The sequence below is a fragment of the Harpia harpyja genome, chromosome 1 (assembly GCF_026419915.1).
Source record: "Harpia harpyja isolate bHarHar1 chromosome 1, bHarHar1 primary haplotype, whole genome shotgun sequence".
Classification (NCBI taxonomy): Eukaryota; Metazoa; Chordata; class Aves; order Accipitriformes; family Accipitridae; genus Harpia; species Harpia harpyja.
Genome location: NC_068940.1, coordinates 50,317,426 through 50,461,604, shown reverse-complemented (window position 1 = coordinate 50,461,604; position 144,179 = coordinate 50,317,426). Strand labels below are relative to the sequence as shown.

At 41.2% G+C, this 144,179-nt stretch overlaps 1 protein-coding gene across 2 annotated transcripts; it reads left to right on the top strand.

Annotated features, from left to right (window-relative positions):
* The first annotated feature begins 40,623 nt into the window (after positions 1-40,623).
* STAC (SH3 and cysteine rich domain) lies at positions 40,624-115,054 on the top strand. 2 transcript variants are annotated; one of them, XM_052793166.1, is made up of 11 exons: positions 40,624-41,116; positions 66,228-66,504; positions 87,927-88,027; positions 90,260-90,341; positions 91,708-91,823; positions 96,175-96,256; positions 100,435-100,499; positions 101,406-101,494; positions 104,757-104,808; positions 104,934-105,071; positions 113,966-115,054. In XM_052793166.1, the coding sequence occupies exons 1-11, from the start codon at positions 41,009-41,011 to the stop codon at positions 114,062-114,064; spliced, it is 1,209 nt and encodes a 402-aa protein (XP_052649126.1). In that variant the 5' UTR covers positions 40,624-41,008; the 3' UTR covers positions 114,065-115,054. The 2 variants fall into 2 exon arrangements, with proteins under 2 accessions (XP_052649126.1, XP_052649137.1); XM_052793177.1 differs by lacking the exon at positions 40,624-41,116 and adding an exon at positions 46,136-46,242.
* Positions 115,055-144,179: the final 29,125 nt, after the last annotated feature.

Genomic DNA, 144,179 nt, shown 5'->3' with positions numbered 1-144,179 from the left:
ACCTCAGTCACTTACTTTATTTTCCTCTCACTAGTTAGATGTAGAAAGCTCTGAGTTCTGGCTCGTGCAGTTTGATGGTTCCTTTTTAAATGTGCAGCCTTGCCACAATCTCAGAAGGTCTTGTAACCCCTCCTCCTTGCAGATTTAGCTTTGGTACTGCTGAATTAAACCAGCAGCCCAGGAAGATGTTGCATGGATGCCATCACTGTTCTGTCCCTGGCTTAGGGGAGGAGGAGTAAGAGAGGGAAGTTTTGGAAAGTTGTTCCAAAACTCCAATCTCAAGGCCAGCCCTGGCTCCCAGAGGAGTCAGAGCTGCTTCTAGGCTGTATTAACTCATGCTCTAGGGACATAGTTCCACTTGATCTTGGTGCTGCCGTAGATGTGGGGAATTCCTCTGCACCCTTAAGCCTGACACAGGCTCCAGTGGGAAGAGGAGAGGGAAGCTCTGACATGGCTTCCCTGTATTCTAGAGTTTTCCTCTCCAGCTGTTTCTATAATGCTTGCAGACCTCTTCCAAAACTGTATCCTACCTCAGCTCCATGCTTTGAATCCAGGATGAAAACTGGAAAATATTTTGCAGTTTGATTGAAGGGTAAGGAATTGAGAACTAGGGTCCAACTGGCCCTGTTTTATTTAGGGGCTTGTTTACAGAAGCTGGGTCATTTGCAATGGCTTTAATGGTAACACTCTCTTCAATTTCCAGACTACTCTGTAGCCAGTCGATCAATTCATGGGGAAAGAAATTTAAGTGAAAACACAATAAGCCTAATTTTTTTTAAAGTATCCAAATGAGAAAGCCACAGCATCCAAAGTCTTGTGCTAGGCATTCCAGCTATCCCTTTCCTCATTCAGAGTGACAAAACTCAGCCCTAATAAAGTACTGCCACGCAATTAGAGTCATCTCATGAAGATTAAACTGTTCTGTCCTCTGAGAAACACTGCATTTATCTCATTAAGGATTCTTGCCACTTTACAATTAATAAAAGGCAAAAGCTTCACCTCTGTTGCAGATGGAAAATAACTTGAGAGGAACATACGCAGTCACGTTGCCAGACAACGGCTCACCTGCATCCAGAGGGAAGTTCGTAGCCCAGAGCTGCCAGCACCTGCACTGGATGCAAGGAATTATGTGACTGTGGCTTTCACCAGAGAATTTTAAATGTTTTGGCAGGACTGAAATGATAGCAACTATAAACAAAAGACATTGGTTTTCCCTATTAGGAGTTTTAATTCAGAAATGTGTTTTGTGACTATTTTATCTAGAGTATTCCCTGTCTCCTTTTTACAACACTTTTACTTCTTCTGTGATGAAAGGCATTTAAAAAAAAGTGCAATATGCTAACTAAAACGCTCTGATAGCGTGAAGTGGTGAGCATGGACTTTGATACTAGGTCCCTCCACTGAGCAAACTGCTAATACTCCTCTATTTCTTCCTTTGCCATTGTAACCAAAGCAGTGGCTTGGGTAATTTCACCACAGTTTTACACCACTTGGCTACTACATTGCAGCAGAGGACTGGACTCGATCTCTGCAACTGACTCTACCGATACTTGGAGCAAGTCACTACGTCTTGTCTTCAGCCTGTTTGTTTATGAAAGGAAGTAAATCAACCCAAGTATAGTTCAGAGTGGCAAAGAACTCTCGCTTTTCATTTGGTAACACCTATTGCAAAGCATGAATTGTTCGTGCTAGATGCAAGAAGATGCTGCCTCTGCTTATAACATGCTGTGGTGCAGTATGTGATGTGCAGTAACCACTGAGAAGTAAGGTGGAAAATAAGGTCTAGGTTTGAAAATCCATGTAGTCTACATAGACTGCTCTGATCTAGAACTGGTTAATGGCAATGGACATCTTTCCAGTGATTTGTATGAGATCTAGATGAGAATTCAGCTGTCTACCATGAGGCTTTTGAATCACTTAAATGGAAAAGGTAACCTTAAAATTAACGTTAGTGTACCTGTGTCTCATAGTACTGGATTTTTATGAACTTCTTACCCTATTGTTCAAATAATCTTAAAAATTTGGTAAAAAGTACATGCATAAGACAGCATATAGTATAGTACTAAGATTCTTGATAATGGTGATAATTTGATTCTTTGAACCTACACATTGAACAATGGTCAGTCAAGTGTTTGAATATTTGTCCATCTTCCTTACTGGGAGAAAGGGTTAAGAGCATACAGATGGATAAAATTTCTTCATTTTGATGATTTCAAGAAAGTATATACCTTTTCCTCCTTGTTCCATTTGATCCAGCATGATGGTGCTTTGTTCGTTTGTTGCTAAAAAATGAATTAGACCATAGAGACAATTACTTGAAGTTTTCAAAATGCAAATGGATAGTGCAAACAGGGCAATGCTGTCCTTAAACATCCTGGTAGATATGCAGACTCTTTCTGGAGGAGAGATGTGAAATGTTGCATGAAACCTTGTGTGTGTGTGAGCTGCAGCAGGGAATTATCATCCATCTTCCATGAGGAAATTGGAGGTGTTTTAACGGGCTTTTGTTACAATGATTCCAACAAGAAAAACCAAAAAAATCCCCACTAAATTGGTGATTTGCTGTGGTTCTTAATCCTGATCTTTTTCTTTTCATAAATCCAAGGAATTTTGCAGCAAGAGGCTGGAATATCCCCTGCGGAAGACATTAATTAGGATAATGAATAACATGACAAATACTTGACACACAAAATGCTTATGTCTACTGCCATTCATTCACTGTCTGCCAATTCAAATCACATCCTGTCTTTACATCATTTCATTTCTTGCTGGTACTCAATGTATACAAACAATTAGCATGTTGCGATGCCTTTTAGGCCTTTTTGTTACATACTGAGTTAATTGCTAGTTTGTTTTGATGGCCACTGTGCTGCTATCTTTAGATGAAGAAACATGGCTATTTTTAAGTCAGAAGTGGGACCCTTCAAGGAAACTTGTCCAATATTTTTTTTTACCATATGTATAGTCAGAACATGCTGCAGCCTTTGATTTTGAAGCTATAGCAACGCTTATTCTCAAGTACCAGTACAGTAGAAGAGCCATAGCTGATAGTCAAGTTGGTCTTTGCATAGCGCCTAGGGAGTACAAGACCAGCTTTCTGGAAACTTTCAAAGGCACATATTACCTTGGGTATTTCTCCAGGCTGAGCTACTCTGAAATCTCTTTCCCTCAATTCCATTCCAGGTGTGAGAAAGAGGTGGTTCTTTCTCTTACATCTCATCTTCTCTGGCCTTTCTGCATGTTTGGATCCTTCCCGCAGGACACTGCTGCTCCAGAAACCTTCCTGAGAAAAATCTTAGTGTAGCTGTGGTGAAAGCATTAAGCCTTTTACTGTTGTTATACTTCTCTGTGAAGATGGATGTCAGTAAAAATCTGGCCCTTTAATTGCTCCTATGCTTCCCTTAACTTATGGGAGTGATACAGATAATGAGTAAAGGATTTGGACAGTTTTGCTTCCAATTGCCTCTCCATAGAAGCAGAAATTTTTTAGAAGTTCCTATTCATGGGTTCATCATTTCAGTGCATTCTTACAGCACCTTTAAGGAGAATTTACAGCTCATAGAAACAGAGTTTTATCATTTTAGAGTTACTTTGCACCCCCCCAGCTACTTTTGCTAATTGCTGGAAATACTTATTTAAAAGGAAACTTATGCTTCTCTATCTCACTGTGTCTTGTGCTTCATCCTTTAACAATGCTGTAATAATGTTGTAGCATTGTTGTGGATAGCAACAACCATTTAGAAAGAACAGCTTTTATGTCTTGCCTGTGTACTTGGTGATTTTTCACTGTTCTGCTAGTATTATCCTCATTCTGTATCTAGAGAAGCATAAATCTGGGTTAGCTGAAGTAGCACAGCACCAGATCCTCAGGTTTCGAGAACTTGCCAATGGGCCCATCTTAAATGAACACTGTTTTAAAGTGTCCACAGCAAGCTTTTCAAAAGAACAAAGCTTTTACTTAGGTCTGAAAATAAGGGCCATATTTTCAGATTCATTCGGTATCTACCATGATGAGCTCTTCTGAAATGCTTGCCATCTTTTCTGGCAATTAAATGAATGCTAAACCCTTGAAGAAATTCATCTCCAGTTATGTCTGCTAAAATCTTTCAGATTTAGATGTTCAATTTAGCAAAGTATTATAAATAGTTAATCAAATATACATGCATTTCACTTCAATGTTGAAGTGAAAACAGGAAATCTCTAACTGAGAGAAGATGCATGGCTGTCTTTTATTCACAAACAGCATCTCCAAGAGATGTCAACAAATCAGTGTGGGAGTTAGCCAAAAAAGTTAACAGGAAGTTGCCAGGAAGTTGCCATCAATAGCTATCTATTAGTATAATCTCACACTTCTCTTTAACAGTTTCTATGACAGCTGTACTTATTTGGTTTTCTCTACCATTTTTTCATTATATGGAATGCTGCTGAATAGCTGAGAAATACATGGAAAGCCCAGATTTCAAATGCCTTAAGCACTGTGTAAAAAAGGTGGTTGTAGTTGTTGTTGGTATTTAAGTGTAGGAAGAGATTTCATGATTAAAGGATATTATATATAATTCATGTGGCTAGGATCTCAAGGTATTGTTTAGGCTCACCTTATACTATATGCTATATAAATAGTTAGAAGTATCTTTTTCCCCAAAGTTTAGGATAGAAATGCAAGATAGATGAAGACAAGTTTGAAGAAATGCTTGGATGATAATGAATGGATTTACCACATCTGTGGCCGATATTCATGTTTAGTTGTGAATATGTAGGAGACAGGAGAGGAATGGGCACTAATTTGTGCCTTTTTGTAACCATTGAAGTGAGAGTTTTAGGGAAGCCAGTGGAGGTGGATAAGAATGTAATACTGCAGTTATTAATAGGTTGCTCTTTCCAACCTTCGGATGTAGAATAGGGGAAAGCACACAGCAAGATTATTTTCTTATTTACCAGGGGAGCAGTTAAAAACCAGCAACCCAGGCTGAGAAGTTAAATCCCTCCTTGCTTTGTATGAAATTGGAGATGAAAGGTTGGGCAGGCATAAGTTGGGAAGGAGCTGACTGAAAACAAGAGGAGTAAGTTTTCCAGTTGTTACAAGACTAAACCATAAAATGTGGAGTATCACAAGGATAGGGAAGGTGACATGCTAAAATAAATAGGCTAGAAAAAATGTTTGTCTTTTGATATTCTCACTAGGAACACATTAAGACTGTGCTTCTCTGGGCAAGGGATATGGACATTTGAATTGCAGACTTAACTGATCGTGAATTTTGGCCTTTATTCTGGCAGCAGGAGTTTCATATCCTAACAGTCTGTTACTCCAGGTATGCTTAATTTGAGGTAGAATAAAGGTGTAGTTGTACCCTGTAATAAAACTTTGTTTTCAATTTAATTTGTTAGTTTCTAAAAACAGAGTGTGCTGCTTGCATACAAAATTTTCAGTTCAGCCTGCTTATAAAAATGGCATGGAAATTAGGTAGCTGGTAGGTCATCTTGATAATAAGTCTCTCATATCTCAGTAGACTTGAAACTTCAGCAAATTTTCATTAGCATGCAAAATGTCATTCATGTTCCATATTTCCACAGAAAGCATAATGACTTCCAGTATACAGATACACATTCAGAGCTCATTTGCTGTAGTTTCTCCAGTGCATATAATGTGTTTACATGCAAGAACAAACTGCAGTTTTGAAGAGTGGCACTTACTGTGAGCAGTAAGAGTTTGAAAGACAATTAAAGTAGTTACATGAAGCACTATGTGTGACCTTAGGGATCAAGAGTATCTCAGGACCAGGTTTGGGAATGTATCAGCTACATTAGGATAATTACCTCAAAAAATGATGATTTAGAGTGTTCTCATTGACTGCTATGGCTTGTTCTAGATTGATGGAATGACTCTGAAATATTTTTGGTTTTCTATTATTGTACACTATTATTTAAGTAACCTCTGCAGTCTGACTTGTATTTCACTGTGACAGCTTAAGTATTTGATGCATAATAGGTATTTAAATCTATAGACATGTTTAAATATTAAAATCCAGATACATTTTTTTTCCCTTTTTCTTTAGTTTCTCACCAACACTCCCCCTCCCCCCTGTTTGTTTTTGGTTTGTTCTTTAATTATTTGAGCCAGTTTCTCTGGCATGACCCAAATCCCCCCTGTCAACAAATATGAAAGCAACAGGAATTTCTGACAGCTCTGTGATTTTCTACTTGGCTGGAGACTGACCTTGCCACAGAATAGGCCAACTTCAAGACTTCCCTAAAACTGTTTGTCCAAAATTTGCATTAAAAACATTTGACGGGGACAGGTCCAGTCTTCCCACCACACCCATCTGTTCATGTTCAACATATTCCAAGTCCAGACATACAGTAAATCAATCCCAAAGGACCTATACAGTCCAGCCCTGGGAGCACCAGGATGACTATTCTGATAATGCCTTGTTCAGTCACTGCTCTATGAATATTTTACTTTTTTTTTTTTTTTTAACATTTCTGGCCACATTTCTTTTTTTCAGCCTCAAACTCTAAGGTACATTTTAAATGACTAGCCACAATTGCTGTGTTTGGGTCATGTATTGGTTTAGTCATTAAGAGAAATTACATTTCTTAATAGTTTATTCAATAATGTTAATTAAAGTATATCTTCTTGCAGGTGCTAGAGTCCATGGCCTTAACCCTTTTCCATTAAATATATCAGTTTCTGCTAGTTTTTTAAGTCACTTTTTCATTGAGATATCACAACCTGATGACAAGCATTGCATGCTGTTCTTTCCTGTATTAAGGCCATCAGAAGAGGCAGTCCCATGGCTGAAGGCATAGTCTAGAAATCAGATACAAACTCTACTTCCCAGAAACTTTCTTTGAGATTTTGGACAAGTCATCTGATGTCTTCTCACCTTTTTTTCACCCCCAGGTTAAAAAAAAAAAATAGTGAGGGATTTAATTCCCTGCTTCTTTCATTTATCTGAAGTGCAATTTTAATGCATGGGTATTTATAAAGAGCGAGATTTCTGATGACTTGGGTGCCTAGCTGGAAACCGTTGAGGGGAGTTGGTTTTGGAAAAGCTGAATGTCAAGCTTTTTATAAAGTGTTGCAGATTAAGTGTGTAAAATGGCTCATTTCTGATTTTTTTTCCAAGATATACTGAGGTAGTTCTGTGGAGGCTGTTAAAGAGTAATTGCAAAGTATTGTTGTTTAGATACTTAGGCTGGCTTTGTACAGACTATTTGTATTATATCCATGTTCATGTCTGGCTTATATTACCTTTAATAAAAGGACAGAGGTCCTCAGGATGTAGAAATTGAAACCCATATATTATGCTTAATATACATATTTTAGAGTCATTGTGTTATATAATGAAATTGCATAGCATGTAAGACCACATGCAGGGAAATGATTTCTCAAGAGTATTGTTGCAAAACAGCGTTGGTTTAATGTGGGCTATAGAGGAGAGATGATGCTACACACTAGAAACTCTGTGTTCAGTGTTTTACAGTCCCCTAGCAATTCTAGCTTTGGGATGCTGCCCCCTAAATGCCCTATCTTAATTAGATTGTACTTTTGGTAATTAGTTTTCCTAATGCAATATAGTCAGTCCTCTCTGAAATTTTCTTTTGATGCCTAGGGACACATCAAGTCAAAACCTGATGAGTGCTATAAGCTTATGTATGCAAAAGATGATTTATAGTCAAGCTCATTCTTCTGTATCAACATAGCGAAGAAAGGAAGGAGTAGAAAAACAATCTTTTTGACATCCCCAGCAGGAAATCCAACTTGTTCTTCTTCCATTATAAGGTTAATGTCTTGCAATACTATGAACCATAGACATTTACCCACAGCCACTGACACTGGCAAGTGTTTTCTATTTCCATCTTTCATTTATTCTGGTGGAATATCAACATCCGTGCTCAGGAGCGGATGTATCAGCCATGTGCACTGATCACCAATTAGCAGCTGGAGTAGAAAAGGGCAACGATTTTTTTAGATACTTTTTTTTTTTACACCTAAAAATTGTAGCTTTGACTTGATCAAATTTATTTTTCAAATTTGTTTATTTTGCTGAACCGCTTAGAAACCAAAAGGGGATTAGAATATTTTGTTTGATGCTTCTTTCAGTGACATTTTCCAAACTAATAATACCTTATACGTCTAAGTATATTTTTCTGTGAATAGCATGTTGAAAACCATCAACTTACTTTGATGAAACCTGGGGTTTGGAGTTTTTCTAAATTTCTTTGCACTCTAGGGAACTTCCTGTACCCCATAAAATGTTGGAAAAGTCTAATTACCCAAAACAGAGCTGAAGTGCTAAGTCTGCCCCTTGAATATGTTAAATTGCTTTGTTAAATTATTTCAGTTACAACTTATTTTATTATACTCATTGAGTATTTATCTAACTTGAAAGCACTACACAAAGCTTAATATGGTATTTCTATACATGATTTCTAATGACATTGAAATAAAAACCCCAAAGATTTCTATCTCATAGAAAACTGTAGGATATTTTGTCAGTTGGTGAAAGTGGAGAAAATGGAATAGCTGTGAGGTAAAAATTCTCAAAAGTCATCCAATTTAGAAATATTTCAGCAGTTCCAATTAAAATTCTCAAAGATTGATTCCTTTGAAATTACACAATACTTTGAGGTAACTTATTACAGTACATTTTCTTGTGAGCATGAATTTTTAAAAAAGGAAAAAAGTTTAGAAACACAGGTCCTTCTGGATCTCCATCCAGACAGAGCATCCATCCCATGGGATGCATCTCCCATAATAGTGCCATCCCTTGGGTATAGAGAATCAATAGAGTTAGATGGATGGCTGCAGGGAGCATTACACAGGGACAGTCTGAGGGTATGCTGCACTTGGGGATAAAGCCAGACAGAAGTGCTCTGGTCCCCAGCTGCTCTTTCCACTCCCCTGTGCTGATGCAGATTTTTGGGGCCGCAAGTAGGCTTCCAGTACGGTTCTTGTCATAGTCTGGATCAGCTCAGTGACCCAGGTTAGAGCACAATCTCCTGGCAGATGGCACGGGAGGCGGAGGACAGGAACACACAGGTGCTGGAATGTCTTATATCATTTTTGCTCTAGAAGGAAGAGTACTGGATAACCTTACCTTGAAAGAATTGCACTTCTAGGGATGGCAGCACATGGGGAAAAAATCAGACCCTGAACTCATTTTTCTCAAGTCTATGCTGTCATATTAGGGACATTTCAGTATAATATTTTATCAAACTGATATATGGTTAATGCTTTTGAATGAACTGGATAAACTGAAATATTCTAGGTTGAAAAGGCACAATCCACAATACTTCCTTTTATTCATGTAAAATCAGTTTTTTCTTATTGAAAAACTTTTTATCCCCCCCCCAAATCTATACTTTCTGTCAAGAAGTTGTTCCAACACAAAATTCCCCTCTGGTTCTAATTAAGTAATCTAAATATAAAATATAATGGACACATTAAATTAAGTTTTTAATGTTTGTGGAGCCTTTGCCAGATCCAGAAAGTGTGCTCCATTTTAAGTGCAGAGATAGTGCTACAACTCATAATACCCCTAAAATGGGAATGAACTAAAATGAACTCATTACAACATTGTTTATGGCAGGCAGAAAATAACAAACCACAAGTATGTCAGTCAAAATGTTGTTTTGTTAATTTTTTTCTGTCATGTTAAGGAAAATGAGAAGAAGAAAAGACCAGTCGTTTTCTCACTTGTGGACACAATCTAATATTGTGCCTCAAAGAACAAAAAGCAAAGCAGCACATTTCCCTGAAACTGAGAGAATGAGACCTCAATATTTAAAAGAGCCCATGAAAAGGGAATATTAAAGCAATTTCTCATTTCATTCGCGTACCACATTTCTGCAGCTGTAGCTCAGCTATGTGAAGGCAGCTGTTTGGGGTGAATGTGATACAGAAAAGGAAGGGTTAGTGGTTAGGCTGTGGTGTGGATATTTGACTAGTGAGGGGCTGGTGCTCTGCAGTCTGCCTGTGACCCACATGCCCAGCTCCCCTTTCCACTGAAAGCACACCAAAGGGATGGCAGACAGAAAATGGTCATAGAATCATAGAATCATTTCGGTTGGAAAAGACCTTCAAGATCATCGAGTCCAACCATTAACCATGCCCCCTAAACCATGCCCTGGAGTACCCTGTCCACTTGCTTTTTGAATACCTCCAGGGATGGTGAATCAACCACTTCCCTGGGCAGCCCATTCCAATGTTTGACAACCCTCTCAGTAAAAAAATTTTTCCTAATATCTAACCTAAATCTCCCTTGCCTCAACTTGAGGCCATTTCCTCTTGTCCTGTCTCCAGACACCTGACAGAAGAGACCAACACCCACCTCACTACAACCCCCTTTCAGGTAGTTGTAGAGAGCGATAAGGTCTCCCCTCAGCCTCCTCTTTTCTAGACTGAACAACCCCAGATCCCTCAGCCGCTCCTCATAAGACTTGTGCTCAAGGCCCCTCACCAACTTGGTTGCCCTTCTCTGGACACGCTCAAGCAGCTCAATGTCTTTCCTGTAGTGAGGGGCCCAAAACTGAACACAGTACTCGAGGTGCGGCCTCACCAGTGCCGAGTACAGGGGAACAACCACCTCCCTGTTCCTGCTGGCCACACTGTTCCTGATACAGGCTAGGATGCGATTGGCCTTCTTGGCCACCTGGGCACACTGCTGGCTCATATTCATCTTCTAACCTAGAGTTAAAATGCCACCAGGTTGAGCTCTCGGCTCTGGGAAGTGACTCCCACAGTTTATGTGCAAGTTTCTAGCATCTACTTGTCTCTTACACAAAACCAGGACAAACACTTCCCTTGGCATCCTCTCCATGATGTATGTGGATGTACACTGAAGATTTCAAGGTAGTCTTCCTCATCTTCATAGCATGCAACACAGTTGCTCAAGGCAGTAAACACCATCCATGTGAGTATTTTAAGGCATTTTTATCATGGGGGATGTTCTTCCATGTATATTTCATTCATTGACTTTCCTGTTTAGGGACATTTTCTCTTACAGATTTCAAAGGCAAGGAAGCCTGGGAATGGGACTTTTAGTCTGTGAAGCTGATGAGAGGATTAGTCTAACTTACTGCATTCAACTAGCCAATACCATTATTGAGCACCATTTTACTGTGTTTAAAGATTGTTACACAACATGCAAGAAACCCCCTGCTATACTTTTCACCTTCATTCTGTAGGAAAAAATAGGGGTTTGGCACAGCTCCATTGCAACGTGGGTCTAGCTGATCCTTTTTGCCCTTTGTACTGTTAAAGAAGGGGTGATAGTTTTGCACTGCAATAATCTCCTGTCTTTAACCAAGACCAAACTTCAGTTCAGAAGCTCTCTACCTGAGCAGAAAAATGGGGAGGTTTCCTTAGGCAACCTTTCAATCCCTTAAGCAACAAATAAGTTCCCAAATTTTGAACAGTGCTAAAAGAACCGAAATTGAGCTCCATACCAAAGATAAAGCACACAAAGGGATGGGGACTAGTTTCACTCAAACCCTTGACTGGAAATATTGATGGTTAACAGAACTAATACTGATTGTTAACAGAACTAATCAAATCTTTGGCATTTACACCATTTTAGGCATGGGGGAAGAAAGACCCTTTATCTTATTTCCTAGCACTTTCAGATTTGCTCAGAAACTTGGAAAAAAATTATGATTGGCTTAGCCTCTTAAATGAAGAGAGGCTCTGAGAGGAACACTTTGATGTAAACCCATTCAGCTTGCTCTCTACAAACACTGTGATCTCTTTAATTACAGCCACAGTATGTTTTATAAATATTTGTTTACAGCTTCCTGCAAGAAAGCACAGGGAAAATATGGAAAGAAATGTATATAATTACAGTTTAATGATCTGCATTTTAATTGAGATTTTCTTAAATAATTTTGTAGGAAGTCAGGAATGCTCCAATAATGTTGATGTATGGTTAGGCACTTGGGATTTGAATTCTCCTACTTTGTTATATTAGCACCTACAAGGGCATGAAGACAGGGGCATTAAAATATTTTTAAATGTAGGATTTTTTTTTTTCCTCACTCATATTTGTGGTATTCTAGAAAAATGTGTTTTTCCTTACATCTGGCTGCTTCTGATCAAAGTGCATTACACAGTGTTTTGAAGAAATACTTTAATTAAAGTCGATAGTGCAGTCTTATACATACTTGCAAAACACTTAGCTGTGCTGCTGTTACTCTCTGAGATGCCCTCTCCCTAATTCTTCTTCTCTGAAGACAAAACCATGTTTTCTTTGTTTTGCATTTGCCTAGTCCTCCAGTTTCTGCCCTATTTTCACAACTAATGCTTACTTGACATACACTGTCACTTACCGAATAGAGTTAAGAATAAGGTAGTAGAGGATGCTGCCAGAACTGCTCCTAAGATATCTTTTTGCATAATTTATGATAGTGTGACAGTTACCATGTTGGCTAAGTGAGCAGGAATTGAACCAAGGTCTTTAATGGCCTGCGATACTACTATTTCATCCTTATTTGGAGCTGGAACAGACTCCTCTCCCCTATCACTTTGGTCCAGAGGACAAACATACCCTCAGTAATGCTAAAGTTAATGCTTTCCCCATTAAATGGTGACAGAGACCAATTTTCCAGAGCGTTTTGCTGCATTTTGTAGGACAACAAAGTGTTGATGATCACAAAGTCTGGCTACCAATCTCTTCTCTTTCACTTATCCCTGGTAGCTTTGATATCATTAGCAAATCTTAACCAAACTTGCCAGAAGCATGGAATGTCTTTTTGTGACAACAAGCTGGGTGGGAGAGGGAGACCCAAGCTTGTGTCACTCTGGGAGAGGTGGTGATTTTGCTCTGTTAGCTGCATCTATGCAGGTTCCCACACTTCAGATGAAGATCTGCTGGAAATCAGGTCTTGTTAGGTGAGGTATTGACAAAGTAATTACCAGTCCATGTTTTGCTGCTTTTATTATAACTCTTTTTTTTGTGTGTGTCCATATTTCAGATCAAACACTAAGAAAAATACCACGTGAATGCAGCTCACTGTTTTCAAAGTGGTCCTCTGTAGTAATTCTTGTTTCCCTACTGCTATATTCATGGGGCCAGTGGTGTCAACTTAAACATACTTCTTTTCTTTGTGATTTTATTTTGCTGCCAACTGCTAAGGCCCACTTAATTGTTAAAAACACATGTTTTGTGATTTCTCAATTACTACAGGTGGTGGGATTTTTAAAAATTTTTTTTATTATAATAGCAGCAAATCAGAATGTTCTTGGCAAGTGCACTAAATAAAAACACAGCTCTTCCCACCTTCAAGGATAAAACCATTTGAATATATCCCTCTGGACATGGTCTTTTTCCAGATGTGCAGAAGGATTGCTACCCTTTTGGATTTAAAAGATCACAACTGGGCACAAGACCCACCAGGAATGAATTGAAAATTGTGTTTGAATTTGGTTCTTGGAGAGATAAGGTTGTAATGTTGTAACTTTTTATATGCCACTTTTAGTTTTCCCAGAAACCTTTTCCTCTTCAGCATCTCAAGTCCGCTGTCCAGCCTTCCCTTTTCTCTTGTGAGCTCTCATGCGTTTAAAATAGTAATTTTAGTCTATGGAGCCATGAACAGGAAATTAGAGTATTGTCCCTTCTTGGCATCAAGATTGTCAGTGGGTGAATATTCACTGAGCTCTACCATAGATTGTCAGTGGGTGAATATTCACTGAGCTCTACCATACCTCTCCCAAATCATAGAAGACTCTTTATTTGAGTGCAGATTTGAGTTGCTAGCATGTACTATTCCCATTAAATATTAGACTTGGAAGAACCACCTGTGTCACATGAATTACATGATGAGAAGAAAGCTTATGCTCATTTCTCTGTAGGTACTTTTCTAGCTGTGTGCATGTGTAAAAATAGGTTATGTACTTAATTTATGCACAGAAGTCATCTATAAATAACCTTCTCTTATTTGGTTAAGAAAGATCCTTCGTGCAATACACACATCTCTCTCTTTTACATACAGCTTTTGTAACCCATGTCTTGGATAATATCGTATACCTGATTTTACCGGGTATCGTTCAGGTTAAATATCTTTTTTGCTTCATTATCTTTATCTGTGCTTTACCTTTTTTTGTAAGACAAGTTTTCTCTCCTAGGCACAATGGATAGCTATCTCTAGGTAGATTGTAGCTGGGAGTCTCTGGCTTTCATTTCTTGTGATTACCTTTTTTTCCTGTCATCAGATAATGTATTCTGTACTTTGTCATATGCTGAGCAGCCAGCCTGATGAAAAACATACAATCACCAAACAAACTGGTACTTAAAAACAGGAAAATCAATGTTGCGCCTAATTATCTGTACTCTCATTTAACCCTATCTGATATTCTATTAGGTTTTGATCCAAGCTTCCAGCAAGTGTGTATGCACCCCAGGAAACAATTAGTAGAGAGTAATACTGCATTCTTTTCCACAATGAAAATATAACCTCATCACTGCAAAATAGTATTGCTTACTATTGGTATTTCATCTCAGCTGATAAAAAGAATGCTCAGCTGCATTAGACAAAATTCAATAGGTCATGAAGGGTCTAAAGTTCAGTACCTTAGAAAGACATTTTGCAAAGGACAGGCTAGTCCATAATATATAATTTTTGCCTTTCTTTATATCAACCTACTGATCAGTGGTAGAATAAAGGTAATGGAGTAGAGGGAATATTGCTGTCGTATCCTAAAGATAATTCATATGAGATCAAATTTAGATGTAACAAGTTGAACTGTTCTTCCTGTACTGAAAGCAGCAGCAGCAGCAGCAAAGTTTCCGATGGGATCAGGGGCAAAGCAGCTGAGTCGTTTACTGCAAGCCATAATTCTTAGGAAAAAAAAGAGAGCTCAGACTATGACATTGTCCCATGACTAAATATAGGGCAAAACTAAGCCTTTCTGTCTTGTTTGTACCATTGCAGAGTTGTGAAATCCTCAGAGGATGAAAGGACAGATCTGAGTGTGAAAGTGCGTGATATTTTCTGAGTGAAGGATGTTAGTTTTATGAATCTAAATATAGAGGGTGGATAGACTGCATAAGTCACAAACTCCTAAACTCAGTGTGAGAGAATTATAATTACCAGGAGTGTAAAATTACTCTTTGTGTAATGTTAGAAGAGTCCTGACCCATGCAAGAAAGAAAGGAATCAGCATTTTCAGGAAGTCTTGTTATTCATTGATGGGAGCTCCTAACATAGGTAGAAGGATATGTCCTGTCTTGTGAGAATGGATTTCCTACATAGAAGGTAGATATGTATAGAAAATGAGATGGTGAGAATGTGCAACTTCTTTCAGGACTCAGGATTCAAAGGATTAGCTGCAGAAACTGAACGTAAACAGATACCACTGCCCTCCAAAACTGTCTTTATACAGAAAAACAGACTGTATTCCAGAGCCTTTTAGACTTTTTCTCTGACTTTTCTCCTTGACACACATTTGCTGATACCAGGAAGCATAGAGCAAATTCATTTTCTCTTCCTCTTCCTCAGAGCAAGAATTAATTTTCATGAAGTTTTGTTCTTTTATGCTGCCTCCTTCATCTCCTTGGACGTTATTGCTTTCACACTGAATGTTATAGTAAAGCTCAGGTAGGTTGCTTGAGAGAGTTTGGGGGGTGAGCATTGGCCTTTTGATTGAGAAGATTGCACAGCTGCCAGTAAAGAAGGTAGATGTACTGTACCTTTGCACAACTTCTTACCCAGGGAAAACTATACAGATGGCCATAAAATCAGAAGTGATGAGTATGAGAAACTCCCTTTCAGTCTAGGGGAAGGGTGGTTACTTCACACACTAGTCGTCTTCCCTTTCATGCTGCCAACAGCTATTTCTCTTCTACTGACAAGAGAGAGAAGCCAGGACTGCTCCTACACTTATTGTTGTCCCTATTCATTTGTTCGTACTGTGGGGAATCAGGCAAGGAGCTCTTGTTCCTCCCATTAAACACAGAATTTGTCTGCCTGGGGCTGAGTGGGGTGATGTTGCATTAAACATACCCCACTGCACTGATCCATTGCACTCAGGGAGGGCTGTTGAATCATATGCCTTTGAAATAAAAGGTTTGTTCCCTTTCTACTGCCAGGTTTTTTTGCCAACTCTAACAGCACAGATCGCTAGTGGGTTTGGTGCAAGTTGCTAGTTAGGGAACAGTTAGAGACAATTATTTACCTAGAGGGAAACTTGTTTAAAAATCCTTTCAAACCAAAAAGCTGTGTCTGTTCTCTACCCCTCTTTTTTTCTTTTTCTTTTTTTTTGTTTTGTTTTGTTTTAACTTTGGTCATAAAATACAAAAATTATGATGAAAAGCTAAAGGGGAAATGTTGAGATGGTGAAGAAAATAATTTGATGGCCCTAATGAGTCATAGCACTGCTTTGCTTACCAACTTTTCCAGTTTCTTATTAGCAGCCAAATGGACATACACACAGGAACATTTCCTCACACTGGCTTACAGCAGAGCTGCTTATGATCCCTCAGCCAGTCATCTTCTCTGCCTTTGTATAAGTGACTCCTCAGGATGCTATTGCAATGGTTGGACGTTTGGCCATTTCCAAAAATAATCCCTTGTGAATGTCCCTGAGTTTTTAAATGAATCATTTCAGACTCTGAATCACTGAGATGTGCTACCGGGGAAAACAATAGCCCCAATCAACCATAGTTAAATTTACGACTAAAAAGCTATAAACCCAAGGCTTGTAGAAACAGGATTCTAATTTGGTGAAATACTCCAAACCCAAGATAGAGAGCGAGGACAACAGCTGCCTCTGAGCGGCTTCTTGTCAAGCTGCATAAGCTGTTGTCTGTGGTTCAGGGTGTTGAACTGCAAAGCTGTCCTGTGCTGCTCTTAGGAGATGCAAGTCTTGAGCCTCCTCTCCCACCTGGTGTTTAGCAGAGCAAAGATGGGACGCTTACTTCTGGAAAGCATTCAGATCTTGTTTAATTGCCAGCAGATGCAACCAGTAATGACACTGATAGCCGTGACTTGGATGTGTGTTTCAGGCATGGTCTAACGTGGCATCACCTGCTAGCATTGTCTGGCACAGCTGCAGCATGTAATTTGCCCTAATTAAGGCAAATGAGAAATTGCATCTCCAAAAGAAGATTCTTTTGCACTAGCCCCGTGAGTTGGTAATATCAGCCACAACCTAGTAGTGTCAGTTTTAATGAGATTGTTGACATCTTCAAATGGACAAGTACAATAAAATAGCACTCTCGGCTACAGAAATTGCTATGATATATGCCAAAGAAGCTTAATAGGCCCTAAGGCCATGGCAGACCATTTGAATTTTTGCTACATCCTACTGTTCTTCAGCTTCATCGGTGAGTTGCAGGTAAAGGCAGGGAAATGTCATCCTTATTAATTATCAGTTTATATGTGTATGTATTTTTCTCAGGAGGAACACATTATGGTGTACTTGCCATAGAGCACAGGGCCAGGATATAAAGGGTTTTATAATCCTTTTTGTCCCCTCTTCTTTAGCTCACAAAAAATATCCTTACCCATTAATTGTCCATTTTATCTTCCTAATGTTTTTTTATCTCCTCCCAGCCATAGTGGGACTATCTACCCTGTTCCTAACTCAACTTTTATTAACCAGCTACGTTTTTGTACATTGTTACATACAGGTTGTTTTGGGGTCTTTTCCAGCATTGTAATTCTGTAGGAGTGGATTTTTTCTGTCCTGGTATTCTGTAGACCTTCTTAAAATGCATAGCAGATGTGCCCCTAAATGGCACGTCCACATTTTTTAAAGTGCACAGAATGTTAAGTGTGGGCATTTGTCTGTAAGCATATTTTACAAATACATTACTATTCATGGAAAATGTTTTTTCTTCCATGACTACACATTTTTCATATATGATATGATATTCCATTTAGAGGAGCTGAGGGCCCAGTGTGTTACTGCCTGTTAGTGGGTGCTAGTAAACCCTGGGGAATGTGCAATTAGAAGAGACCAAAGCTTTTAATACACTTCATATAAATGTGTGGTTACTGAAATACATATGATTTAGTTGAATGTGCAATTACTACTTGATTGAATGAAATATTTGATGGTAGTCATTAGGTAAATGTTAAGAAATCTGGAAAGTAACCTATGAAATGAAGTTAGGATAGCTGAACTTGTTTTGACAAAATTGTTAGATTTAGGCAAAAGTTTTCAGCTGCATTGTTTACTAGCTGAAAAATCAATTTCTGCATGACCTAAACAATCTTCCAGTGGGGAACTAAGTTCAGAAGAAAATTTCCTTTGGGAAAATTGAGGACCTTATCATAATAATCCTTTTCATAGTTCATGCAGCATTTTCAAAGTGAAAACATTTTCTCTTTTCAAATCCACATTTTAGATTACAATAAACAAATTTAAATTTAGGAAAGAGATAACCACTGCCAACAGAAAAGCGAAGCTTTAAATTCTAAAAAATGTTTTTGCTTTTTTTAATCTAGTGAGAAGTTGGAGGAGGAAATATTACAGTTCAGAGCACCTCATCCAAATTAGGTTTTGTTTGTTGCTGGCTGGTTTATGGTTTCAGTCACTAACCCCAAATAATCAATTTTTTCTGTAGTTCCATCTTTCCAAGTGTTATGCTGAAAAATAGCTTAAAAGTTTGGGGGCTTTCATTAATTATTCCTACAGCTATGGACTTTTGCCTTCATACAGAACTTGCAAAATAGCAGAAGGAAAGCTGACTGTCTTGCTTTTATGTCTGGGACTAGAAGGATGAGTCTGAAAAACTCATGAGATGACCTATTTTACTAGACATAGAGAACTTGTCAAAGCTGGCCCAAAAAAAAAAGCTGCAAGACCTTCAGAGAAGTATTCACATGGCCTCATCCTGCTATAAGTGATTCCTGAGCTTCCCACCTTTTAAGATTCTGCCAACCATTGATGCACTTGTTTCATTTAAGAAAAATAACCTCCTCCGCTCCACTCCTCCCAAAAGGAATCAACAGTAGGGAAGAATATAAATTGTTATCATTTATTTTTTTGGCCGGGAGTTCAGATTAGTTCTTCCATGTGTCTTATCGTATTCCTCAGGAAAAGAAATGCCATTTTAGAAAAGTTTTCTTGATTCTGAAGTAATATAAAATTTGCTATAATAGTAAGTCTGTTTCTTTAATCTTCTTTTTGTGTTTTTGTCCTAGTAAATACACTGGTTTGGCCACCTTAATAAAGAGGGAGAAAAAAAATTGATAACAGGAATTCATCATACAATTTCCTTGTCAATCTAGTTAGAAATTAGCTGTCAGCTTAAAAAAAGGGGGGGGGGGAGGCAGGGATAAAAAACCCAACATGCATTCACGCTAGCACAAAATACTACAAAAACACTAGAAGAGCTTATCTGAGACCTTGCTGTTTATCCTTCTGGCTGTGAATCTGTAGAATTGAAAAGCATTTTGACATTTCATGGTAGTCACTGTGTCTACATAGTCCCGTAAAGACGTCTCCAGCAGCAAGTTCAAGGCCAAACGCCTCAACTGTCTGCCTGCTGTGAAATTCCGGGAACTATCATGCAAGCACATCATCTGACATGCTGGGAGTCCACAGAAGATGTCTTAAGTGCTCCTTGCCCCTGTTATGCTGACAATAGGAGCCGATATGAACAGCGTGGTTGAAGCTTACTCAGAAAGGCCACTACTCCTCCCTCCCGGGGCTGTGCACCCCTGGAGCACTGTGCTGACCATGCCCCTTGAGAAACCTTGGGCCTTACCACCCTTTGCCTTACTGGGCAACCCCCAGGGCTGTGGCAAGACCAGGCTTTCTGCCAAAGCCATGCCTTTTGCAGGCACCTTTCCTACTGCCCTCACCACGGGAGAAACATGTCCCATCCGCATGTGTCACCTGAACTTGCTTTGCAGCTACCGCCCATGGGTGACAAACTACCCTAAATAACTCAGCACTTGCAAAGGCAACTGGCACACCTCTGAAGGTGTTTTTTTTCTACGCAGGTTGCCTTTGCACACAGCTCAGGTTTGCTTGGGGATCAAAATCTCAGTGTGTGATCCCAGGGTAGCATTGGCCATCCACCTGTGCCTTTTTGCAGATGTGCTCATGCACGTTATATTACCTTGGGCGTATGCAGCTTCTTTGCATGGCTGTGACTGCCACCATCTCAGCCTTGCCTCTTCTCATCCTCACCAGCAAACCCCAATCCAAACAGTCTTAATAGTTTCAAATAGGTATCAGTTTTGCTTCTGGCAAAGAGCTACAGAAAAGTTTAACCATTATGGTCTTCCCTGACATGCACTAGTCCCTCTTTGCCTAAACTGGGCCATGCTCATCTGCTCCACTTCTCTGAGCTGCTACTGCTGGCAAACTTACAGCTCTGTCACCTTCCTCATAAACACAGTTTCAGGAAAATCTCCTTCTGCCTAATGGGGGTTGAAGTCAAATGAGAGGATTAGGTCATACCTATAGATGCCCTCAAGAAGCAGGGAAACAGTCGTTTGTTAGAAGGCCAGTTTTCTACCCCAACTTTTTTGTTTTTCCTTTTTTTGGTTTAATGAAATATTAAATAGTTTTAAAAGTGCTTGTATCTCTTGCCTGTTTTAGTCAGTGGTTCTTAGACCATTTTTCTTTGGGAATCTAGTCTGAACAAAAGTTAGGTGGTCCTTGCATTCTGGGCCAGATTTTGCAAACTGATTTAACTCTCGGTAAACATTTAGGCACCAGGCTAAGAGGCTGGATTTTCAAAAGAGCTCAAGAAGTTGGATGGTGTAGGTGCTCAAAATTTCACCACAAATGCTACAGCACAAAGGTGTTGAGAGTTCTCTAGTTTTCAAAACAAACACACAAACAAAACATAAGTTCTTTGTCTTGGTAAGGGAAAAGATAATTTGAAAAATCTTCTTATATTTGCAGACACCAATTCCTGGAAATGGTACTGCAGATACTCTTGGATTGATTGTCCAATATACTTGGTGAAAACCCAGTTCTTCCTATCACTAATAGAGAATTGCAAGTCTTGTGTATTCTGACAGCAGAGAAAGTTTATATGCCTTTGTTGCCTATATAAATTTTCTATATTTTATTTCTCAGAATTTAAATCAAACTTGTTTTGCAATCCAAAAAAAAAACATTCAGGTCAGTGCATTTTCACTTCTAGTTTAATTGGAGGGCAGTGTGTCTGGCTGGCTTTGTTTGTTTGATGGGGTTTTCAATTCCTTGAGGTTATAGCGGTTTGCAATGTCTTTCACTTGTAAGTACTTAAAGGCATAGTCAGTATACAAACTTTTTTTCATTCCTTGTTATTCTAGTATAAAGCTACCAAGTTCATAAAGGAGTCAGTGCCTATTGATAATGAGCAACAATCAATACTGTCGTGTAGCAAAGTCACCCTCTTCCTGTCTTTTTATTTTGTCTTCAAAGTTCCCTTCTCTTTCCAAATATTCTGCTTGGGCTGAACAGTTGCTGGTGCTCAGTGAACACAAAAATACTGAGGCTGGCCTACAAGGTAGGGTGGATCTCTTAATTCGTCCCTGGGAGGGCAAGGCTTTAGCATAAGCCATGCCTAAGGTACAGGACTTGATTTGCACTTGGGATCACAGGCCAGAAGGGTGCTGGCAGTGGGCTAAAAGGTTAAGGAAAAGCTGTGCAAGTGTTGATGTTGGCTGGAAATGATGACTCACTTCTTTCCAAGCAACAGTCTAATGTTGTGGAAGATTTCCTGAGAGTCCCCTTGATCACAGATTTTCTTTATAGACTCAACTCATCTACTGCTTATGCATAATTACATGGGTATGATGCCAAACCTAAAATAAAAATTGAGTGGCTCCTCAACTCCACTTGCACAAGGGAAAGGTTTCAGTTTTGTATTGAGAAAATGTATTGTTTCCACAAAGTGGTAGCATTAAGAAAAAGTCTCTATCAAGCCACAAAACTGTCCTGTATGCAGCTGGGAAGGAATGAAGTCTGGGGAAATGGGGAGGAAGTGCAGAAAATTGAATCAGAACACTATAAAACCAGAACCGAGTGCCATTTTAGTCCCTTTTTGGTAATTTAACGAGAGAATTTGGAGATCACTCAGTCCTTTCCCCCTTTCCACCTTTTCCCCTTTCCCCTTAACAACAATCAGTTCTTCTCACATGCCCTGTTAGAGACTTTGTTCTGTTTCTTTGTAGTCTCTGGCACATTCAGGGTCCTTGCCTTCACTTCTTATAGCTGGTATTAACAGCCATTTTTCAGGAAACTTTCTGTAGAGACATCCTCACAGAAATGCTCTAAGAAGTCTGCTACTCGAGAGAATTATCAAGCAGGGAGAACAGCACAGCAGGCAAGCGTTTCAAAATGGAGTCAAAGCTGTAGCGAAACATTTGCCTCAAGCTAAAATAAGCCAGGTAGACTAGAACTAAAGCAATCACATGGTGCAGACACATGCTGCGGAGATGTAGCATTGCTATTTTATCATAAAAACTTCCACACTTCATTGTGTAACGTAAAAAGGCATCAGCTACTCAGCACTATCATTCTCTGCTCTCTTGTTGCAGATTAGCACCATGTACTGGCTCAGGGCTCCCCAGGTATCATCCAGGTACACACACATATATAGTCATGCAAAGCGAACCCATTGCATGCTGGATTTATCAGACATACTGTTCATATGGAAGTTGATTCTACAGTGAATGCATCTGTGTTTCCATCTGGACCTGTAATCTAGTCTATTAGATGGACGTTTAGGTTATATGCAGTTCTCTTGGGGCAAGTCTGTCCCACCCAGAGCGTCCAGGCTATGTACATGTGTGACATACCTGTGGCTGACACCTGTAAAAGAGCTGTCCAGACCTCTGGATTTTGGGTAGTCCACTCAGACTTAGTGCTCCAAGGGGAAGCCTGCTTATGTTGAAATCCCAGTGGAGTAGCTAAATGCCTTATCTCTTCCTGAACAAAACGTATGAGAGACAAGAGGTCATGCCAGGAAAATTCAGACGCATGGTAACTTTATCCTGGGAGAAACAGGTTAATCATTTAATTTACCCATATTCTGTATATTCACTATCTTTCTGATTTCAGACAAATTTTCAATTTTTTTTATTTTTAAGTTCTGCTGCCTTCTTTCTCTCCCCTATTTGTTTTTAACCAAAACTATTGCTATAGGAGTTTTGGCCAGAGTGCCCATCAGGGCAGCGCAGGTGAAATGTGCTAAGCTTCAGCTGAAATTAATGAGGGCTTTCCACAGCAGCAGGAATCCTGGCATGCTTGTGTGGCTCCACTTAGGAGCTGAATGGTGGCTTTTAAGCCAGAGCCCTGGTGTCCAGCTCCTCTCAGGCAGTAGGAGTGCAATCTTTTTCTCTCCATTAAAAGTGCTCTCCTCATCCTGTGTGTGGACCTGTTGTTGCATGGTGGAAAGGGAAGAGAGCCCTGTACACTTCTCCAGACTTCCTTAAGTATCCTGCTTCCCCGTCGTGAGAGTAAGAGTGAAGAAATAGTTTCTGAATGACCTAAAATACAGGGATTGCTGCTGACCCCCTCAACTGGCTGCTTGTAGGGAGGAAAAGTCTGCAGCTGAGAGATGTCAGAAGGGTAGCTGGGGTTGTTTTTCTCCTTTTAGTTGGCAGTATAGAGGCATGATAGCACTTGAGCATATATCTTTCTGGACAATATTTAAAAACATCATCACCAGTTAGCCCTGGAGAGAAAGACTTGTACTGTTTTACTGTAATGTATACATACGTTCTTTCTGCCTGGCAGATGAAAACAATTGTTTGTTTTAATTGTGTAGCAAAGGAGGAAGAAGTATGTATAAATACTTACTTTTACCACCTTTAACCATCCTGACCATGTATAAGGAGATGCTGGCATTTGAAAGCAATTGAACTTGTTCTGATCGTACTCTAAATAGATGATGAGAGTAGTAGTCGTTTCTAAGATTCCCATTCTTAAATGTTACGACAGTACTTGAAATGACTCAAAGTTCAGTGTAAATGTTATGTGCTGGCTGCTCTGTGTTAATATTACTGTGGCATATTTTCCAGTAGCAAAGCAAATAATTACCCCATGGGAAGAGGTTATTTTGTTAATAAAGAGCATACAGTGCCAGTTCATCCAATATAAACCTATTGCATCTGTCTGTCTAGACAGCACATATACTCCATAGGGCCATGGCCTCACAAATTCTAATAATCTGGCCAGGGTAAGGGTGGTTGTTAAGTGGCTGGAAACCTGGAACGATGCAGGAAGAGATGATTCAATAGTTGTGCTTCTTCCTCAAATTCACCAGTGATCCAAAGTAGCTGTAGCGGATACTCTGCCTCTGGACATGCTGCCAGATGAATAACATTTAAAACAAAAGCCCTGATGAACAACAGACATAACATAGTCTCATATGCCTTGCCATGAGAGTGGAGTTTCCTATCCATCCTAGTGAGGATAATTGTATTAATGCCCATCTCAAGTTCTCCTTCCAGTCAAACTGAACATGATGCAGTATAATTCTGTGAGAAGAGGTAAGGATGTCACTGAGAGGAGGAGGGGGAGACTGGAGCCCAGGTGCCTGGCAGGCCACCAGGCCAGTTCACTCTGTGAGTGCAAGGAGGGAGACCTGATTATCAAGAGTAGAGTGATGAGCCCTTTTAAATCAATTCACAGTGATCCAGACAACATTAACAGAGATGTTTGAGCCCCTGAACTTCTCGCTACTTAATGATGAAAGGAACAAAAGTGCCAGCAAATTTGGAGAGCATCCAGAGCCCAGAGACACACACGTTTTGATTTGGCATTTGCCCAAATGTGAGACATGAGGAGGGAGGGAGGGAGGATGTAATGGGATGGCAGTAAGGTTCAAAAGAAATCCATAGATTAAGATGGGTCCTTTCCTAATAGGACCAATGGGGATGAGTTTCATTTTTCTAGAAGACGCAGCTTTGCAAAATCTGTGACGCTCTCTTGGACTGTGGCTTCTTAGGGCTGCTTCTTTTTCCTTCCACCTGTCATGCAGTCATCAGATGAAAGCGTAGCTGCCACAAGCTTGAAAGTAAAGCTTCCCTTACCTTAAAAGTACTATTTCTCACTCCCCTTTGTCATCTTTTGAATCACTGTGACAAGCAAAACTGCTAACCTTAGATCTCCTCCTCCTAATTAGGCAACAGCATTAAAACTCTTTATTAATGCCATCTCTCCGGGGGGGGGTGCAGATATATATACTTTCACAGAGTAATTGCTTTCTGGCCCTCATTTTAATTGGAGTCAGTGGGGAGCCTGTGGAATTCCACTGCCTTCATCTCCCACTGGCTCATTTGGCCTGTGACACAAATTTAGAAACAGGGAACTACTTTCCAGATCTGCATCTGGAGATTAAGTGAGGGGAAAAAGCCCAACAACATCTCTGAGATGTAAGAGGAATTAGACTGGGAGAAAACAAAGTCTTTCACTTCGGTTCCTTCTTTCACTGGGAGGAAAAAAAAAAAAAAAGGAACAAATTGGTGGAAAAGCTTTCCAGCATTTCTGTTTTCCGGCTTTTGTCTAATGTGGTGCAGCTTGTAACTAGGTTAACCAGATTCTGAAGGAGGTTAAAGACCATTTGAGGCTAAGCTTAAATGTTAGTTAAGATTACACCTATTTTGCAGAAATGACTCTTAGTTTTCTGGGTCCTCAGAGTCTCAGACAAAGTGTGCAGAGAGAGATAACATCATGGCACAAGGGAAATGCAATAAACAATGTTACAAACCCGAATATGAAAGGAACTGCTTCTTCCAATTCAGATTTCGGCAACCTTAGCTTCAGAAAAATGTTTTAGTTTTACTGAACATTCACATTTCAGTGGAAATGGACCCTTTCTGAGGAGCAGAAAGAAATCATTTGCCAGAAGAAAACATTTCTGTCAAAGAAACTCCAACACACCAACAGGTTGGAAGAATATCTGTTCATGCTTGATTACACAAAATATAATTGGGGGGGGATTATGCTTAGAGACAATATGTTTTTGAGATACGTGCTTTAGCTAGATATTTCAAATGAAATGAATAATTGTGAAATGGTAACAGTATTGTTATTATCAGTCTTCAGAGTTAATATATGCTAAGGTGGATGAAATAATTCATATCCATCCAAGCTATTGTTTCAGACAGTGACTGCAGACAGTTCTACTCTGTATAGTGTTCCAATTAATGTTTTCTAAATTATAGTCATAATCATAAGGACTAGAAACTATAATTATTCAAAAAAGTGTGCAGATACGACAGCATGAAAAGAAATTCTGTCTCATTTCAACACTTTAAAATAAGAAGTATTGTTCAATTCTTTTTGTATTAAAGCAGACATAACTTCATAAAACTGCAGGAATATAATTGCCTTTTTTGGAGCTTTTTTTTTTCAACATCTCACAGTTTTGACAGTTTTCAATTAATTCTGCTAGAACTTACATCCATCCTTCATTCTTCTTTTTCTCCTTTCTCAGTAAGCCTAGCTACTGGAACAGTTTCACAACAACCTATAAATTCCCCAGTGCCGCACACACAGATACATGAGCCTCTACACCTGAGTGTCATTCAGTGGTAATTGTGGTGCTAATATTTTGCTTCTTGTCTCTGATAAAAGGCTGATTACTGTTGCCACCTCTATGCACAATTGGGTGTTTCTAGAGAGGACAGCAGCTCCTCAGGACATCTCTCTAATTAGGCTGATTGGTTCACAGTGCCAAGCCAACCTGATTGAGGTGTGCTTGGCTCTGTGTCCTTATTTCTAACTGCTTTTGCCCTGTGTTAAATGAACCTTTGCTGAGGGTCTTTGTGAACTACTCTTCCAGCTAGAAGCAAAGACGCATGACCAATGTAATGTGAAGAAGTAAAATCTGTCCTGCTGACATGCTGTGGGTAAGCTATGCCACAAACACACTGGGGTCTTAGTTTTAAGTTGTGGCCGAATTGAGAGAAAAAATGGCTGGGGGGTTTGTAGCTTAAGGACTTGGAAAGACCTTTACGTAACAGCGATCTGTACATGGAGATTAGTGCAGGTTGATTAATCTGGTTTTCCATTTAGAGGTGGTTTGGCCATCCCAGATTGCTTTAAATCTGCATTGTAAAAGGTAGAAACAAAAGACCTGAGAGGACTGTGCTTGCTTCAGAGGCTGTGAGGCTATAGCAGATGTAGTTTTGGGTCCCAGCCCTTTCATAATTCAGTGATCCCATTCAGTTGTCTTCCAGGGACTGAGACATTTGCTTAGGACCATTGACCTCAGAAGTGCAGCTTCCAGTGTTGCATAAGAAATAGATTTTGTAGTAGCAGCAGAATGAAAACACAAGGAGAGTCCACTTGATAAGTTACACTGGAGCAATGAGAAGGATGGGGTAGGGTTGTGCCTGGAATGAACTGTCTAACTTCTGGGCTGCAAAATCAAGGGGGAAGCAGGAGAAAGGAGGAGACTACATGATGTGTTGCAGAATTCAGATGTTGGTTTGTCTTTTAAATCCCAAACTTTGAGATGTTTAGATTTGTGAGATTTATTCACTCCATAGTAGTGGCCCAGGAGCTAATTCTCTGCTGGCTGTAATTCTTGTAATCAAAACAATTAGTACAACACGCCATGCCCAGAAAAGCATTTGCAGCAATCATATATATATGTGTGTGTAAAAAATTGGATTTTGAACTCTCCTAAATGTGGGATTGTCCTACTCACAAAGAAAAGGTAGCTCTCACATTACAGCCTTTAAATTATCCATTGACTTTGACAAGCAGTCACAGGAATGCTGTGATAACATTGAATTTAATATGGGCAAATGTTCTTTTTTGTTGACCCTTGTAAGGAAAATGGCTCTAAGCACCTGGAAACCTAAAACTACCAGGTGCTCTACTGAGTTCAAGTTCTGTTATGGTTAAGTCGCAGTTAATGTCAAGTGCATCAAAATTTTCAGAAATCATGTTCCTCTAAACCAGATGAACCACCTGACAGATTTACATCAAAATCACAGACACATTTTGCAGTTTCATTTGATTGCATGTGAGAGTGTTTCATAATCTGATACTCTGCTGTGCAAATTTAGAATGCTGCCATTAGCTTTGAAAGCACTGCAGTGAATTCCACCATCCATGTATTTGATCCAGCAAAACTAAACCCAAACCCCCCATTCCTTGTCAAGATCTGTGTTCTTAATATTCTGCTCTTTTACCTTCATTTATTCTTAAGGGATTAAAAAAATATATCAAATTGTTCCATTTTGGAAGACAAGGAAGCTGATACAGCTGCAGCACTGCAACATTTGATCCATTTTCCATTTCAAATATGCATCGGTATGTACAGCTGACACCCAAGAAGAATTTTACATTCAGAATTAAAAGCTCATTTGAACACAGTATACCCAGTACGTCCCCTCCTTTTATAGAAAGACCATTGCTCGTGAGCAGTTGCCTAGAAAAAGGCTCACTTCAGACACACAACAGATAAGAAAGCAAAGCACTTCCACAAGCACAATCCTTCCTCCTTTCATGAGCTCGCATGGCTTGATCAAGCTCTAATGACTCACAGGTTTGAAAGGCCTTGTCCACATCATAAATGATAAACACTGGAGAGATTTGTCTGAAGAGATGAAATAAATTATGCACAACTATTCCAAAGGCCAAGGCGGAGTGTGGGTGGGAGAGAGTAGTTTGTGCTGGTCTAAGAGTGAGGGAATTAGGAGATATGTTTGATGGTTCAATAAGTAGATATAGGTATTAGCCTTCAGAGTCTAATGTCTTCATGCCAACATGACTAAGGCAGCTGAAAAGCTGGGCTTAGGAAAGGCTCAACAGTCATCGATAGGATTGTTGATTTAGAATTTCAAGGAGTAAAAAACCACCTATTCCTCTTCAGTTTGAATGGCAGACCATCATGTAGCATCAAGCCAAAATGGCCAATGAGTCTATGGCGGGTATGTGTTCATTTCTAATAAACAGGAAGCAGTTATTCTTCTCACCTCCACCTAGGTAGGCAGCTAATCAGTGACCAAACCCTAGCTTTCTCCTAAACATGTTCTGAAACCTGCCTGCAGTCCATTCCTGAGTCCACATGGTGTGTACACAGGCACACAGGTTTTGTGTAGACAAGTCACTCTATAACTCCATGCTCTTTCCTTCCCCATCTGGGGAAGAAGGGAAGATCTGGCCACAGCACAAAAGGGCATGCTCACATACATTCACAACCTGTCCCCCAAGAGCCCTTACTGTTGATGGCTCTCTACCGCGTTTGCAATGAGTCTTTAATAAAGGCCAAAACACCAGCAGTGACCTCAATGAGCAGCAATTTGCCTCCTCCATGCTGGGAAAACCTACACAGCTGGTTACAACGCTGCCTAAGCTGACTACCATGCTTCTCTACATCTGCCACTAAATCCCAATAGAGATTGTAGTATAGTGGTACTCTCTGACTAAAAAAATAGTAGATTAAATTTGTTGGAGAGTCTTGACAAACTATTTGATAGATAAGGCCCCCAATACCAAAGCTAGCCTTATGAGGAATACATAAATCGTTTACATGTCCGGGACTGACAGTGGAATATGAGTTGATAGCTAAGGTGACTAATTAAAGCAGAAAATCCTCATTTCCTGAACTAATGTGTAACATTTGAAGGGAATTAATAGGAACCCCTGAGGCTGAAATAGGGACATGACTTTTAAACTGTGCTAAAATACATTGGAATAGTTACACTTCTTTGTGAGACAGGCTATACAGAAAAATACAGAAAATAGGAACATGTTGCTAAACACAGGGGTTGTCCTTTCTGAGTAGGAATGTCTGACAGCTAAGATGAATTGGTTCAGCTTTGTCGTTTAAAATAGTAACTGATACTTTGTCAAGTTGCTCCCTCATGGGAAGACTCTTACAAAATGAGAGCGATGATTCCATTAATTTGTGTCTCTTCTGTGGCCTCAGGTGATGTAGTTAATAGAGTTTCTGTAATGTCAGGTTAATACTTATTCCTCCTTTTGGTGCATTCTTCTATAAATTTACCCTCAGCTCATATTATACCCTCTGGTAGTAGAGAAGTTGAAAGCTGAGAATGGAGACTTTAGGCTTGACCTAAGAAAAAGACTATAAGAGCTATCAAAATGAAACTTCCACATGTGTCTTCAGATGCAACTTAGGTTCTGGCTAATGTGCTTTCCAATGCTACTTCATGCTTCTAAACCCATTTGTGTAAATTAACACAGCTCCCTAAATTCAGTTGAACTATGGCTGTGTAACCCAGCTGAATACCAGCCAATATTGGGACAACCCAATACCTGGATATGTCACAGAATTTTCCCTCTTCTTGCATTCTCCTTTGTCTCCCCTTTCCTTTTTTTTTTTTTTTTTTTTTTTGAGTGCTGAATTTTTAAAGGAAAAAGTGTGAAGAGCACAGTCCCATAGCATCTTGACTTGTGAGAATGACAAGGTATTTCAGCAGGAAACCTTGGGACTAAGTTGTCCAATGCAAACCTGCTCTTGACTTGGATAATGCTTCCCAAGAGGCCTGAAGAAATAGGTGGTCCTCAGTCCAGGGATCCTCTAGGTGGAACACAGAGAGGAGCCTAGTAATACTGGTCATCAGAAGATCTCCTAACTCAGCCGTTTCATTTCTTGAATTAGGTGAAACAAGCCGAACACCTATGCAGGGAAAACATAGGTTTTCAGGAAGGCATTTCACCTAAACTCTAATTTCTATTTTATATATCAATCACAATTGATAAGCTTAATAGTTAACAGAGCAGTTATTGATATTCTTCATGGCTTAGGAATTTGTGAGTGGTCTTCTCAGAGGTAAACTGAATACTGGTGTAAAACTGTATTTCGCAAAGTAATTTTGTATGTTTCCAGGGATGCTTCTCTCACAGTGACTGAAAGAAAAATATAACCAGGGTAATTTGGTACAGTCAGATGGTACAAGAAGTGCTGGAAAGAGGTAAGCATTTGAAAGTAATGTATACCAGGATTATTTTTTCCTTTTTTCATACCACTTGGAAAAAAATGCCACAGTTAAAACACAGTCAAGATTGATGCTGATCTCTCAGGCTAACATTGTCATGAGTGAAAACTTCAAGGAAGTTTGGCTGTATTCCCTTTTTCAGTTCTGTGCTCTTTTAGGAATTTTAATTTTTTCTTGGATAATTAGATCTCTGACATTAGATGCATATAAATAACAGGGAAAACAGTTTGCATTGCTGACTGTAATAGCACTGTCTGATCTGTTTGCCAGATAACTGTTATGGCCTGGTTTTTCAGAATCATTTTATTCCCACAGATAGCAGCAGACATGCCTAACTGGAACCACCCGGATTTGTTTGCAGGGATGAAATCCTGGGACCTTTTACTGATTTCAGTGGTCCCAGGATTTTCATGCATCATCAAAATTTCCCTTTAAGATAATCCTCTTTCAAAATATATATTGTTTTGATAGTTGAACGTGAATAACTCCCCCTTGCCAATAGAATAATAGGACTGAAATTTAATGTGCAAAGCTGTATTGCTCAGGGAAGGTGTTTGTTAGAATCGGCGCAGAAGCTTTTACTGTCATTTTCAAAATGTGCCTCTCTGGGTGGGAGGGAGATGTGTTCTCTTTAAACTAAAAATTAGCTTTATCTGTGTTTTGTTAACTAAATTTCAGGACTCTGGTGTCTTTTCATTCATGTCTTTTGGAAAATTGTCCCCAAGTCTTTTTTAATAGCCTATTTACCAGCTGCTAAGCAAACAACACCTAGCAATAAAGGATTGGAAAAAAAATGGTTGCTGCTGCTTGTTATCATGTCTTTTATGCTACTTACAACTTTTTGCATTTAGATCAGATAGAGTTTTGGTTCGGTAGAATAAAGCTTTCAATCCTGACTTTTTAAGGAGCAAAAATATGGACATGAGGTGCCTGAAGCCAGTACCAGTTTACTTATATTTTTGTTTCTGAGCATACGGTCCAGCAATATTTTTACATGTCTAATAATAAAAAAATAATAATAACAAGGAAAATAGTCCTAAACTGTTTTGGACCAAAGTGGTGTTAGGATTTTCAGTTAAGTGCTCTATTATAGCCCAACTTTTCTGTCCAGGTCAAAGGAAGGCAGCTTTCACATCTGTGGGAGATAAGCCTATGAAACATTTTTGAAAAATCCCATGATGATCTGAGCACAGTGTCTTTCAGTTCATGGAGAAATGGCTTTTAAGACATATTGCAAGCATCCTTATAACTCCACTGGGTGCAATGGGATTAAAAAAAAAAAAAACCCCAAAGAAGTCAAAACCTTTACCAACTATCTGCTGTTAAAGCATATCATTCACAGCTCTTCACATTCTTTGCTTTTCTATGTGGAAGATAAAAATAGATTTCCTACACAAAGCTCTCATTAGGGGGTCACACAAATACACAGCAGACATTTTTTTCTAAATCAGATCATTCTCTACACTACTTCTTTTGATGTATGGAGTCCTTACTGCAGTGATCTTTTCCCTATCTTTTCTGAGCATTACTGCCTATTGTCTGTCATTCAACATGACTACAATATATGAAGCCATTACTGTGCTACGTATGCAGCAAATGAACATGTTTATACGTGTATATATATATTTAAAGCTACTGTTTAGCTTCTACTTTTTTACTTCACTGTCTTTGTTTAAGCTTTCAGTCTTGAAAATACCATTGTGGGTTGGGGTTTTTTTTTTAGTTTTTAAAAATGTTTTTATACTTCTTCCTCTGGTTTCTAATAGTCAGTGCAGAAAAGCAGAACTTTGTTTATCATAACAGAATGGGGGGTGGAGGGGAGCTGAGGGGAAAGCAAAGGGAAAATTTTGGTGATAAAATCTTTGAACACAGCCAAATATCGCACAAGTTAGATTTACAGTGCCACTGGGAATGAGTAGACACATATCCGCTTATTTTAAAATTATTATTTGTTTTACTGTAATACCTAAGACCAGACAGAAAGCAAAACTAGCTGCTAGATGCTGTACAAACTCAAAATAGAAGGGCAATACCTAGCCTGAAAAGCTCACAATTTAGACACAAACTTTCTGTGTTTGCGGGAGTTCATATCCAAGGGCTGGTCACATCCCCTTGGAAAGACAATTTCATCTTTTGTATTCCAGGTTGATTACTAGTACTTTCCTTCTCATATTTTCTTGTGATCAAAGAAAGATTTTTTCTGGCTGAAGTTATATCTTCCTAATGTCTGCATCTCTTGAATGTTCTGATTGTGTGGACTACCAAGTCTGCGGATTTCCTTGTATCTGGGATCCCAGAAGAATGCCCCAGTTTGAAACAATCCCTGACATTATGAGACAATGGCTATCCCTTCTGCCATAAACTGCTGCTTTCTTTAATTGTTGGTCTGCTGAATTTACGTATGTCCAACCACCTGTGCTCAGGTGGTTCTGTTAGTTCTGCTTTGGCTAAATTAAAGAACCCTAAATATTAGCCCTCCCTAGGAATTTGTAGTAACTTGCTTTTCCTCCAGATTTCAGCCATCCTGATGGTCATTGCTCAGCCTTTTCTTTCCTCATGGTCTAGTAAAAGAGACTAATAAGACACAGAAGTATCATGGACTACAAAATGAAAATAGAATTTTAAGATCATATGGATATATATTAGCTAAATCACCATTCATGTAACTTTAAGTGTCTCAGTTATCAAAACGAATTTGACCAATTATATGGATAAATCTGCAACATATTTCAGTATCCTGCTTACTCAAAGTTTGAAACCACAGAGTTAGTTATTAGGTATTTGAATTTGAGATAACCCATTCCATGGAAACAGCAGGAGAGGTCCAGCTCTTACGGGATCCGGTGTGCAATCCCTTTCTGCCTGAACACTTCGGACACTCTGATGCACCAGAAGGACAATTATAGAGTGTTATTACTGCAGGGGGTATGACTAACAAACATAAGGAAACCTTAAGTCATTTTTTTTTCTTAAATCCAATGAAGAATAGAAATAGTAATGAATACAGAAGGTAAAGGCACTCATACTTTGGACAATTTTCCCCTCATTTCTCTTTTATTTCTCTTCTGACATTTGTTCTTCTAAAAATCTTGACTACCTTTGCTAGTGAAATCATTTGCTCTTGCAGCTGAGCTTGACCGCTTTGAATAATAAGAAGCAGTGATATGTACTTATGAAAAGAAGCAGTGACTCTAGAATGCTAGACTTGAGATTTCAAGGGGAAGTAAGTGATCATATTCTTCCCTATTGCTTTAAGCAACAAAATATAACAGTGGTATGCACTGGAGCACTTTAAAAAATAGATGTTATTTCTATGAAGAAATCTGGTTGGAAAGGTTCTCGACTACAATGCTTACTGGTTTTATCACTGCTTGTAGACTTAATAGTGAGATCTGATTTTTTTCTATGTAAATTGACCTGAAACCTTTTAAATAGGTATTGATTATATTTGATAGGCTCATAGGATAGTGATAGTCTTGTCTTTACCAAGAAGACAAACTTATCCTCCTATTATCATTTTGCACTGGACTCTAAGACTTTTTATTGCTTTAAAGAAAGTAATAAAAATCATTATAGTGTTTTACTCTTGCAGTGTTTTTAAGGTTTACCCTTATTTTTTGCTCAACAAATTTTACTTCCCATTTTTATTTTGAACTGGTAACTATGTAGAGAGATAACAACCCAGCTACCATCAATATCTTTCAAATTTTGCATCTTAAAAAGATTCAAGTAACAAACCCAATATATTTGGGCTGTAAGGTATTCACTTTCCCATCAGATTTATAACAGGCTGAGCATTTATTTTGTTTATTCTTGTTTGAGAGCTGTGATAGATCATTATAATAAGTTACATAATTGTGGGCAACCCTCCTCATACACACTTCTATTCCAGTTGACACATGCACTAATCTGATAGCGTGGAATGTTAATCTTGATAATGATAATTTCTGATATTTCTACAAAGCTTTTCATCCTGTAGAGTCCAAAGGCATTTAAAAGATTTGCTGTGCATAACTGAGTTCTACCACACCCTGTAGAAAAGCCCCACTTTCCTGACAAAGGTCATTGGCGCACTGAGGAATCCTGTTTTCTTCCAAAGCAAAATATGATAGCACAACTGTTGCAGGTTTGCAGTTGACATGAGATTTATTTTGCATTCAGCATGCATGTTTGTGCCTAAATATTACAGTGACAGGCACACTGTAACTACCTAAGATGGGAACTACTGTGCATGCACAGCCTTTTAAAAATTGGTGCATAGCCATAAGATATCTGTATGAAAAAAATTGCATATACATATCCTTGTGTTCACCACCAGCTATGCTGGGAATGTTTGCCAGTTCTTATTTTGGATTCTATTTACAGTCTAAGCAAAATGTTGCTCTCAATGCATTTTCCCTGACATTAGTTAAGAAATAGCTTATGATGACGGTATTCAATACCAGAGTGAATGGACAAAATGGGAACCTGAGGCAAATCCAGTAAAGCCCTGTGAGCTGTAATACCCAGCTCATGCCTGGAAAGGCTAACAACCACACAAAGGAATTTAAGGGGCAATTCAGGTCAAGGAAGATCTAGGAAAGAAAGAGGCGATTGAAAGCTCCGTCCTATCAAAAGCCTTTCAGAAAAAAAAAAAAGGCCCAAGATCCAGCATGGTGACCCTGTGGGGGATTCCTCCCACCCCAGAAAAGGCTGAGGAAGAGAGGTAGATTGAGCTGGCTGAGATGGTATGATTATATGAGACCCTTCTGGCTGATACTGAGAGCCATCAGGAAGAGTCTTAATAACTATCCAAGGAAAGAGAAGTGAGGTTAAAGCAGTGTCCAGAAAGAGTGGAGGAGATGATGTTAATTATCGTATCTTCGTTATCTCTTTAAATATTTGGAGCATGGATACCCTGAAAGGATTTAGTGCATGGCTAAATCCCCACTGCAGCAACCCATTGAACTGGTTCAGGGCATTCCTGCTACAGTCATATTGAACCGATTCAGTAAATGGCAGGAATTTCTAGGAGCATCTGTGAGTTGCAGGAAATGGTGCTACTGATTCCATAGGCCTCTTCTTTTTATATCACATTCCTATAAAAAGTGAGAAGGCATCATATTGCCAGCAGAGATGTAAAATCAGGTCGGGACTGTCGCTCGTTATTTAAAGGTATTGCAATGCTTTTTGTAAGACTGAACATATTACATGCTGTATGTTGGCTAAATTCCATCTTTTATAATTACATCCTCTTCTCCCCTTCTCAAACATTCTTGCTGTCACAAGAGGAGGCAGCATTCTTCTTTCTCCTGGTCTAGATATCTGGGTAGCAGTGTTTCAATCTCATCGTGATGTCTCTGAAAGACAGACTCAAGTTGCCCAAGATGCAGTGTGATCTCTGCATCACTCCCTGCAGCATTGCTGTAGATGGAGAGAAAGAGGGTTTTGAAATTAATACTTAGGCAGAGGTTCCAATTTTCACCCTGCTTAAGTACAAGCACAGATCTGTTGGTTTGGCTTCCTCCACCTTTACTGTTTGCTACAGTATAATCACTCCCTGGAGCAGTGTGAGGCTTAATACTTTAACTCTAAAAAGTACTTTGAGATCATTTTAGTCAAAATGCAAACCACCAGTATCCCACTAGTACTGGGAATGCTTTCACATTAGTACTGGGAATGCTTTCACATTAGTACTGGGAATGCTTTCAGAGCATTGACCAGCTTGTGCTTCCAGCTTGATGAGCTGGTGATTGTAGCCCTTAGATGGCATTTTGATAAGCAGAATCCGGGGGGGTTGTTACTATGTTAGCTGCTCGATGAACTGCCAAGATTGTACTGAAAGCAAACAAGGGGGGTGTGACTATAAACAAAAAGCCCCAGCCACCTCACACAATTTTAATATTGTTTTCTCTGTGGGTACAATACCTGCTGGTGAGAAGTGCCCACAAGTCTGCTACTTTGAACTACAGGCAGATACTCCACTAGAGCAATGGTCTGGTCTTTGCAGTCTAGTAGCCGGCTGGGAGTGACAGCAGATACTGGAGAGGAGAGCCTAGGGAAGACTTCCACCAGTACATCTGGCCAAATGCACCATGCCAAAAGTGAAATGCCCATCACAAATGGCACTAGAAGGGTATCCTGTTGCCAGTTTCCACAAAGACAAAATTGAATTGACTAAGAAATGAAGTTACGATTTCTCACCTGGAACTGGGCTGAGGGACTTGGGGAGAGGCTGATCAAGTTTCACTGTAGGTGCCAGAACTACAACCTTTTTTCTGTGTCTAATAGTTTTCTGTGGTGCTCAGTCTGTATCCTCTTGGAAGTTGGACTCTCAGTAGACTTAATTCCTCTTTCCTTTGAGGGCTCTGCTCTGGTGGCAACCAGCCTGATTCCTCACTGCTTTCTACATTTCGAGAGAGAGGTACATCGTGATTTAAACCGGTGCCATTTATCAGTAGTATTGTGTCTATATGCTCCCTTTTACCCTCTTTGCTGAGGAGTATGGGATGGTTTATGCACCAGGCAGTGAATAATGACACCTATAGCTCCCTCCCTCCTTTTTACTTCTTCTTTTTCTCTAGTAAATACATGGGGGTGTAAACAGGAATAACATCTTTTGATAAGTACTGATTTCATATCTTTACTTTGGTAAAATCCAGCTCTACTCATGTACCTCTTTTGCAGAGAGGTGCTCAAATATTTCAGAGAGAAGGCAAAAGAACATGGTATGGGCCAGAACCCCTACATCAGCTTAATCTTGCCACCATGGAGCTCTACAGCACGTAGGACTTGACAGTACAGCAGTGTGTATATATACCTGGTGTCAGGAGCCTCTAGGACACTCTTATCATGCTGGCTGCAGCCAGAGCTTAGGAAGAACTGCTGGAGCCCCAGCGCAGAGGACTGCTCTGCATCACACCCTGTCACCTTTGTGTGCACGGCCAAGGACTGGGAGGGAGGGAGGACGGACAAGGCGTAGCACCCATGCGATCAGCCTTGGACCACCGCGCAGGGGAATGCTTGACGGTGACTCCAGGCAACGTTCAAGCGCCTTTATGTGATGCAACAACTTCAGCTGGGGGCTGAGCATCAGCTCTCATGTTTTATTCATCCAAATTGCCTTTCTCCACTCCAGAAATCCACACTCGTGTTCACTAGAGAATCTGTTCAATTTCCTCTTGTTTAGCCCTATGCTGCAGTGCTCACATTTCCGCCGAGTACCCTCACTTAGAGACCGATAGGCAGTAATCACAAGTCCAACTTCTCAGGAGTGAAGCATGGGAGAGAGAGGGAGATGCAAGTTCATCTAATTCAATCAGTCTGTTTTGTTATACCAAATATTTGATTTTCAATAGCCAGCTCCTGTGGAAGGAAATAAAAATGTAAGAAATCCAGCTTCTTTTCCTTTTTGCTTTTTTGGTAAGATTTTAGGTTTGACTCATCTTTCCCAGGCTAATTGTCAAGAAACTGACAGATCAGTCGTGGTTGACAAGTGAGTAATTGGGAGAAGAGAGGGAGTACAGCAGGTGTCAGTACTAATTTGGTAAAACAACAAAAAAAAAGACTAGAGAGTGGTATGATAGTCACTTACACAGTCATGACGTTACAAGCTTTTCATACAAAATCTGTGCAGGATTTTACAACACTTAGAGCATTAACTATTAACCAGCCACTCCAGGTCCATTTCAAAGGTGACCTACAAGTTCACCAGAAGAAGAGGTTTTTGAGCCTCTTAACGGGAAAGACTGGTTCACAACACTGCTGGGGAACTGGACAAAAATTAGTTTGATGATTCTCACCTGTCACACTGCTGGGCACACAGAACAGTCCTTGCAGGGGGCAGATGCCATGCCCTGGCCCTGACTTGGCTGTGCTAGGCTGGACCATCAGGGAAGGATACCACTGCCAGAGCTGGAGCATTCAATCACTGTCACCCTGCCAAGATGTCTGTTGCCCACAGCTGCCCTAATTCTCCCAAACTGTGGCTCTGCCCAGTCCCTGCTCATTGCTGAGAGGCTGATTTTACAGCAAAGCCCACATCTCGCTTGCTGAGTGGAAGAAATGAGCTTTGCACCTGGAGAATTCCTCCAGCTCTGAAGAAAACAGTCTAAGACACTGCTGTATGTTGGAAATCTAACCCTTGGAAATAAATTCTTTTACTTACCTGCCAAATTGGCCCCTCTGAGCTCTGTATTTCCTTGCTTCAATCTCATTTGTCACTGACACTGCCTCAACAGCAACCAGTGCTCTTGTTTTGATCTCTGTAATAGTGTTAGCGACTACAGGCCAAATAAGGTTCTACTGGCAGACTCCTAAGACACACGTTTGCTCTGAAGTAGCTGTACAAATAGCATTGCAGCATTTCATGTTTATTGTCTGCTAAATATTTCAGTATCTTATGTGCTCTATTTCAAAGAAATAAAGCTTTTTTCCCCATCTAACTGCCAGTCCTGAAAATTCACCAGGGATTCAAAGAAAAGCTGATTTTTTTTCCTGGCTTCTGTATACTTATTAAGCATACGGAGGCTGCAGGGCAATTTCTTCTCTGGCTTTCATCCCTATAACCCCTACTATCTTGAAAACTTGCCTTCACTTTCATGCATGGATTATCTGAGGTGGAGGGGGCCTGCAAGGCAGCTCCAGGTAGCAGTTGTGTTTCTAAAGGGATGGGGCTGGAAGGGAAGCTGGTACCCTCTCCCAGAACTACAAGGTACTGAAGCTCCTCTCTGACTCAGACCTCAGCAAATCACCTCCAAACACCTGTACCTCCAGTATAGATCAACTAAGGGACAATTGTTTTCTTCTCGCTTTCCAGGATCTAAGTATTGCTTATTGGAAACATGTTTGGGTTGCTTTTTTCTTTTTTCTTTAAATGAAAGAGGCGTCTCCACCAGCCATATGGAGTGGCTCCCGCCCTGCAAAGCATATATCTGGTGGGGAGTGCATCCATTCAACCTTTCACAATACGGATCTTAATACAGCAAGGAAGAGAGCTGACAGGCACCTTTGCAGCAGATTTAAACCAGAGGCAAAAACTCAAGCAATATAAAGCGATCTGAGCCAGCCAGCAAAGTCGTGCTGACCTTCTGCTGGTATTACCGCAGCCCCAAGCATGACTTCAGGTGCCGCATCCTCGGGAATGACAGCACTGGGGGAAGCCAGCAGGCCCTTCTCGATGGCTGCCTCTGCTCTGTTGCTGCCCGATGGAGTGTTATCACTATGACAACCTACAGGTATAGGATGCACACAGTAGCGGGAGCTCCTGCTGACCCCGATTGTGTGTGCATGGCTCAGCGCTGGGCTTCCCTGCCTGGGAGGGGAGCAACAAACACGTGGATCCACAGGTGACTCTCCCCTGACTCTGTCCTGTCACTTGCTAGCAAGTTTGGGATTTAAGGCAAGGTGGGAGCTTTAGAGACACTGGGTAGCTAGGATTTTAAATAATCTTCTCTGGGACAAGGTAAGGGAAGACTCATTTTTCTTCTCTGTTTCTAGAGTCCTTCTTCAGGAAAAGACTTATAAGAATATAAAGTTGCCCTTCAAAATCTGCCTTCTCTAGCCTGTTAAAAGGTAAAATGCTTCCAAACCTCACATACACTGCCTGTCTCTCTGTGTGCATGTGTGTGTGTGTGTGCATGCACACGTTACTTTCTTTCACTACTATCGCACATGCTCCTCCAAAGCTATTCACAGCATTAGAAATACAACTCCTCCCTCCAGTGCCCTGTGTGTGTGTGTGTGAGTGCGTGTTTGGCTCAGGCTTTCTGCTTCAGCTCACTCCCCTCTGATCGCAGGGCTGACGGTCACGACTCTGCTCCACACCTCCGGGCTTTACACAGAGGGGAGGAGGATCGGGGAAAACACAGGAGCGGGCACACAACTGACCTACAGAGCCATCGATAACTTACCCCCCTCGCATCAGAACATAGGGGAGGGGAGGGAGGAAGGAGGGAGAGGAGAAAGAGGGGGGGGAGGAGGAGAAGGAAAAAAAAGAAAATCCAGAGAATTCTAGTCTTGCAAATGTAGTGAAACCAATCGGTTGGAGTTCATTTGCTCTAGAAGAGCAGAGAAGAAAGAGGACATTAAATGAAAAAAAAGCAAGAAAGGTCTGTAGCTTTTTGCCTGATAGTAGCAGTGTTTTAGAGGTAAAATGATTCCTCCGAGCAGCACGAATGAAGTCAGTGTGGATGGTGTGGAGAAAGAGAATGAAGTGGAGCAGCCCCCCTCTCCAGCATCAACTACCAGCCAGGAATCAAAGGTAGGTACTCAGAGACTGAGATCTTTTTTTTTTTTTTTTTTCACTCTTTCTTTGTTTTGAAAAGAGATGTGTTGCTTTGATTTTTATTTGGAGCCCTGTGCCAGGATCAGTGGTAGAGTGCTATGAGCTACCTCTGATTGCGGTGCCTGCTCTGACACTCCTGCTCCTGAATTCTCCCTGTCACCTGGGCAGCTCAGGAGTCTGAACTGGGGAAATACCTGCCTTTTGAGATGTTTGGTTTGGGGGATTTTTGCTCATGTTTTCTTCTCCTTATTGAAGTAAGGGCCTGGGGGAGTGGTGGGGCTCAGGGAGGGGATCGATGCTAATAGATGTTGTTAGCTATTTTCACACCAAGCATCAGATCACTTAAAGGGTTTCGTTCATGGTTGGAAAGATTGATTTTTCTCACAGGTTCAGAGAAGATAATTTTGTCTGGGGGCTTGGGGTGTTTCACCTGCCTCACCTTCTCTGGCAGACCCATCAGTGAACTTTCACTGTTTAATGAGCCAGCAGTTGAAACAGGATTTAAGTGACAGTTTTGGCACAATAATCTTTATGTACAACACCCAGGAAAGGATATTTTTTTTCACAGCCTTTTATTTATTTATTAATTTTTAAATGTGGTTCAATTCACCTTACTGAAAACCAACTTCCAGCTCAAATGGCATGACCTCTGAATTTTTAATTGACTTGCATATGAAAAGTTTTTCTGCCTGCCAGTGTGTTACTTGGAAGATAGAGAGGTAAACAGAGAGAAGTAGTAACCTTACATAATGAATGTTCCTTGCAGCCTATGTGGATAACGTGCTTTTACTGATCCTCTATTACTTACTTATGATTGATATCATGATAGCACCTGACAGATCTTCCTGTGAACTTCATAGTGATGCTATGTGCTGTGTAAACATGTGAAAATAGGGAGGTCCTCGTCACTAGGAGCTTACAGCTGGGTAGAGCCTTAGAAGGTGTTTTGTATGAGCAAAACAGCTACTTGACAGGGAAGGTTTGTGCTGGCCCAAGTTTAAAGGCAGTGGCTGCCTGGGTCTAACGTGGGAAGACTGCTACGTTATTCCACAGTTATAGCTAGGTTTCTGGAGAGTGAGTCGAAATTATCTGTCTGTGTGGGCAGAGTTCTGACGTGGGCTTTGAGATTTTTTTTTTTTTTTTAATTAGATGCTATACTCCAAGGAGGACAGCTAAGGTATTCCCTATGTAAAACAGCCTCTTTAAAAGAAAAGAGCTCTCCCAGCAGCAATAGCATACACTGTTCACTGTACACATTCAGCACTACTGGGACACTGCTGCAATCTTCCTGTTTAATGGGAAATGAAAAGTAAATGGGTTATTGGTTTAACCCCAGGCTCTAAAAGGATCCAGCTGATCGGTACCTAGATCCCCCCCCGAGACCACTTCTCTGGAACTGCTGAATTGTTATTTGGCCAGTGGGAAGCTCAGCCCCCCCCCCAGTGAGGTCCCAAAAGTAACTGGAGCCTTCACTGCACTGCTAGCACCAGCTCCTCACGTGTGCTAGGCTGTGCATAGGGCCTGGTGGGCTCTGTGCTCCCAGCTATGGTCCTCACTCAGTGCTGGGCAAGTGGTTATGGAGCTCGAGGTGCCACTGACATGGTCAGGCACTTCATGACGATGGTGCTTGAGGGACTTTCCCACTGGGTCACAAAGCACTGGGCCCAGGACGAACTGACCAGCATGAATCCTAAACTGAGAGAAAGTGAAGTGCTGCATGTAGGGTTTCTTCTTGCTGTTTGTGCATCCACGCACTCACAAGGATGACAGCAGGAATTAGGCACATCTGGCCAGAGAACAAATAGGCTACAAACTGGTTTATAATCAAATATTATCATCCATTTTTCCAGTCTTGTGAGCATTTGAAGCGATATGCTGGAATAAGCAAAAGCTATGACTGTGCAGTTGATGCCGTTACTTGCATACAGATATTTTTAGTAAACATATAATCTGCGTATATACATTTTAGAATGGCAAATACGATCAGAAAGCACGCTGTACTGCCATTTCAGTAGATGGAGTCAAAAGAACCTTCTGATCACTGGGGTAATGAGATAAGCTTTCTTTTTTTGGTGCTAGTAAACAGCAGGATCGAAAAATTCTCAGTGATTTCATAAAGATGTTGTTTGTGCTTGGTTTTTTTTTTCTAAGAGAATTGATGTACTTCGGAAGCTAAAGACTGACAAAGGCATAAGTCAGTGCATGCCAAGGGCCTGTGTGCAAGCTTTTATCCCGCAGTGTCCCCTGCTGAGGGAGCTATCCTGTCATTCAGAGAGACCTAAGCTTTCTTCAGGTACTCTCTGTTGCATAGGTTAACAAGTTCGTGTCTGCTGCAGTTACTGCAGAACAGTGTGTGCAGTATCTAATTACCCCACAATGACTTGTTTCTGTGGCAAAACACTATTATGACTCCAAATATAGGAACAGAAACAACATGGATAATAGCAGCCTTCAAAATGCATTTGAAAACATTTCCGTGGCAAAACAGTTTTGAAAAACTAATGTAGCACTAATGTAGCAAGCTTGCTTCCAGTCCTGTGTAATCGTAGACAACTGTGGCACATAGTGCCTTGTAGTACCAGTCCAGAAAAAGAGTTTTATCCAGCACACTCCAGCCTGTACTCAGAAGATGACAAGGAGGAGAAATTGCAATTCCCAACTAGCGTGAGTTTGAGAGGCAGAAATTCAGGCTGCTACCAAGTTGCAGAAATTTAGAAGAATTACTCTCGTGTTAGTCACACACCCCTGTCACAGGGAAGCAGCTCACTCTTTAATAAATGCTAAAGCCTCCCACCACCTTTTCCTGTGGATTAGGAGCATATTTACAGGTAAGCACACCCGGATGCTGAAAGCTGAAAGACTAGACTCATGCATGTCCTCCTCCTCATGAGCACCTTAACACCTGGACTTCAGTACTACTGCTCAGAATGAGGACATTGAAATACACTTTCAATTCACCACATTTCCTGGGCCCTAAGAGCAAATCCATTTGTGTGTTCCAAGTACATGTTTGCCTTATGGCATAGTATATATATTGCTATATAACGTGACTGTGTCTTTTGGATTATGTGTCCTCAAGTACTTTACACATAGTACCTCCAGTGTACTGTCTCATTAATATAATTTCAAATAGGTGTCTGAAGGGTAGCAAACATGCTATAACTAAGCCTGTAGCACTATGTATACTGCTACTGTGCTAAAAACCCTAGAGCTTGAATGGTTAAGAATGTTGCAAACCTAATAATTCATTTATTAAATTAATTTATTGGCTCTTGAAAGCATTTACTTCACACCTAAGTATGACTTGAGTGGATACTTAAAGTTTACTAGGAGAATAACTTTATGAGGGTACCATACAAATATATGTAATTGCTAATTTTATTACATTCATATGCTTGTAGTTATGGCTCCCACCTGTTTGGGTCCTTCACATCTGGCTTCCAAGAAGGCAAATTACCAGTTTGCCAAAGACTTTTGTAGATTTACAGCTCAGCAAGGGAGGAAGTCATTAGCTAATGAATCCTAAGGGAAAATTTCCTCCTGGTGGTAGCAATTAAGGACACACTGCACACTTGTACAATCACTAACTTAGCAATATAAGCAGAAATCTGGTGCCAGCAATCAAAGATCATATTTCTGATGTCTCTTATGTAAAGATACCTTGGAATTTAGTAAAAAACCCTAAAATTTGAAGGAATATGTGTCTAAAGAAAAGATTGCTACACCTGGCAATATTTCTTTATGTTTTGGTATAGTTGGCATGTAAGTCTGTTAGCTTTTATCCTTCTTAGATTTAACTGACATTTCTATATGAAGAGGAAAGAGCCCATCTGCTGATTTCTTTAGGTGTGAGTCAAGTCATTATTGCTGTATTGTGAATAATGGCTGGGAGTATTCATAGACAATCGGGTATATCTTAGAAAATTCCCTTACCATTTTTAAGTTTGGGGGGGTGCGCTGAGCATCTGTGATATTTGAGCTAGTACCAGCAGGGCTGGTCAGCACTGCTGATCTTCAAGCTATTAGTGTTTCATTTCAAGTATGTTAAACATCTTCCAGGCTCTGCCATACATCCCGGAAGGGGTATGTCCCTGCCCCTGCCATTTGCAATCTGTCATGCAAAAGTTACTTATTTGTAGATATCAGTGGATATCTGTGAAGACCAAAGGTTTTTTTCACAGCTTTGCCCATTTCCATCTACTTTTTATAAAGTCCAGCTGTAATTGTGATGTACTGCAGTCATGCATCTTTGGCGTGATAGCTTCAAGCTATCATAGCTTTGAACCAGTTTCATGGACCTAACAAATTGCTTACACTTGGGTCAGTTAGGTAAGTTGAATAGCTGAAAAATAAATTAAAGAAAAAGCTAAACCTCCAAATAAATATGGCATCTGGACTATGTATTTCACAAAATAAATGAGTCTGTCTCAGTCTGACACTTCCATACACTGACTATCCAGTGGCCAGTATTCAGGGAAATGCAGACCATTATATTCAAATTCAGGTATAGCAATTCAGGAGATGTAGCACAATTGTTCAAACACTAGCTAACCTGATATGTAGGACATGAAGTGGAAGTTGATGAAAAGTAGCAAGCCAAGAAAAGCATTAAACTTTGAAGTTCAAGATGTAGACTTCATTCCTGTATATCCCCACATTGGTCAAGAAGATTGAACTTACTTTCCCCTGTTCTGCTAGTCCAATAGAGCAATATTGCTTACGTGAGGTTTCAAAACCAGGTGTTAATATTAGATACTGAACTGACATAAACAGCTTGAAACTCTTTGGATTTAAATAGGATTGCGTGGGATTTAAATCATGTAGGATTTGTGCTATGCTGGTAAGCTGAGATCTTCCCCACTTAAAGAGTTAATACTTTATGAGGCTCCATAAATGGTTACTCATCAATTAATATTTTAAAAGGGCAGGGAGTATGGTGTACAGTTAGTGTTTCACCCCCCACACCAGTGATAAATATCCAGTATGTAAACTACTGCTGTAGTCTTCAAAGGAATACCAAAGAGCTTAAAAAAATCCCGTGAAAGGGGAAGAAAAGACCCGTTCTCCATCTTAATCTTACCTCCATGCCTCTGTGTAGAATGGTGAGTACATACTGTGAAGGTAAGACTAAGGGAAAGAAATGAGCTTAAGTATTTTTATGTGTTTTGATGAAGTGTTAGAACAAATTATGTGCAGGAAGATTTCATTAATAGCAGAAAAGTAATACTCCACCCTATCAAGAATTTCCTGAGCAGACTTGTTCTTGTATTTACATTTATTTTGACTTTTCTCTCTTTCTTACTCTTCTTCTCACTAAAACACTCTGGTATTGTTTTCCCTTTGATATATATGTTAGGTCAGTTCCTAGGCACATTGAGATATCTAAGGCAAAATAGAAATGTGATCAGTTCATTCTCTTCTATCCACACGTTTAACATTGCCAAAACGAAGAAAATGTCTATTACCTTTCAACAACTAAAGATGACTTGACTGAAACCTGGTGTGGTAAAAAAATGGATTTACTAAAAAGTTCAAATTTTCACTGAAACAAAACAAGTTGTTTTCAAAGCTGGAAGATAGTCCAGTCCTACCGTCTCAGTCTCTTATGCTGTATTCTTTTTCATAATGTAATCCTGTTGAGTTCAAGTTTTACCACTACTTTTAAAAGGCTCTCCCAACACCTGGATGCTCTAATGGCTAAGGGATGCCCTCTGCCCCTCGCCACCTTCTAGTTCCAGTCTAAGTTTATTTCTGGCCAGCTTGTGTGGCACTGTAATTTTGATAATGTTGTTTTAGCTTAAACATCTCTTTTGCATTCTTGGTGCAGGTTTCCATCATGTAAGTATAGACTTTCATATCTTGTCCCAGCCTTTTATTTTCTAGACTAAACAAGCCAGACTGACATAAGATAAACTCTCCATTCTTCATCTCATTCTAGTAGCAGATTCACGAACCTGTTTCGGTTTTGAGTAATCTTTCTTGAAAAAGGGTGACTGAATTTGTGCATGGTATTCTACATGAGGTCTTGTACAGTATCACTAATGCCTCACTAACTTTCCCAGAAACTGTGCTTCTGATGTTTGTGTCTTCTAGTCACCCCTTGGTCAACCAGAGGTCACCATTCTATTTCTCTGTAATTTCCAGTGGATACAGGATATGTTTGTCTGTCCTCGTCTAGAGTGGTTTGTATAAGGTCTCAGGTGCACAAGCTTGCATTTCCACAGCTGAACTTCAGCACATTTCCATGACTCCATCCCTTAAGCCCCAGGCCACCTCAGTTTTGACAATGCCTCTGTGATGGGTTAACCCTGGCTGGACGCCAGGTGCCCACCAGAGCTGTTCTATCACTCCCCCCTCCTTCTCAGCTGGACAGGGGAGAGAAAATATAACAAAGAGCTTGTGGGTCGAGATAAGGATAGGAGAGATCACTCACCAATTACCGTCACGGGCAAAACAGACTCAGTTTGGGGAAAATTAACTTGATTTATTACAAATCAACCAGAGTAGGGTAATGAGAAATAAAACCAAATCTCAGAACACCTTCCCTCCACCCCTCCCTTCTTCCCGGGCACAACTTCACTCCTGGATTCTCTACCAACCCCCCAGCAGCACAGGGGGACGGGGATGGGGTTTACGGTCAGCTCATCACACGTTATTTTCTGCCGCTTCATCCTCCTCAGGGGGAGGACTCATCACACTCTTCCCCTGCTCCAGCGTGGGGTCCCACCCACGGGAGACAGTCCTCCACGAACTTCTCCAACGTGGGTCCTTCCCACAGGCTGCAGTTCTTCATGAACTGCTCCAGCATGGGTCCTTTCCACGGTGTGCAGTCCTTCAGGCACAGACTGCTCTGGCGTGGGCCCCCCATGGGGTCACAAGTCCTGCCAGAAAACCTGCTCCGTGGGCTCCTCTCTCCACAGATCCGCAGGTCCTGCGAGGAGCCTGCTCCAGCACGGGGTTCCCACGGGGTCACAGCCTCCTTCAGGAACCCACCTGCTCCGGCGTGGGGTCCTCCACGGGCTGCAGGTGGATATCTGCTCCACCGTGGACCTCCATGGACTGCAGGCGGACAACCTGCCTCACCATGGTCTTCACCACGGGCTGCAGGGGAATCTCTGCTCCGGCGCCTGGAGCATCTCCTCCCCCTCCTTCTTCACTGACCTTGGTGTCCGCAGGGTTGTTTCTCTTACAGGTTCTCACTCCTCTCTCCGGCTGCCGTTTTTTCCCCGTCCCAACTTTTTTTCCTTCTTAAAAATGTTATCACAGAGGCGTTACCACTATCGCTGATTGGCTCGGCCTTGGCCGGCGGCGGGTCCGTCTTAGAGCCGGCTGGTATGGGCTCTCTCGAACACAGGGGAAGCTTCCAGCAGCTTCTTACAGAAGCCACCCCTCTAACCCCCCCCCTACCAAAACCTTGCCACACAAAACCAATACAGCCTCCAACCTCATGTCAGAGGAAAATGGCCTTATGACATGCCTAATCTTTCCATCAAATTCAGTAATAAAAATACAGAGAGCAAGATTGACCCTAAGACTAGGCCAGTGTTGTTCTTTGAAGAACTCCACCAATGACCTTCCTTCAACTTAGTCCTTCTCTTTTCAACAGTAACCAACTCCCATTGAACTTTCCTTAAAATGTCTTCACTACTTCCCTTCTTTTCAATCTCGCTAATAGATTCCCTTTTGGTAGCACACTCAATAATTTTAATGAAATCCAAATAGACAGAAACTACCTTTGACCTAAAACGTTTTCTTTGTCTAGAAAATTGTTCATCTTCTCCAAGACAACTGGTCTAGGAGGATCTACCTTTTTTTTTTTCATTTTTGTCGAGCACTATTGAGGTCAGATCTACAAATCTGTATTTGCTGGGGTTGCTTTTCCTGCTTCTTGGAACAGACTTCTATTTTACTTTGTATCATTTCTGGCTTCATAGAGCTTATTAGGAAAACTTGTTCCTAGACCTCTAAAGTAAAATTTTGTAATGGAGATTAACTAGTTTCTTTTCTCTCTTTCACCTCAGCAAACACATTGAACTGCTTTTTTAATGTCATACCATCCATTTCTGCAACCTTTTTCCTATTATTCCTATTATTCCTATTATTTTGCCCCAGGGTCATTGTTCTGGGAAGAAAGTAAGATTAAGTGTTTGTTGAAGTTCTAAGGCAGCCTTTTATCCCATCCTTACCGTACCGCAGCCCATTTCCTCTTTTTCTTTCCCTAGCCTGAATCAATCCATTGACATTTCCTTAAATACCTTTTGCAAGGACTCACTCAGCTTTTCTTGACAATTAATGTGCTTAGACCTAAGGAACTCTGCTTGAAAGCTCCACTTTTATTTGCACACCAGTTTATTTTCTCTTTTTCTTTCTCTTTTTCCCCTCCCCAGCATTATTTGTGGACTTTTTGCTTATGCCAAAGTTCCTTTTTGAGGTAACTATTTTCATGCAATTTGCCAGGGGCACACAGTTACAGAATCTTTTTATTTCTTTTCGTTTCATATTCCAGGTAGTATTAACAGATATTGAAGAAATTCTATGCCTCTTACACATCCCAGTATCTAACCGTTTCTGATCAGTCTTGTTTATTAGTGAAGCATGTCTCTAACTTAATACCTCAAGGCTAGCAAAGGCCAACGCTGTTCCACAACCCATGGTCATCTGAGTTCATCAGCGCTCAGTACCTGTTGAGAGCCAGCACTTGTTAGCAGATGCGATGACCTGCTTACATAGCTGAGCTGCTTTCCAGACCACTGCTAAGACCTTCATACCTTCAGATGGACACTAGCTTGGGTCCTTCTGTGTCACACTCCAAAGTGTGATGTGGTCTAAAATATATCCCTAGGGAGCTGAGAGTGCTGAAGGCTTGGAATTTCTTCAAGGGAACGTAGCACATCAAAGGCTATGCTCTTGAAATCCAAAACATGGCTTAGAGGTTCATTTTTCCCTTACACTTTGTTTAATTTAAATGGAAGTAAATCATAATCACCTGATAGAAAACTATAATTCCTTGTATGATGAGCATTTCTCCTATTGCCTACCTGAGCCATTGCTGTATACTCTTGATAGGCAGAAGACTGCATATTTGATAAATTTGTGCTCATGTTTGTCAGGTAGAGGACTAATCTTTCAGATGTGAGCATGAGTTGAATATATTCTTAGCACAGTCTTCAGTCCCGTACAACTTCCAGTTGCACAGGCAAATGGTCATTCAGTGTTAAATGAGCACTGCCTTCTCCAGGCAAGTGAATGTCTATATTCTAGCTGAAGCATAAGCAAACTTTGCATGTTCATTAGCAAAGAGAACCAGCTGTGAAAATGAGAAATCTATGTGTGAAGGACTGAAATAACCTGACCTTGTTTTCTTTCGACATATGCCTCTGCTCAAGGAAACTCCCTTGATTCAGTAGACCAACTGATATAATATATGATCCTTGTCAGGGAATTCAACTCAGGAACCCTGCAAAACATATTTACAATGGATGTCTGAAAAGCAGACTTCTTGTGTCTTTGACATCAGCAGTTGAATATGACAAATGGCTTGTATATCTTCTTATTTATTAAAAAAAATGAGTCTCATGCCTGTAGTCTCACAAAAATGTGCTAGACACTCATAGAAGTTTTCCCATTGCAGGTCAGTGTTTCTTAGCTGACCTGTTTTTAACTGATGAGAGTAGTTTGCTAAGCACTGCCAAATGGAAGTGTTACAGTTTTGGGGCTTTATTAAAATGCCACATGTACACTGCTTTATTAATAAAGATCATTTTAGCAGTCTAGTGTTCTGAATAGAAAAGCAAAATGCAGCTGACCTATAGTAACTGATGATTAGGTTTAATTGAGAAAGGAGCAAAATACTATAAACTGGTATTCACAAAGCTATTAAAATCAGCATTTAGAATATTTTTTTTTCGTAGCTTATTCATCAGAGTAAGACAAAGAAATGTACACTATGGAGGCACAGTACAGGTGAGAGAGCAAAGTTGACCTGACAGATTGTTATAGCAAATACTATTGAATATGATCTTAGAGACAGACTTGCATCTCCATTACCCCAATATTTAACTTTATTTGGTTTTTACAGAAATTGCTCATGCATAGTGAAGGGAGGCATCAGCTTTTGTTGGCCAAGAGTCAGATTTCTGGCATGACGCATGCAAGTCACCTCCTCAAACATCACATATATAGGTGTACTATTCATTGTTGATTTGCCAGCATTTTCCCTGCCAGTTTAAATGCTGTAGTAGCAATTCTCAAAACCAAAATGTCTTGGGATTGAAGAGAAAGGCTGAAAACCTTGACCCAGCCTCACTTGCTTTTGTGCGTACACAGGGTGAGAAATGGCCTTGGACTGAGCATCTCTGTCCTCACAAGTAAACTAAATATACTACGCAACATGCAACATGGTAAACTTGGCAGAGTGCCACTGACTTCTGTGCAGTTAAATTGAGGATCCAGTTGTTAAGACATTCAGGTCCATATGCATTTTTAAAATGCACCTACTGTTAAGTTATCAACCAATATCAATCCTCTCACGGATCCAGCATATACAATTTTTGTTGTACCTCTTAGTGTACTTATTTATATTACTTATAAGTGCGTGTAGGTCATTTCTCACTTATGGTCACACATCCTCTTTTGATTCAAATTATCTAATTAAGGAATTATTTACAAATAAACATAAGGTGACTTGTAATGATTTGCCAGACATTTCTGGTAACGAACATCCCAGTGAAATGTGTGCTTGTCGAGTGTTTGGGTATTTTTTCCTTTTTTTTTATGTCAAAACTTCTGGTTTTGAGGAAATGTTCATTTTTCTTGAATGTGTAAACTTTTGTCAGGAAGCTTTCCCTGGTTGCAGGTGAAATTTCAGTCAAAAGAGGAGAAAAATGCATCCTAGGTTAAATCATACAGCCTCACCTGTAATTAGAGACCAGCTTTAGGTGGTTAAGTTAGTAGTTCAGTCTCCCTACGTTATAAATAGAACACAGACTGAAATTGTTTTATCAAAGGTGATTTAGAGGAAAAGCCTGCCTTATGTGCTCTAAATTAGCCTCTCTAAGGGGAAATCTTTTTCCAGTGACCATAGTAGGTGGCTACAGCTGAGTTAAAAGCTTGAATTTAAGTAGGGTGAACACCACTGTGAATTTGTCAGGGTGAGGTCTTGAACCTTGCCTACAAAAACTGGCCAGTTGTCTGTTCCCCTGGCAGGTTGGTCTGTTTGACTTTCCCCTCTTCTGCCCACAGCTCTCTCAAAGACATTTTGAAAGGCTGCAGTTGTTTTTTATGTCAATGTGGAACAAAATAATTCAAACTTTGAAAATTTTTGCTAAGTGGAACTGCTGTTTCCCAGCCAGCCCTATAATGGAAAGTTATGCACCTATGACAAAAAGAGAGAGAAATGTGAGCCTGTCCAGGCTTCAAAATGTGAAGTGCTGCTATTAAACTGTAGCCACAAGATGAATTATGTATCAGTTTCATGAAGTATGGGCACACGGGAGTCTTTGGCAAGTTCACAGCAGTTAGATCTATCTTCTGTATTTAGTCGTAATGACAAACGGACTTCATCCTGCTGGCTGTTAAAGATCCAGACAAACAGTTAACTTTTTTGCTAGCTCACCCACTCGCTCTCTACCTTTCAGTGTTTCTCTCTTTCTTTCTCCTCTGTTCTTATTCTCACCCAAATGCTTTAATCCAGGACCAGGCTCTCTGATACAATGAGCCAATGCAAGGTCTGTCTTTACAGGAAAAACTTCCAGGTTTCCAAGTTTAGCCAAGTTTAAAAATTCCTGTTAAGAAAATGGATGGTGGTTCTTCTGTTAGGGGGAGGGACCTTTTATAAACACTGTGTGGATGCTGGCACTCATGCCATAAGTACACTTGGAAAAAAGCAAACCCTACAGTTTGCACTTTCCGTTTCACCTATACTCAAGCTGTGCTTACTTTATTCACAAAGAAGTGCCTTAAGTTGCATTTTAGTTTCTTCACATTGTCTGGTTACGTGGTCTCTTCCTTGCACGTGGATGCCTATTGATCTCTTGATGTAACCTCATGTTTTCTTTATATGTCTTTGTAGGAAACTATACATAAATTTAAAACCCAGGCAATGAACTAATAGAAAACATTCCTTATGCAGAAGAAATGAAGCCCTCCTCTTAGTCTCCCCTGTCTTAGTCTCCTCCTTTCTGGGTAGGTAGTTGAAGACCAATGCAACTCAGGAGATCCCTTTTCAACTGCACTGCCAGTGAAGGGCTTTTGAGCTCCTGCCTCCCCAGCAGCTTAGGCTCCCACAGACTTCCCTGAGCTTCAATTCTGCACTTCGACAGCACTGGCTTTTTTAGCAGTTCCTGTCTGGTGTCCAAGAGAAATACTCTGGACAAATGATTCCTTAGAGATTATCAGAGTTAAAATGAATGCAAACAGCTGTAATAGACCTACTTGAATCCTGCTAGAATGTAGACAAATGAAATGCATTTCACAAAGGTTCAAAAAATGACAGCCAAGCCTTAAAACAAAAATCTTAATGGCGTGATTTGCCTCTGAGGAGCACTCAGCTGTGACTAGAAATTGGCCATAAGAAGTAGCCACTCAGTCTGGTCAAAAAAAGTCAGACCTTTTTTAAACAAGATGAGAAAGGTAACCTATTTTTTCTGGCACTGTAGGGACACACTGCAATAAGTACAATATTCCTGAAGTAGCAATAAAGGTAATGTCATTTGGTCTTTACTACCAGCTGCTGAGTTCCAGAAAAAAAAATCTTCTTTCCATGAGTTATCATCTCTCCAGTACAGTTGTACTCATAGCCACTACTGCATATAAAAAAAGCACCAACTGACAGGAGAAAATGGATATAAATCTCAGATGTTAGCACTGCACTTGCTCTTCAGTTCAGCAGTGGTCAGTAGCTCTGATTTCTGCTGTAATATGTGACTCTCCTTATAAGTCAGTGCTACTCTGCTGACACCAAGAATGGTACCTACTCTGCAACTAGAATAGACTAGACAAAGTGAGGCACTTCATGGAAATTCCCCCTCTTACACAGCATTCATATTCATATTCATATTCTTTAAAACTCTCTCTGTCCTAACTTGACTTTCCTTTCTTCTTCCTTCCTCTATTCCCCTGCAGTCCTGCCTGCCTGAATCCCTCAAGCAGTCCTGTGCAATATGCTGTTCCTGTTGAAGTGACTGGTATTATTTTTGTCAGACGAGGCTTCGCAGTTTTACTGGTTCAAGATCCCTCACTTTCCTATCAAATAAGTAACTCCTATTAAATCCGTTGGTATCTTATGTCAATACCAACAAGTCTTTTCTCTCTCAACACCAAAAATACGAAGTTTGGATATGCTTCATTTAGTAGGTGAGCACAACCTCATAACAGTGTTACAAGCTTTTTTCTTTTTTTTTTATTATTATTATTATTATTAGCTGTCTGCAGGCTTTCATTAGCAACAGTTTAACTCTAGAGGATTCTGAGAGACTTAAAAAAATCTCTTCTAACATTCAGAAAAAAATTTTAGATCTTCAGAAAGAGTTATAGTCTTAAATTCTCTACCTTTCTATTTGTGATATTCTGTATGTAACTATCTTTTTACATGAAGCTAGCTATCTCAGTATAAAAACACATTTTTGCAGTTCAGACAGTCATTTTAATCTTGAAACTTTGATAGAGGTAATTTGAGGAGGAAAGTTGTGCAGCTGGTGAGGATAAAAATAAAATGTTTTTGTTTTGCAGGGTTGATCTTGAAACAATAGCTGGCTAAAGATGTTCAGCAGCTTGGAGGTTTAGGAAAAAATATAAAAGAAATGGATTAGCCTGAGGCAAAAGGAGTCAAAGATTTATGATAAATCTCATATATAACAACTCTTGCCAATTAACATATCCAAATATATGTATTTACATTGTCAATTTCTAGAAGCTGTGTTTAGGTCTTCAAACATCTCCATAAATTGCCAAGTAACTGTATGTCATATATATGACAATATCTTCATCAAGTTAAACAGATTCTTCATGTGGAGAGTTGGCCTGTTCTTTATGTAGGACACTGAATGCAGTTTTTGCTGGGCATGACTAACATGTAATAGCAAGAAGACAAAAGACAGACTGAGATGGAAACTTTCTGTACTAGTAACAGGTTCCTTGGAAACTGGTACTACAGGCATAATTTTCCCCAAAATGATTTGGAAGTACTTTTCGAAAATTAGAAAATGACAAGAATAGATGTGTTGAAAGGGATAAATCCATGCCATAAGTTGCAATTTGAGAAGAGCTTTAACGAAAAATGTGCCAGATCTGACTGGATCTGGAAATAAACAGATCTCTGACATGGTGGACAGTAAGATAACTGGATAGAGAATGAATAACAAGGAAGATGCTGTCAAGGTAGGAAAAAATTTTAATTGGCACAGCATTTGTTATGTATCTGGTAGCTGCTGTAGGACTTTAGAACTGGAAATATCAGATGAAGGAAACTCGGTGGGTACCCAAGTGAAGCATGGAGAAGCCCAGAGGAATTAACTAGCTCTGCTCAACCTGTGCTGCCAGCTTTCCCCCCAGATCCAGGGCTTCAGGCCAGAGTGGTGCCAGGGCAGCAACATGGCTCTGCACCAGGACCTTATGGGTCCTGTTGGATTTGTGGTGTCAGACCAGGCAGCGCCAGGGTGGCTGCACACCCTGGCCTCCGGAGTGGCTGGCAAGAAGCAGCGTTCACAGGATGGGGCGGTGTCAGTCTTCGGGAGGGATAAAAAGAAGATGGAAGGCAGCAAGTTTGCTACCAGATTGCAAAAATATGTACAAGGGGAAGGGAACTGTGAAAACGAAAAATCAAAGTAAACCAACAAACACTGCTAATATTCTGTAAGGCATAAGTTCCTACCCCATCTCCCACTGAGAAGAGTTTGAAATGGAAAGATGGAAACAAGTTGTAAAATTTGGATCTGAATCTCTGTTTGTGAACAGGCAGCAAAGAAGGGAGTGCAGAAACCTGTGGGATCAAATAAGCCAAAATATCTATGATTGGGGGCTTATAGCCATATAGCGCCCAAATTCTGGCACTGTGTTTCTGGTTCTTTCTTTGTTCGGAAAATGAGGTATCATCATCTCAGAGTTAAAGGACAGTAGCTAAGTGAGAAGTTTGGGCAGAATTAATTCACACAAAGTATGAATTTGAAACAACTGTCTAGGAAAGACAAAAGAAGCAAGAAGCATAGGTGTTCCCCTGGATCTATCTATATTTGGTTGTGGAGGAGCAAAGATTGACAGAGATGGTTTAAAAAAAGAGGAGGGAATTGAGAAGGGTCGAATAAAGTCAGCCAGATAATAGGATGCCAAATTTGGCCAGGTGTTTTTTCATGCTGCATGCAGAAAACCTTTGGTTTTAATGTACAGTGTAAAACAGTAAAAAAAAGTTTCATTTCAAAACATAAAAACTAACAACCCAGCCAAACCCCAAGCCTTTACTGGGGAAACATGCTCTCTGAAGTCAGTGGGAGTTAGCAGTAAGCAAAGACTTTAGGATTTGGCCCAGTGACAATAACTTTGTTGTAGAGCTGAGGACTTAAGCGTTTTCATTGCGAAGCAGTTTTAACAGCGTAAGTTTGGAACCCCAGAAGTAGGACTGGAAACACTGACAGAATATTAACTATAACAACTCCCAGTAGATCTCAGTCTTCCTTTTTGTTTTAAGACGGTACAAATGTGATTATACAGTATGTGGGATCTGGTGCTGATGTTAATTTGCCCTCAGTTAGTATCAGCCTCCCTGCCAGCTGTATTTCCATATTTGCTTCAAGAGACATATTACCATCTAAAGTATTATAAAACAGCTCTGCTAAAAAAAAAAAATAAAGAGGAAAAACAAATGAGTAAAATAAATTAGTGGAAACTATTGCTATAGGTAGACCAGCACTTTTTAGCAGAACACTGGTTTGGTTTTTTTAAAGGTCCAAGGGGGTCGTATTGAGCTTTAATTTCTCATAAGATCAATAGTGGAAAATAATGATGCACACTTCATAGGTGGACAGACACGAGATACAGTCAAGGATGATTAATTTTACATTCGCAATCACATTCACTGCAGATTATTCATGAAAAGGAAAAGAAGCAAAACTCAGGCCCTATTATTATTATTATTGAAGAGTCTCAGCAGGTAGATAGCAGTGTAGCTTCCTTCACCTCAGCAGGGCTGCCTGGATTTACATTACTCTGAAATCCAGCCTTTTAATCTTCAAATTTCATTGTGCCACTTCCACTGCAGCAAAGATTAGTAAATGACTAAATCGGGAGTTACCAAAGGGAAATCACTGTTCCATTTAGAAGCTGAAATGGAAAAGAGATATCCAAACAGGGCAGCAAAATGTGGGATTCCCAGAAGGGACTTCAGAAAGAACAGTCCAAATTCCTTCTACGTCAGGAGACAAAAGATAACCACATGTGTGCCTCATCCTAATGGGGACAAAGTATGGAGATGACCAGCTGCTTAGCAACCAGATGCCTGAGGTGAAACCCAAAGTACAAAACAAGATGTTGTAAACACATGCATGTCTTGAAACTGCAAGTACAGGGGGATTTAAAAAAAAAATGGTAGGTCTGTTCCTAACCATCTCTTGCTTTCTTTGTTAGCTTTCCTGTTGGTTTCAGGAGGAAAGACCAGAGACAATTCAATTGCCAGACCATGAGAGAGAGAGAGGAGCCACACAGAGATTTGCAGCTGGTTATTCCACCAGCCACCTTTCATAACCTGAATTATAAAAGATTTCCCGCAGCTGGTGCCACCCATGTTGGAACAGCTGTTTAGCAGCAGGGAGGATATAATCCTGGATATAAATATGGGATTTCTAGTCTTTCCCTCTGCTTGTGAGAGGAGCAGCTCTTCTTTTGCTGGGTGAGGCAGGAGAGGAGATCAAAGGGACAAAACATTTTCCAACCCCGATATAAAACAAGCAACAGGATTTGGTCATGGCTGAAGTGTTGCTTAGTTTGATTTGTAATGTGTTTTGATTTATGAACATGTTCACAAAGGAGGAAGAATTGACAATCATTGAGCTCAACACAATGAACCCAGCAAATCATACTTTGGGACTGTTAAACTGATCTTCATGAATCGGATGATAAACTTTGGAAAGATACAGTAAAGCTTCTCTGAAAGATCTTCTGAGTTGTTAGCTTGAAATGCTGCAAATTTGAGAAAGTTTCACTGTTTTTCCTCTCTGCTAGAAGCATGCTGAACACAAACCATGGTTGAGTGATATTGCAAGCATTTTCCCCAAACTAAACTTTAATCAAACCTGTTAGAAAGTTTGAAGAAATACTAATAGAGATTAGATCTCTCAGGAAGAGAAATGTAATATGCACTCTTTTCTTTCTAGATTACTTTTGCTAATATAGCTTGATTAAAAGAAAGCAAAGAATACACGAACATAGGGCTGTTCAAAAACACAACAGCAAAAATGCTGTTAGATATAAAATTTGAGAGTTTTAGCTAAATGAATAAATTTATTAAATGGGGGGGGGGGATTTTACTTAGTTTTTTATAAAAAAGCCTTAAAATTTTCTGGATTTGACATGCATAGAAGTATTGTTATATTTATTTTGCATACATTTCCTCCTTTTTACAAGATGTTTTAAACTCTTTAAATGACTGTGAGTCTTTTGAAGTTAATATGAAAATATATTTGGCAGGGAAGGTAATACAAGCTCAGGGTAAGTCACAATTGCAGAATTTCTAATGCAGAGTTTACTCTTTTTATGCCTTAAGACAGATATGAACATAACAGAGACAAAAAAGGATTTCCCTGAGGTTTGATGGCAATTGTTATAGTTAATAAATTGTTTCTGTTTCCTCAAATCTATCGCTTCCTGGACTGCATTACTTTGTCCTGTCACACCTTATGCTGAATTTTGAAGATATATAAAGGAATTTGGAGCACAAGGGATGCTTTTTCATATTTTCAGGCCTTAAAATGTTCAGCACTTTATTTCCTGTTTGTCTCGCATATTTGCTAATCCTGGTTCTCTGAAATATTAGAAGAAGACATACCCAAAACTGTAGGATAATTTCCAACCAACTGCAGGAGCAATTGTTTGAGAACTAGATGAATTTTTCGGCTTGGTTTAAACCAAACCAGAGTCTCGTACAGAATGAACAGGTCTGCTGAGCAAACACACTGTTTGGCTACACGTGCAGACTGTACCTCTTGATAATTTAGAGGTCTGCCAATTAGAGATGCAAACGCACAGCTGCCAAGGATGTAATACAGCAGGAGAGGGCTGAGAATGTGTGATTCGCAGTGACATTTGTGGGAGCACTGACAACTGAGCATCCCTTCAGATTTCATCTCTCAAACCCTGAGGCTCTTTCAGGGATTTTTGCTGTTATGCTGTGGCATGCCAATCAGAGCATTTCATTGTAGTTAGGGTGCTACGTGCGAAACAAAATCACAGAAAGAGCCCTGCCTGAAAAGGTTGATATCCTAAATAGGTTTGAGGATCAGTGAGTGGTTTCAAAACCAGTGTAGGGTGGGGAGGAGAATCTGAGGATGACAATCAGAGCAGCAAGAGCCAACCAGAGTAGTTGGAGGTACCCAATAAATCACCAATAATGTTATTGTTAGGTATTATGGAAAATGTCTCCCCTTTGACTAGTCCAATGCAGCATTCAAGCAGACAGTTTGATTTATTTATTTTTAACAACAATAACAAACATATTTGTTCTAATGCCAGCTATGCAATCTGCTTGGGAAAATACGCAAATATAATACGTAGCAGATTCTGCAATAACGAACACTCCCTCTTTGTCTGTAGTGGATTAAAAGGATACAGCTTCCAAGAAAGCTGGCTGGGGCAGACACAAATACATGATAGGGCCAGATTCTCAGACTGTGTAAATCAGCTACAGCTGAAGTCAGTTTAGCTAATTCAATTTGTACTAGTAGCGTATTTGTACTATTTGTTATTTAGAAAGAAGGTAGAAAACGAATCAGCTTTGCTCACAAATTTTATCAAGGATGGTTTGCCAATAAACAATACCAACCCCTTAAGTGTTTGAAATATCCTTTTATCTTGTTAATGCTATAAGACATGGTACATCTCTCATCAGCAGGCAAACACACATATTATTTATGAAATTGCATACTGGCTTTGGGCATGTCATAACCTTGTTTTTGCTCATTAAAATGCCAAGGCAGTGCATTTTCAAACCAAATCCAGAAAAAAGCCACCCTTGACTGTGCTCAAAAATCACTGACTTTTGTATCCCTCAATTTTAAGAAGAAAATTATTAGCCTTCATGCTCACAAAAAGTAAGCACTTCTGTTGGAGCTGGTTCCTTGTTTGCTCTTAATCAGCATAGCCAGCTGAAGCCCAGCAATGCCGCAAGGCTAGCTTACACCCAGGTAACATCCAACCCTTCAACAAACCTAGTTAACATCCGATGTCTGAGGGTTGCTAATAAAAATTGGATGCTCCTTGACCCAGAAAATGGACTGTACTCAGTAGAATAGATGCCATTCATTAAGACTTTTGCTCTTTCCCTTATTTGAAAGGCTTTTGGTCTGAGTCCCTTTTGGTCATATCCCATGTACCTGACATGCTCTCTAGTGAATCTACACAACATCATCTGGGCCTTATGCATTTAAGTCCTTCTTTTATAACAATGTGAGAGTCAAATAATTTGGAAACTTGCTCTAAGAAGCTGAAAGAAAGAAGAAATGGTTCGTTACAGAAGGTGGACGTAAAAGCGAAATCTGCTGACAGAGCATTTTTAGTCTGCGTGGCTAAACAAAATAACTACATTTTATAAGAATTGCAGGAATCAAACTGGCTTGATGGCTCATTCCAACTCTGTTAATACCCTGCATTACTTGTAATCCATCTAATGATATTGTTAACATTAGTGCAAAGAAAGGTATAGAGAAGAGCAAGCAATATCTTTTTTTTTCATTTCCAGCACAGTAGCAATACAGCAGACAGCTGATGTCTGAAAATGAGGGCTTGGTTATATGGTCTGTCAGTAAAGTACAGTTTATAAGCCTGGTTCATTTGTTCATTTCTCCTGGAAGATAGTTAAGAGTGGAAATGTATAAAAATAATCTCCCTGTTGGCCCCACACTGCACAGGAGCCTCTGCTGCTGGCAAGGCTGGTTAGCAGTGGCTGAGAAGGGAACAAGACCAAGCGTGTTGGGAAATAAGGTGATGTGGGCAGACTGCATGAAGGTTGCTCTGAATGCCAAAGCTGATGGCCCAAGCAAATTAATATATAATATAAAAAATATAATATAATATAATATAATATAATATAATATAATATAATATAATATAATATAATATACAGTTTGTCCTCCTAGTAACCACCATTCACTCTGAGATCACTAAGGAAGGAGCTTCAGGAAGGGGAATGAAGCATCTGTGTGTAGGAGGTGGAAGGAGTGAGGCTTTCCCTGAGCTTTGAATGGTGAGAAGGTGTGATGAAGAAGTTGTGCTAGAGAAATGGTGATGGCATAGGGCATTTCAGTTTGATTTGGGATTGTGGTTTCAAAGCACATCTCCCAGTTGTTGCTGCTCACCCCACTTTGGTCCTTGTTGTGGCACATAGAGCACAGGCTGCATCACTTGGGGGTTTGCCTGTGCTCCAGGTGTGCACCTAATGCACACCGGGACTGACAGGGTGGTCTAGTTCAGAGTACTCTGTGCCCTGAAATGCATACGGTGTGTATGCTGGGTCCTCAACAGCCCCTGTTTCATTCTCCAGCTCCTCTCCTACTGAGCCATGCTGACTGCTAATGTAGACAAGCTGGAGAGGCAAGGGAAAAAGATAGCAGGGAGCAGTTAGGAGCCTGAATAAACTACTGTTTGCAGGGTGGACAATTACCTTTTGTAATTGCAAAGCTAGAGATTATAAAACTGCTCAAATCACTAATATCTTCCCAACTTCCACGGGAAGTTCTTAAACCAAAATTGTAGAAGAGAGTTGTGTGCTTCCAATGCTTAAGTCAAATAAAGCCTTAGTGAGGGCAGGTGTAATTCCCATTCACATCAAAAACAGTGGCACCTAGTTAACACTAGGAATAAATTTCAATAGCTGTCCTTTTGCTGCCTCCTGTTTTCTGGTTATAGCAGCTCAAGAGTTGTGGAATAGGGCAATTAGGAACAGAGGAGGTGCTGATAAGCTGTGCTTCATCAGAGCTTCCAGATCCCTTGAAGCTTGAACATTCAGTAACTCAGAGGAAGCTGGAGATTGTGCTGGAAGATACTGAAAAAAAAGGTTAATAAAGCTCTAAGGTTGAGCTATTGCACTTATCTCTACCTTGCCTGCGGGGTTAGTATGTGTGGTCACTGAGAGTCTGTGTGACTGATAAAATGCTTTTAACTAGAGACAAACTTTTTTTCCCCTGACTCTAATTTCAAACCACAGGAACATCCTGGATTTGATATCAAGGGTTCATGTTTCTGAAGTGTCAATGTTGTGAAGTCTCGTGATGCTATCATGGGTCTAGAAAAACTCTTGTGCTTGTGGGAATTTTATTTTTATTCAAATGAAATCTAATTTGTAGCCTTCCTTGCAGAGGAGAAAATGTGAAAGGCTTAGGAGATTTATCTCAAATATGTTTCTTAAAGCCTTTTTGTGCTTGGTTTAGCGGTTTTTTTCAGTCCCAATTCATGATGTTTCATTGAAATGTTGAAGTAAGTATTGAGTGCAGAGCAACCCTAGTTGCACGTTTTTCCAAAGTTTGGTAGTGTTTCTTCCTAAGATTTAGCTTTGGACTCATTCACTCTGCAGAAGGAACTTATAAATAGTAAAATCTGCATACTTTCCTTTCTATTGAGAGAGCTGATTCCTGCCTCGGGTGAATGCTATAGCAGCTCTATTAGGAGCCAGTGGCATCACAAGTGCATTAAATCAGCTTATGGCAGATCAAAATTAGGCACGTAGTACATGCCTGTAATACATGTATATACCTGTTTAATTACATTTGAAATCTCCCAATAAAAGAACAGGGCTAGGCCACAGCAAACTTCAAAATGAGGAGATGGTGATATTTAAGTAAGGGAAGTGATGCTCACTTGACTGTAGCACAACAAACACTTAAGCTTTTATGGTTTTACAGTTTATACTATCTGTACAACAACCTGCCCTTGCTTGGGCTAACTTTTCCTGAGTAAATAATCACATACCAGTACCTTATTTCAAATTCTCTCATGGGCCTAGTATGAGAAAGGAAAGTTGGATCAAATTTTAAAACCTGGTGCCAATCTTCTATTGCCCTGTATACTGTCACTTATGCAAGAAGGGAGTAAAACACTGTTCTGAGAGTTACTTTTCAACAGTACTGAGCAAAGAGTATATTTAGCTGTGCAAAATGCTAAACGTTGACTATGTTCTGCTTTTTTTGCATAGTCACTTCTGTACTCATATAACCTGTTTGGGATATAATAGCTGCAGGCTTTTATTGGTGGTTTAGGTATGCAATGCAAGCCAAACAAGTAGGTGTCTTCCAGCCTGAATGCATCTGTATTGACAAGGATGCCCACCTTGTCTGGAAATTATTTAACTACATTGACATAGGACAGTGCTCAGGGAATCTCAGAGAGGACTATAAGCTTGTGCAGAGGTGCCTGCCAAATCTGTGAATGTAACTTGGTCAACTCATTCTTGAATATGTGCCCTGGTCTGAACATTGTGGTTGGAGATGCACGGAGTATGCACAGTTGCATGCTCACCTTAGGGTGTATGCATATGTTTGGACATGCATAGCCTGAATGCTGGACTGCCCTTCTTTGGAAAACTGTTGACTTTTCTGCCTGGGGAAGGAAAGGCTGCTGGTACATCCCTTGACTGGCAAACGACTGTGCACAAGAGAATGGGATAAGGATAGTGAATGCAGAGCTCCTTAAAATATACTGCATACACTGTCCAAACTAGCAGGACAGTTGTTTCATGATTAAAAAAATACTGTATTGCACAGCTTAGTCTTCTTTCTGTGGCAGAAGCAGCGTTTCGAAATATAATGTACTTCATGTGGCACTGTAGAAATGGATGGCAAATCAATAATGAATGCCATTTCAGTCACCTTGTGGTGTTGTAATTCTCTGTGTTTTGCTACACTAATTAGGTCTGACTTCAGTGAGAAGCATTTCAGGAGCAAGGGGGTGAATTATTGCCAAGTTCCTGGCTGTCACCAGGGAGATGAAGTAATCTCAGTACTGAGTAACCTCAGTGATTTCAGGAGCTGGTGACTTAACATCGAAGCAGAAGAGGGAGGATCTCACATTTTGTTGGTGCAGTTGTACAGCGAGTTTTGTTGTTGTACAGCTAGTCCATGGCTTAGGTTTCAGCTGAAAGAGCTTCAGAAACCAGAAACTACTCTTACCTTGTAGTTGGCATTTAATGACTTGATTGCTCTTATTTCCACATTCCCCCAGAGACTGAATGTTTCTTGCAAACAGGTTATTTCCTTCATTTGCATCCAGGGCTCCTCCCATGAGCCCAGAGAGAGTCATGGGTGAGAGTGGTGCATGTGGGATGGGCCCCTGTCTCCAATCCCTCCCTGCTCCCAAAGTCACTGTGGAGAAACAGCTCAGGGAGCAGAATGCAGTTTGCTTCCACGTAGCAAACCCAAATACTCTTAACCAGAGGCAATGGCAGCTCTTTGCCTGTTCATTGGACTTAGGGAGTTTATTGTGAAACGTGTGGAAGAGAGCTGGAGCATCTCCCTTTTCCAGGGACAAGCTGTTCATGTCTGAAGGCAGAGAAGAGGCTTCCCCCTGGGATGCCTTGAGGCTCCTCTCCGACAGCAAGCTTTTGGCTGCATTGTAAAGAAAATGGATGGATCAGGAATAGAATCTAGGGAGAGAAGCACTCCAAGGCCACTAAGTCAGGGTGACAGATCAGTGCCATGCTTCTTTGGGAAAGTATGTGAACTCCTTCCCTTTATATTAGTGTGATTTATGATTCCCAATCTTCATTGCTTCTAACATAAACAGTTTCTAATATAAACCATCCCTGCTGGTTACCACAGACAGCCTGAGCGGCATGGAAAATTTTAGTTGTTACATCACATTCACCCAGAGAATTGCAGCAGTGATTGAAATGATTTTGCAGTGGTTGGAATAATGCTGAGAGAAAGGTGATATGGAGGAATTACACTTCAGAGACAGCAAATATGAAGTGGACGCAGAGCTGGCTTTCCTTTTACCTGGGCTCTACTTGTGGGCCACTGGGAGTTGACAAACCTGCAAATTTGTGTAGCTGGTATCCCAATAGCTTCTGTGCCTCACCTAGCACCCTTCTCGGCCTTATATAAAATTGGGGGGGGGGGGGGGGGAAGAATGAGAAGACCTCTGACAAGGCACAAGACAGTTTACAGGTAAAGAGTCTGAGTTAATATTCAAGTTAATAATGCCTTATTTTGGTGCTTAATAGTCTGACAATCAATACACAATACAATGTACAAGATTATATGTGAATGTGTGTTAACGAGTATTAATTAATGCATTAACTATCAATTGGCTAGTTAATTATACTGTTACTGCTCCTTAGCCTACTTTCCTTTAAAAAAATAAAAGAAAACAAGGCTTTCTCAGCCAAAGCTGCATATATTCTCTGTTTCTGCCAAATTCAAGCAATTTAAGTATATCAAATATATTTACTGAATTCACTCTTCTTGTACTGCTGTTTAACAGCTCTTCCTGAAATGGCTTTACAGGCTGCTTAAGGACCATGTAAGGACAAATAATACTGTAAGTTCTCCCATGCTTGAATACAAAGGATATATTCTCCAACGCACACAACTCTCTGCAGTACCTCTTTGCTGTCATACCTGAAAGAAAAGACCAATAGAAGGATTCATCAGGGCTATCAAGTTTATTGTCTATCAATCAGAAAGCATATGTAAGGTAGTTTATTTTCTGACTGGGATACGTTTTCTTTGCTCTGAAATTGCTGGTTAAATTCTAAAGTCAATTTCATTGTTCAGGTGGTTCAAGGTCTACCAGTGGCTCACAGGTTCACTTGTCAACAGCACACCCCAAAACCAGGACCCTTGCCTTGCTGTGGAAGAGGAAAAGGCAGTAATTGTAACTGGCTTATTTGTTGCAGCTGCAGAAGCTGAAACGATCACTCTCCTTCAAGACCAAAAGCTTGCGGAGTAAAAGCGCTGACAATTTCTTCCAGAGGACTAATAGCGATGTGAAACTGCAGGTAGACTTGATGCCTGAGGTGAGCACAAGCACTGGGCAGCTCCCCAGCTCAGAGAGCCAGGCGTCCTCCCCCACCAGAGCCCAGCAGCTGCCAGAAAACAGCAAGGCTCACATCTTCCAGGAGCACATCTTCAAAAAACCCACCTTCTGCGATGTCTGCAACCACATGATTGTTGGTAAGAAAAGATTTTTTAAATCTGTGTGGGTGTCTGTGCTAGAACTTGCAGGATGACCTTTCCATAACTTATGTGAGCCCAGATGTCTAATTGAGAATACCCATAAAAAGGAACTGGACTCATGTCATGTCTGCCATAGGCTAATACAAGTTCTATATTTGTTGACAGATCTCGTGCCTTGTAGACACATACTGTTACCACAAACTACAGGTGAGGGTTTCAGCTAGAGTCAAATTCCTCTCTCATTCAGGTTATACTGAGCACCAAGCACAAATTCTGTTACACTAAAACCAGCTGAAATCCACCTTGCAGACTTGTGCCTGCTATTCTTACTCTTTTCCACAGCAGTAATTCTCACTCTCTTGCTCCTTGTGTCTGCCCCCACACCCTGCAGTATACCCAGTTCCCATTTGCTGTGGCAACCATGCCTACCTCCTCCAGCTGCCTCGCATCTCTCCTAAGTGTCAATTGGGCAAGAAGTACCCTCAGCTGGGTGGTAGGCTCCAAGCTGTGTGTGTGTGCACATGTTGGCTGTCTAGGACATGTGTTTTGGGAGACCAGGTCAACAGAACAAGTAACAGCTGAATTCACACTGCAGACTTTCTTGGGATTCTTCTACCTGATCCCTGCTACTCACAAAACCTCACACAAACTTTATACCTTTGAAAGATTGCCCTGTCTTCTCTCTGAAACTGTCCATGGGTATTATTCTCTTCAGTGTGCAGAGAAAACTCCATAGTGAGGCCTGCTTGTAAGGTGATTTTCAGAGCAGTGTGAAGGCCTAAAAAGCCAGCCTTCATGCAGCCTTCAGGCTGCAGATTATCTATGGTGCTATGCAAGGACAAGTCAGGAAAGAAGTGGTAGCAGGTGGCTGGAGGTGTAGACCATGCATGGTCACCACTGTGGGAAGCTGCAGGAGTTGCTATTCAGAAGTCTGGTCCTAGAAATCCACGTCACTGTGGCTAGCTTGTTATGCACATGATTTGGTCTTCTTGCTACTTATCATCTAGTTGTCCCAACACAGCAGATCAGGAATAAATTCAGTGGCAGTGTACCAGTGTGAAAGTGAATGACACCATTTACAGGTTTTTAGGCAGGACAAGGAGTAAAACACTGGTTTAGCTTCATGTAGAAGTAGTGCTGATACCGAAAAAGCTGGTCGAAGAAACTCTCTAAGACTCAATTTTGGAGTTTTAGAAAGCAGGCATTCTTTATTGCAGCGCTGGTTGCATGGGGCATCGCTCCACCTATCGTGCACACCATCAGGCCTAATTGTGCAGGTTAAGTACATGTTCTACATACATATTCACTAGATTGCTGAGAAATGTTATACATATTCATTAGTTTTCTGGGAAATTATTAGCATATGCAAATGTCCTTTACGTAGGCACATTGAAGGTCTCTGGTGGTCTTCAGGAGTCCTCTGGTGGTCTTCCATAGTCTTCCTCACTTGCCTGCTACTTGACCCTTCTCTGATGATTCTGCGCGGTGTGATCTTCTGCATGTTTGATACATCTTATCCTAAAGAATGCTCATTAGTGCTTCTATTATCTATGCTTACATTTTGATGTAATTCACATGGATACTTCTAAACTAAGTTACCTAAAAGGGCTAAAGTCCTTATCTTCTTCAGTGGGGGCTTGTCCAGGATGGCCCAGAAACTGCAAGGCCATCCAAAAGCAACTTCTCACACATTTTGCAACATATAGAACTCCCCATCCACCACTGATCAGCAAACAATCGGGCAAAGAAACAGCAACGCCATTGTACTCAGAAAAACATCCTGCATCAGTGCACGTCTCTGAGTACAAACTATTGTCTGCAATTTGTTGAGCTTCCTGAAATAAGCTCATGTCCCTTGGCATGGAAGTCACTGCCTTTCAGATAACAATATGGTAAGTTCTTGAAAGATGCTGATAGGATTGCTCAACCCTTTTCAGAGAATGCTACCTCCTTTTCCACATGCGGGTGCTTAGCATCCCCCATTTGCGTGGGGAACCCGTGCTCTTTGGAAAAGGCAGCTGTCTGCAGAACATTAAATCTGATGCAAGACAATCCTGCTTGCATAAATTAAAGAATTGAATGTATGAGGCCTGATTTCATCCTCTCTGCACCACAGCTCTACTGAATCCATGGAAACACAGGAGTTTTGATCCCAGATTTTTTGATGTTATTTTCCAGTCTTTTAAGGTTTTTTTTCTCCTTTAAGTGGTAGAACGAGTCAAAGGGAGAAGGCGTAAAGCATCAATATCAGGGAAGTTCATAGTCCAGAGATTGAAAGGAAGTCTGGAAGGTAGGCAGTTAGTTGAAATAACTTTATGTATGGAGGCAGGCCCAGAACTTGTCTCCTTCTGTAATGCAGTTGGACGTTCTATCAAAGCTTAGTTTCACAAATATATACTGCAAATATAAATCCTTTGCATTTCTGGCAGCTTCTCATGAAGTTGCATGGAGATTAGTATCATCACAAATCTGCACAACTCAGCAATACTGTTTCAAAACACTGCTGCTCAAGACAGATTATTACTGGCAGCAAACTTCGCAGGAAGTAACTCCAATTCCTAAACACCCGTGCTCTTTTGCTTTGCTGGGCAATCTGTGTCCCGCCTGGGATAGGCAAGTCCTGAAGCATAGCTATAAGCTTCAAAATATCAGCTTTAATTCCACCTGCCTTCTGAACTTTTTTTGTTCTTTTCTATCCTCTGGGGCTTCCTTTTTCTGTTCTGTATCTATCTTAGCCATTTCATTAGAGAAAGAAGCCTTTGATAATTGCTGAAGAAGCTAATGCAACCTATTGTCTGGTGGCAGGCTGAGTCAGGTGAATTGCTCTGACCTCCTCCAGCTCATCTTTGCTTGGAGGTATGGCAGAAAAGATGTTAAGAGTTTTACCTTATAATGCCTTAGAGTCTAAATGCCCTGATTCTCATAGACAGATGTCTAGTCTATTCCTGTAATCCTCTCTCTTTGATCCTTACTGCGGTCATGGCTGGTTTCACTGTATTGTGTTTTAAGCAGCATGGGAGATCTGGATGTTAGTGTTTGTAGCTCAATTAATCCACATAAGTTATGCAACTGTTGGGGATGGTGAAGTAAAATAGGCAGCTTTTCAGGAAATCGTGTCAAGCCTGCTCCCCAAAGCAGACTCAAAAAAATTCACTTCTGTGCAGAGACTCTGAATTTACATGCAACATGGAGCCTATTTGTTCTCTCTCTTTGCATTTTTCACGGGCAGTGACGTTTGAGAGTAACAAGTCTATGGCTTTAAATTCCTTATTGATGAGAATAAAAGCAAAGACAGATACATGTTTTGAAGACTGGGGGAAAGAGTCCAGGAAAATCCCAGCTTGACTTTAGATGGTTTCAGTTTTGCCACCAAGAATGATTCTAGGTTCACCTTAAATGACTCTCTGTTCTATGAACTAAGCAGCTGTGTTCGGTACAGGGCAGCATGAGGAACTGTGCATAGCATGAGCATGCAGTACGCGCTTCAGTCTCACTAGCATGGCAGAATCTGTCTGTAGCTTCAGAGTGAACAGGACACTCAGAGCAGAGGCAGTAGGCTCCCTGTGCTGCTCTTTTCACAGCAAAATTGAAGCGAAGGAACATGAAACATTGTCTTGCTACAAAAAATATGCGCATCATCTCTCCTTGATTGTTAGGCCCTATGAGCCAAATGTTGCCATTGGGATATAGCACGTGTGCCTGTTTGTTCATTTGACAGAAGTACAAGTCATAAGATGAAGGCCAAATACATGTAATTGGTTTCAGCATTCAGAGGAATATATTTACTAGGATCAGTATAATGCAGACTTACTCATTCAAATGCTTTTCATGCATCCCGGAGTGCAATGCAACGTATTCAAAAGAAACTCTGTTTATTGGTTTGATTTCAAAAAAGAAAAAGCAGTATTAATAGTGTGCTTCATACCTCCAATTAAAGACAGGAGTCGAAGTGTTCCTACTAACTGTACTAGACTGGGGCTAAAGTTCCACCTCAGTAAGCAGAAGGAAAATTTTATATAGAAGCAGTAGTTTTCTGCCAAGTGAAATAAGGGACAAAATTTCAGATTCAGGGGAGCTCTGGGGAGAGCATGGAGGATGCATTTTACATTGATAAGGCCTTCTTGCAGCATCAAGTACTCCAATACAATCATCAGTTCTTATACTGAAGTCAACAGTAATAATTCATGTAATTTCAGAGCAAATCAATAGTATGTTGGAGCAGACTCTGCACTCCTTTCTGCTGCTCACTGTTCTGCCGCTGTGACCTCCAAGTGTTGGTTAGTATAGGAGTGAGGTTTCAGCTCCATGGTGGGTTACGTATTTTCCTAAATATATCCATCCATGAACATCTTCTCACAGTATGACTCCTAGAAACCCTTTCATTTGCTGTACTTACTAGTAGTATTTTGAAAATCAAAGTATCTTGTGGGAGGTATCACTAGGTCATTATTTAGAAGACACTGGTTTGTTTATTTTACATCACTGTGAAAAGAAAATCAAGTCAGAACATCTCTGAGTTTGCTTCGTGTTATCTACCATTTTCTGTGTTTAGCAAGAATGTGGTAAGCTTTGGCAATTTCCAATAAGGGGAGGCAAAACTGCGTGGCACCAGCAAAGATAGAAACTATTAAATTAATGTTGCATCAGGTTAGAGTCTTAAACTATGCTGATCAGAAGCAAGTTCTTGCTCTTCATCAGTCTCTGGTGTATCATCAGTCATCTCTGTGATATTTTACTCTTGAAGAAAACATGATGTCAGTACTCTACTCTTGAAAAACATTGTGTATTTTAAAAAAAACTCCATCCGTAGACTTCTCAACATTTTACTCATTTGCAGTTCATTTCCTGTGCTGACTCACATGGAAAAAATGTTTTTTTCCACACATTCCAAGCATATTACATGCAATTAATGTATTCCCATCTAAGTCAAATATAAGTAGTGTAGCAAAATGTAAGCCACTTCGCTTTTAAAAATAGCTGACTTTAAAGTCAGACCTTTAAAGCTGTGTTTTAAAGAAATAGCTGCTCATTTATAACAACATCGCTGTACATTTCTTTGTGTTTCAAAAGTGTACTTAGCAGTTTCATTCCATACTTAACCTTAACTCTGACACAGAATTTTGACAAACCACCTGTTTTATTGACATACCTGTTGGGGTTTCTTTGCCTGGAAAGACACACTAGAGGGCTACAAACTTTCAGAAAGGCCAGACAAAACTGTGGTCTGCAATGTCCAATAATCGTCAAAAACAGGTCCTTCTGGATCATGCCATCACTGGCTTAGGTACCTGAGATATATGCATTTATAGTTGGTCTCAGGGCAATTGAGCTTCTGGTTTGGATGCAGATTCTCCAGACCTTTGCAGCTCTGGAGGTAAATAACTCAGTACCTGCCTTCTCAGGGAACTAACTAGGTTGCAGTCAGAGAAACCTGTAGAAAACAAACAAGCAAGCAAAAAGATAAAACCTAAAATAAACCCCTGCACAGTTTACTTCCAGTCTACTAATCAGCAGTGCTTAAGCAGTGAAATTGTGCTATCCTTTCAGTATTGACTCACTCTTATCACCGCCTGTTCTGGTTTAGCCAGTCATTCTGGAGTTTCAAACAACCGACAAAGTGCCTTGAATAATTCTTTCTGGCCACATCTTTTAAAAATAGCCTGTATTTCTTTATTTCACTGTGCTACTGTGGCTACTAGAACTTTGAACCTCTTTTATCCCCAAAGCTGTAATGCAACATCCTCCATAAAGCTAGGCTCAAAGTTGATAAATTGGCCCAGCTTTTCAAATGCAGAGGAATGAAGGAAAGAAAGAGATCTGGATTGGAGCTATGGTCCCCATTTTTGTTAGTCGCTATGTCGGAACATCTTCTCTTAGACTATCGGTAACTGCGACTAATAAGTAATGGAAAAACTCCATAGTTTGAAGAAGGGTTTATATAACTGTAATTTATGTGGATGTTTATTAAATATAGCAAAATTTCACAGGAACTATGACACAGTGCTTTCTGCCTCCAGTCTGATCAGCTCCCTCATAAAGAATATTCTTGACTTTTTTTTAAGCTTGCTGCCTCACTTCATTAAGTAGGCATTCTGGTTTGATCCAAGCCTGCCTTTATTCGGCATTATCCAGGTAGACAAGGATGCGATAAACAGTCACAGGTTGATCACCACTGATTGGCAGCTAGACAAAGTAGAAGTACTCCTGGGAAGCGTGACTGTAACTGAAGCTGTGTTTCCAAGGCTATGGTAGTTTGGAGCACTCCTCCAGAGTCTTAAAACAAAAAAAAAGAAAAAAAGAAAAAGAAAGCATTTTTATTTACTGAGGATTTTCTTGCAGGATAAAAGAAAAAATAATGTTATTCATTCAGCGTTCACCCTGCCCTCCACTCCCGCAGATGACCTTGGGGGAAGAGATTCATGTTGCCACTGCATCAACATGGGAGTTGTCCCCTGTAGAGAAGGGTAAAGAGCTGCCAGTGAGGAGATGCCTCTGGAGCAGCTTGTGGAGGCGGTTTCGTGTCCACCTCTCCAAAGGGCTTCTGCAGTCACAGCTGAGCCTTCCTAGATCTATTTTCCAGATGATAGACTATTACAGTATAAAATAGTGTGTGTGTGTGTGTGAATGGTGTTTATTATTAATGCAAGAGGGCAAAGAGTTTCCTTATGGAAAGAGGTTTTCAAAAGCAGCTGAATTCAGCCTCCTTTGGTTTTGATTGTGAGGCAAAGGGGCAATTGTGTAACCTTGTCTGTGACTGGTACCAGGTGCCATCCCATATGTTATTAACTAGCCTAAAGTCCCTGTCTCTCCCTCCTTCTTCCCTCCAGTAAATCCACTCCTGGATTTAGGAGACTTAGGTTCTCGCTCCAATTGATGCTGAATGGCTCTGGGCACCTAAATCCTCTAGCACTTTTGAGAATCGTTGTGAGAATTACTTTGGTCCTCTCTGACCTGCTGTGCTAGGGTTTAGGGCAAACAAAAATATTGTATTTTTTAACACACATCTGCAAAAAAATTGATGCAAAATAATAATTTTAACATATCTGTTAGCTTGAAATTGAACCTGGTTTCTCCTATGATATCTTTCTTGAGTTAATAACTATCCATAAGCGTAGACCTTGCCACTTTTGAGAGGAGGCCTGTAAGAAGAGCTAAACAAAAGCCTTCTGGAAATATGAAGTTAAGCACCACATTAATCAAACTGTACAGTATGCAGTTAACTGTTAGTTATGGACTAGTCAGGTATAGATAATGTCATCTGGACTCTGCAAAATTTCTAGAAAGTGGATAGTTTGTCTATTAAAATACATAAAGTGGGGATGAACAGATGGAAAGAGGCTGAAACACGTATGGTACACACAGTCTAGGTGTGCTCCATTAGTACGTCTTCTATTTTTAATAAGCATGACAAAAAGTACCCAATTCATACAGCCCCATGTTTGTAAAGTAGCTACAGAGGGCCACACATTATCCCTGCATTAAATTAATATTTTTCATTGGTGACAAAGAGTTTAACATACTTTAAAGCAAATATTGAAAAGCAAATATTTAGTCTATTTATCCTCTGGGAGGGCTTCCTCCTCTGAGATGAGGCAAGAATGTTATCAGTAAATTGGATAATCAGGAACAGCTTAGCTGCAAAAAGAGGGTGGAAATATATTTTAAATTCTAATTTGTCCTTGAACAGCATCAAGCATGTTTCACATTTGTTACTAGATAATTTTCAAGCTCACTGTAATTTTGGGGAAATCGCTATTAATATGAAACTGCAGTTAATCCTCAGTGAAAAGAGACTTTAAAGATATTGACCAACATTTGCTGCCTAATTAGACGGAAAACAATAAAAATTTCCAGCCCATTTACAATCAGTATTTTAACATGATGTTAGCCAAGATGATTTTTGACCAAAAACTACTTTGAAAAACACCAAACACCCTAATCAGTAGCGGTCATTGCTCCTGAGATCAGCCCTAGTGAAGAACATAAGGGTAAGCTTAAGGTTTGTTAAAGACCTAGGGATGAAGCAGAATACATGATTTCTTTTTTTTTATGTCCTGCTATCTACTTTTCCTGAGCTTATATGAGACATTGGGTGTTTTCAGATAAGCAAATTAAAGGCATCTTCTTTGAAGCTGATCTTCCAGTAAAAACATTATTTTTCTACTTAGAGTCTTTGTCTACCAGAGTATCACTGTTACGTGGATAATTACATTGCCACATAGCTGACAAAAGCATCATCAAGAAGGGAAATTATTAGGAGCTTCACCTTACTATGAGTTGCAGAAGCCATAAAATAAGGCAATTAGCAGAAATGCTTTTGCAAGAAATAGAGCATTGCCATCATGTTGAGTAAAATGCCTACCCACAGTTGCTTGTTGCTGTCCTTAATATAGAAGGATGTCTCAGAGAGCAATGATCCTTGTGGCTCACATGGAGCATTGCATGATCTTTCTGCTTTGGTAATATGAATGCAAGTAAATGCAACTTCAGCAATTATCTTCTCTAAACTGCCTAAATTTTAGTTTTCCAGGTATACACAATCTATAACTTTTTTCCTCTTTGACATAAGTTTATCTTACATACTGAAGGATGCTGCACACACACGGATCCCCTCCCTGACTTCTAATTCTGAAGACATGCTCTACAGTTGAAAATTGTGATTACATTGTAGTTTCCTTTATAACATGCAAGCAGTGATCTTGGAAAATCTTGAAACATTTTGTTTTGACCACTAGATTATTTCCTGCTTAATAGAAGGGTTGGAAGCAAGCAAGCAAGAAAAAAAAAAAAAGGTGGCTATGTCTTCTTGCCGCAACAATTCTACTTTCCCAGCCAAGAGAGGAAATGGCATATGGCTGGTATAATCCCTGAGCCGGTGTGAACTATAACATCACAGTCAGTATGTTCCTGATTGCCTTCCTCAGCAATCACAAAAGAAAGGCTGTAGATTTACTGCACAGGAAGATCCCTCTAAATGAGGATTGGGTGTATTGATGAGGGAACTTGTATGTGCAGTGCTAATATTGCCTGTTTTTCTAGCTGCACCTCTCAGAAGTGTAGCAATTTTTCATATCTGAAGATCTGTGGCACCTGAAACTCTCCAGACAGGCTTTGTGCTGCCCCAGGTCTTTTTTTATGAGGCATGGGGATGAATTTTTAACACTGCTGGTTGCTTACAGAGCTCTGTCATCAATGGGCTTGAGCTGAGAGGCTGCTATGTGCAGCTTCATTTTGTTCCACCACTTTGCCTTCCTCTGTAAGCCTAGGCGCAGTGTATTGGCATCATCAGGGGTTCATCTGCACATCTGTTTACAGCTGCAAGGTGAGATGTTTTCTGTCTTGCAGTGTTTGTTACAGCTAGCAGATATGGAAAGGTTACGCCAAGGTGCTTGGTCTGTTTTGCTAGATGTAGTCCCTCAACACAGCTGAGCATGGAAGTCCATTTTCCATTAATAACCTCTGGATGGGTGTCATGGTTTAACCCCAGCTGGCAACTAAGCACCACACAGCTGCTTGCTCACTCCCCAGCAGTGGGATGGGGGAGAGAATTGGAAGGGTAAAAGTGAGAAAACTTGTGGGCTGAGATAAAAACAGTTTAATAATTGAAATAAAATATAATTATAATAATAATAAATGTAATGAAAATGAAAATAACAGAGAGAAATAAAACCCAAGAAAGGCAAATGATGCAAGTGAAAATAATTGCTCACCACCAACCAACCGATGCCCAGCCAGTCCCCAAGCAGTGGCCCCCCTGCCAAACTTGCCCCTAGTTTTATTGCTGAGCATGATGTCATATGGTCTGGAATATCCCTTTGGTCAGTTGGGGTCAGCTGTCCCAGCTGTGTCCCCTCCCAATTCCTTGTGCCCCCCCAGCCTACTTGCTGGCAGGGTGGTGTGAGGAGCAGAAAAGGCCTTGACTGTGTGCAAGCACTGCTCAGCAATAGCTAAAACATCCCTGTGTTATCAACACTGTTTCCAGCACAAATTCAAAACATAGCCCCTTACCAGCTACTGTGAAGAAAATTAACTCTATCCCAGCCAAAACCAGAACAATGGGATAAACAGCCACTGAGTATGACAGGTCTCAAATGTCATCAGAAGGGAGGACACAGGATGGTTTCTCTTGGAGAGCAGCAGATGAGCAATAGCCTCTGATGAGCAGCTGTTTTCCGTAACAAGCTGATGACACGCTCTGGCAGACTTAACTGCTTAGTGGTGTTCTCCAAGGGCAATAAACTCTTTGTTAGCTGACACAGAGATTCTTCTGAAGAGCAACAGAAAATTCAACACTTAAGATATTGATGGGATTTGAGTATATCTCTCACAGATGCTCTTTCAAAATGCCCTATCTGGAAATTTAGGCTGTTTCTTAACCAAAGATGAAGCTGAGCTTTTGTCAAGGGTGAGACAGCTTAAATGCCAGTGTGGAAAGGATCTTGATAACAGGTTTTATTGAAGAATCAGTGACATTACAGCTTTTACCCTACTTATTCTTTCTCACACTCATTCACTCCCTCACTCCCTCCCCGCCAGCATTTCATTCCCTAGGTCTCCCCTTCCCTGCAGGGAGATTCCTGCTTACCTGGGAAGGTTGGGCAGAAAGTCATGTTAGTTCCTGCTGTGATGCTGCTTGCAGTTACTGGTGTCAAGCACCACTGGCCAAGGTCCCTGGGTATCCCCTGGCATTGATGTCCATGGCTTCCTCATCTCCAGGATCTTCCCCCATTTCCCAGACTTCTCCCCAGGTCAGGGTCTTCACCATCTTCCTTCTGGGCCCCCTTCTTTCTGAGACCAATTCTTCCTTTCAGGAACCTATCTCTTGGCACCAGATCTTCTTTCTGGAAACCAAGCTCCCAGTTCCTCTAGTCTAAATAGTGTATGTGCATAAGAACAACGTGTGATCAGCCCCCTAACTAGTGGGTCGGTCTCCTGTCTCTTTATTAATTGGAAGATTTGGGATACATCCCTTTTGTTTAGTCAAAGTGTTATCAACATTTCCAAGCAGCCCATACCAGTTGTAGCTTAGAAATAGCAGGCTCCTGTCCGAGCGGTTCAGGGACATTCACCCATGCATATACACACAGTTACCTGCTGCCTGTTTGTGTTCACAATTTCAGCTCTTTTTGCCTATGTCAGCTCCTAAATCTGAATACATGTATTGACCCAGCTCTCTGTGAGATCCAGCTGCATGCCAGTGCCTCTGACACACTGATCTTTTTTTTTGCTCCCCTCCCCTCCAAATCTCCCCTCCCCTCCAAATCATGCCTTCAGTGACTTCCCAACAACAGCTCCAGTTGCACTGGAAATCATTTTGCTAAAACCAAGGTTATGTGATGGATTTTGCTAGACTTTTGTTATAGGTTATATCATTGTACAGGCCAGACAGCTGTAGCTACCAAGCCTATTGCTACCCTATGTGTTTCCTTATTTCTAATAGCGGTAACACAATTATAGTCAACATTATTTAAGGTTTTTGGACAACAAACCACGTAGTCATGCTGATGCAAACCACATGTGTAGATGAGAAAAGCTATGGCTTAAGTTGGCTTGTCTTGTTCCTACTTGAATCCAGGGTGAATTCAGATAATGATAATACTTTCTAACCATGGACAGTTTACAAGTGATGCGCTGAATTATTCCTGTTGATAGACAAAATCTTAGAGAGCAGATTTGGGGTATTTTTGGTTTAATGATTTAAATATTTAGAAATAAAGTAAAATCTCAGCTTAACATCCATATTTTTTTGATCCCCAGATGGACTCCCAGGCAAGTAATACTATTTTTGCATTGCTAAGCTGCGGAAATTTCTGTACAATCATTTGAGAGCAGTTTTTTTTCTTTTTTTTTAATTCATTTAAACAATAATTGATGCCACAGGGAAGTGTACTTGTAGGTGTGCTTTAGACCAGCACTACTATGTGTCAGTTTGTAACAGTGAAGGCTGAGATTGCCTCTTTGAGCAGATGACAGTAGTAAATGAAAGTGGTTTTCTGCCCAACTTGTGTGATTTCACTGAATTCAGTAACTATTTCTGGAAAAAAAGAAATTTTAAGACCTTGCACTTGGGTTGAAAGGTTTCATTTGAATGTTTTTCCACATTTACTATTTCATTTTTTGTTTTCAAAACTGCTGTTGAAAAGAAACTGAAACACTTTGGTATAAGATGTGATTGTAAAATTCTGTAAAGAGGCAACACATTGTGACTAACTGTAAAAATAACTTCCCTGAAAACCAATGCCACCAAACTGGTATAACTGTGCAGTTACTTAGGGTGGTGCCCTGAATCTTCTCTAGTTTGAGCAAATCATGAAGCCACTGTAGCTTCTGATTAAGTCCTCCTCAGCTACGTGTGATCCAAGGGAAGAAATGGCTTTGGAGCAGAAGCCTCTGTGTGGCCAGATCGTGTCCATGCACTAGATTTATGTGGAGACACGTGTAGTTATCTTCTGTTGCTCCACTTTCCAGCTCCATCACTAGCTACTGTGAAATGGGCAAAAGAGGGCGGGAGAGGAATCATGGCCATGGTAAGTCGCATGTCAGCATTTCGTGTGCGAGGCCTATCGCTGCAGGCACTGCCAGTCAGTCTGTGCTAATAAAGACCAGAAGCAACAAGAGGTTGCACTGATGAGGGAGTGTTTTTGCTACAGGAGGAAAGAGCCAAAAACCTCAGTAAGTTTGAAACAGCAGAAGGCCAGAGCGCAACTGGCTATTTACATAGCAGGGGGGTTTTTTTAACTAAACCTTTTATAGTCCTAATTGATTGTCCTAATCTTCTGGCACATAGCAGCCTCTCGTTTCAAGCCTGTTGATGATGGAGCTCTGTAAGCAACAGGCAATGTTAAAAATCCATTAGCAGACCAGAAATGATATTAAATCCCTTTGCTGAGGGCAGACTGTTCTTTTGTTCTGTAACTCTTTTCCCACATTTTAAGCAAGCCCAGGGCCCTGCTCTTCATTTTGCAGCATAGTTTCTGTTCAGATACTGTTTTTCTGTTTTCCAACTCCTCTATAATTGTACAAGGCCCTTGAAAGATCAAGGTTTTGGCACATATAAGTGGCCCTACAAAATTCAACTGCTTTTTCAAAGTGTCTCAAAACACACAAAAAAGGCTGTAACTGGATGCCTTTTCATTCCAATGCATGTAAGAACACAGGTACAAATAACCTGAGCCTGCCAACATGGAGATCTTGTTTGAAATCTGACTTTCATCATCTTCATCTCAAGAAGAGTTACTGAACACACGGTGTTTACTAACGTTACTGAGACCAAGATCAGCCATTGATCTCTGGTTATCCTCCTTTGGGACACCACACCAGGTTTAATTTCTCCATGTTCCCTTGTCCTGTTCAGCTTTGGTACCATCATCATCTCTGGAGCCATTCAACATCACCTCCCATAGGCAAGTCTATGCCTATCTTCTTTGAGCTATTTTCCTTCTCAGCAAAGCAACCTGGTGCAAAGATCTACAACCATAGGCTCAGCAGTCTAGAAAATTGTCTAGAAAAGTAGGTATTGAGATACCAGTGTCAGTTTGTTTGGAGCAAAGAAAGTTAAATAAGGTTTATCGTGTTTGGTTTTTAGAGGACTGGGACTTTTTCTTTCGATAATAGCTAGCTGTTAGTTTATTTATCATGGTGTTCCAGCATCTTAATTAACATTTAGATGATCAAAAACCTGAAATGATATTTTAAGAAGTACGGAGGTGGATATTTCCTTTTAGGGACAAACATTTATAGCAAAGCTGCTGAATATGTGAAAAGTGCTTTGCAAAAAAACCTCTTGTGGCCAAATTTTTCAGCATACGGCAGTGAGTTTTGTCCTCTTCTGATCACCAGACATCAACGATGAGAATCACTTTTGCACCAACAGACAGGAAAGGCCTATTTGCATTTTAAGTAAGTCTTATTGTTCCTGAACCACAGACTAAAATGTCTGGCAGCATTGGAAGTTCTTTGTCAAGGAGTTACAGAGTTGATTTGCAAGAGGAATAAAGGCATTTCCTCTTGCTGATATGTATGATTTAAAACCATGAAGTTAGAAAGGACTTTATTTTAGCAGGGATATTTTTCTTCTCTGTAACAGCCTTGAAGAAAAACCTGCCTATTACTGCCTCAGTTTTTTCTCAGCATGTTGTTTCTAAAGAAAACTATGTCACTAGGAAGTCAGTTCTAATTTTATGTGCTGTTTTGTAGCCTGCCTACATGCAAGGCAACTTTTCTTGCTATTTAAACATTGGATGTTGTTAGGAAATTGGGTGGGGTAGGCACTCAAACAGACCCACACCTCAGTGACATATAATCTAAAATTTATTGATTTGGCAGAACAGGTAGCATGGTTGGATATCAAGTCCTATTCTACAGAACGTAAATATACAAGTCCCAGCTTCTCCCCACACCCCATTTGGTTTAGACTGACACAAGGTGAACTCAGGGGAATGGGACACTCCAACCAGTGAAGGTGTCAGGTCCAGACCTGGCACCTTGGTCCTGAATAGAGGGTTCCTCCTCTAGCTCCCATATGTTGTTGGACATCCCTGTACCCCCATCCCAAGGAGCTACTGATCTAACCTACCCACAACTCTGCATATTTTGAACTGGCAGATTTAACTGTAAAAAAGAACAAACACAAAAAAACCCTTACTAAAGAGTAAAACCTTTGAAGTCAATCCCATGCTGCCGTTATTCATGAAAAATTGCCTAAATAAGATTTTTGCCTATTTTTCTCTGTGTGTTTTGAACTTTTTCATCCTACACATCTGTTACTCATTAATAGAATGCCTTTGCCACGGTCTTCAAATGAGTGTAGACTATCTAGTCAGGTCAAAAGAGAAGGGTATCTATAAAGTGCAATTTCAACTCCTTAAAAAGGAAAATTGATCCTTTTGAATCATCAAAATGACAATGCCAAGAGCTGCCACAATACATTTATCTGTGGGCCAGTTAGGAGCAATATACAGCAGACCACAAAATTATTATGTCCTCTTTTTATTACTTTTTTGAACAATCCATTCAGTCCTGTATTTAGCAGTGGAAAGTGCAATTGGAGGATCGCTAATTGTGAGGTGAATATTAGTGTATCAGTCAACGCACCTGGCAACCATGCATCCATCAACTTGAATTATCAGTCAGGCATCGGACGGCAGTGACTTCCAGCAGTCAGCCATTTAGGGTGGCTGGGGAAATCTGGGTTCAGGCTTTGATTTATAGCTCACCTGATGACCAGTTGAGGATCTGCACCTCTGTCCTCTCCACAGTGTCAGCTGGGGCAGGCGATGGGGTCCAAGCATCAGTTAAGAAAAAGCATCAGAGGGGTGCCAAGTATTAAGGCAGAGAAAGTGGGCAATTCCTGAGGTGGCGGGGAGGCACTCGAGGAGGCTGAAGGCCAAGGAAGGGCAAGCAAAGGGATGCCCAACTCATCCTTACAAACCTAATGATTTGGGGGGGATTGAGCTCAAGATTTTTAACTGTCAAGGTGTGGATGTCCTGCGTAGAAAATGTTGTTCTCATCTACCCACAGCTCTCAACTGAGGAGGAGCAGGGGAAGGAGGAGGGTGAGTGTTTGTCCAGCAGCAGCCAGCCATGGGAGTGGGAAGTAGCCATAGGGGAATTTTTAAAAATAGTCTCCCTTTCAGGATCAGAGCTTTTACACAAAAACAATTAATTAAAAAAGAAGAAGGGGGTGGGAGAGGAGGTTGTGCAAAGGCTTAGAGATGACTGCAGGGGCACCAGTGCCATTTCATGGACTTTTCATTCTCCTTCTAAGGTGACATCCTAAGCCCTTCACCGCTACAATACTGGCCTAGCTTGCTTAAAATTCTCCGTTTCCCATAAAATCTGGCATGGAGACAACTTTCTGGTGACAATTGCAAATGCGCTTGGGCAGAAAGGGGCAAGGCACTCATTATTTTTATCAGCCTCCCACAGCAGAAGTTGAAGTTCTATGGAAAATATGTAATTTCAAATGTATTTATTTATGAAATTTTAAAATCAAAACAATTTCTGACTGACATGTTCCTCTCAGCTGGAACAATAAAAAATTGTGGTTGGGTCATAGCTGGATTAGCTGGAGGTGACAATCTCTCTGTGTCTCTTTCCCTTCTTTCTCTCTTTTATAGACTGGAATCTTTTTATCCTCTCTTTTTTTTTTTAACTTTTGCGTAAGTGCCTATTATAGTTATCTTTATACAGTCAGCATAACGTCATGTTGTTACCAACATTTGCGGTTTTCTTTCAAATTTCTCCAGGCTGTAGGGCTCGTTCTCCCTTTCTAGCTATTAAGCTTATGTTGAGTCTTGAAACAACAGGCAAAAAGCTTCAGCCAACAGTGCTATGGCCATAGCTGTGCTGGCCAAGAGGATGATAAAGGTTCCCCTCACATGTGTGTGATAAACATAATTCTCATTTGCATTCCTTAGGATAAATGTCACTTTCCTGAAATGCAGAGTAGTTACGAAATTACTTTTGTAGGAGAGACAGACATAAAGACTTGGAATAAAATTCTGCCCTGTCTCCTCTGTGTCTGCCTCCAGATCTTTCCATACACCTATACTGAGGAGTTCTGTTTCCATTTAGGCATCCTCCAAAAAAGGCTTAGATTTACAAAAGTGATGCAGTGTGTCCTTTTGGTAGTATTTAAGGTCAGATTATCAGAACAGTTTAAGATTCAATTTTCTGTAGCTGTTCTGGAAAACCTAGCCACTGGTTTAGATATTCAAGTGGGAGCTGACCCAGTCATAGAGTATTTCTAGCAAGGCGTTATTAAACATGACCTGCTTCTCAAAACAATACGTCCTTCCAGTGCCGAGTGTCTGGATGCATTAGCTGGTATCTGAAGAAAATGACTGTGGCAGAACCTCATTTGTAAGTTTAAGAGCTACTCAGGTATCCTGACATGAAATTTGCTCATTTGCTTCCAGTGAAACACTGTTTCTTTTGTCAGTTTTGGCTTTTTCATTTGCAAAAGGCATACTAGCCTTTACAGACTGTGAGATGATTAATAGATACGTTAATACATAGGACATAGAGAACATGTGCAAATGTATGTGTGAGTGGTTTTTTCCTATATGAATTTGACATATACATTGACAGTTACGTTTATGGGCACTACGAGTCAGCTAAACATGTCCAATACTCTCCATTCTAAACACCCAGTTTTAGCAGCTTGCAATTTTTACAACTCAAATGCCAGCATCTGGGCCAAACAGTGCTGTATTAGTAACAGCTCTGACAGTTTTACCCATTAGTCCCTCAAATGGGAGCCATCCCATCCAAGTTTTGGCAAACATGCTCATATCACAGGGCATAAAGAGACAAAGATAGTGAGCCCATAGGAAAGCCCATGAGGCTATTAATCACCTTGTATTTGGAATTAGGCTACTATGGTACTCAAGACATGATGCTTAAGGACACACACTGTCCAATGAAAGTAAAAAAGAAGTATTGAATAGAGCTGCCCATTCATTGAACACTGGCCACCCTGTTCAGTGAATGAAGTAGCATGCCTTGCATAAAAATAGTGATAATCACATCCCTAGATTGCAATCAAAAAGTGACTGAGCAGAACCTTTGTTCTGGCATGCTCAGCATTTAACGAATTAAGTAAGTAACCTTAGTAAGGGTCTTTGGAGAAAAGGGTGAGAGAGATGATTACTTTTTGAAGGTAATAACAAAGAGTCCACCAAAGCTGTTGGTCTCCTCCCCCTTTGAACAAAAAAACAGAGAAAAAAGTAGATAGAGTACTCCAACTTTAGCTTAGTTGCTAAGCGTTTAGTTCCTCTATTTCTGATCCACCACAAATTGAAATGATTCCAGGTGAGCTAAAAGTACTTTATACCAGTAGTTTCCAGCTGTGCTTTGAGGTTGGCATAGGGGAATATCTGCTACTGGGAATAAATGGTAGGCTGCAATCAGGCTGACAGCTATTTAGAGGGGCAGGAAGCAAACAAGAGAGTGATGGTCAGGCTTGCAGGTCATCAGAGTATGTTCGGCAGAAGTCCCTGAGGAGAGTGTTTTATTATCCCAGACCTCACTGCTTCTGCAGGAACACTCCCCTCTCCAGACACTGCTGTGGCCATCTCAAATACGAACTATCTCCTTACTCTTCCCCTTCCCATGCTTCAGTCTACAGGAAGATTAACCCAGTTGGAATAAACATACCACAGAGAGGCTTTCAACTTCAAACAAGCCCTGGTACCCTATGGCAGATAAGTGAAATGATACTAATTCCCCTCAAACAGTCTGCCCTATTGTGGTGGTGGTGTTATTACTATTATTGCTATTATTGTTGTCATCATCATTTTTTACTTTTAGTCATTAATACCACTTATTTTCTACTATTTAATGTATGTTCAGACCAAATTCCTAGCTTTCTTATGCTCTCTGGGGGAATTTATTGGCAAATAATGTTTCAACACATTGCTATATCCTGTGCCACTACTTTAGGCATAATGAAATACCTCTCTCATACCAGCATGACTGTAGGACTCTGACCATACTCACTCAGCTTACATAACTTGTTTGCAAGATCCATGTTCTGCCTGCTTTTTCCCCATTTCAAACTACCAGGATGCCTTCCAAAACCAGCCCTATTCAGGCAACTGCAAAGTCAACGGGCTTGCTTACATGGGAGGCCAAAAACTGATGCAACGGGTCAAACCCTGGTCTCATTTACGCCTATACTGAATGTGGATCCGTTCTCCATAACGTGAGCTGTGGCTGTGCCTCAGTTCTGAATCTCAGGAAATTTTGGGTCAGATATGTTGCTAATACGTAGTTGTCTAATCTCTGGCACGCAGTTTTGAAATAGCTTAGCCATGATTCTCTGCGGAGGTTTGATTTAGTGTGATGGAGATCAGAAACTGAAGAAGAAGAAGAAATTATTCTGGGGAAAAAAGAAAATGTGGCTTGTAGAAATGCCTTTTTCAGAGCTTGAGATACAGTAGTTAAGTGTAAATACAGAATAAATGCTGCTTCTTTAAGCTCTTTAGTTATTCCTCAGTGGGAGGCAGGGAGATACATGCAAATTATTTCCAAGCTGCCTGGTCCCACAGTAAACCAAGTAGTTAGAAATGACAATGAATTAAAGATTGAAGCTTTTGGTAGTTATAGGGAATTTCATTTTGATTTACAAAGACTTCTTGTAGACTCAACTGTGTGACTGAAATACTTTTCCTCTCCTTGAAGCCACTACTTACCTACACACAGGTAACAAATGGCATTCAGCAATAGAAATACAGTGTTGCTGTTTTGTAATTTATTGTCATATTCATTTTCACATGACCACAGATTTCTGTTCTGAAGAAGCTGGGTTTTGATTTTTGAAAGTAGCACAGATACTTTGCATTCATTTTGCACATCATTTGGATGCACAGTTGTATTGACAATTGTGTATCTTCTGTGATCACATGGTCATAACATGTAAGGACCAATATCCACCTTGTAATGTTAACACTAAAATGGCTGGAAGAGCGTAACAGCCAGCAGAAAGGACTGTGAGACCAACTACCTTTTCAGCTGGATCTCAGGAGCAACTTGGTAAAGCAGGTAAAAGTTATGCCAGTACAGACCAGCGTGAGAGGAGAATTAGACCCAGTGTAAGCACTGACTCTAAATACTTGTTGCATAGGCAAAGTATGATGTCATTTTCCTTTTTTTCGTCCCATCCTCCTTCCTGTTTTGTCACAGTGTCAGTTGTGAACCATCGGGAAGGGTGATTTAGCATTTCATCATCAGTAATAAAAGCACAAAGCCACGCAAGTCAATATTGGTTTGAGCATGTGTTACTGAAAAGAAACTATAACTGAAAAAATCCTCACAGCACAGTGATCCAAGTGCAACCATGCAGAAAAAAAAAAAAAGAAACCAGGGATGTGTTCTTCTAGTAAATCCTGTGTTTACTAGGAAAGAAGACCCCAGGAATGAGACTAGACGTCTGCGCGTACCCGAGCAGTGAGGCACTGTGCATCGGCTCAGCTGAGATGACGCAGGCAGGCAACAAGTGGGGAGCAGGTGCTGACCCCACTCCATGGGAGTCCCCGGGGTGCACCCCACACTCAATCCTATTCACTCCCCATCTCTCCAGCAGTCTCAGTAGGAAGGCAGGGAGGATGTCGGTTCCCTGTCCTACAGGAAGCGCACAAGTGAAAGGTCTGAGCCTGGCTCACTGCAACCACCCCCGGCTCCTCCAGCCTGCCTCTATCTGGCTTGAAAGTGGCCACTTCAGGGACCTCGTCCCCTGAAAGCGGTCCTGTCAAGGCTTGGGTTTTGTCACTGACTTGATAAGCCCTTCCCTGAAGTGTTTTTTTCAGACGTAGCATTTCACTGAATGAAGTCAGCAGCATGTACATGGCATTGACTACTCAAATAACCAAGAGCTACATGAGTACTTTCAGATGCAGGATCCTTCTGACTAATATTCCTATAATGTCTGACTAATGAGAGCTGGTTAAAATGTCAAGAGTTTGGGGGGGTTTTTTTACTACCTTGTTTCTTACTCACTCTCACAGTAGATGATAATTAACTGACATGTTGTTTACTCATTCCATTTATAAAGTCCTGTGGGGATAAAAGAGTTGCTGCAGCTTAACTGCTTCTGCATAGTTTAGGAAGTCTTATGGGTGTATGAGTAAGAGTGGCTGTTCCTGCCTGGAAGCAAACAGGCTTGGCTCTGTCATTTAAGAGTAGGTCCGCATTGAAGATAATGCAGAACTACTGTTGCCCAAGTGGGAGAAGTCTGCTTCCGTAAGGCATATTTTCTCCCAGAGCTCCCCTACCAGCAGCACTGAACTTTTCCACTGCTGGTGATGGAGAGCAAGGTCAGACCCATGGCATCCTCACTGCCCCGCTCAGGGATGTGCAAGGAGCCCTTTCTGCACCCTCTGAGCACCGGCTCAAGGAGGTGAGAGCAGCAGTCCCTGGGCGCATGGGTGGGCAATGGTAAGGGAGCTGGCTTTGCCCTCTCACACACCCATGGAGCTACCTCTCACTTGCAAAACCTGGCCCTCCACTGATGGCCTGGCTCCTCAGGGCAGCTCCAGAGCCTGGGTGTTCCTTCAGTGGCTTCCTCAGCCATGCACGGCTCCCATGCCAAGCCCTTTCAAAGTAGCAAAGGGATTTTGCTTGATGTTGATGAAGCAGAGACATCACTGATAAGACTATCATACAACAGAGCATAATCCAACATATATCTAAAGGCAGCAATAGCCTAGGAAAGAGCCTCGGGGAGAAATGCCTAAAATGGAGAGGCCATAAAGAAAGTGCATGTATAAATGTATAAAAAAAAAAGTAGGCAAGGCGAAGAACACTGTCAATATTTACTCTGCTGCAACTGACCTCCCCATCAGTTCTTTCAGGTCATTCGTTAAATGCATGGAAACTATTGATTTTGTCTAATTAAATCATTTCTGTGCATTTCACAGGGACAAATGCTAAGCATGGCCTGCGCTGTAAGGCTTGTAAGATGAGCATCCACCACAAGTGTGCAGACAGTATTGGACAACAGCGTTGCATGGGCAAGCTGGTAAGTGAGCAGCTCAGGGCAGCAAGTGCAGTGGGAGGCACCAGCTTGTGCTGGAGCCACTCACTTTGTGTGCCTGACCCGCTGGCTGGCATTTAGCTGGTGCATTAGCAGAACTGACACCAGGTCATTTTACTGAGGCGGGAAAAGTAAAGCCAGGTGGTACCATATTATCAATTTGGGCTATTGCCACCACACAAAAACCTGAACAAAAATGAAGCACAAATCTGGTCTGCTTTGTGGATGTGAAAATACAATTACATAATCCAAATTTAGCTAAATAACAGAATTAATTCCCTTGATTTAAACTGTGCTTGCTGTAGTGCAAGTCTCTCAAGGAATGCTATAAATTAGTCAAAATATTTCAATGGAGTTTAACAAATGAAAAAATCCTTCAAATTATGTTTTATTGCTTTTTCCACTCTTAGGGCTTGAAGAAAAACCATAATTCATCTTAAAAAGAAAACCAAAGGATATTTCACAGTGAGACACTACAGAGTATGAAGCAATCTTTCAGTAGGAGAGGCTGGGAGGAGACTTGTCCCTGTATGGACACAGCTCCTTAGTGCCTGGGTCATCTTCTGAGCAGCAAATTCTCATTATTGGCAAAGGCAGGACACTGTGTTTGAGACTATTCTAACCCAACTTGATGACTTTTATGGGAATATGGTTCTTTTGGTTACTTTTGGAAAAAGAACTTGGAAAAATGACCATTTGGAATATGAAAACTGAATAAATATATTCATGTTTCAGACTTTCTTAGATTTGTTGCAACCTGAAGGCACCTGAAACAAATATGAGCTAAACCCAAACAGTTTCAGTGTGTTAAATGATGAAAAAATGCAAGCATTGACTTCAAAAGGGCTGGAAATCCCACCTTTCTCTGGAAAGATCTTTCCTCTTCAAGAGTATTCAGTGAAAGCTATTGAGGCAGATCTTTATGCATTTAATCCATAATCATAGCCCTAGTGTGAGGCACTCAGGTGTAGGAAGTTGGTCTGTGGAGAGCTGAATGACCTCATTGCAAGCCCTGGACAAGCCAAATATTAAATCACATGAATTGTTTCACACGTTTCTTGATTCCAGCCTCAGCTTTTGTGGTCACTAGTTTACAAAAGCAGAAAAGTAGAGTCCAAATTAACAGCAGGAAGTCGTCCAGCAAATTCACAGGAGTTTTATGAGCTCATGTTATGCCTGAATCTAGTCTGGGGGCAAACTGAAGCTGGAGAATCTGGAATTTATTCTTCTAAGAAACCAAATTTATCAGTCTCCTCATTCCTTCTCACTCTATACTGCAGCTCATTAGCAAAAGAACTAGTTGTTGAACTATCATTTTTTGATGTATACGGAACATAAGATACGGAAAATATGTGCATCTCCATGAGGCTTTTCCACTTCTCACTGTGACTGGAAATTCTCACAGCCTGCAAAGATTAGAAATTTGAAAGACCATTTGTGAATCTTTAATACCTTGAAGGGCATTTCCAAAGACTTCGATATTAGCACTTTCATTTTGAGATACTTGCTAGCTGAGATAGTAAATAGAGAGGTAACAGAAAGTGTTTAACCTTCTAGGAATGGTTTTTAGAGTGGTATAAGGCACCATTATTGGCCATATTGTGGTATTCTTTAATGGTATAACTTGAGTTGTTATAGTGCATTTCTCTACAAATGGACATTGAGGGGGCATCTGGTGATGGCTTGGGGAGTTTTTTGACCTTACAAGACAAAAAAGCAGTGGAAGCTGCAGTCAGTCAGCAGCAAACCTTAGAAAAACCTATAGAAAGTCTCTAAATTCCTTGGATTTTGGAAGTGCATACGTGGGAACATGAGGATTTGGAGTTAGGGTGGGGAAGGGTAGTCGCGTGTTTAGCAAATGCAAAACAACGCAAATTCACATTACATAAGAAGAAAGGGAGAGGAAAACTTCCCAGAACCTCTAATGATTCAGCACTTCTGCTGCAATTAATTAGTGCTGCTTTTGTGTAAAAGACAAAAGAAAAAGGGGAGCTGAAAATGAGCCCCTCCTTCCACATAAATATGGGAAATTGTTCTTTTCCAGGAGAAAAATCAAATAAATCCCTGATCTCTAAACCCCACAGTGACTCAACAACAGGAGGCAAATTTCCAGCCTCACCACACTGTTACGCCATTAGCCGAAGAGCTGAGGTTATTTCTACTACATCAATCATGGCAGCAATGCACTTCACTTGTTTTTGCTTTCTCTCCCTCCAGCCAAAGGGATTTCGACGGTACTACAGCTCACCACTACTCATTCATGAACAGTTTGGCTGCATCAAAGAAGTGATGCCTATTGGTAGGTTTTGATTGCTTTTCCCTTCAGTCTCCCTTTGGCAGTGCTCTGCAACAGCAGCGGCAGACTTCCAGCCGTGGTATTTACCCTCAGCAGCCTTCCAGCTCCTTTCGGTGACTGGATGTCCTTCTGCCATCTCAGGAAAGGACCACTTCAAAGATACAAAGCTGGAAGAGGAGAGGGTGTGTTTATTGTGCGTTTCACTCAAACCCCCATACATACAACCTCTTAGCAACTACTAGTAGGCAGTCAGTTTAAAATTACTTGTCTGAGGACATTTACATGGTTGTTTTCAGCAGTTAGCGAAAAAAAAAAAGTTAATTACATGGATTTCATCTAAGTTTCTCTTTCTAAAAAACATCCATCATTTTTGTCAGAAGTAATAGAAATGTTTTGAACAAACTCTGGCTAAAAAATGAGGTGTGCTTTGCTCTCATCAAAATTCAAAATCCCATGTTTTTTCTCAGTACTTTGGCCAAAATTTCCCTCCTTCTACACAGTGCTACAAATGTACTGTATTCTATGTGTCTACCACCTTGCACTGCAAGGGAGGCTGAGGTCTAATAATGCAGTATGTAGAAGAGAATTTGAACTGAATTTGCTCATGCCAATTGAAGACATCCATTCCTCTGCCTTGGGACATTACTTTTGGGGCCAGCTATGAGGGAGAGTAGGAGTGAGAATTGAATGGACATACATCAGTGGGGGTGGTGGCCTTTCTGGCTACCCCTACACTGATCTGAGCAACCTGGAGCACATTGCCAACAGGCAGGTACTTACTCATACCTGCATCTGGATGCCATAAAGCCCCACAGTGGGGTTGTCAGTACCTTTCAAGGAAGATCCAGGCCATCCTGTTTATCCACGTCAGCCAAGTAGGAGCCCTCTGAGGGTAGATGGATAAAGGTGATGGCCCACCCATACCACAAGGATGGTCAGGCACAACGCAGGGTTTTTCCCTTCAAGCATCTGCTGTTGAGAGCAATCCAAGAGGTCAGTGGTAGGAACAGGCAGCAAACATGGATTAAAGCCTCCTGGTACTCTGTCTTCCTTACCTCAGTGTAGGCAGCATCAGTGGTGATTAGAGAAGGAGTATGGCAGGTAAAGAGAGAAAGGCAATGGCAGGGACCCAAAGAGCCTGTATGAGGGGAGGATGATCTTTATGGAAGCAGAGAGGCAGCAGAAAATCGCTAGCAAAAGCCAGTTCCACTAAATTCATCAAACACTTTTTATCAGGACAGTCTCTCAACTTGTGTCTAAGCGTACACCCCGTCATGCTGGTAGAGGTAGGTGTTTCTCCAAGTGGAGCAGGAGCATGACCAGAAATATCTTCCAGGGACTGATGCATGTTTTGCTCCTTCTGTTGCAGCCTGTGGAAATAAGGTTGACCCTGTGTATGAAACTCTCCGCTTTGGGACCTCCTTAGCCCAGAAAACCAAAAAGGGCAGTTCTGGAAGTGGGTCTGACTCTCCCAACAGAAACTCTGTGAGTATCCCACATCTTTCTTCCATTTTCTTTCTGAGGGAGCAATAGATACTCATTCATAGGAGTTTGTATCAGAGTTCACAAAACTTGTATTTCAAACTGTTAAAAAAAAAAAAAATCTCACCCTCAGCTTACAAAATGAGACCAGAAAACACATTATTTTTGCAAACTCGGGTTTTAAGTATCTTTTAGATGACTCTTGAGAAAAAGAAAAATACAAATTAAATGGATAATATTCTTTTATTGGATTGGAAAAGGAAATTACGTTCTTTTGATTTTGCATATCTGTGTAAAAGCAGAACAGAGATATTTAAACTGTCACGCTGGAGTAGATGCATCCTGCCTGTTGTTGACGGTGGGCGTTTACCCTTCATACAAGGGATAGCAATGGGTTGGAGTCTTCAGAGCCTAGATTTAAAAGTACAAGCTCCACAGTACAAGCCCAGCCAAAATTAAGCCATTGCTACTGCAACAAGGCAATGGACTGGCACCTCCACCCCTGCCCAGGGTAGACTCAGGAGGGACGCATCACAGATTTGGGCTCCTCTCTCCAAGCCCCAAATATAGGCAGGTGTGCTCAGCTGCTTGTATCCAGACAGGGAGATTTTCACCTTCATGTTAATCTTTGTCATTCACTCTCTCCTATCATAAAAGTCACGTTCTTCAGGACAATGGCAGAAGAGCTGGAGAAGGAGGACAACGGAAACGATAGTTCCATTAGCCCTGCCTTTGCTAAATCCATACCTAGTTCAACAGTAATAATTACCAATTTCTTCCTTACAGAAATGGTTATTTCAACAGTATTGGGACCCATAAAATCAGGAACTCATTCATGGTGTTGAAAGAATGTTTCACCTCCAATAAACAGGCACTTAAGCCTATGCTTGAGGCTCTCTTTTTTTCAAAGAGATTCTCCCCACTCCCACCAAAAAAAAAAACAAACAATCACACCTGAGTACACTGGAGGCTAAAGCTGATTGTCATGTCTAAAAATCAGACCCACGTTATCTGACAATCTCTCCTGCACTCACGTCTGTAAAAATGACCAGGCACAAAGACATAATGAGACTTGGTCTCCAAGCCTCAAAGCAGATACTTACATGTTTAATTTAAAGTTGTGCTAATATCTGTTTATGCTAATATCTGTTTATGTTTGGTACAACATTTCCCTGGCACTTAAATGTATGCTCACTCACATGGCTGAACTGTAACCTCAGGTGGTGTAGGTGGCCTCTAAACAGACATCCATTTGTGTCAGATGTGAAAGAAACCAGACAAATTTAAACAAGAACTAAGTGAAATCTGCAAAGGAGTTGTTAAAGGATATGTCCTCTATCCACCCTTGTTTGTGCCTTAAAAGGAATTTGGTAATTTCCATTCTTTTTTAAAACCCAGAGTGACTCTACCACCTGTCGCATTGTGATTACAGTTCTTTCTTTCAATTATTTAATTTACTTTGAGACAGAAGTTCTACAAATGTAATTATTGCTTTCTAAATCAATAAAGCATTCTGTTGAATTATGAATGGCAACTCAAGCACAGAAATCATGAATGCTGTGTCAGCTTGCCCTAGGGAGCTGATCATAACTAGGTGGGGGGTGGGTGTAGAATGAGGAACGCAAGTTCATTATGGGAATTTCTCCAGGGTATTGAGGCTGAGACAGCACATAGCACGTGTCAGCATACAGAAAACAGAAAACGTTAGAGAACTGAATAAACAGACAAGTGAAACCATAACTTCTGCCAGTGCAAGCCTGTGGATTGAGACAAGGATAAAAATGTGGGGTGGACACAACCCTGATCCAAATGATGGGGCCATGGAGCTTTACAACTGTGATGTGTGACCCAGGAGCAGGCACTGACCAGTGATGTGACACAGAGCCCTTAGAGCCCAGGTAAAAATGCACAGGAGTGTGTGAGCTAGGAGCACATGTGCCATTAATAATGCACAGGGACTAAGATCTTTCCCCAGTGGTCCTCACTTCTGTGCTGCTCTGCTCCTCTCAAAGCAGAAGCAGCAATGCAGCTATGATTAGGCTTACAGCTGGAGCTGGGGAGCGCTTCAAGGTTCTGCCATGTCACCAAACCAGGGACACCATGGACATAGCAACACCTGGGATGCCACTTCACCTCGCAGGTGGTGTCCAAGCTGCCAAAGGGCTAGCTCTGGATCAGAGCAGCATAGCTGCTCCTGCTGAAGGTAGTTAAAAGCAAAGGCAACTAGCCTAGGAGCCCTGCCTTGCCTCTACAGCCATGAAGCTTCCAGGGCTGCAGTTTGTGTCCCTGCACAGAGTAGAGATAACCACCTTGCTCTGACCTAGCCAAGGTATTTTTAACATGACTGAGCAGTGTGGACACACCCACTGTGATTTTTCAGCCTGGATTCTGCATTTCCCATAAAAGAAAGTGGCCATATGCTCCAGATTTACTACCTACTGCTTCCTTCAAAAATGTGCTTCTGCAACCCACATTTATACAGAAAGTCACTTGAGGTGATGTAAATGTGATTGCAGTTCTTGTTAGTTATTAGTGGATCACATCTTCTCAAAAGCAGCTTTGTACCTCTATCATTTCTATTAGACTATTTGTCATACAGCTCTTGACTGAAAAATCATTAAAGGTAACTGAGGTTACTTCAGGAGGTCTTGGATGAGGTATATACTGAAAAGACAGTCACTGCACATCCCTTATGCAGTAGTACCCAACAAAATAGGAAGCTAATCAGCAATTATGAAGCTAGTCTATGAAGACTGAGGAACATGCTGTAGCAATGAGCTGAAAAATACCTGGGACTTATTATTTCAACAAAGCCAGTCTTTCCCTTCTCCACCCAGCAACTAGAAATACCTAGATATGCTCTACACTGACTCCATGTTAGCACTGCTATTGCAGTGCCTTCTCATCCAGGGGTGACCCATCTGTGAAAGCAGCAAGACAAGCATGACCTGCTGTAAAAGGCTCAGTCTAAAAACAAGGCATAACAGAGCAGTAAAGTAGAAGGCTCTTAAAATAACAAGGGAAACAAGATAACCACAAGAAACCTGTGGCATAAATCTACTTTTAACCTCTTTGTTCATTAATATCCTTGGATGGAGAAGTAGCTAGGAAATTACTAGACAGGGGAAGTAAAATTGTCAAAGTACTTTCTAAAACAAGCTTTGTTGTCAACACTAGTAAAAGGAAAAAAGCATATAAAAATCTATAAAGCAATTCAGATTTTGTGCTCCCTGAACAAAAGCAGAGAATGTTCCTCATTTGGCTTTTCTTCCTGTAATGCAAGCAATAGACAGAGCTATGTGTACAGTATAATTGTAAAGTGTCATGGAATAATGAAGTTAAATTCTTCCATGTGTCTTAAAATACTGTTAACAAGAAATAAACAAAGCTTAGGAGCCTGTAAGGATTTACAGTTTTCCAGGTTAGAGAGAGCACCTGACTCGAGTTCAATTTTTATGGTTATCAGAAATGTTTTACCCAAAAGAAGTCACATGTGGAGAGTTGAGAAACTGAAGTTCCGTAAGTTCAGATTTGGAGAGAATTGTTTGGAGCAGGTCCTGGTTCCTGTCGGGCTATACATGGAGAAGCTGACTACCCAACCAAGGAATCTGGTGCCTTATGCAGAGATTACTTCTGAGGCTTAAGATTATGTCATCCCATGTTTTCCTACACCCTAGAACAATGGGTCCCTAATCATGATTGACATTGATATGGTACAAATAAGAAATCATAGTAATTCTAACAACAACATTTGGGTTTCATTTTTCCCTAACCATACCAGCCAGATGACTGTTTGAAAAGAAAGTGAGGGCAGATATTTAAAGTCTGACTTCACCAACTCTATCACGCTCCAGCTCCTTCTTTCACAGCACGTTAACAGAATTAAAATCACCTTTACATTACAGTTATTATACTGAATAATGTATTCAGGGTTAATAAATTGTCAATAGTTTCAATTAATGTTGTCTCCCTGGTAGATAGCTATTTAGTATACCTGCAGGATGTACAAATTCCCCCAAGTCCCTTCTATTTTATACAGAGAACCACATTGTTTAACACAATCCTTTGTTCCTTAACTTTCACTTCACTTCACTTTATACTGAAGAAATCTTTTGCACTCCAGACTGTAAACTTGGTCTAGAGTTCTTTCTGGGCTTTCACTGCTTCCTGTGAAGTAGATATTTGTTGTGCATCACCAGATACAGTGTTTTCTGCAATCCCATTAGCCTGACTTGCTCTGCTCTGATAGCACCCAAGTAGTGCATTCCCCAGAGGCTCTTGTGTGGTCTTTTTTCACCTCATCGCTCACTTTTTCTGGCTTATCCCATCTCATTTGCTCTTTCTGTCCCTGCAGACAGCTGACCTGGCAGAAGTTCCTGAGGAAGGCGATAGCTCTGCAGGCACCCTTGACATAAGCAGGAAACGCAGCAACAGCGGTGAGTGCTGCCAGGCCAGGATAGCATCTTCAGATGTATAGGCCTGTGTACAACCTATTTCAGATGGGTTTTTACGGCATGTCCATGTTTTAGCAGCATTCTGGTTTTCAAAGTGGGAGGTGAGTGGGGCAGGTAGTTGGTGCAAGAATTTGGGGAATGCTTTTTGCCATTCAGATGAAATCCAAGCCACCAGTTTTCTTAATTTGTTGTGTCCAGACCTGACACTGGACAAGGTTCAGGTCCGTTCCCTATCTCTTACGCTTCAGGAACATGACTGTAGACTAATCACTGAACATGCTTCAGTTCCACACTGGCAAAGTGGAAAAAAATAATTCTTTCTTTTCCATATGTTTGACTTGTCTCCATGTCTCTATATACCATAACCTCTTTGGGACAGGAAATGAATCATATAATATCCATATGTCTGTAAAATATCCAACATAATGAATCTTGATTATAATTGCAGCTTCTCAGTACAACTATAGTATGTGCCCAGTAATATTAATAGCCCAATTCCTTTGTCTGCTTTGCGGTACAAGAGTAATGTTTTTATAGCATTGGTATGATGGGATTTCAAGACCATCATACCAGTTGAGAGCCTAGTAATGAAATCTCAGCCACTGAGGGATGGTGTTCGTGACCCTGTTCTTGAACTCAGTCATGGTGAGGGAAGCAATAAGTACAAAGGGGTTTGCAACACTAAGCAAAACTTCAGGCCCAAACCATCAGAGCAACTTCTCAAGCAGCACGTAAACCTGAAGGCTGCTTTGCTGAATCTCACATGAGAGGTACAGTACAAAAATAAATCACAGTGAGCATAGCTTTCTTCCTAGCACCCCCAGTGCTCCTTACATGCTGCTAGCAATTCATGTAGGTGAAATGCCAGCTTCAGCTGTCCATTCCCATTTTATGCTACCTCCTTATTCCTTTCCTCCCCTCCTATCACTTTTCCTCACTGTGTTCAGCCATTTCCTCCGTCTCATTTTGTGAACATCCCATCTACGTTATCTGCTTTCTCCTGACAATTGGGGGGGGGGGGGTATTCTGTCTTGTGAGTGCAAGTTGACCTGACCTGGTTAAAGATAAAGAATTCAGTCTGTTTCACATTGTTTAATCCTGCCCACCTGAGATTAATTTGGCCCTGTTTGAGTTTTCAGATAACTTTTTATTTCATTGTTGATGAGTAGTTTCATTTCTGAAACCCAGAGAAACTTTTTTCTCTGAGATCTGTATTCACTGAATGCACTGAGAGGCATTCAAGGAACTTACTCAAAGAGATTAGTTTAAAAACTCAGCATGTGTCACACCTCCAAATAACTTCTGCAGCACATTAACGATTCCTTTGATCAGCACTGCCTTTTTTACAATCCATCCTTCAGAGGCTCAGAGTATAAATTATGCATCAGTCACTCCAAAAATTTCCCCTTGGTAGATTTTTAATAAACTGCCCACACTGTTTGCACAAGCTATGGAAATGGTAAAATCCTTTTCAGATTGTAAAAATCCCTGCTTTTTTTTTTTGTCTGTCTGCTGCTGCTAGGGCAAACAAATATGAAAATAGATGGATTTCTGTTGTGTGCATACATGAACTACATACGTCTATGGCCTTCACATTCAAGTGCCTCCTAGTAAGATCCAGAGACCATGACCTAAACAGAGATTAAAAATTTAACAAAGTAAATTCAAAATATTGTTGCAGGGTGATTCACCACTCCTTTTTCCTCAGTTGTCCACTGCCTCTTTAGCAGGCAGTTCCACATTAATGCCTTGATGAATCAGGTCCATTCCAGTTCTATTTCTTTTTTTTTTCCATTACAAAACTGTCTCCTGCAAATAAGATTTTAGGAAAATGTACGTTTGAGACTCTTTGCTTAAAGAGAAACATCAGAAAAGCCACAGCCTGCAGAAGAGTGAAAGGACCCAGCACATGTGTGGCCATGTAATCACTCCTATAGACTTTTATGACAACCTCAAGGGAAGATTCAGGCCCTGGCATACATACTATGAAGCAAAGCTTCCTAGTTTACAACTGTAAGATGGCATACCTAATTTCCAGCCCTTCAGCCTCCTCTAAGCCAGTTATACTCTTTCACTGCTGTGAATTGCCATCTGTAACAGAAGTCCCGCAAGCCAAAATGTACTTTAAGTGACATGTATGAGCCTGTTATCAACACGGATTTGAGCACTTTCCCCCTGAGTCAAATATGGGATGTCCTCCCTGCAAACCCAGGTTTGGTGAGCACTTCTTGGAAAATACAAGGATACAGTCCATCTCCCTCCCAGCCTGCTGGGTCAGCTCCACAGCTCACGAGGCTGTATGTTAGTGACTCCTCTTTATTTTCTGTCACCAAGCAGAAATTACTCCAAACATGATGCTAAAATACTTCCACTTCGTCTGGTGAACAAATTTCTGCACGTCCAGAATGCTCCTGATTACCCACCTCATTATTCACCAGAACTTTCTCTATTTGCCTCCCTAACTCCTTTTCCTCTGGACACAAAAAACAAAGCATAGTAATTTGAGTAGGACTTAAATACTGCCAGACTGTAGCAGCAGCATTTTACACCCCTTTACACAGATGTAGGATATACGTATACCCCTGTACTAGAAGATACACGAAATTAGTTTTATTTTTAAGGTTTTCCCTCTGGTGCTCGTGACAGTTTGCAGGGTCAGAGTCTCTCTACAACATGACTTGGTGAGGAGCACAGTGAGGCCCCCAGGTCAGCTGCAGTCAGACCACCTGGACACAACTTGGGCATTTTCAGGTTAAACCCTGCAGGTATCAGCTCACATGCTGTCTTCGCATTCACACATTGGGACTTTATGACAACAATATTGTCTTACATTTTGTTGGAGAACATGTGCTTGTGTGTGCTTGTAGATGCATGTCACTTTGTACAAAATCTTTCTTGTGCATACTGTGGCTGCCGTTTTAGCTCTCTTTCCTCTGTTACAAGAACACTACATTTTTTCAATGTCTAAGTAAGTACAGTATCAAGGAACCTTACTATTTCACTCATAAAACATCTTCAAAGCCTCTTTTTGTGGTTGCCATGTGCAGTGTAGAATAGCCACAGAGATAAGTGTTAATGGAAGAAAGGGTGAGCAAGTGAAAGAACAGAGGGGGAAAGAAATTCAGCAGTTTGGTGTTCCCTGGCACCTTCTTTCTCTTGAACACATGTAACTGTATCACAGAGAAACAAAAAGAAAATGCACTCAATCAGCCTGCTACTTATTACCATTTTGGAGATTTCCAAATCATTAGAGACTACAAAATCCGCCTTCTGCTCAAAACACCTGCAGAGGTAAATGGTGGAAGAACATGCTGGTGGTTCTATCCAGAAGCAAGAAACGCCAGGCAATTCTTAAAATGTGAAGGGCGATTTCAGCCCATGTAATAAAGCCACTGTGGTTTTTCTAGGGAGATAACTGAGGACAGGCATCAGTCACTTCATGAAGCAACTACAGTAGAGGGTAACTGATTAGATATCAGGTATGTTAGGTGCTGTGATCATTGTCTAATTCTGTGAGTTTCTGATTTAGTAACTTGGAAGCAAATTTTCACACATACGGGCCTGTGTCTCAGATAACCATCCTGATTTGAAAGCAATTCAGGTACCTCCTATAAAATCAGAGAGAGAGGCAGCATATCCAGTGCCCCCCAGGCAGGGACTACTGGAGGGAGGGATCAAAGAAGGCTATCAAACATCTAAAGAGAGAGGATCGAAGAGGGGAAAGAAGGGCTCTTAGATACAAAATTCCCTCAGTATTGCTCATATATGGTCATTGGGTCTTGCAGGTGCTTTTAAACAGAAATATTGCTCATCCTAAACATGAAAATACAGCATTCAGTGTGAGGAAAAGGCCACTGGACTTTAAATAGTAATGCAGTTAGGGGACCTAGATTCTATTCCCAGTGCTGTACTTGTGTATATTCATCTGAACAAAATGGTTTATTTGTTACAATCGTAAATTCTTCAGGACAGAGATTGTTTTGTGCCATGTGCCAGTGGTATGCATGGATTTGTTGGGGGTGTAGAAAGGTTCAGAGGAGAGCACAAGTGATCAAAGAAAGTAAAGGGGAAAGGGAAGAGATTAACAAAATAAAGGTGATCCCGTTGAGATGAAGAGTCTTAAACTACTCCTAAAATGTCATGTGTTTGCTTTATTTCAGTGTTTACATACTCCGAAAATGGCACAGAACACTTTGGAGAAGAACCAAAAAGTACACATTCCCCGGTATGGGCACAAAGTTTGTGAGAATGCAATGGGAATGGGTAGTCATATAAAAGTCTTGTTTTTATGGATAGCTAAGGACCTTGAGTAGGTCTGCTGGGGCACTGTTCTGGAGAAGCATCGATATCCGACTGTCATGTTCTTACACCATTTCTTGGCCACTGGCCACTGTTGGAAGCAATATACAGGACTGGATGGCTCTTTGGTTTACCCATTATGGTCCCTTTTATATTCTTCTGTTTATTACAAATTGATAATATTAACACAAAAGATCCAGTGTGGAGGCGCTATATCATTGCAATAGAACTGCAGTAATGTAAAAATCATAGGTTTGATTTGGAAAATTCTTTGGGGTTTGTTTTAGGTGCTTTTTTTTCTTCAGATTACCAGTGGAGAAAGTGAGGAGAGAGGATAGCCAGTCTTCTCTGTGGGAAGTCCAGCGCAAGCAGCTTTCTGTTTCAGAAAGTGATTTTCCCACACTCTGTTTTGGACCTGTGCACTCTACAACTTTAAGTCCATCTGTAACGAGGACTGTATAATAGACATCTTATACAATGCCAGTAATACACTACTGAGCTCGTAAGAGTCGTACATTAACACAGAGCAAAAGGCAGACTCATTTTTAAGATCTCACCAGAAAGACCAACTTGTGCAGATTTCTGCTTTTGTTCTTTGGAAGCCTGGAATTTGATATTGGGGTTTAAAGAATCTTATTTCTAAATGAAGGTAGTTACTGCCTTAGTAGCTCGTAATGTATGTGGGCCATAGTCCTCCAAGGTGTGAAAGCAATGAGATGATTCTGGCTCATTTCTTGGAAGATCAGGCCTCATTCCTCAGTCTCTAACAAAGTGAACCAAATTCCTATGCAGGACAGATATTTAAATTTTCTCTTTCTCTTTTTTCTTAAAGGGACCATTTTATAAAAGCATGTTACAAATGAACACCTATGTTGCCTTGTACAAATTTGTACCACAAGAAAATGAAGACCTGGAGATGAGGTAAAGCCCCAAAATATTTGTTAATTGATTTGACCCATGGCATTTGACATCTTTTCTTTTAGTGCAATTAGTTTGACTCATGCTACTCACATTTTGCGCGGTCTTGCTAGAGCTCTTGTTGTAAAATGTGTCAGCTCTGTTCAAGGTATCCCCTATATCAAAATAATCATGCACATGCCACAGAATTTAGGGAACTGCCAGAGTAATGCCCCTCTCATCAGCATCTCCTTCACTGAAAGCCTTTTTCCTGTTCCCAGCTGTGCCTGCCCATTGCTCTAGAACTAATGAGTGGGATATAAGGCAGAAATTACAAGCTTCCCTATCATTCTGCTTTGCTGGCATTTCCTGATCATTACTTTAGGAATGTCAGCTCTTCAGGAAATAACCCAGGGTATGGTGACCTTTAGTGCAACTTGTCAGCCATTCTGCTTGAGGGATTCCACTTTGCATCCTGCTCCTTTAGGGGTGTATTCCAGCTAGCACTTTTGTTCCATGAAGAGGAACACCACTCAGAGAAGCCTGCAGTGGACTACCATCCTCATCAAGACATAGCAATCGGGAAAACACATCATTCTTCAAAATTTTCCTGTCCCTCATATTAGGGGAAAAAGCAACTTGTGGTCTGCAACCTGGACTGTCATGCCTAACAGGCTTTTTCCAGAGGCACCAGCCAGGTTTTAGACTAGGGTTGCTCAGCTACAGCAGCATTGTTTGTCCCATGGCCAGAAATTCAGTAATACGTGGGTTAACACTGTTTCATAAGGGATGCCAAATAGCTAGTAATGTTGTTGGTCACTGCAGAGCCAGACAGGATTCAGCTCAGTCGCGTGAATTTTCATTTAACATAGTTGAATTGCTGGAGATGGGTTCAGCATAGCAATGTTGTCAAGACTGACAAGCACTGTCCTGGGAACTCAAGTCAGGGACCAGCCGGACACTGATCAGCCCTAACATAATGAAGGCAAATAGCAGGGGAAGGACCTGAGCTGGGAAGAAGAGTTAGGGGAGATTTCTGGAGATCTCAGCTCACCTCTGAGGGGATGCAATGGGTGGCAGATTACTGCAGTGGAGAGGTGCCAGCCCTGATTTCAGCAGCAATTAGTACTTACCACAACCTTGATTTCTTCCTCAACAGCAGGAGCAGCCAGTCAGGTTTTCCAAGTAAAGTAGGATATTGCAGTAATATGCTTATTCTAAGAGATGGCCTTATATTACAATACAAGAGACAAGCAACCCCAGGTTTCAGACACTGCAATGAATGGAATGGAATGGAATGGAATGGAATGGAATGGAATGGAATAGAATAGAATAGAATAGAATAGAATAGAATAGAATAGAATAGAATAGAGTAGTTGGAAGGGACCTACAATGATCATCAGTGGTTGCCCGGCCACTTTAGGGCTGACGAGCACCTATCTTGCCACCTACTGAAATGTAGAGCACTGACATAGAGCAGACAACTTATCCAGGGTTGTGATTTACAGAAGAAAAAGATGAGACCTGAGAATGATTTCAACCAGTAGTAAACACCAAGGAGGTTGCCCTCTTTCAGGGATTAGCAGCCTAAGTATAGGCAGCAAGAGTAACACAGGTCCATCTGGGACTTCTATTTTGAATCCTTTTAGGAGATTAGAGACATCTATATTAGTCCTGTGCTAAAAAATATTATAAGCAAAATCTGCAGGTCTTACATCTAAAAATCTCAGTGCTCAGACCACTGACATGGAGAGACTTTAGGTTCAGTTGCCATCTTTCTCTGACAGCCAAATAAATTTATATTTTCTAAGTTATTTTCCTAATAACCAGGCTGAAGGGTATTTGGAGGATGGGGCTCTCCAAATCCTTCTTGTTGAAAGTGTTCTTCCTTGCAGTGTAAGGGTTCCAATGGTGTCACAGCCTATTCACTTTGAAATGGCAAGATGGGCTCCCTCAATACTGCTTTAAGTGTTTTATATTAAATTTTAACTGGAATAAGGTATTCAGATGTCCTTTCCCATGGAAGAAATCTTTTACCACCAGGATACTAAGTTATCTTTTTTCTCTAGCCTCCTTTCTCACCTCAGCAACATTTAATTATTCCAAACACGTTGGAACAGCTTCCTGAGGAGGGCTTGAGGAAAATCCTACCCTGTTGCCCTATTGATAACGCCTTTCTGTGAAAGCTGGAAAACTCTGGTTCAGATTGATTAGTGTTAGACGACCAGATGCCTGTTTCTCCAGTTGTCAGCAGTAATGATAACCACTTGGAAAGTGGACCAAAGAAGCCCACCACCATCCCCACCTCTAGCTGCATCCTGGACAGGTCCACATCTTCTATGCGTGCTCTGAAAAAGCCCATTAAATTGGACCCATTATCCATCATATGCTCCAGATGCATTTGCAAGCTCTTGTGCTGATACCTCAACAATACAGTGAACCTAACAGGGAATGCAAGGAAAGCTGAATAATTAGGGGTCAACCATTAATTTTATTAAGATCAAAGAAATGCCTGTTATCAAGCAGACAGAGCTTTCTGAGGTTAATCTGTTTGGAAATGGGCTGCCACTTTCTACAATGCAGCGCTATTGTAATTACATAATAACATTGATGAAATGCCACCAATGGGGGGAAGGAGGTCAAATAACTGTTCAACTACCTGCACAAAATCAGCTTAGCACATTTTGCTATTAGCATTTCCAGCCAAATTATTCTCCTAGCTCTGCTTTGGAACTAGTCAGCTGGATGCTGATACTTAGCAATTACAACCTTGCACCACACATTATAAAGGTAAATACGTCCCATTGAAATCAAAAAGACATTCTTGGGCAGAATTATATCCCTGCTGACTAATTGCCTTTGTCAGTTAAATAGAACTATTTTCCTGCTGCCTTCCTTCTGCAATCACAGCTTGAAAACACAGATGATAAAGTGGTGTGTCCCAACAATGTGAAATGTCTTGAAGTAACAAGATAATGCCTGTAACAAATAGGGACTGTATTTTAAACAGTTTCTTATTAAACAGGAAGTAAAAATTCCAGTTCACAGATGTTGTCTCAAAATAAAGGTCTAGCCCCAATATACAGAGACTTTCTTTCCACATTGCCATGTATGATTGAAGAAAACCTTGCTGCCTCATTGAGTCTACCTGCAACAAATGCTCAGATAAAATGACCAAGAAAGGACCACCTTCCTGTTAGAAGGTAATTGTGGAATTGCTGTGGAATTGCTGATGCAGCATAACAATTAAGAGTCATCTTAACTACTATTCCTCTTCTAATTACAGGCCAGGGGATATGATCACTCTTCTGGAAGACTCCAATGAAGACTGGTGGAAGGTATGTGCTAATTATTTTATATCTGTTTTCTTTCCAAAGGGAAAAATATGTTATTTTCAATACTGAACTTGTACTAAAGTTACTAGTGTTAACAATCTTCTTCTATCAATGTGTTTTCTCCACAGGGGAAAATTGATGACAGAACTGGATTTTTTCCTGCTAACTTTGTTCAAAGAGTGCAACACGATGAGAAGATTTACAGGTGCATCAGGACGTTCATTGGCTGCAAGGAACAGGGACAGATAACTCTGAAAGAGAACCAGGTAAGTTCCCCTGGGCTGGATCCTCACTGGACTTGAGCATCCAGCGGTCTGACCAATGATTGGAGGCAAAGTTGTGCAAGATGAGCACAGGCAGATGCCATTCATTGCAATTTTACTACAAGATTTATTATTTGTACGGTAATAGTGTCTAGTAGCCAGTTAAGAGCAGTGTTGGCCTTGTGCAAATGCATACTCCCTGCCTAACGTAGCCTAAATTTTCAGTCTCAGAGACATTCATAAATATACTTTACATAAAATGCACACTTCTACTGACTTCAGAGGGACAGCTTGAAGAACACACCATCTTAGAGGTAGACTTTGTGTGCCTGAAAAATGATCTCGTTTTCTCCTCATTATTAGAGCTAATATAGTAAAAGACAGTTGCTCCCTCCCCACACCTTAACCTACCTAAAGATCTAAACAGAGCTCATTGTTTTGGCTTCAGGAGGAATAGAGTTAAGGTAGCACCAAACCAACCTGTAAATCTTAAATTTAACTCTTGTGCACAAGTTGCAAAGTATCTTTAATCATTAATTGCTTGTGTCACCACTTACACACCCTCTCTACAGGCTGTAATTTATGCTAAACTAGAAGTGCTGCTGTGAATTCAAGTACACCATGTGCAGTGAGGACTCACAGGGTCCATTCACCTTGGTGTACTTTCAGCAGCTCCTTCTACTTTGTATCCTTCAGGTGGGTTCACTAGGCAAAAGCCATGGCCACCATTATGAGGTTTGTCTTTGATCTGATTTTAAATGTGATTTTTAACACAATTCTTACCAGATGTTTAATACATCCAAGTGTCAAGTCTTGTGATGCTGCTATAAATGCTTGCTGGGGTGAAGTGAGAGAAGAATATGGCTTAAAACCTGCATTAAGGGACAGCCATGTTTGGGCATAAGCTCATGTAAATAGGAGGATGGCTGACTAAGGGTGGCAACACAGCTTGAGTTCTCTGATGCCTGGATGAAATAGAAAGCTAGATTTTTCTCACTGTACCTTCCACCTCATTAGGTATTTCCTTTCCTTTGGCAACTGATGTCACATCACCAGGACTTGTTTGCCTTACAGTGCCTGGACAGCCACTGATTTTAATAAAGTAGAGCGGAAGTTAGCATCAGGGTGGACTTCAGGGCCATAGATTTTTCCACACAGAACTTCTGTAACACTTCACTCCACGGGTGGGTAAGATTAACTTATGCCTTTGCCGCTGCTGTCTTGTGGCACAGCAAAACATACAAGTGCTAACAATCCTTGGGTACACACAGCTTTTTAAGGAAGGCACAGCAATACACTGACCAGAATATATTTTAAATGCCCCTGTGCACATATTACATTGGACACCCCTGAAGTTGCTAGAAAGAGAGAAAGTGCTTAAATTTTTTCTACCCAGCACCTCTTTTGATTGTTTCTATATGTTCACACAGAGGGAAAAAAATATTACCAAAGCAGAATGAGAGGTTTTGCACCTGTTGTGCTCTAGAATAAGCAATACACAAGGGCAAAGGGGAAACGTTCCCGTTGGGGAAACGGTGGTGTGGGAATATGGCATGCCAGCATGAGGGAATGGTCAAGGTCTGAGTCCCTTCTCGCCAGTGGGCACACCAGATCCTCTCTGTTAGTGTGGCTGCTGCTGCAAACAGTGAGGGCCTAGTTTCTTGTCTCATTTCTCACAAAACCAGTGTCCAAACAACTTCGTCTAAACACAATGACTTCCTATTGTCCCTGTTTCATAATAGGCTCACAAAGGAGTTCGCAGTCAGGGGCGCATCATCGTCTCTGGTAGGGCAGGAAGTAAAGAAAGGGATGAATCCATCCCATCTGTCTACTACTTCCTCTTTTTTTAGCAAACTTATTCAGCTCTATCTCAAACCCATGCGAATGCTGAGGTTGAATGTGGATGCTGTTGGGTCCTCACTGCACATGGGAGAGGCTTCAGAGGAAGAAAGAAAGAAATATTTGGTGTAAAACAGGGGGCAGAGATCAGACTGAACAAACACATGGATGCAGAGACATGAGAGGAAAGGAGCAGACCCAACAGATCCCACTCCACCCTCCCACAAATTATGCAAAAAAGGAGACATTCAAGTAGCTTCAAAGCCATTTTGAGTGATTTCCAGGCAGGACAGTCACAGCAAGGCCATGGACGCTCATCTGCTTCCTGCTGTCCCTCCATACAGGGTTTGAGCCCCCATAATAGCCCCCAGGGAGAGCTGGCAGCATGCACAGGGCCAATGTGTAGTGGCAGCATGGGGACAGGAGCACAAGTTCTTCCAAACATAGCCTGTGGGACGTGTGCCTGCCATGGAAACCTCTATCTGAATGGCACAATTTTTTGTCTTTTTTTTAACAGAACAGCTTTGCCTTCACTGTGGAAAAACTCTTATCGTGAAAAATATTTTAATTGTTATTGGGAATTTTTTATTTTATATTTTCAAAGGCAAATTTTCTTTCTTCTTTATTCAGCCATTTCTCTTATTTTCTGTCTTTTATTTCCCCGTCGTTTTCTATGTGAAGCAGAGAGGGCAGTGCAATAGGGAAGGCATGAAAAGGAAAAAAGTAATCTGAAGGGACTTCAGGGAAAAGTTTGACAGAATTATTTTCTTTTTTTTTTTTTTTTTTCTCCCTCTATTTGTGGATTTCTGTGGGATGTAAACAGCCATTTTAGCTGTCTCTGGGCACAGTGTCCGGAGTGCTGTGAGTGCAATATATGGACTATGTGCAAAGCACTGGCTTGTTCCAGATTAGGAAGAAGGGAGATTATTCATTGCTACCAATTCCTGTCAAGTCTTGCTTTAGCTAGAAAAACTCATTAACTGGTCTAATAAATTCTTGTGACTATAGTATAGCAAATTGTCTCAATTTTATACTGTTAATTCACTGGCTCAAATTCTATGGGGTCTAACAAGAGTCCAGAGCCATTCTGACAACAAAGGCAAGGATGATATGCCAACAGAAAAACTTACCCAATGACAGTAATATGAATTTTCATTATATTGCTTGATACCATCCATGGTTTATACTGCAGGTGTCTATCCCCTTTGTGCCTTATATGAATGTTCCGAGGTAGAGAGTCTATTCTTGTAAGGCAAAAGGCAATATATTCACATCAACAAAGCCACATGACTACCTTAAAAAAAGCCATTTCAGGCAAGCAGAGACATTTTCAAAGTTTGAAGCACAGTGGGTGAGGCTTTCTCTGGAATCGCTTGGCAGTTTCATGCCCTGGGAATAATATTTTGAGCTTCAGCTTCATGCAAACCTTTCTGGCAAAGCCAATACTCAAGGAGAGGACTGAGGGACAAACAACACAATTTGCTCACCCATCTTAAGCAATATACACAAGCTAGTCTTCACAAAGGATCCCTTGAAAATTTCATTTTGAAATATGAAACCCAGCCTGGGGGAGAAAAATTGTACTGCTTCAGACACATCAATATCTTGGAGTTTAGGGTTCACTGACAGATTTGTGGGTCCTGAATCCAATTCGGAAGATGACTGGGCACCACAGGGCTCAGTCAGGAATCTGTGAAAGGGAGGCAGACATAGACTCTGACATCAGTAAAGCAAGATTATTAAGAGGGAAGCAAAAAACAGCCAATTTCTGGGGCTTTCCACTCTTTTAAGCTGTCTCACACACAATACTGGCTGCATAATTTCCAACTATGATTGATTGTACCATTACTTGGATAAAAAAAGTTTTCTCCAGCCTGTAACTTCTGCTTTAGCCTACCCGAGTTCATTACCACAAATTCATTATACAGATGCTTCTTTGCATAACTACAGGCTCTGATTTGACCTCTTTTCACAAAACAAAAAGTCACCATATCTAATATATCATCAATGTTTGGAAAAGCATGTCTTAAAAAGCCTCTAACATTTTTGGTCATCCTTATTTTTAAAGAAGTCATAATGATCTATTGTTTGAATGTCTGGTTTTACTCCTCTTGTAACATCCTACTTACTTAAATAAAGGAAATAACCTCTTTTAAAAAAAACCTACTCACACCCTTCACTGGCTGCCTCTCTGACGTTTACAGTCACACTAATTCAAACCACTTTAGAGTTGGTTTTTTTGTGATTAAATAACATAATTGATTTTAAATTGCACAAGTGATCTTGTGTAATAGAAATGACCCCAAGCCATGACATTGGTAACAAGACTGGCAATCAGAAATTCTCTGCCTGTTCCAGATGTGGACTGTGAGTTTACACAAAGGTCAGTGCAACAGATCCATTTTGCAATGGATGTTTTTTATAAATGTCACTGATACAAACTAGCCCTGTTACCAAAAGCATCTCCCAGCCAGCTTCTGCAGTGACTGCAAGTAGCCCACTGCTGTTGTGATGGCCACAACTTCCAAACCAGAGCTGTCAGCCTTGCTGTCCCCTTGGCACCACAGCACAGGGGACAAACTTCTCTCCTACCCCAACACCCCAGTCACACAAATTTCAGAAAGAGTCACTTTTAGGCACATGTACATTAGCAGGTATGTGCAGATATGATCTAGCTGCTCCAGGAGAGTCTAGGAATGGGTTTAAACATATTCATGAGGCTAGGCTCAACAAGGCAGGATTGCAGTCCAGGTCTCCAGCCCTGGGGGATCCACCTCTCTTCAGTCTTCTTCTGGTTAGTCTGGATGCTTTGTTGCTACCTGGGTTTTCACCTCACTGCCTAGGAATTACTTTTTGTCCCCACATTTTTCATCCTGGGATATTGAACTTCTAAGAGCATGACTCAGCTGCCTTTGAAAATCAATCATCAGTTGCGTCACGGTGACTTATGCATTCGGGCTGAATCACTTAAAACCCAAACCCAGCGCAGAAAGTGATGTTGCAGTTCTTCATGTCCTCCCCAACTATAACCACTGCACTTCACAGCTAGGCTTAAGGGAAAAAGGGTCTTTTTCCAGCTACCTCTGATTTTCATTGATGTCAGTCTTGCTGAACAGGGATGGATGTCCACATTCATTCAGAGATATTGAATGGCACACAATCTTGCAAGAGTCTAAAACATGGGCACAGCCCATTATGCATCCAGTTTAGTCCAGGTCATCTTTAAAACCCTAAAGAAGTGCCGTAGGTGAAACAAGCTGGTGTTCTCAGTCCAAAAGCTAATGAAACAGCTGATATAAAACGTGTCATCATCATTTGCACCATGGCTGAATAGGTGTGAAAACTGAACTATTTACCCTTTCCATGTACAAAGCTCACATAGGCAAGAACTCCAGTGCACAGGCAGCCGCAGATGTGGAAACTCACAGTGTCCCTGTGCTGTCATTCTTACAGACAAACAGAAGACTTGAGCTTTCAGACCTCTTGACCTGGCACTGTCTGCGGGCTCCAGGACAGCTCTTTAAACTGTACTGTCCTCATAACCAAATTCCTACTTCATCAGAGCCAGTCTGTGGCTGACAGATGGGTTAAATACATGGGAGAGAAAAGATAAGCAAAAGACAGCTGCAGAAAATTAGAGCAAATTCAAAATTACTCCTGGACAAAGAGAATTTGCCACTTGAGCCCAAATTCAAAGCACAGGACTTAGAAGAACAGGCGAGTATTAATGACTATGCAGCTTAAAGGATCATTTCCTAATTGCTCATCTCCCCCATCTGCTCGGGGCTGACTGATGGACAAAAAAATCCTCAGGGCAGATGTTGACAAGTTCAGACAACAGCCAAACAGTTGTTTGTTTTGTTTCTAGTGTTTGGGTTTTTTTTTAAACAAAATGAGATAAAAGAATGGGGGAGTGACTTTATAATATTAGATCCCGCTTTCAGCTAGTTCTGAGATCACTTGATGACTGAGAAATAGCCTGAGATGTGGTTTCTTACCCTGTGGCTTACTCCACTACTAACCTCTTGAGCCAGAGTGCAGGTAAAAAAATAAACTAAGTGTTTGTTTCCATTTGTGTTGCTACCAAATTCACTGGGGAGTGGCTGCTCAGTGGCTTAATTACCTTGTCAGGCCAGCAGCGTTCCCCCCAAAACATGCCAGCCTGAGTAGCTGCCATTTTAAGCAGTTTCCAGCTTGATACAGAAAACCAAGACTGCCTGATAGTAGCTGTGGCACCTTGTGCCTTCACAACCATCGTGTTTGCCATCTGTCACCAGGCTAAATCCATTCTGCTGCCCTCAGCAACAGCTGATTAGTCAGGTGGAGTCCAAAACTCTGGATACTACCATGCACTTATCTGGGGTTACTCCTGATTTACACTCAGAGTGTAAGAAAGTCAAGAGCCAAATCCCAAGGCTACAACTTGTGGGTGAAATCCTTGGCAGTACTCACAAAAGGGGATGAGGACAAAAGTGGCCAAAGATGTTGTTGTGTTCCGTCTTTTCTGAAACTGCAGAGTTTGGAGCAGCTCCAGGGCTTTGCAAAGCTCTGGCAGCTGCCACAGCCCCAGGAGGCCTTCTGAGTTGCACAGGATTGGGAAAGTGTGGTATATTGTGGCCAAGCTCACTCTGCCCCCGACACATTCCCTTCCTTGGGAAGGTGTGGGGAAAAAAACTCTGCCATCCAGGGGCCGGCACGTGCAATAGTGTGAGAGAATTTCAGCTGGAGTTTGGGAGAATTCAGATCAATGTATTAGTATGTAGAGTGAGAGAAGTTCTTACAGAAAGGCCTTGTACTCCTCAAGCCCAGTGAAGATCTAAAGTTATTGCTGTAGCAGAGCACTCCCACTGATATCAAGGAGCACTCAAACCAGGAGCAGAACCAAAAAAAACTCTAAAAAATGACCAAATCTGCCATCCTTTTCCACTCCAAAGATAAAGAAAATCAGTGTTCAGAAAGCTCAGTATTTTTCTTTTGTCCACAAATCATTCTGCTGACAGTACAAGACATCAGGGAAAAGCAACTCTGTTCTTGCAATATGTTCTGCACAGCACCAGAGGTTAAGCAAGAAATGCAGCATGGCTAGTGAGCAGTGCAGACCTGCTGGAGGTCACTTCTGGAGATCTGACTATTTTGGGGACTCTTTGGCCCATGCAAAAAGCTAGAGGTCTTGCAGACATCTTTAGTTAGGAGGACAGCACAGTGATGGAGTCAGGCATTCCTTTTAACCAGCCAGGTCTAGTTATGGAGAAGCTGCAGAGGCTCATTTTTCCACACAACAGCAGGGATCAACCAAGGGGCATCTTTCAACCAAGATGCTCTTTCCCACTCTTGGATACTCTGCCATGCTCGGCCATCCTTAGTCTCGTGCTTCTCTGCAGGCTTTTGCCCTCATCATTGAAGTTTTCATAGTCTTTCTCAGAGCCACAGACCAACACCTAGCAGTAGTCAGAAACACCTTTCTGTGTACGTGTGCTTTACACCTCTGTGCTTTGAATGGTAATGTGACTGCAGAGGGAGCAGCTGCTCTGCTAGGGATTCAAGATACAAATGAGCTTGGCTGTTTTGCAACAGAACCTAAGCTAAATGGCATCAATTCCATACCTCTCCCATGCTTTCCATGTGATTTAGCCCAAACAACAATACATTTATTTTTTAATTGTATATGTCAGCTCTGTTGGTGTGCTCAGTCATTCTGCCCCAGGGATCCAATTCAGTTAGTGTTAAGAAGGTAGCTTAAGTAAGAAAATTAATGAGTCGATTTGCTTTCCAAACCTTTGTTTACAGGTACAGAGATGCACCTGACCATTTCCAAATACTGGAGGTGGCAAATATGAAGCAGTTTCACCTCCTTCTTATGACCTTTCATTTCTCCCTGGCAGCATCAGTGTTGCTAGTAATTTTATGTATGTAACAACAGGAGGACAAGCTGGCCCAGAATTCAGACGTGGTATTTAGGTGTCACCATACAATCCATAACAGTCATGCTGAAATGGATTTAGCCAGCAACACTTTAGAGCCATTTTTGTTCATTTCATACCTTCTGAATTATTGTAATTCAGTGCTGTAAATACCTATCAGACAGAGCCTTTGTGTTAGTCCAGACAGAGGGCTTTAAAGACCTGGCACTGACATCATAAGAAATCACTGAGTTGGTCTCAACAGGACCATCAGTTTTCTGGCTATTTTTTAACTGTGTTTGATTAGTAGGAACTATATCGTTCTTTGGCACAGATGTTTGAAAACAATTCTTTATTTTGGGTGGCTCTGTGCTCAAGTGCCCAGTCTGAAGTACCTGTGCCACTAGGCTTTCAAATGGCTCAGCCGTTACCAGAAGTGTCTCAGGAAAGGCCCTAAAGTGGAAATACCTGAGATCACAAAGGTCTTCATGAAATGCAAACCTTTACCACAATGTAGTATTTGTGCTATTGTAAAGACCATATGGTTTCACCACAACTGTCTCCATTTGGAGTAGATGTTACGCAAACATGCTTGCAGAGCTGGATTCAGATCACATACTTTGGTATCCAAAACAGGCACCTGTAGCTGCAAGGGCTGAGTAAATAACATAACCCACTGCTCATCTGAGAAGTACGTTGGCTCCTTCAACATGCAAAAGAGAATATGCTTGCACTCAGATCAGCTGCTACAAGTGACCCACCTTGGCATCATGGTTCCCTTTCACCACCAGTGGATGAGGGAGCTAGCTAGCTCGTGATCTGAAATACCCATTCCTTTCATACTAAGACAACTAAATCACAATCATTACAGTAGGCTGAAGTCATAATTCAAGTTTCAAAATCTTTGATCTACCACAAAGTTCTTCATGATTTTAATGTCGCTCATGTATATGTGCCACTTCAGGGAGGCAGGGGAAAGGTAGCGCTCTGAAGACATGGGTCTGAGTTTCTTATCAAAGCGGTCAGAGTCTAAAAGGGATTGGTCAGTTATAGAAGTAACTAGCGGGATGCCTAACTCACCTGATAAACAGCCTGGAATAATTTGTCGCTTTGATCATGGCAAAGAGTTTATTATTTTCATACCTTCTTTGCATTCAGATTTGTGTGACTTCTGAAAAGGAACACGATGGCTTTATCAAAGTATACAGCGGGAAGAAGAAAGGCTTTGTCCCCATAGACGTCTTAGAAAACATCTGATTCCAACAGCCCACTTGCTGCAGTAGGAGCCCTTTCTTGGCCTGTCTGCCTCATCTCACACTGTGTCAACCCAGATGGGCTGTCTTGCAGATGTTCAGGGAAATAGTGAGAAAACTGCAACTACAAGAAGAAAAAGACATTTAGACTGCCACAGCAACACTAAGAAATAAGAAAAGTGGAATGTTTGAAAGAAAATATAGTCAGAAACTGCTAGGGAAATGAGAGGTCCTTGGTTACTAACAGGAATAAGGTAAGGAAAAAAAAGTCTGGGCTGATTTCTGGTCCAAGATGGCTGTTACAGCCCTGATGGAGACAGACAGCTTGTTCTGAAGGTCTAAACTCGCGTCCTGTTCTTGTGTCTTAGAAAACTGTTGGACTGCTTTCTTGCTTGAAGTGTGTATTTAGGGGGGAGGGGGGAGAATACCATTCAAACTGTCCTCATACTACAGTCCAATGCTTGTAGTAAAGTGTGGCTGTGGTTCTACAGTTTTGTCCCCAGTATCAACCAATCAGTTTAAGCGTTTAATCCTGGTGTTTAGTCTCATAACAAAGCAGTCTGGAGACACCACGTGAACATCAGTTCAAGAAATGCACTGTGCCCTGGAAGTTGGCAGCTTTCTCTTTCTGTGCAATCTTCCTATATGAAAGAGTAGCGAATTTGTGTGTCCTTTGTTTTCTCTGTATATGAACAAAAGCTCTCAGCGTATGTTGGGCGTGATGGCTGCTCTTATAGCTCAAAAAAATAGCCAGTCCTCTGATTCACAAGTCTGGAAGTATCCCTCTGTGTTTCCTACACCTTTCTCTGGTGATACAGAAAATAGACGAAATGCTGGGAGAGCGCCACAGGCTGGAAACGTTTTATATTTTTCTGTGTTTATTGCACTTAAAAGATTTTATATATTAATCCTATTTATAAAAAAATAAAAGTTAACTAAACCCCAGAAGACTGAAAATGCTAGGAAAGGACAGACTGCACACAGAAGTGATGTCTGTGATCCAGACTGTGATCCAGTCAAAATCCAGAACTCGTGACAGAAAGGCGCTGTGTGTCTTAGCATTGTGTTCACACACCAAAGGAGTCGTCTTCATTTACAAAATAGAAGTTTTGCAGATTCAGCAGTAAATACACTGACATGAATTCCTCCTTGACATAAACCACCATCAGCATCCTGTAAACCTTCTCCATCCTAGTGAGACTGTGCAGACAGCTCTGTTTTGTCCATGTAAGCCTCCATCTTCAAACATGTTTTGGGCATATGAACTTTTTGATACCTGGAGCACAGTCTGTGGGACCTGTGGATCTTGACTAAATTATACCAGTCAGCCAGTGCCAATCCTGTTGTAGAGCAGGGTCCTTATGATGTTTAAAGACAGGAAACCTAATTTCCAAGTATTTAATTGGATGTAATTGCACCAAATACACTTAGACAGCTTAGCACGTATTATGACGTAGAGATTAAGTCCTATCCCAAAGCTCCCTGCTGAATTCATGCCTTATTTGACCAGCTTGAGACTGAATGCCACTCTTTACTGCGATTAACCCCAAACTGATGTCCTAAATCCTGATATTGCAAGAAGAAATTCACATGCTGCCAGGCTAGTATAGGCCTTTGCAAAGTTGACACTATTTCTAAAAACAAGCTACCAGACCTGCTTTCATATACTGAGGCAGTTTGAGTCTGTGTTGCACTGCCCAGGTCTCAATAGATGGGTTGCCTTATTTGAATAGCTGACCTGACTCAAAGCCTTATGAAATCCAGTGCAACTCTACACATGACCAGAAGTTCACAGAGCAGATCAGGCTTCAACCTCTCAGAGACACATTTTGCAGCTCTTACGTATCACTTAATTGCAGAGGAGGAAGTTGCAGGCGTGTCAACTGCTGAAACATGGTCCTTCATAATGTAAGTGGTCTATACCAATTATTAATGTCCTCCTGGCTGATCAAAAGTATCTGATTTCATATCTGCTGTGGGAATATCAGCAATTTATAAATGGGGGGTTTTCCAGTTCAACGATGAATATCTGCTCAGCTCATTTTCCTATGTAACCAATAAACTCAGTGGGACGACAGAGGATTCTGATAAGCCTTAAAGATCAAGAGGAAGAGCAGTAGAGGCATATTAATCCACTCCACTCTATAAGATTTTTTTTTTTTATATTCACCCGTTCAAAGGAAAAACTCAAGTGTTTGTTAGAATTAAAATATATTTGCTACTTTTGATCAGGCCTGTCAAGTGGACAAAGGAAATCTGTATTAATCTCCACATATGTGCTATTGTTTACATGATTGCATCATACTGTGATTCCCTCCTATTTTAGTCTTCTATGATTTCAATTTATCCCTACAATGTGCATCACACTATACAAAGAATTATATGAGTATTACCTACAACTCACAATGGCCTTTAATCAATGTCAGTTTTATTCCTTTTGATACTGAGCAATAAATAATAAAGTGACTGAGTAAAACAAAACAGACCTTATGTGGACTGTATTATATCTGAGAGAGCATTGCTTCTGAACCAAAGCTTTCATGGTTATCTTCTCTTTGTGGTTTTTTTGTTTTGTCTTTTTACTGGGCTTTTGTTGTTGTTTGATATGTAGATATAATTTATGCCTAATTTAGCAAGAAGCACATATATGAATCTTACTTTAAGCATGTGATTCCTTGGCTATTTGCATGCTTAAAGCTGAAGCACTTTGCTGAATTAAGGTCTTTTTCTTCAATTTTATTTTGGATGCCTTACTCTGAATCCAGACAAGTATCCCATCATCTTTTTCCTACCATATGCAGTTTGCACTAGATACTGCATTAGCCAGCAGTTAAAAGTCAGACAGAAGATGGAATGGACTTATCTGACGTATGCTCAGAAAAATTGAATTCTAGGAGATAAATGCTGTTCAGATTTAATTTAATATTCTGCTTAATAAAGACTATGCGATGGTTGGAAGGAGAATAGAAGTGTATATTTCTTGGCTTCTTTGCATCAGACTATCATTTTCAGTTATCCACCTTCAAGAACATTCACTAAACCTATCAGCAACAGATGTTACTGAGCATTTCCATTTAAAATCTACAGCACTTGCATTTGGCACATTTAGCAAACCATTTCTAAAGTAGTTCTTCTGCAATGTATGTAGCATGTGTAAACTCGGAGTGAAGTTTTGTGGTGGGGCCATCCTGAACATTTGTTTCTGGCAGATCAGAATGTATTTTAAGCCATTCAACAGCTCATCACAGCATAAAACTGGCTACAGAACATTTTCATAAGTGCTAGGAACAGTTGATCAACATGAGCGGAGGATGAGCTGCCTGAATCATGATGTCCTCCCGTCTGTAAATAACACAGTGTATCAGTTTATTACCAACTTTCTCTACACTTGGCCGTTTTGACTCAGTGACTTCCTTTGGAGACAGATGCTGCAGTGCACCATCAGCTGTGGACTCATTGCCCCAGGGGAAAGAAGACACTCCTACAAACATTGTGTATCTTTAGCATTGCTTCCAGGCCTTTTTTTGTAATTATTTGTTGATTCAATTGACTAAATACAGCACTCAGTGCCATCAGAGGAACGTGCACGGGGCCAGCAGGCAGTGACATTGGAGATTTGGAAGAGCTGTGACCTTCTAAAGAGGCCGCCAGAGACCATGTATGTTGTCTAAAATGGCACTAGACAGATGTCTTTCTTTGGAAAAGGAACCCAACACATTTATTTTAAATATGTGCAGACAATACTGATTTATTGAACACTCAAATTACATCTTTCTTTTCCTAAAGGACACTGAATAAATGCAGCAAGACATATCAATCTTGTCCCATTTAAATCCACAGTAAAAAGAATACTTGAATGCCACAGGGACTGGAGTTCAGCTATTATCTTGGAAAAGGCTAGTCAATGTTACCATTCTCCCAAAAATCTATGATGTAATTTGTCTGATCTAACTGCAAATGTCTACAACTAAGCTAGTAAATCAATCTGCTTTTGCCCTTCCCCAGAAAAGAGAGTAACATGCACTTCAGTACTATGGTTCATCTGACTGACTGAAGACTTCTGCTTTTGCATAAGCTGGATTGTGCCTCACAAGTGCCTGTTTCTACCCATCGACAACCAAGGGAGCATTGGATAGCTGGGTCAGATGTAGACCTCCGCAGACGTACCATCTGTATCAGGGCAGAAAAATTCCTAGCCCTAATTTCTGGATGTATAGGTGTAACATATATAACTCTGTAACAGATACACCTGACTATCATGTGTCTTGTTCTTTTTACAGTTCCTGTGAAGTTACTAGCCATGGTTATTATTAGAAATGAGAAAAGAGGTGCATTTTTCCCCCCTTTTTCTTTCTATAGAATTTCCTTTACTGGCTGGTGGATAAGCATGGCTTCCTAAATAGAACATTTTGCATTTAAATACAAACATAACTTTAATATCATATAGAACTGATCCTATTAAGGACATTTTAATTTCAAATACTGAACAGGAAGAACATTAGCACGGCCCTATCCCTTCCTGCAAAAGTACTGACTGTCCATAAGTTCCAAGAGCAACAGTAACATGTACTTACCATGTACCTAGGGAGGTAGATTTGTGTGTGGTTCATCTTCTACCAACATTTCACAGTGTTTCTGCTGGACAACATTCTGAGATGCTACAAACCACCAGAATAAATAGCATTGGCCTGGGCAATTAGACCAGGGTGGGTGTTGCTGTGCTCATTCATACATAACAAAAAGCAAAATGCAGATATGTATTTTCTATTCACTGGTGATACACTTACCAAATAGCTCATATAGCAATGAAAATAAGCATGAAAGAACGTGAACAAGTAACAAGTATGTCAGGTTCAGCTTAAAAATATAAGGAGGGAGGAGTATGAATGATATTCCCATGCATACTCCTTCTGTACTTTGCTCTACTACAAATAGGGTCAGACCAACACAAGTGTTTAATTTCATATTTGAGACATTTAATAAAAAATGTAGTCCCAAATTATCATCCAGATTGTGCGCACTACATTTTGTAAAGCAAGGAGAGTATTTTCCCCAGTGGGAATATATGTCACCACAACATTGAGTTTTCCATGGCTAAAAAGAATACCTGAATCTAAGAGGTACATGAGACTTATTTTTAAAACCATTCTTTATATAGAAAATTGTTATATGCCTGGGGAATGAACACTTGGCAGGGTCTCCACAAAAGAGACCTGGAAAAACTATAGCAGGACTGCTTCAGGTCAGCATGTATGTCCATCCCCTGAGTGGCTCAAGGAACTCTATGCAACACCTACCTAAATTAACATCATTTGTTCAATCAAATAATAAGCTTAAATTAATTTCATATTTTATTTATGTACATACAGGCAACACATAAACTTATATAGATATATATGTGTATCTTACATTCATTAACATCAACCCAATGGCAAGAGCACATGCCCTTAAAAAATCTGTCCTGATTGATTTTTTTTTCCTTATCTTAATGTGCTCAACACCTAGTTAGGATGGTAATTGGTGCCTGATAAGTACTGAGACAGATGGCTATATAGACAGGGTAGGCTAGGCTTGACAAGTTTTATCGTGTTAGGCAAAGCATATAACATATAAACCCAGAGTTACAGGCAGTTGAACTGCAAATAGGCAATACATAGAGCACAGTCAAGATACTCACTGCTCTGAAATGCATGTCATTCATCAGGCAAAGTTAGGATTGCATGCCGCATACAAATTGGCAGCCTGAAAACATTGTCAGAACAACATGTAAATCATGCCTCTTTGACCCGGCTGCCTCACAATAATGAGATATTGAAAATAAAGAATAACTTCTTCTTGGAGGTTTGAAGGAGAGGAAGCCAGGAGGCATTCGTATGGGCTTAAAATAAAATTTTTTAAGCAGTGCTAGTCGGTCCCACATACACACCATGAGAAGGGCACGTAAATTTACCTTCATTAGAATGAAGTAAATCAACATCTGAATAATTACTGTGCTTCCAGCGGTTTGCCAGCTGATAGGGTCAGAGGCTGACAACACAAAACTGAAAGACTGTGAGAGTTGTTTCAGCTTTGCATCACAAACAGGAAAAAAAATGAGAGGTGGCTGTGGGCAAAATCCAATTTTTAAAAGAACCAGTGCAGTAGTGGTACCGAAGCAAACTCTTCTATGTGCCTTGTCTTTTCCATGTAGCCCCCTCTCCCTGGCGGGGCCGGTCTGGGTGGCTGTGGCAGTGGCTCCCACCCCATGCTCTCATCCGAGGGCAGCACCGCAGGTGCATGGGCACAATTGCGGAGCAGACCTCTGGGCTGTTCCCGGCATGCCCAGCCCATGCCAGCAAAGCCTCTTTCCCACTGCTCTTCCTTCCAGGGATCATGCCAGTTTTGTTGCTGGCTGGCCACTGCTTGCCCTTGTGTCTGGCAGGAGAAAAATAACCAAAATTATCCCAAGCAAACAGAAGCCAAAAAAAGCAGCCAGCGTGGCAGCAGTCCCCAAAACCTTGGAGTCCGCCTTCCTGCACATCCCTGCGGTGTTGCAAACTGCACTGCAGAAAGTGGTTGTTCTTTGTGCCTCCCTGCAACGTGTTGCTCCCCTCTGCTGCTCATGGTCCTCCTCTGACTGGGCAGGCTGCAGCACCTTTCTCACCAACACACCAGCCATCCTCATTTTACACCTACTGAGTCTCACTCTCTGTCTTGCCAGGAAAAACCTTTCAGGCCCATCCAGTGCATCCGCCCTATTAAATGCTTGCTGTCAAGCAAGTTGCACCAAAAAAGGCAAGGTTGGCATTGGCCCTGCCTCAGCAGCCTTCCCACATGGGCGTCTTCTACAAACTGGTTGGAAATCCTCATTCAAATGGATATGGGGCTGCTGTGAGCCACATCCCCACCAGCACTGGGTATGGAGAGGGTCCACTCCCATGTGATCAAGGAGGGAAGGGGAAAAACAGATGCTACTTTATTGTGACCCTTTGGAAGAAGTCTGGGTCTCTAAGGCCCAAGTATTAGGTGAGTCATACTAAACATGGGAGAACGACTTCTGTTTTCAGCCCATTTACATTATTTATTACTCTCTCCACATTTTGCCTCAAGAAATGCAAAGTGAATGCAATCTATCTCTTCTGCTCTCTCTTTCACTCACTCCACATCCCAATCAGCTGCTGCCTTGTGTCTTTGTGCTCAGTCTTGCAAAGGTGTCCCCTCCCTGGCTTTTCTCCTCCTGCCAAAGGCGATGCTTCCTGTGGATATTATCCAAGGTACAGTGAGAAATTCCCTCCTGCAGGATGGTGGGGCTAGGCTTTTCTATGTTGATCCTGTCCCCTGGTAAATAGCAGTTCCCTCCAGACATCCTTGTTCATGCTGTGGACACCAACACCTAAGCAGAAGGAAGGGAGGGCAATGATCTTCATAAGCTGTTTTATTTTGGGCAGGACCTGGAGTGACTTTAATGTAAAACGCCTGATCTCCAGCTGGACAGCATCCAGCCCCTTTGCCATACCTGTACCACAGCAGGGTCTGAAGACGGCCATCACAGCAATCTGGTTTGCAATTCATTCCTGCTGCAAGGAACTATAGGGTCCTGTTTGTTTATTTAAAACCATAGTAGACACTTAACCAGAAGTCGCAAGACCCCAGATGGGTACTAGGAAGGTGAATTATTTGATTAGTGGGATTGAGTGTGATCAGGCTCCTAATCACTCACAGCAGACTCGCTTGCCTCTTTCATGCTTGCAGGCAGGCCTGAAGTACATCATCCTACATTAGCAGTCACAGGGGAGATTAAGCTGACAGTACATGTGGTGTGTATTACCCAAGCACAGCTATCCACACAACTAAGTATTGACTGAATTGACTACACCATTTGAAGTTCAGTCCTTCCAGGAATGAGGTATCAGCTGCACAGGGAAGAAGTAAGCCCAGGCTATTATAGTGTAAAGAGAAGGTTACCCCATAAAAATAGCACCTAGATCACATGTGTTCAGTTTCTTGCTTAACCGTTACCAAGGTAATTCATCTAATGGTACTGGAGCTAAAATGAAATTTAATACTGCGATGGGACACTCTAGAAAAGCACACTGGAGCAGAAATGTTTTTTCAGTATTTATATAGTTTGCAGCATTTTATCATGTAAATAAAATGGTAAATACACAAAAATAGCTCAAGACAAAATTATTAGCTTACTCCTACCCATCATCTTACACGTGCATCTTTTAAACCATCTGCTGTAGTTTTTCTGTAGAGGTATGTACAGTCCCGTGGCCTCTAGAGGCTACTGTAATATGAATTATTAGTACAAATGGCAAGCAAATCTGCTTTACTGACATCCTGAAATTAACTCACAAGTGCTTTATGGAAGGAACATAAAATCAGTTTAACACCTGTACCTAAATCTTCATTGGACAGTAAGACATTTCCTACGGTCTTCCTTAGAAGGGCAAAAGGTCCCACATACCTAACTGGAAGAGACAGATTTCTTCTTGAAGACAGCAGCACCAAGACCATTGCTATCCTCCACATTGCCTGCAAGGCTCTGCTCTTTAAAGACCTCAGAGACACCACAAAGAACCTGTGCCAGCCTTCCATCCAAATACCAGGACTGCAATGGGACATGCAAGCCTGCACACAATGTTAACTGGGACAGTCTTTGTATCCTGCACACTTACATGCATTTTGTGCAAAAAAAAGGTGGCACGCTGGGCATATCTGTATCTACAACATGCTCCATGCAGACATAATGAAGCCTTGGTTGTAGGTTAGATCTCAGCTGCTCTGAAGCACTGCTGCTGCACAGAGTGAATGCTAGCTGCGCAGAAAGCACAACTTCCCAGTCTGTGTTCAGGCCGTGTCTACCTGGTGTTGACCATATTGTTTGCACAGGTCACAATGCTCTAGCTTGGTTTCTTCAAAATCCTGGTGGCCTTTATCTTGGCTTGTGTGACATTAGTAAGGGTTGTAAAAATACAGTTTGCTTCTCTGCATAATGCCCCCCCCAACACACAAACCCAATTAACATAACGCGTCAGCTGAGAGATTAGATGCTGGAGCAGGCACACAGTTCTTCATCTGACAGCATTGTACTCACCCCTTAGACTTTGGTTACACAAAACCTGCTAATTGAGAAGGAAGCTCCATAATTTCTTGAGTTTTAAGAGCTCCTTAAGAAATCTACCTGCTTCAGTGCCCCAAATAACCCCCTAATAGATTTAGCACACTTGTCACATTTAATGCTAGCAATTAGTGAAACAATCTGCAGCAGGCCAGAAGCATCAAAGAAGCCTCTGTGAGTGAACTCCTCTGCCCACCAGATCAGTGCAGCCGTGGGTGGTGGAGATAATAGGAATGGTCATTTTTGCTCTTGTTCCTGTAGGGTGGTTCCACCTCCAGATGAACCCAGGTCATCCTCAGCCCCAAAGAGTCATTTTTGCAGGCAGGCATCACCAGATAAGGGTCTTCGCATGTTTTAACTTAAAAACCAGGGGGATACCCCTTGGCCCTTCAGAGTAATACCACTTTTACAGCCAGCTTTCAAAGATGTTGCCCTCTTGTAAGATTTCACCCTCTTTTAAGCAGCATCACTGTGGCTTTGATCTCAGAGCAGTCAAGGAAAGACCTGACAAGTAGATGGAGTGGTGTCTAAGTAATGTTGTAGCGTCAGTCTCACCACGGAAGATGAAGATTCAGTGCCTGCTTAGCGGAAATCCAAACACAGATGGGGTAAGTGCCTTCCCCCCACTGTCTTGGGAGCAAGGGAAGGAACAGCTGTCAGTGCTAATGAGATATAGAGCAGGTGATGTAATTATCATCTAAGAGCCTGAGTAGGATGAGACAGATGTTGCTTTCAGGGTTCATTGCTTTCCTAGTGACACCTGCTAACCAGCTTACATGATACCCCCCTAGCCACACCAGACACAGCCTAATATAAAATGAACTGTTTTGAGTAAAAACAAAACACTCTAGGTGATATCAAAGCCATACTCGAGACTGCTCTTAAACAGTGGGAGTCCCAGCAGGAATTGAAAACGGGGCCATAAATTACTCTTAAATAAAGTAAATATGCCAATCCTGCTTCCTGAGAATCTGTCTCCAAGCTTGTACATCACCACAAGTCCCTTCTTCCCGAAATGGGATCAGCAGCTTTGCATAGAGCTGCGGAGGACTGGTGACTCTCCACTAATCTGCAGGCTGAGAAATAAGCTAGTTAACCATGGGTTTGAGGTTACTGTAGGAAGGAGGGCCCAGCTGACGTTGACCCAATCAGATTCAAGTGGTGCTGAGGAATGGAGGCAGCTCCCAACACGGTGGGAATGGCACAGGGAGACTTTGGATATGTAAAAACCACAGTTGCATGTCAAACCACAGTCAAGCACATGCAAAAAGGCCCAGCATGACAGATCATCACTCAAATAGGCAGGATGTGTTTGGGAACTTGGTTTTGCTGTAGGAAAGATGAAGGAAAGTGGGAAGACCTTGTGGATCAATTTAAACCCCTGTGGCCCAAGTGCAATGGCATAAGAACAACTGTATGCCATGTGATGCTTGGATCCATGTTCATCTATGCTACTGAGGGCTGAGAACAAGTGGACAAGGGTGATAAAAATCCATTAAGCATGGGACAAGGTAAGTGAGTTAAGACTGTAAAGTGCTCTAAAGAGAATCTTGTACCACTGGAGCCCAAAGTGTTACCACAACACAGACGTCTGGCAGCAACTGGTGCTCTGTAAATCACTGTAGACTGAATTAGATTAACTCCAAGGGAACACGTGGATAGGTCTAAAATCACCCCCACGAAATGCGTTGCCCTTGCTTTTAGGCCTGGCTGGATTGCAGGGGGCAATATAAGATCATACTCAAAGGGAGAGGGTGTCAACAGGCACAGAAGAAATCTGTTTTTGCCACCAGTCCAACTTGACAAGAGAAGAGGACTTTTTATTTTCAAGTTGTGTTCACTCATTTAAATACTTTTCAGGTAATTAACACTGGGCACCAACAGAGCTGATGTTCCCTGAAGAAGAGTGAAACATTTATTACCCTTCTCCTCTTCCTTCCTGAAATGATTGAGGTGAAAGAAAGGTTAGAAGAGTCTTTTCTGGGTTGTCTTATTTCTCTTTTTTCTTTCACAGTGGTTCCAGGAATGGAAAGTCATTAATCACCTATCATCAAGATGGCAGATAAGAGTTGCATTGGGGTTATCGAGGATTGGAAAAGATCATTGAAGCACGGCAATTAATTGAAATGAGTAAGATGGGGACAGACGCTTTATTCAAAAATAAGTAGCAGGTGATAGGCAACAGAGTTGGACTGGTATTAAGAAAAATTGAGTGAGGAACCTTAGCTGGCAAAGATGAAAAGTAGAAAATGAGTTATAAAGTAAAAAGAAAACACAGTAAATGCATAGAGAAAAAGGTTTATAGTGATAATCCCTGTTTATTTATTGTTTTAAATTACTCAGCTGGAAACTCTGACTTTGCCTTTCCTCCTAATTGTTAGCCATGTCAGTACTACATAGACAAAGCAGTGGGAGCCAAATACCAGCAACCTTTGATGCTCCAGAAGAAGAATGCTTCAGACAGTTAGACTCCAGGTACACCACAGATATATATCCTGCAATGCTGCAGCTGCTGAGTTGCATGAGCTCTCATTATATCTTTTGCCGGTTTTATGCATCCTGTGCTTTTGGCACAGCCACCACCAATTCCACCATCCTCCTTCTCACACAAGCCTTCCTCTGTGTGAAGGACTCGCCGGGAAGCTCCTGCTGACCACTCACCTCTCCCAGATTCGCTGCAGACTCGCAGCATTGTTTTACAGGGGCAGACAATATCACCAAAACCACCTCCCTCTTTCATCTCCTTTCTGAAGGAGATGCCAAAAGCCAATGAAATAGCCTGCTTTGAAGAGCTAACACAACACAATAAAACCTGCCCACAACCTAAAAACACCGAAAAGATTCATGAGGCCTTTCCTTTGAAAAGTCTTACAGTCAGAACAACTGGGGATGAAACACTTTTTACCATGTTTGGCCATAAAGAGCCTGGCATTCATAAAAGTCTCTTGGAGATATGATTTAACTGACATACAATCTTTTAACGGCAATCAGTTTCCATATGGGTTACTTCTACCTCTTTTTTAAGCTCAATACATTCTCTACAAATGAAATTTGTTGTCCCATATCCATGCAAAAAATTTCCCGATGGCATATTCAGAGTTGGAATTTCATCAAGATAAGTAAAATCTTGAATCAAATGCTTCAATTTCCACAAATTGCAATTTCTGTAAGAAAATGGCATTAGAAAAATTTTAACTCACTCAACAGACATAGCAATGAATGCTACTTCTTATATATTGTGGCGTTGTAAAGATGCAGTAGGGTTACGGGGTGTTGTGGTGTCCATTGGCAGGTTCTGCCATGATTCCCTGTTGAGCCTATTTGGATTTTCAGCAGAGATCTGGTGCGACGTGGTGAATTTACACCAGAGAGTAGGCAAAATCCCAGTTTGCCACTGGAGCAGCTGTCAAAAAAAGCTTTGATGTCAGAGAAAACCTGAGGAAGGGAAAGGTTTCCAGGAGGAAAAATTAATTAAATTCACTGATATTATCAGCTGGCTACAACTTGTTACTCTCTAGAAGAAAGGAGGAAACAGGACTGAAACTGCATTGCAGAGTTGTATGTTCAGAAGTCAAAATTTCTCTCCTAACTGTTACTGAACAACTCATAGTCTTTAAATTGGGGCAGAGGCATCCAGGACTAAGTTTTCAGCTTCCCTGTGCCCAGAATGTCCATTACCTAGTGAATCCTGATGTCCAACTGCGAAAAGTCAGGGCCTCTTGGAATTTACCCCTTGGAACAGACTTTTGTCCTGGACTGGTGGCTTCCAGATAAATTAGCAGCCTCTCAGTCATCACTCTCCCTTTCACCTTCATTAAAAAAAAAAAAAAAAAAGGTTTCAAAAGGGTATCCTTCCCATTGTGATAGCTAGCAAAATAAAAAAGCATTCACCTCCTGGAGCTGACAACTGATCCTTGTACCACGTGTAAAACATCCAGTTATGACTTTTTCATTCCTGCTGAATAAAAGGCCAATTTTAATAACTCTTTTATGCCTTATAATCAAAGTTCAATATTTGGTGCAATATTTTTTTTGCATAAATATCCTGTTCAGCTGCCAGCTGGAGCACGCAGAGCCAGGTTGATCTGAAGCATCAATCTTGAGGAAATTGGAGAAGTTCATAATAAGCTCTCAGTCATATTTGCAATGCAAGATTAACACCATTTCTGCATGACTTGGCTCAGTCTAAGTCCTGAAAGACCAATAACACCCAGAGCAGCTGTGATTAAAGTTCACACACTGAGCTGTCATTTAGTGGACGTTACATTAATTACAGTCCTGCTGGCTTCAGAGAAAAATTGTTCTGCTGTCTTTTAGGATACCAAGGCTGTTGTAATCACAGGTATTCAAAACAAATCTCAAAAAATTGAGAATAAATCTCAAAGAAAAAAAAAAAATGTTCAGGTAGCAACTTAATTAAGACTGGGAACTTGCAACTAGCTCTGCTGCAACAGGGCAGATTCAACTTTCTAAAAATGATGTTTTCTTCAGATATGCTGGCTGGCACAATTTTCTTTGCATGCACTATTACTGCTCAGTATATGGGGCATGACTCATGATACATCACAACACAGAGTGATAGCTAGAGAAAATTGAGCTTCTGAAAACTGAGATTAAAGGGGAAAAGCCACAGGAATAAATAATAGCATAGACAGATAGGGCTGGAGCATACAAATGAGATGTCTCAGAATAAGTTTTGGCCTGTCATCTAACCCCTGGTACTGGGCTGTGGACACGCTTTATCTTCCTAGCATCTTAAGGGATGTGTGAGGTAATTAAAAGAAGTCAAGTATGAGGCCTTCTGCTACCAAGTCCAGGTATGCTGGTACTTGAGGGTCAGAAGCTTGTGTATTTTCCAGCATCCCCTTGTTTTCAGTCATCTGATAAACAGCCCCAGGCCACCAGCCAGCTCTGCCCACCTGCAGCCTGCAAGGACAGACACTTGCAGCAACTCCCCTGTGATTCAGGTCTCAGCACAGCAAACCATTCCCATCCAGCAAACCTCCCGCTTGGTTTCTGCAGCTCTGCCCTGGGTGTGGTGGGTCCAAGCACAGCCATGCACCTTCCCAGGGGAGGAAAGCTGCAGTCTGGCTTTGCCCCCTCAGTAGAGACATTTGTGGTACAAGTGTAAGTAAGGACTGCACTCCTACCAATTTATTTTAATTTTTTTTTTTTACTTAAGAGGCTGACTTGAAAATTCGTCTTGCAGTTCTTCCTATGAACTTCATATTTGTCAGGTGGTACCTTTTATGGTGCTACATGATCTCAAGCGCTGCTTACAACTAATAAATCTCTTTGCAAACTTCGCTTTGGTTTAAGGAAAAGACTACATGTTACTTCTAGTATTTCATACTTCTCCATACCTACAAATGCACATGTAGAGCATAGCGCATGAGCCGAGCAGAACACGCTTTACCACCTCTGCTGCTTCCTTTTGGGAACAGAAGAGACAGCAAGTTCGGCAACTGGAAGGAAAACAAAGAGGGGACGGAGAGATATCAGAGAGCAAAGAGAAAGAACAGCCCTCTAAAATCTCTTGCTGCTGTTCCGCCTCTGTAGATAAACACACATACATAAGTTGATTGTTGGGCCTCTTTTTTTTCCAAAAATGACTATGTCTCAGTAGTAAGATGCAGAGACTGATGTTATAAAAGGATGGATGGTTTTAAATTAAATTAAAAGAAGACAATATCTTCATAATGGCTTTTCCAGAACATAAGCGTCTTTCCAGCAAAAAAATAATCTGATATTATTGTAAGAGCTAACAAGCTTTCACACCCAAATTGCTACAATATTGCAAACTAAATCCAGGCAACTCATGTATTGTTTCTTATTTTTAGCCTTACTAGCCTTGCACTGGGCATGCCACCTGCCCTTTTGTTCTGCCTTGCTTTTCATAGTCAGAGGCGAGCTGCTGAAACACTTCTCAGAAATGCTGGGACATAAGTGCCCAGGAAAGTCGTCTTGTGTTGGCCCACCCACACACCCTCCCACTTGACAGACGTCTTCTGTTAAATCAATACCACAGAAAAGCCAACAGAAAGATCATGTCTTTCTTTGTGCAAGTGCATATAGCACTTCAGCTTTGATCACCCTTGAAACAACTGGGAGCAAAATAACACCGGCAACAGCCTCTGTTTTCCTGAAGAAAACAGTGGAATCCCACAGGAGTAAATGAAATATCTATGCTCCATCATTGCTTTTAAATGATGGCCTTCGTCCCCAGTGAGGCGAGCCCCAGCAGTGCCGGAGGGGTTTTGTGTGGGCAAAAAGATTTAGCTGCCAAGAGCTTGCGGTGGGATGAGGGTCAGACTAAACAGGTCTTAATCCTGCTTCCATTGAAGTCAGCTGAAAGACTCCCATGGAGAATATGATCCAACCTCTTGCTGCCTGTGTTTTAGCATGGAAAAGAATTAAGGAGCAGGTTAAACAAGATGGATTAAGAACAATTTTTTTCAAAAAAAAGGTGATGGAAGAGGGAGAGAAGGAAGGGACAGAGATTGATGCATTTGGGAGAAAACCTAAAATTTCAAGACAACAAGAAGAGATACATAAATGAAACATAATCATTAGTAAATACAAGTTTTAAGTTTAATGCCTACATATGCATTCCTTAAAGAAAAACATACTGGATCCAGTGAAGGTCATATATGCCCACCTAAGGAGATGTTACAGCCAGGGTGACAGTGATGCTGTATAGACTGTCAGTAAAGAATGAGTTTCCAAGTCACTTCTGTGTGAGGTGATACATCCTGGACAAAAGGATGCTAGCCCAGAGGCACCATCAAATCCCTGTCTATGGAGCAACTCTAGTGCAATGATGTGAAAACAATCCTTTGCTAAACATTCTCCCTGGTTCTCTGATAAAGGATGTAATTCTGACATTAAAAACACAAAAGAAAATTAGAAACCAATAGAAATTGATATGGAACAAATTACAATGCATAAAATTGATTCTAGATTTTTCCTTAGTGTCTCTAATTTTCCTTTTTCATATGTTCTACACATTAAAACTTGGAGCTTATGGTGAAGATACCAGGGGAAGATCTACGACTGTCAGGACTAGGAGAGAGTTTTCAGAGTATGTTCGGTACAATAGAAGTTGTATTAAGAACTGCCAACGTTGATGCTGAAGTTCCGGTTCAGCACTGGACAAGTACAGCTCCAATGTTTTCAGAAAGTCATGGCAAAAGGTATTCACAAGAAGGTGAGATGCTTGTAAGCTGAGCCATTCAAACACACTGTGTGCTGGCACCCGCAGACCCAAGATCTCTCCCAGATGGATGAACAGAAACACTTTTTCTCTGAGACAGAGAAATCACAGACCTTCAGATCAGGACAGTCACATCCTGAAACTCACTGAAAAGGATACAAGCTCTACAGGTTTCCAACCCAGCACAAAAGAAGCTTCAGCAGGATGCTGTAGGGATTTAAAAAACAGATCCCAGGATACATTAAAAAAAAGAAATATGTGGCCTACTGTAAGGGAGAGTGTGTTACCTGTGCAGGCAACACAGATAAGATGAACACCAGCTACAGAACTAGTTGCAATTTAGGTGCTGAAAAACTTGGTGCTGGAAAAGGCATCAAAAATTATGCCAGACACATAAAAAATGACTTCCAGTTAGGTAGTTATTCAGAAGCTCATCAAAAGGATGGTTTCTGAGTAGTTCATTCACCTGGTGTTATCACTTTCAGAGAGAGAGCCCAAGGCCAGTGATAAGTTCTTCCATCCAAGACAGACATAAAAAAGCACCAAGGACTCAGGGATGAATGCAACAAATTCAGACCACAAATAAAACCCATGTTTTGAGGAGCAAGGGTAACTGACCAGTTGGACAAGACACCAGAAGAATGGCAGAGTTTCAGTCTGAGAAAGGGATGACTTAGAAAATAATCTTCATCTTGCCCTGAAGCTACTAGCCTCAAGACAGCAGTAACCCTGCAAGACCAGGAATAACCCAGGAAATGTGGGAGACGGTGTAAGGGTCACATCTGAACTTAACCTCTCTGAACCATTGTTGAAAATCATTGTTATTAACCTGAAACATAAAATGGGAATGAATCACTGAAAGTCTTTGAGAGGCCTTTCCTTATAAGTATCCTTGCACTGCGTTATTGAGTGTACTTCAAAGAAACGAAAAGGAGCAATTGTACTATCCAAGAACAAGGAGTGGAAATGATTTTAAGCCTTAAAAATGGCACTTACTTTTTTCAAGAAGTGTTGCCCAAGTGTTTGCAGCATTAATCAGAGTTTTCAATTGTCTAAGCACAGTTAACCTCAACCTTGAAACTGGTTATTAGTCCGCCAGCCACTGGGAAGTGGGGGGGGAGGAGGGGAAGGTTTTGGTGTCACACAGGTGTCAAAGCAACCCTAAAGAAGCCAGAGGAACCACAATAATGTAAAACACAAATACTCTGACTCTGGGGATTGCACCCATGTCAACGTGACCGGCACATGAGCAAACAGCACTGAGAAGCAGCCCTGAGTGCAGATAGATGCCTGCTCAGCCAGTCCTTTAATATGCAAAGAGCTTCCCCAAAACCCATGCTCCCAGACGGTGAGCGGCAGCAAGCACTTGCAAAAGTAGCATTGGAAGTGAAGTACCAGAAAATAATCCAATAGCCACTTGTGCTCTCCTGTAGCCTGAGGAACTGGTTTTATGGAGGAAAAGATGGTGGTTAGACAGGTTTCCTTGGTGGCCAGCCCTGTGACCACACCTGGAGGTATAGCCACCATTTCAGAGATCCAGCTGCTGACCTGGGCAGATGTGTAGCTGCAGCAGCAGGGCACAAGGGGAATAGCAGTCACTGTGGGTCAAGTGCATGCACATGCTTCTGTCACTGCTACTATGCGTGCCCTGAATAACCCAAGCTTGAGTGAGACTAATGTTTGGATAGTACCAGTGTATTAACTTTGAAGTTGCATTTTGCAACCCCAAATAGCAATGACCATGCAGAAAAGCTGATCTATGCTAATGGAGCTACCACCGACTTCATCTTTTATCTTAAGGAGACAGGCACAAGGAAGTATGACCCTAATTCTTCCAGAGATAAATTTGCCATCTGGGGGGAGGGTTGGAAAAAAATAATTTTGAAGAACTACACCATCCATTTCTTAAGGGTGGACAGACTCTTAAAGAGTGCCATCCTTTTCTTATGGGTGGACAGACCTGGCATGTAGTGACCAGCCATATGAGTTTATATGTCCCTGGTGTGAGCAGAAGACATGCTGGTGTGTGTCTGCTGGCAATGGCACAGAACATTCCTGATCAGTGCTTTGAAAGCAGCTTTTCCCCTCCTCTACATAACTATGTAATCTTTTAATGTGATCCTGGGAATTATCTTTTTTCCAGTGCCCCATTTGACTTTGTTGTTGATGTCATGGAAAAAAAGCAGTCAGTTGTTTACCAGAGCATTTGATTTCTTATCAGCAGATCTGGCTATGAATAATTATACCACATATTAATACCATAGTAAGCCAGCTAATGGGCTACAGACGCCTAACAAATAACAGGATGAGAGAAGAAAGGGCAGATTGGCAGGAGGCTGTTTGCCTTTGCGAGGGTTGAATTATAGAACTGGCCAGGCTTCAAAATTGTGAGTCATTAAGAACATGCACACAGCAGTTTTACATCAGTGAGTTCTATTGACTGTAGAGGAGCTAATATTGATCTACTAACATATGGGAGTGGGGAAGCAGGTCCCACATAGTTAAAAACGTGTTTTAATGTCTGTCCTTGAATCGTGTTGGTTCCCTGAAACACCCATGCATTTCTGACATCATGACCAGACCTTTTTCCAAAGCCTTTGAAATGATAGATGTTTCCGTTCAGGTTCACAGTGACAGAAACCTTTGATACATGACTGAAATTATATGATTGTGAGTTACCATGCTTATTGTACCTCTCTTATCATGTTAACCCAATTTACAATACCTACATTCATGTCTATAGTCATGGAGATGGTTTTAATATTAAAAAAATACAGAATTATCTTGCCTTTCCTTAGTAATTGGGATTTATCTTCATTTGTGCAAATGGGGCAAAAATATTGCCTCACTCATCTGCAGTCATAACTGTTGTAAACTATGACATGAGCAGCAAGGAGCCACTGTACAGCACTTTGCTCTTCACTCCTGCAAGGAAGGCAGAATGAACATTGCAGACCATGAAGCCATGCTGACACCAGGGAAGGGAAGTCAGATTATGATTGCTTTTCTACCCATACATACACTTCGTTGTCCACTATAGGAGATAGCACAAATTAGCCCACTGGCTATTAGAGGCTATTTCATGGGGCAACAACAAAAAAACTTAAGGAGAAAATATACTTAGCCTGTTTTATTCACAGGACTTAGAGACCCTGGACTACCATCAGTCAGATCATGACCATATGGTCTTTCATTGGTGTGTTCTATCACATGTTTGCATACAAATGACACACAAACATTTTGCATGCTGGCACATAGTAGGTAAACACTGAATTTAGGATCTTAACTGTAACATATGATTTTTCTTTACGTGCTCAGTTCATGCTGCTGGTCATACATCGATCTTTATTCAATATTTGCATCTCTCATTGAATCTTAACATTTTCTTGAATTTGTTCGTAAGACCTCTCAGCAGCACAGCCTCCCATCCCCAGTTACCTGTTTCTAACAGCCTCTGACTTTATTCTTCCAAATATCGCAGTCACATCCCTGTCACTGTGAGCCATAGCACAGGGCTAGAAAAAACGGAAACTGAACACAGTCCTCTTCTTTCATTCTGATAAGCAGGTGCACATCCACAAACACTCAACTGTCTTGGCAGCCTCCAGTAATGATAGTCAGACCTGCAGTCTGTTCAAAAACAGAGAAGAATCTGTCTGCAGGGTAGAGTTACGTGAAATACAAGACATTCTTCAATTCAAATGCTGATCTTCCATCTCTCCACTGTAAAGAAATAGCGAGTGTGTGATATGCATCTGTTTCAAGGAAAAGTCTGTTTGCAACATGACCTCCACACATTGTGGACTGTGTACCGGTAAACAAACTAGGCATAATGGAAATCTATCATTTCAGGTTTGGCTATTGAAAACCAAGAATATATGTGATTTAATTTTCAGCTGTTTACGAAGAGGATGAACAAGGCACAGAGCTCTTTCATTTCTCCTGTTAATCCAACACGCCTCATGGAAAACCTGAGCTGTGGCCCTTTGTGACCCTTTTCCTTCACTTTTATGTAAGAGAAAGAGAGGGAGACCAGAGGAAATTAAAAAAGCAAGGGAGATAAAGTGATGTCTCAAATGACCAAGACATTGAAAAAAATTCAAAACCAGCAACTCACCTTGAAGTTTCCAAGTCTCCGGTTTCCCGGACCCTTCTAGGAAACCAAATTTCATACCTTGCTGTGGGGCACAATATTATCGGCCTCTTCTTCTTCAGAGAAAGCACATGTGGTTTAAAATGATGAGAGACAAATAAATATTTACTCTAAGATTAATCTTGACATGCAAGATCTCAGGGAAGGACCAGTTTAGGGCTGATTGGCTGCCTCCCTTGCACAAACATTTGGTAATTTAAAAGTTGATCACTTTAAGTCATTCAGTCACAATCAAACTGTAGGTCAAATTGCATCTTTGTTTTCCCTAAAGTGCTTTTGGAAACAAATGAGATCACTGAAAATATAGATTTGTGCAGAATATATTAGATATTTACAATCTATCTATGTGCAGTCAATAGATGATTTCACCATAGAGAGGAGAGTGTAAGCTAACGCAAACAGACTGGGTATGGCAGAAGCTTTTATTTAATATCAAGTGTATTTAATACAACCATTTTATTACATACTTCTGAATGAAACAGTCTTTCTGACTGCTGTTGACCTGCACCTGCACAAATGAGAAGAAAATCTGGCTTACAGAGCAAGGGATAAAAAGATAAATAGAAACCCTTATTTCCCTGAAATAAGCTGTGAATACTTGAATGTTAAGGAAACTTGGCAGCTTCCAATAACTGAAAGTTATCTACAGTACTTATACAATGACTAGATTCACACCCTTTTCTTTATGATACATTTTTGATCATTGTTATTCAAAACCAGTTTGATTAAAAAGCAATCTTTGGTGAATTCATTTCTTTTGCATGGGGCTTCTAATAACTCTAATTATTATTGTAATAATCCTAATACCTATTAACTGTCCACCCTTTCAATTTCACATTCTTCAGCTCAGACAAAATCCTGTTAAAGCTTTCACATTGACTCTTCTCAAGCATCATGGCTGTGGGATTTAAACCACTGCACTGCATTGTACATCCTCAGCTTAACAGGTCTTGCACCTGCTGGACCTTGAGCAAACTCTATAGAGGAAGCCAAGCAAGTCCAACAGGAATAGGAAAATTGCTCTGCCTGGGGCTGTGAGTTATGTTCTGCCACAGTGCAATCACTTGGCTTGCTGGAAGGGAAGAACTGACCTTCAGGAATGATGGGCAGAAACCAGAAGAGAGTAGACCTTCCCTGTTCTGCAGCACAAAGCAATGCAGTCCTTTAATAATCACCGGGTTGGAGAAGACTCACTTTAAAAGGGATACCAGAATTTCACCTGAAGGAAGAAGCAAGCATTTGAGTGGTCATGAAGACATGAAAGAAAACAAGGCAAGACACTTGCTCTGCCCCATCTGAGCTCTGGATACCATGAGGCTGCCCCATTTGAAGTTTTGTATTTCTCACCATCAGTCAATTTATTCAGTGCTGTTTGAAGTAATAAAGTCCAGTGAAATAATGTATCCCCACCACTCCTTTTCACATGGATCCTGCACTCTGCTTAGAGCTTGGATTTCAAAGTTTCATACGCGTTCCCTGCACATAGAGCTAATTACCTTGGCTAGATGACAGACCACATTACTCTTGACACTGGCGAACCCAGCTAATTAACTGAGGATCACATAACTTCACAATCCCCATTTCAATAAGATGTTAAAGTGAAAACTCTTTTCAGAGTTGTCATTCTCTGGTCCATCTCCACATCCCAAAAGAATTTTGCCCAAGGAGGGGGCTGCAGAATGGAGATTGCTATCAATAAAATCAAATTTGCAAGAGAAAGGGCTATACTGCTAGCTTCATAATGGGAACCTTTGGTTACCTACACTGTTTTGGTTTTTTAATAGCAATAAATAGGTGGAATTGGAATAGACATCTGATTCTAGGAAGTAAACTGAAAATAGGAGCCTGTACAGTAAGTATTCATGTGGCATTATCCTTATCCATAATAGAAGCAGAGATACTGCTGCTATTTGAATTAATGACCAAGAAAACCTGAAGCTGATCCCCCAAGGAAAAGGGTGTACAATGCTGTCTCTCCCTGCCCTCATTTTAAGACTCAAACTGGTTCAAACTGTTAATGGGATAAATATTCAGCAATTTTCTTTCCTCTACCATCTACCTCTCCTATTTTTACCTTGGTAGGCATCATTACCATAATATAGGCTCATTATGTTGTGCATTGGGCCCAATTTTGAATGCTTAATAAGAAATCCTCCCTTGTCCATGTACCGCTGTTGAACCCAATGGGACAATTTGTGGGGTGATTATTTACATAATTAAGGGTTGTGCTACAAGATGTGGAGCTGACTTAGCAACTTGTTCTGTGTATTTAATAATTTCTATTAACATATTTATTAACCAAGTCAATATGTTGAGGCATATCATAATTGTTATTATTTCACTGTCTTACAACAAACAAGGGAGGCAGAAGGGAGGGGGAGAGAATCCCACACTTACAATAACCACAAGGCAGGTCTCAGAAAAATGGAAGGAAGGAAAGGAAGGAAGACACCAGGCAAATGGGACACTGAAGAGAGTAGATATGAGGGAATACAAAAAAATTGTATGGATGATGGCAAGAGAGCAACTATGATATACAACGATTTTGCAAAGCTTCTAATATCATGTCACAAAATCTTACTGTCAAAGTTAGTTCAAATTCCTTTGGATGTGAACACTGTCACCTGGACCGAAACTTGATCAACCAGCTCTGAAGTCAAGATGATGAGAGCAAGCAGCAACACGAAGCTGAGAGATGAAGCGTATGGTCAGATTCTGCCCAGATCTGAGGTTTTGGGAGCTTGGATACTGTGGCAAGTACCATAGAACTGAATTCCGAAGATTCATTGAAAAAACTGAATGGCAATTGCTGATTTAGAAAAAGGGGCAAAAGGACGATGAGAAAACAGAGCAAGTATTACTTAATGGGAACTATACACGCTGGTCAGGATAAAAGCACGCAAATTGTTCACCACGCAGGATTACAGCGGGCACTAGGTGGGAATGGCCATTTTGGGGTCTGACAATCCAGTGACACCAGTGACTTGTTTCCAGCATGGGTGAGGGCCAATGAGAGCAGCGGTCGGCAGCCAGTCTTTGAGGAAGGTGGGAAGCTCAAGGCATGCAAAAAGTGGTCCTTGCCCTGACTTCAGCCCCACTGAATCAAACCTCTGAGTCCCCCCTGGGCAGAGCAGTCTCACTTCTTACGTGTTCCCAGGGAGGAGAGGGTTTGCAGCATACCTCCACCTTGGGCTGCAGAGAAGAGGTTGGGTAACATTTTCCAGGGTGCAAGGAGAACAAACATCTCTGGTGCCTCCTGGCCACCCCCACCCGAGCAGAGCTACCCCCTACAGCAGTGATTCTGCCAAGAAGCTTTCTCTGATCCTCCTGAATTTATCCCATTGCCTGATTCAGGTCTTTGAAGAGGGTTTGGGTTTGCCCTCCCAGTTGTCGTTGTGCTTCTGGGGACCCAGGCCCCAAAGTTCACAGCCCAGTTTGAATCTGACAGGTCCCTGTTGAAATCAACTCAGATTCCTGTCTACTGGGGGGAGTCAGAGCAACCACAGGCCCACTGTGACCAAGCATTGAGACCGCACACACAGCTTGTACAGGTACAAGCAGACCAGCTCTGGAGACCTGATCCACCCACATTTGCTCTGCGGTAGCTCTAATTAGGCTGAAACCCAAGAAACAAAAACAGCTGTCTCTCCTGAAAGTCACAGCTCCTGGGCACAGTATACACTATTCACAAACATCTGGTGCGGGATTTAAACCTGTTGCAGTGTGCTTACCAGTGGGTATTTTAGCTCTGCTACTATGACAGCATTACATCTTATTTAGTTCCGTAATTGGAAAAATCAGGATTTGTCTGCAATAAAATATTTTACTATACACTTTAGTAAAATAACCTTTGGAAAGGGTAAATGCTCTGACATTGGCAGTGGCGACAAAACAGGTTTCTTAGCCAAGTTGCCTAATTACATTTCCATAGACTCATAGACACCCCAGACCCAAAAGCCGCATGGACACACTCTGGTGTCAGGGGCTTGTGTCTACCTCCCGCCTTGGGTCAGCACTCACTGGGCCACCTCTCTGCTTTCCAGGTCAGCCTCACACCTTTCTGCCATGCCTCACCAACATGTTTCTTGCCACCTCTGCTGTGCTTTCCCTCTCCATCACCACAGGTCATCCGGATTGTGTCAGTGCAGGAAGGTTCATCCTCCTCCTTGCCCCAGGAGATGCTGGCTGGGACAGGATGTCTTGACGAGAGCAGGTGTACAGGCATGTGCCCCTTTTCCAGCTTCAGCGACTTCCCATCACACTGCGAGAAATACTCCTGGCTGGCTCCTTCCACAACTCCCCACTGGAGGGGCAAGGAAAAGAAACAGAGAGAAAGCAGAAATTAATTCCAGCTTGACATCAGTGCACTTGTTAAGAGTGCTCCCTGCCTGCCAAATAAAAGCACCATGGTAACAGCAACAAGCAAATTAATGAATTATAAAACACTGATCTTTGCAAATTGTAGCTGTAGCCATAAAGCCCCATACAAGGAAAAAATCATACAAATTCAGAGGCATGCGGCACAGATCTAATACAACTGCACAGCTCCCTTGCCCAGATAAGGGTGCCAAATCACAGCCATATGCAGGGATCTGAAGGACTGATTTCAGATGGGGGGGCTGGTGTTTTGTCCACTCTGATTTTGCTTTTGTTGCCATCAGACTTTTGCCATGGGAGTCCTTTGGGGAAAGAATTAAATCTATTGTTATTCTAACAGTGGGTGAATTTACAGTGAAAATCATACAACCGTTCTCTATTCCAAATCACACTGCTTTTACAAGTTCCAGCTTCTTGCTCAAATAGCAATACAAGCAAATTTCAGAAAGAATCTGAATTATCTAATCTAATAATTAGGAAAGCAAGCACAAGTAAAAAGTCTTGATGTTTTAGGTATTCATGAGGTGCTTGCTATTTTTTTTTTCTCTTTTGAGGGATTTTTTGGCCTCCCAGCAAAAGGGGGTTTTACTGGGGGATTCAACAAAAGATTGGAGATTGTTTTTCTGGGTGCTTAAGGAGTATCTCCTAAATGTGAAGAAGCAAAGGACAAGCAGAAGCCCCAACATGTCTGGAAAATTATAAGAAATGGGCAACCTACCAAACAGCAGAGCTGCCTCAAAAGAGGGAGAGATTGTTGATTAACAACTGAGAGTTGTGATGAAGGATGAAAAGCTGAGGTTTAGCTTTCTTGAACTGGAGCTGGGGATGACACATCAAGAGGAAATGCCAGACAGACAGGCTGAGATTTCATTTGGACACAAGCAGATGGGTCTGGAACAGAGAGACTGATCTGAGGCTTGTCCATATAAAGACAGTAATTAACTTTGTACTTACAGATGAGTCAGGTACACAAGAAAGGAGAAGGAAACCACAGGCAGACTGCTTTACTAGACTCAAAATGTGAGCTCATGCTTTCCTTCCCTGTTTCCATGCCCGTGTAATAATGTGTGCACTTTCACGTCACTTGTTCAAGTGATTTCTTATTTTAACACAGAAATCAGATTTTCCACAGCCCTGGGCCTTCAGAGGCATCCTGCAATACAAGAATATGATACTGACAACAGCACACATTTTCAGAAAAACAAGATGTATTTCAGTTTGGGGAATCTACAGGGTTACTGACATATGTACAAAGAGTGAGTTATGTATTAAATATTGCATGCGAGTGAGAACATTGTATATGACACTTTGAGAAAGAAAAATGAAGTCTTACTGACAGACCTGGAGACTGAAGCTACTGACCTTCCTTTTTACTGACCAGATCTGCACTATGACTTGAAAGTTGTCTCTAGAGCCTGCCAAGAGGGCTAATCAAGCTGATTTAGATGACAGAGGGTAATTTCTTTCAACACAGGACTTCTTTGTACATGGGATGTAGAGGTTCTTTGGCTCCTGGGGCCACTCAGGAAATGCCGTGTCTGGAGTGCTCTGTGGTCAGCTCATCTTCACAGAAATGCAGCTGCTTCAGTGTAGTTCCCAATAGGGCAGGAAAGATGTGGGATGACCCTTCACACTAGCAGTAGGACACCTTGACTGCTACTTGAGCCAAGACTAACAACCTATTCAGTGATGTTTCAACACCCCACACTTGCCACACTCACTGGTCAAAATCAGTGCTGCAGAACACCTTCTTGGACAGCTCAGAGCTGAAGACTGTCTTTAGGTTGGTGCTTGGAAATGCAGTCCGCTTACAATACCTCTAAAAATCTGCCCTCTGTCAGAAAGATGCACATCCATGCCGACTCTCATCATTTCACTGTAAGCTTCTGACCCCTTTGTGTTTTTGCCAAAGCCCCAATTTCCACTAACATGTAGCAGCCCGCAGCTGATTTCGGCAGCTGCAGTCCTCAGTAGCCACCAGCTAGTCAACACCAATGAATATTCTTATTGCTGTTACCCTTCTGCCCATCCCCTTTGATGCCTCTTCCAGTTGCAACATCTTCAGATAAAGGCAACGCTGGTGCATGGGTTTGGTGCCCAGACCCCTGTGCAGACGTGCACAGCACACATGCACTGGTTTTTATCCAGGCAGTACCACAGCAGCCATAATGGCTAAGGGGACACTAAGGCTGTAGGGTGGATAAGGATGTAGGTATATGGGTGCACCTGTATAGACAGCTTGAAAGGGGGATTCTGTTGCATGTGAATTTTTCAACGCAGGGTCGTATCTTCTGAATAAACATCAGTTTTACCAGATCCAAATTAAGCATATACTGCTAATTTAGTTTGCCATTAAGCACATTTTGCAGTAATCTTTATTAGGATATGAAACATTATTACAGCCCTGTTGGCTAAATGTAGCTATTTTTCACTCAAGTACCAGAATTTTCTTCGGCTTCTTCGTCTCCTCTTTTCTCTTCAGGTCATTTGATGATTGACAGCTCAATGTACTGCAAGAACATTGGAGGGTAAGAGATTACTGTGTGCTGCAGTCAGAAGGTCCATGCTGCTGCATAAAAATGTATTCTCTTCATTATTACCTATTTGACAAAGATTTAAGAGGGTTTTGCAGCTGAGGGCCACATGTAAAAAGACTACAGATCATTTCCAAAAAACAAATTGCAAAAAGCCTGGGTAAGTTACAGTGAGATATACTCACCTACATTAAGGAGCAGATGAAAGCACATCTTCAGGGTGCACACCGCATCATGGGAAGGAAATTGGAAATAGCAGGTAGCAGCACAGCTGGTTGAAAATTCTAGGGATTACATATTCTTCCACTGGAAAATGGGATTTTGTTGAACTGGGAAACAGTAAAAACTCCAATGTTTGTTTGTTTCTCTGTTCATTTTACTGTTAGCAAACAGAAAAGCATACACTGTGTCTGCAGCTATATGAAAAGGAAACTCTGCTGCTTTTGAGCTGCTACAGAGCACTGCTGGAGTCATAGTTCTTTTCCCCATTGCTCTCACTTTCCCTGTGGGTCCTGGTCCCCAGCAGGATCAGACATCCCTGGAGCTACATCAGCCTTCCCAGAGATGCCACTGATGCAGCACCTGCTGCATCATATCTCCCCAGAAGCCAAAGGAGCAAACATGGCATCGGAGGCACAGCACATCTGCCACCGGTGCCAGGAGTAAAACGCAACCTCCCTCCCTGCTCTCCTCTATCCTCACCTTCATACCCTGGTGCTGAGCCTGAACACTTGTAATTTGTGGTAGACATGATCCTGCACAGCAGAGCCTGGGAACCAGCGCTTGGCCAGAGAGCTGGGAAACGGCAGGGAGGAGGACCGGGGAGCTGCATGTCCCATGAGGGTAGTTCAGGCAGATGGAGAAACTAATGACAGCTCATAATGTGCAAAGCACTCAGAGAGAAAGCCAGCTTTACATTCTTGTGTGTTGATCCAGATTATGGGAACCCACATTAATCTCTTATTTAATGCATGACTGCTCTGCAGCACCAGCCATCAGGAGCCTTGTACTCTCCCTGGTTCATCTATATAATCCAAAGGTGCTCGTAGTGATCTTTGATGACCTGAAAGGTCAAAGAGATATTAAACCACAATGCAGTAAATCACCTAATACTTTACAGAAGAAGTAAAATTAGCTGGTTGGTGAATGGTCAGATAGCAGAGGCAAGAAGGTGCTATCAACAAGCTTTTGAATTCAAGCTGATCCCAGTGATACACACATCTTAGTCCGTGGGCTCCTTTGGAGAGTGTTCCTGTGTTTAAATAAGAGACATCAAATGCAACCTGAATGTTCCATTAAACCAAACTCACATTTGCAGGGAGCTGTGCAAGGGCTGTATTACTTTAGCCCATGCTTGCTTTGCTTTTATAGTTTGGTTTTGAACAGCACTGAAAATCTGTGCTTTCACCTTTGCCACTTTGCAACACCAAACCAAAAATAACTACTATAATCAATATTATAAATAAATGCAGAAGAAAATAAGCATGTCATTAGGAAATTCCTTCTCTTGCCTAAGTGGGAATGATTCCCCTCTGAAAGTAATTCCCATGAACAGTGTTTCCAGCACCTCTTTCCCTTAGTGACTCTGATGTCTGTGTAGCACAAGCTTACTGCCTCTTCTCTGTGGACGCACCACTTTCCTCCACTCAGACACTTACTTTCATAGACCTTGTAGGAAATTCTGATCTTTGAGACAGATACACCTCTGTCAGACACATGTATGGACAGAAGGGCAGGTAGATTCACTGCCCGATCCCACACGCACAGCTCTCCCTGTGGTCCTGAGTGGCCAGACCCTGTACAGAAGAGGGGCAGTGGAGACCTGTCAGAGACGACAACACTTCTCTCCCTCCCCGCTTTGCCGTGCCGGTGACCTTTCCCAACCCCAGCCGACAAACTGGGAAAGGAACATCTGCTGGGGGACTGGTGGTGAGAGCACGAGCAGCACAGCCCAGCTGTGATGCCACTGAACAGCAGGGAGGACCAGCGTGACAAGCGAGACAGGCTGTCAGAGGACGGCTGAGCAGCTGGCACAGCCACTGGCTCTGGGGATGGCACAGGAGGCTCACGTGCAGGTACTGTCTTGCACGTAGATTTGTGCAAGGGTTTTGCTTGCCTGGGACCTCATGCTGTTCTTCTGTTCACCTCTGACTGAAAAAAGGGAAAGCACATGAAGAAAGAAAGAGACAGGGAAAGAAGAACATCCCTAGTGCAAAGCAGTCACTGAGTAACTTGGGTGTCCTCTTTGTAAGACAGAGGACCCAGTTCAACTCCCTCCCAAATCACAGGAAAGGCTCTCATGCTCTGATCCCCTTCTCCCTTGCTTAGCAAGCTACAGCTCTACAGCCTGGTTCCAAGTATTTCCGTTCTGCAGTTTTTAGAAACTTCTCTATAATCTTGAAGTCAAGTCAGCAAGAGACAGATGTATTCAGAATTTCTACAAGTGTTACCCCACAAATCTATGCCCTTAGGACAGGCAAACCTCTATAGGTTCCGTTAAGGAGGTTTCTATCTTTCTCATGTTGACTCTGTATTTCTGCCTAAGAATGCAATCCTGTCCTGCCCTTTCCCCCTCCCAAAGAGGTGCAAGTAAACAAAAATGGAATGGTTGTTTTCTTGTCAGGAGAGAAAGCACATGTTTTCTGTGAGCCACCAAAACAAGTGAAGTTGTCTAAAAAAACCCGAACAACTCTAAATTTAGAAAGCGTCAGAGCATTGTTTATGCAGTGCTCAGCTGAT

Excerpts from the sequence above, each read along its gene's own strand:
- STAC (XM_052793166.1), top strand. The coding sequence starts at position 41,009 with ATGATTCCTCCGAGCAGCACGAATGAAGTCAGTGTGGATGGTGTGGAG. Across the intron at positions 90,342-91,707 it reads CAAAGAAGTGATGCCTATTG|CCTGTGGAAATAAGGTTGAC; the intron begins GTAGGTTTTGAT and ends CTTCTGTTGCAG. Across the intron at positions 100,500-101,405 it reads CAAAAAGTACACATTCCCCG|GGACCATTTTATAAAAGCAT; the intron begins GTATGGGCACAA and ends TTTTTCTTAAAG.